Genomic DNA, 144,179 nt, shown 5'->3' with positions numbered 1-144,179 from the left:
GATCTACAAGATCCAGCTCACACTCTTACCTCCTCTTTCACCTTCCTCAGCAACCTGGGGATGACCTTCAAAATATTGAGCAACCAGTTGGGTAATCATAATGGACACCAGCTGTCAACTACCAGTCTCCCAGAGTGTCCAAGCTGAATTTCTGCCCTGAAATAGCCCTGGTCAGAGGTAGTTACCCTGCCCATGGGGGTCCTCAGCACCTGGACCACACAAATATTGAAGTACTCTTCTCTAGCTCTTCCTGCCTTATCCTCCACCCACCCTCCCCACTGCACTCACATCCACAAACACACACAAATGTGCTTGTGAGCTTCCCAAAGGCAGCAATCTTTTCTTTATTTATCTAGGAGACTAGCACAATCCAGGTACAACATAACAGGAGCTCAATACATCCATGTTGAATGAATGAGTTGGGGTAGGAAGTAATCTGGTCTTCATCCCAGAGAATTTCCTTAAATATCATCCCTGTTCAGATCAACAACATTTCCTACTTGAAGACTCAGAAAAATTTTAAATGTGCGTTAGGCCCATTTTCCTTTTTTAAAAAGTGTAACAGTCCTTATATAGTACCTTGGAACACATTCCTATGCTTCTTCTTATATTTCTACCTCTGGTTATCAAGTTATAACAAACAAGTACTGTTATGGGCTGAATGATGTCCCCTCCCAGATTCATGTGTTGAGGTCCTAAGCCCCAGCATGTCAGAATATGACTGTATTTGGAGATAAGGTCTTTAAAGCAGCGGTCCCCAACGTTTGTGACCTTTTTGGCACCAGGGACTGATTTCATGGAAGACAATTTTTCCACAGACTGGGGGTGGGGAGTGGGGTGGGGAATGGTTTCGAGGTGATTCAAGTGCATTACATTTATTGTGCACTTTATTTCTATTATTATTACATTGTGATATATAATAAAATAATTAGACAACTCACCATAATGTTGAGCAGAGGCTCAGGCGGTAATGCGAGGGATGGGGAGCGGCTGTAAATACAGATGAAGCTTTGCTCGCTCACCCACCGCTCACCTCCCACTGTGCGGCCCGGTTCCTAACAGGCCATGGACCAGTACTTGTCCGTGGCCTAGGGGTTGGGAACCCCTGCTTTAGAGAGGCCATTACATTAAAATGAGATCATTAGGTATACCCTAATCCAATAGGACTGGTGCCCTTAAAAGAAGAGGAGATTAGGACAGAAACAATTGCAGAGGGAAGACCATTTCAAGACACGGGGAGAAAACAGCCAACTCTAAGCCAAAGAGAGAGGCCTCAGAAGAAATCAACCCTGCTGACACTTTGATCTAGGACTTCTAGCCTCCAAAACTGTGAGAAAATAAATTTCTGTTGTTTAAGTCACCCAGACTGTGGTACTCTGTTATAGCAGCCCTAGCAAACTAATACAAATACCAATCTCCTTTGCAAATGAACTACTGCTATAGCAAATAACACAACTTTTCATTGCATACGTACTATTTCCAAGTAAATTAGAAACTTCTTGATGTTAGTGAATATGACTTTTATTTCTTAGACTCTCTCATAAAACATAGCACCATTTATGTACATAATAGATGCTCAGTAAAAATTTAGAACCCATTTCCTAAACTGCAGAATATATGAGGATATTTCTTTGTCTTCATTTATTCCAGGGCTTCTCGACCTCAGCGTTATTGACATTTGGGGACTGGATAATTCTTTGTTGTCTGGGCTGTCCTGCGCCTTGTAGATATTTAGCAGCATCCGTGGACTTGACCCGCTAGATGCCACTAGCACCAGCACCATACTCCCACCATGTTGTGACGACCAAAAATGTCTCCAGATATTGTCAAAAGACCCCTAGGATTCAAGACACTCCTGCCGGAGAACTGCTGATCTATTGTGATGCTATCCGTTTCTCCTCTTCCTAGGTATCTTGTTCGAGTCTATACACATCTGGGTATTTCTTAGAGACACGTGCTATGAATCCTGAGCATCAGAAGGGTAACAAGAAATGAGTCCAAGTTTATCGGCAGGAGGGCAGCTGGTGTACCTCAGAATATGATCTGGTAGACACGCTTTGTCAAATTTGGCCTGTAGGGAGAAGTGTGTCTACAGAGAAGAGGCTAAAAATGTCAGATGGTGGTTTCTGCTGAGTCAGAGGCCCAGGCTTCTCTTCCCAAGACTTTACCTCCTGGTCACTGGTCACTAGCTAGGATCAACACAGACAGGAGTTATTTCTATCTCCAGTAGGATTGACTATTTTAAATGAGTTTGCAGTTTTGGGCCATTTCTTAGTGGACAAATCCCCACATCACAAAAACCACCAGGGAAATTGCCACTAATTAGCATGCTCGTTAACGACCTTAGGAAGGAAGGCAGCAGCGGAAAGGGCCGGGGCCCCAGAATTGTGGTCCTTCCCTCCGAAGCTGGCCTGGCACACTGCGGCTGAGGCTGGGAATGAGCAGGCAGCGCGGCCTCTTACTTCCTAAACCACGTCCTTCTTGGAGAACCGTCCCAGGATCTTAGGGTTATCCTCCGGACCCCATCAACTAGACCCAAAGACTCTCATGGGCATAAAAATAAAATGATGGTGAGGAAGGTAATGGGGTTGGTCTTCTCTACTAAGAATCTCAAGGAATGATGGGTCATGCTTTGTGGCCCAAAACTGTGATTGAGGCTGATGGTTCCAATGCCTCTACCGTCTGAGATCATATCGCAAGGAGGCAGAAGGCAGACTATGGAGGGCTTTTCATACCAAAAACAAGGAATTTGGATTATTTCTGGACTCATCAAACTTCCTACGTTGAGAAGTCATTTTCTCTGATACTTCTGGGGGAACCATGGATGATATTTAAGATGCTGGTGACTTAGAGCACAGAAAATCCCTGTAATCCTTGTGCTACAAGAGTTCCCAGCTATACATACATTTAAATAACCAAAACAGAGACAATAAAAAGCTACCTGGGGAGGAGAAGGAAGCACAGTACTCTCCAGGTTCCTCTAGAAGAACTTTTTTGCTGCAAAGCCCAATAACAGACACATCAACCCTTTCCGTTTCCACTTTCTGAATGACTCACTGCGCTATTTACCACCCCAGATGTACCAAGAGTATCAGTGAGAAAAAAACGTACCCATACTTGGACTTAAAAGGAAGTCTGTGTGGTATTCTTACTGTGGCCTGTCATACCTGCTCCCTTTCTCTCAGCTCTACCCTGGGTGACAGATGCAAAACCATGTCCGATTTGACTACAGGGCACACACACATCTGGGGTTGGAGTGGATACTCACAGGCCACAGACTAAATATGTCAGGGGAGTTTCACAGGGGCCGCCACAGCTTCCCTATTTCCTTTCAGCGAAGCAGCGTGATGCCCAGGGTTCTGCCTGTAGGTTGCAACTTGGGGACTTGATAAATGCAAGGGGGTTATTTCATCTCTCTAGAGAAGGGTAAGGTTAGCTGCCATCAACCCTAATGCTCAACACAAACTACACCTTATTCACGTTATCACAGTTTCCTTTGTCCTCTGTACCAGCTTCCATGGCATGTTGAATTCCCCACTGTTATCCTACTTATCTAGAAAAAGACAATAATGGCCACTTTACTTAGAGCTTACTCTAACAAAGTTACCACTTTTGTACTAGGCTACCATAGCTGTAGCACAGTTGTTGTTCATTTCATTTAACAAACAAGAAAAAAATAAAAAGGAACCAAAACTGGTACAGATGCTGAGGACACACAATAAGCTAAAAGCGCCCATAATGTGACATCAGTTTTTGTCCACCATCTTGGAAAAAAGTGTTAGACAAGTCATTTTTCTTTTTCCTTTTAACGTGTACTGTGTCCCACGAGCCCTTCATCCAACGGGAAAATAGCAAGGGTGGAAAATTTAGAATACCTCTAGTAGTTAGGGCATAGCCCAAGCTGCTGTAGCACGACTACCCTAAAACACAGTGCCTCAAGCAGAATGGAAGCATATTTTCCTTTATCAGAGGAGTGTAGGGGTTTTGGGCAGGTCAGGACAGGAAACTGACTCTGCTCCGTGAGGTCCTCCAGGAACCCAGGCTCTTTTTCCACCCCCCCTATTTTTGTAAGTTAAGGTCCAATTTACACAGAGTTCAATTTACTCTTTAAGTGTACCCTTCTACCTTGTGGCTCAATGCGCTGATCTACAGCACCTTTTCTCCATTCCACCCCATAGGAAGGGTAAAAGACAACCAGCTTCTTTTTAAAGGGCAGCCCACAGCCCACTGACCAGAATGGAATCACATACCTAGCTTCAGGGGAGCCTAGGAAATGGGGTCTGTGTACCCAACTAGAACTTGGGAGATTCTATTACTAAAAGGATGAAATGAAAAATGAATACAATTAGGGGGTTATGCCACAGCATCAAAATCTTAACAAAACTTAAGAGCTGGGTTATTTTCCAGCATCTTTTAACAAAGGAGAATATAGTACTAGAACACAATTTGCAAATAATCAACAAAGCAAAGGTTTCGTGCAGCAATATCCTTCTCTGGCACCTTGTTTGTTATTAATCCTTACTTCCGTTTTTACAAAAATCTGAATCAAAAGTATGAAAATTTCTGTCAAACACAAGAGGCTGTTCCTACATAATGACTTTGTTATTTTCCTTTAGCTCAATCTGAAATTTACTTTCAATGACTCTAGCAATCATAAAAGGAAGAAATCTGTGGAGTAAGAACACTTTCAGCCCAAAGCGGTTCTGCAAAGCCTGCAGTTCAGAGTTATCTGGCAACAAGAAAATAATGCTGTGCTGTTTTCTGAATCATATATTTCCTATGCTATAGGCTGTGACTCTGATCAGATCTTAATTTCCCATGACAAGTATGAAAATGCAAGAAGGATGAAGTTCTGTAGAACATCAGTGTTCCTTTAGGTAGTCATTGCTTTGATGAAACATGACTAATCGTTGGCAGAGAAAACTTCTGATTGACTGAAGGAAAATAAAAGACGCTATCAGTGTGCTAATGAAGAGATTTTTATGGTGTGCCTGCAAAGCAAATATACGACAATGTTGATTCCAAATGATCAAAACAGCAGTGGACATGATGTTTTATCTTATTAGAAAATATCAGCACCTAAGAGCAACGTTGCTATAATCCATTGTTATGATGTATTGTACTGAGTAGATGGCTTAGCAGAAGTAGATGCACTTCCAGCCTCAATAGTAGGAATAACAGTAACAATAACAACATCAATAATAATAGCAGCTATAATTTCTTTGTTCTACTATTTATTGGCCACTATGCTAATGACTATTTATGTAATCTTTCCTATAATTTTCACAATGATATTGCAAGGTAAATATAATGGACATTATTCTCATTTTAGGCTCAGAGAATAATTGCCTAAGCTTATCCAGTGGTTGTGATGGAGATAATTACTAACATACACTGAGTGCTTTCCCCATGCCAGACCGTGTCCTACAAGCAGTGAAGCTGGATTCAAATCCATGGCATGCACCGTTGCATGGTGCCTGGCAAAATGAAACCTCTGTTAACAGAGACAGAAGCCAGATTTGTCACAAGCCACAGGATTCCTCCTGCTGTACGCAGCCACTCAAGTTGCTTCACATGGTGTAGGTTCTGAGCGTACTAACAAGTCTAGCAGTGGTGTGGGATCATGGAGCACCTACCTTCTCCTGTCACAGATTACACGTGGTTGCAGTGAGTGATGGCCAGGCTAGCTGCAGAAATGCTGGGATGAAATTGTGGCTATCAGCAGTTGTGCTTTCATTCAAATTCTGCAAATTTGTCTGAAGCAGATAAATACAACGTTGATCAGAATGACATACCCCACATCCTCAAATACTTGAAACTGAAACAACATTTAAAGGAAGCAGCTATGAGCCAAGGAGGAGAGATTCCATGCTGGTTTTTAATCCCTTCTAGTATTTAACAGAGTGCCTTTCCTGTTGCCTGTGCTCAGTAATGCTCAATAAAGCGCTGTGGTTGTCTTTTTTTTTTTTTTTTTTTTTTGCGGTACGCGGGCCTCTCACTGTTGTGGCCTCTCCCGTTGCGGAGCAACAGGCTCCAGACGCGCAAGCTCAGCGGCCATGGCTCACGGGCCCAGCCGCTCCGCGGCATGTGGGATTTTCCCGGACCGGGGCGCAAACCCGTGTCCCCTGCATCAGCAGGCGGACTCTCAACCACTGCGCCACCAGGGAAACCCTGTGATTGTCTTTTAAGGGGGAAAAGTGAATTGACTAAGCAGGGCGCTTGAGAGTCTTCCTGGATTTTAAATGATTGGATTTATGACTAGTAGATTTAACAAAGAGATTTGGTTGGCTGATTAAACAGATGATGGTACCTAGAAAGGTTAAATGGCAGATTTCTCTGTTGTGATTTTCTTCCATCATATAGATAGAAATAAGGACTCTCTTGCTGACACATTTTTTACTGCAACAGTCTTCATCCACTCATCTAAAATGTAAACTTCTGTCTGTAAACTATGTTTAATAGTTTTTAGAAAGTCATGACAGGGACTTCCCTGGTGGCGCTGTGGTTAAGAATCTGTCTGCCAATGCAGGGGACACAGGTTCAATATCTGGTCCGGGAAGATCCCACATGCCGCGGAGCAACTAAGCCCGTGTGCCACAACTAATGAGCCCGCGCACCGCAACTAGAGAAGCCCACGCGCCTAGAGCCCGTGCCCTGCAACGAGAAGACCGTGCACCGCAACGAAGAGTAGCCCCTGCTCGCTGCAACTAGAGAAAGCCCACACGCAGCAACAAAGACCCAACGCAGCCAAAAAAAAATTAAAAAAAAAAATAAGAAAGTCGTGATACATGGCTAGCAGAAGATATAAAGATATTCACAAATTATACCTATTACTTAATTACTCAGGCTATAACTAAATTTAAAATAAACTTGCCAAGTATTATTGCTGTCATTAGTAGTAATATTAATTGTATTTACTTGAATCCTACTACTCTATGTCTTTGTCCTAAAAAAAAAAAAAAAATTTTTTTTTTAACCCAGAGAAGTTTTCAGTTGTTGAGATGCCCGTTACAATATTGTCTCCCTTTTAAAGAAGCTCACGATTATAAGGGTTAATCAAATAATAGTGTTTCTGACAGTATATAACGCTAAACGTTTATGCTTCAACATGTTTTGTCATCATCCTGGTATCTCTCCACCCACACAAGGAGATTTTGGAGGGTAGGGGCTCCGTTTTATAATACGTTGTACTGAATCCACCCTATCACGGCCCCGGGAAATTCCCACAAATCTTTCTAAAAAGAATAATCACCTTAATTTGTAAATTCCTTGAAGGGAAAGATTTTACTTTTTTTTTTTCTTAGCAGTGACTACTAAGCTTCTTCACATGGAATGTTTGATCATTAACTTTGATAAAAAGAAGAGAAGCCAAAGTAAACACGTCAGTCATCATATCACTTGATAAGCAGACTAAAGATGATTTGAAGTGATAAATACTAAGAAGGCAGATAGATATTTGCCATTTTCAGTCACACAGAGTTTTTCAAGAACGCATCTACTCAAGTGTGAACTCTGCCTGTATATTCAAGGTCCATTGTTGCCTCAAAGACGGCAAGCACAGAAACACAGCTTATAAAGTTGATGACGAGGTTCACATTGATTCCGTTCATATTTATTAAGTAACTACTAAGCCCAGCACTATTTTCGGTCCTGTGAGAAATATACAAAAAAGCAATGAGATTCTACAAAGAAGAGGTTACTAACAATTCAAGATAATTAACCCCAAAGTTAATGGTGTATATGGCTTTGTTTCTTCTGGTTTTCTAATGTTTTGATCTCAGGACCCTTTTACACTCTTCAAAATTATTGATGACCCCAAAGAGCTTTATTTATATCTGTCAATAATTTACCATATTAAAATTAAAACTAAAAAATTCTTTAATATGTATTATGACCCCACTGCATATTAATATAAATAATACGTTCTTAGGAAAAAGAAATATTCTCCAAACAAAAAAAATCACTGAGAAAAGTATTGTTTCACAGTTTTGCATGTCTCCTTAATGTCTGAATTAACAGAGAAGAGTTGGATTTTCAAATCAATGTTTATTATAGCATTGCTTATTAGAGCCAACCAGAAGGAGACTCAGTCTCAAGTAAATTCCAGCATGATGAAATATCATGTAGCCATTAACAATGATGACAAGGACTTTTCCCCGATAGAAATCCATCTAAGATATATTGCTGAGTAAGAATGCAAACTGCATAATCCCATTTAGGTAAAGTTATATACATAGACTCAAATTCTATAAATCCATAGAAAAGTGTCTGGATAAATGTTTATCAATTTATTGAGCTGTTGTCTCCAAAGATTTGGAAATCCAGTTCTTTGCCCCTCTTTACTGAATTAATTAAAAATTTACATTAAGCATGTATAATCTAAAATAATTTGTTTAATTTAGGAGTTTTTCAAACAAGGCATTTCTTTAAGCTCCACAGTAATCCCTCTCCAGGGCTGCTTCCTTTTTAGTCACTTGGAGACATCTTTGGCCGTCATACTCAAACTCGTCCCCGCCTCAAGACACAGGATATCTTCCTCCAAACTTTGTCCTTGGATGAGCTTTCTTTAATTTTTTTAAATCACTTTTTAACATCTGATTATACTTGTAATAGATGTTGATGGGAGAACATTTTTCAATGCAGAAAATCACCAAAAATATTGATAAGAATCACCTCCATTCAGTGGCTCACTGCCTCATCGCAGTGTTTCCCCTTCCCTTTCCCCATGTTATATATTATGACATTTGAAAATGAATGCAGGAAATCCTATCAATCCGTTCGGCAGCCTCTTTCTAGAGGCGCTTGCTTTGGCGTATATGCAGCAGGGGCTTCTGGACATCTGCCTGCCAGACCCACCTCTGGGTGAAAATGCTACAGAAACAACTTTTCTGATATGTAACATAATTACCTCTTTTGGAGCTTCATCCAGGCTCTGGATCTCTTATGTATGAGGTGGTGCCTGTACTCAAAGTGCTTCAGTGACTGGGACACATTCCATGTGTACAGTAGTTATATTTCATTTGGAGGATGGAAGAACCAACCATGGAAAAGTTTCTTTCCATTTCTGTAAACATTTCAAAAAGATACATGCACCCCAATGTTCAGTGCAGCACTATTCACAATAGCCAAGACATGGAAGCAACCTAAACGTCCATCGACTGAGGAATGGATAAAGAAGATGTGGTATATATATATATATATATATATACACACACACACACACACTGGAATATTAGTCATAAAAAAGAATGAAATAATGCCATTTGCAGCAACATGGATGGATCTAGATGATCATATTAAGTGAAGTAAGACAGAGAAAGACAAATATCATAATGATATCCCTTATATGTGGAATCTAAATAAATGACACAAATGAACTTATATACAAAACAGAAAGAGACCGACAGACATAGAAAACAAACTTACAGTTACCAAAGAGGAAAGGAGGGAGGAGGAATAAATTAGGAGTTTGGGATTAACATATACACACTACTATATATAAAATAGATAAACAACAAGGACCTATTGTATAGCACGGGGAACTACACTCAATATATATTTTTTTTATTTCTCATCTTTTGTTTTTAACATCTTTATTGGAGTATGATTGCTTTACAGTGGTGTGTTAGTTTCTGCTCTATAACAAAGTGAATCAGCTATACGTATACATATATCCCCATATTTCCTCCCCCTTGTGTCTCCCTCCCACACTCCCTATTTTGTAATAACCTATAAGGGAAAATAATCTGAAAAAGAATAGATATATAGATATAGATATACTGAATCATTTTGCTGTACACCTGAAGCTAACGCAACATTGTAAATCAATTGTATTTCAATAAAAAGGCAAAGAAATAAAATTGACCAAAAGAAAGGTATATGAGATCAGACAAAGGGAGAAATATTAACCAGTGCTAGCTACTTCCCTGGATATTAGAATAGAAATCTTTAAACAATCTAAATGTCTAAGGCAAGGATAATTTGCTACCCTTGAAGAGATGGAAGAAAAGGAGTAGAAAAGGTGCAATGGCAGTAGGAAACAAAATATTTGGAGTGTTTACTGTGTATGAGATGTTTTACTGGTGTTTTCAGACACTGAGATATACATACAACACTCTGGTGAGACTGATTTTTCTTTCTTTTTTTTTTTTTTTTTTGCGGTACGCGGGCCTCTCACTGTTGTGGCCTCTCCCGTTGCGGAGCACAGGCTCTGGACACACAGGCTCAGCGGCCATGGCTCACGGGCCCAGCCGCTCCACGGCATGTGGGATCTTCCCGGACCAGGGCACGAACCTGTGTCCCCTGCATCAGCAGGTGGACTCCCAACCACTGCACCATCAGGGAAGCCCGAGACTGATATTTTTATCCTTGTTTTACAGAAGAGAAATATGAGGCTCAGAGAAGTAGAAAAATACATCCTGAGGTCACACAGCTGGGATGCCCTAGAACTTTCCAAAGACTGGGACAAATCAAAATGTGCACCTCACCCCAGTCTAATTATTGAATTTCATTTGTACGAATCACCTGATTTGTACAAATGAATTTGGGTGAAAGGACATTGACAGAAACTAATTCTTTGATTTTTGATAAGGCTGGACTATAAAACTGCAATGCAGTTTAATTCAGTTTTACATACTACTAATTGTTCGCCTCTATGTACAGGACAATGTGCTTTATACTCTTGGAAGGAATAAAACTGAATACAATTAATTAAAATACACATCAGAATATTATAGTGAACTAAATTACCATAATTGAAGTCACCTGGAAATAGCATTCTTGAAGTCCAGTTTTTATCAAGACTTTTAGCCTACTTATCAGGCTTAAAAAAAAAGGTTTTCTTGGGACTTCCCTGGTGGTCCAGTGATTAAGACTCTGTGCTCCCGATGAAGGGGGCTGGGTTCGATCCCTGGTCAGGGAACTAGATCCGGCATGCATGCCACAACTAAAGATCCCGCGTGCCGCAACTGAGACCCACAGCAGCCAAATAAACAAATAAATAAATATTAAAAAAAAAAGTTTTCTTGGCTTACCTCACTCTTAGGACTAAAGAATGTCAATTTTCTATGGTCTTGTATTTGCTATCTCATCTGCTTTTCTATACTCATTTGCTAATCTATGCATGTTTTCCTGACTCATGGACTTAACACATTCTAACATGTCCTCCTACAATCTGATAGGTTTCCATTCTGACCAGAACTAACCAACTGAAGGCAGCTGGGGGGAGGGTGGTGCCATCATTATAACAGAAGGAGGAGCAGGCTTGACAGGAATCAGAATGCAACGTGTTTGGTTTGATAATTATCACAATTAATTACTGTGACAGCAGCAGACCGTGATGGACCCAGCACTGACATGGGATCTAATTTTGGCACTAATGGTCATATGACTGTAGAGAAGCTACATCAGTGGTCCCTCTATTATAGATAAGGAAACAGAGATCTGAAGAGTTAAGATGTCCAAGAAGACCCCTTCCAGCTCTAAGGTGCCAAGGTAGTAAATTCATGTAATTTTTCAAAGCCACTACTCAACGTGGGTATGCATTATATTAATTCAGTGTTTGATTTACTGACCAAAGTACTTTTACAAAAGAAAGATTTTTTTCAACAAATCTTTTAGAGGATGCCCCAATTTTCCTCCATGTTTCTGCATTTTCTATGGCCTGAGCTATTTTCACTCCATGTCCATCTACTGGTTCTCATTTTTGGACAATAATTGGGTGGGCTACTGACGCTTATGACACGAAATCTTTCTGATAAGGCAGGAAATTATAGGCCTAAAATTACTTCCAACCTGTCTTCTAGTTTTATTCCCACGTAGATTATAATTTTCAATTCAACTCCTCAAACATTTACTAAATGCCAACACATAAGGCAGGTGAGGCACTAGCCCTTGGAATTCAAAGAATAAACAACCCAGTCCTTGCTCTGGACACTTTTACTAACAACAAATAGTAGCTGACACACATCAAGTACTTACCAGGCGTTGTTCTAAGGACTTTATATTTAATACTCATTTAATTATCACAACTTGTAAGGTAAGTGCTATTATCACCCCCGTTATACATATGAGGTGAAGAAAATTACCTACGGTGATTCAGCAACCAGGTGACAGAGCCAGGATTCAAACCCAGGCAATCCTCCTCCTGAATCCTTGCTCCTCACTATTATGGAGAGAAACCAACACGAAAGCTAATAAATTCCATCTGAGAGGGCTTTTCCACTCCCGTGGGGTTAGTAAAAACAGAAGCCAAGGCCCCACCCCAAACCCCCGAGTTGAAATCTCTAGCAAGAGCGTCCAGGTAGCATTCTATGTAAAAAGCTCCACGGATGATTTTGGTCCAGTTGGAAAACAGCATCATACAGACGCTAACAGACTAATAGTGGAATTGGAAGCATGGTGGGGACACCAGAGTGGTTCAGTTAGGGGAGTTCCCGAAAGACTAGCCAGAGGAATGACACATGAGCAGACTCATAAAGAGTGAATAGGAGTCTGCCAGGAGGACAAGGAGAGGAAGACGAAGGAGGTCATGCGTAGACAGGCGCAGAGGTGTCCAGTATCGGGAGACTTTAGTGTGGCTGAGCGTGACACATGGGGGTGAGCAGAGAGGTAAGTTGGAGGCTGGCCAGGCTTGGAGAGCTGTCTCAAGAGGTTTGACTTTTTCCTATGGGCAAAGAGGGTTTTTAGCAAGATCAGATTAGGATCCGATCTGCGTTTTTGAGAAATGCCTTTGACCGCTGCATGGAAGGATTAGAGGGAAGGGAGATTGTAGATGGGGCAATCAGTCTATCAGAAGCCCAGGTGAGGAACTAACCTGGGCAGTCATTGCAAGCATGGGGAGGAAGGACTGTTCGAGCGAAGAGTCAGAATCAACACAACTTAGTGATGGGTTGGAGGTGAGAGGGAACGGACCAGTCTAAAAGGATTCTACATCTTCTGGCTTCGCTAAGTTGATGGTTGGTGGTGCTATGAACCAGAATAAAGGAGAAGAGATACATTCTGGGGCTTCTGGAGAGCTTCTAGAGAGCTCAGTTTTGTATTTGAGTTTCCACACCTATGCACGGTCTAGGCATCAGGCAGCCAGATGTGTAAGTCTAACACACAGGAAAATAAAGGATAATAAGTTTTCAGGGCACATTGTCTGATGTGATGGTAAGTGGATGGTTCAGTAGACCCAGAGATATCTGAGGAATATGGGGTCTCCTTCAAGCTCAACAAATCTCCCTATCCACCCACCTGTTAGAGAGGTTCTTGATACGTCCCCTCTACATATCAAAGACTTCACTTCTTAATAAGAAGAGTTGCAAAAGACTGTGGCCATTTTGGAAACTGACCTTAGAAGGAGATGGAAGGAATAACTGAGTTTTACCACGCTGCACTCAGATTGTCCTTTTAACTTTTCACTTATCTTTTTTTTTTAATTTATTTTATTTATGGCTGTGTTGGGTCTTTGTTGCTACACACTGGCTTTTCTCTGGCTGTGGCGAGTGGGGACTACTCTTCGTTGAGGTGCACAGGCTTCTCTTGTTGTGGAGCATGGGCTCTTGGCGTGTGGGCTTCAGTAGTTGTGGCACACGGGCTCAGTAGTTGTCCCCAGACCCCACTCTTGTTTCTCTCCCTCTGCCAATTGGCAACCATTCTGATTTCTTCCTGTGCATCTTTTGTTTGTATACATTCCTGCGAATAGTGTATTTGTGTTTTGTGTGCACGTGCTTTTACTTTATGTTAAAGGTATTTCGTGTGTATCTCACTCCGTTTCTTACTTTACTCAGTTCTGTGCCTTTAAGATCTATCTATGATGCTCCATCTAAGGTCACTCTCGTGTTTATGGATCTACCCCACTTGATCATGATGTATTTATAAAACCATTATTGGATTCAGTTAATGAACGTTTTATTTTAAGAATTATGCATCTACATTCAACAGTGAAATGGACGCATATTGTTTTATAGTTTTAGAACATAGTCTATATGATACTAATCCTTTGGTACTTATGGTAACTCCTTTTGTGGGTTAATAAATGTTCTATTTCTTTGCCAGTCTCTTCCTGTGTCCCTCTTATAATATGTCTATGTGTGGGGTTCTCCTTATCTTGATAATGGGTCTTTTAGTCTGTTCTTTCATCTGTAATTCTAGGAAGTTAGTCTCCAGGATTTCTCCGTACATTTCTCTTTCTGCTTTTTTTATATTTTTCTCTTTCTGGGACTCCTTATCAGATGCATAATGGCATTTCTACTTCTGTCTTCTGTGCCCTTGGATTTTCTTTTAAATTTCCTATTTCTTGACCCTCTCTAGTTTCCTCCTAGGAGAGTCCCTCAATCTGATATCTGAACTCACAAGCTCAGTCTCAGCTGTACTCTTCCAAGTATTTAACCCTTCTCTGTGTTACTGATTTCAACTATTAAATTTTTCATACCTGCTTCCAATTTTCGTGTTCGTTTGCTTGGTTTCTTTACTTCTCAGTCAGTCTTATTTTGTAGTACTAATACTGTCCCTTATCTCCAGGTATATTCAATCATGTGTTATGTGTCAGGGACAGTTGGGTCTCTGTCATTATATGGTTAATGCCATCTGACTTGTCTTTTAGGCAGTAACTTGGGGGCTCATTTCCCCTGGGGCCATTAGGTCCTTTTTCTGGGAATGTGTTTTTGGGAAGAACCAAAAGCCCTAGTTTGTGTCACTGTGGGGATTTTAAGGGGGTGAGGGTGAGCCCCAAGTGGGGAGCCTCAGGCACCATAGAAGCATTGTTGTTTGCTCCCTCACCAAGCAACTACTCCAGCCAGAATTTTACATTTAAATCCTTAGGACGGACACAGCTGGAAAGACATCATCTCCTCAGCCCAGGCCCTGGAAGGTGAGGGCTAGACGTCAGCAGGTCAGTCTGCACCTGTTCCTTGCTTCTTCCATCCACCGGGGCTCTCGCGCTGCCCTGCAGTCACCCAGACCCCTGGTACAGCTCTACCACTGCAGAGTTCCCTATTGCTGCTGTAACAAACTACCACAAACTTTGAGGTATGAGACAACAGGAAATGCATCGTCATATATCTGGGGGTCAGAAATCCAAAATGACTTTCACAAGGCTAAGGTCAAGGTGTTGGCAGGGCTGGCTGCTTCTGGAGGTTCCAGGGGAGAATCCATTTCCTTGCCTGTTCCAGGCTTTTGTGGCTGCCTGTACTCCTTGACGTGTGACCCCTTTCTCTATCTTCAAAGTACATCACTCTGACCTCTGCTTCCATAGGCAGCCCTCTCCTCTGACTCCTCCTGTGTCCCTCCTATATATCAGGTGCCCAGGTAACCCAGGATAAGCCCCGCAACTCCAGACCCTTAGCTCAATCACATCCACAAAGTCCCTTTGCCATAATAAAGGTAACATAGATCCCAGGGGTTAGGACGGGGCTTAGGGGCCATCATTCTGCTTTCCACAGCTATCTCATAGGAGTAGGCTAAGGAGACTAAGAAGACGCTGACATCTGCTCTGTGTACAGAGCATTGTGCTAGGAGGGGTGTTGGGAAGCACAGAGTTTATAAACAAAAGTGAGATGGTATCCCTCCCTATAAAGAAATGTATAAAACGGAGGACATCTAGAAGACAGACATGGAGGTTAACAGGATGTGGGCTGTATGTGAAATTAACCAGCTCCAAAGTTCAAAATTGTCATAGTTCAACTCTGTCCTGGTGGCATGGCTGTGCCAGAAGGACCCTCAGATTCTGCGGTATCACTGCCCCCTCCTGGACTTGACCAGGGCGGGGAATGCTCTTCTTGCACTATCTGTCTTTTTTTGTTGTTGTTGGAGGATAGGTGATTTACAATATTGTGTTAGTTTCAGGTGTACAGCAAAGTGAGTTGGTTATACGTATATGTATGTATGTATATATATATATATATATATACATATATATATATATATATATCTATATATATGTTCTTTTTTTTCAGTTCTTGTTATTGGGCAGACTCTGTGCTAGGGACTTGGGATTCAGAATCAGAGAAGTGAGGTAAACATGGATGAAGCCCACCTCCTATAGTTAAAAGGATCTCCATCTATTAGGAGAGACACACACGCAATGAATAGTGGAGAATAATGCCACGTGCTGGAGCAAGGCCCTCACCAAGGACCAGGGAGGTCTGGCTCACCACCCGACCCCAATAACAGTGGAAGCCTCACCGGTTTCCCAGCTGAGGAGGAGATAAGGGCAGCCCAGGACGAGAGAACCACAGCTACAGAGGCGCCTGAGGCATCCTGGAAACAGTGAGCAGCGAGGCACATGGGGCCATTTCAGTGCCTCTCCCCTCCTCCTGGGCTTGCTTTTCAGAGGAGATCAGCATCAAAGCCCTCCCCTCCCCTCCCCCTCCAACCTCCCTCCTTTCTTCTCTCCCATTTCCCTAGTGGGGGAATGAGGGAGGAAGCGTTACAGGCCATCACAGTACCTTTTCCCCCCCTCAGGTCCTTACATTACAACCAACTGAATGTCAAGGGCCTGGCAAGAGAGAGAAGGGGGGAAATCAGTTGCGCCAGCATTATCAGCCCTCAAAGGGTCTCCTGACCAGCGTTTCATCTCTGGAAACTTTTATCTCACATTCTTATAGCACTTGCATTCAAAGGCCCAAGAGCCGCCCAGACACTATCCCACCCCTTGAACGCCGGCAGGGGCTCAGCCCTCAGATCTTCGCTTCGAAGATGAGAAAGGAACCACGGGGATCTCAGATCTCCTGTGCTGGTCGTTCAGGGAGCTGCAGAGTGTTCAGACCCAGAAACACCCCCGACTCTGGGCACCGGGCCCTAATGGATGGCAGAGGACTCTTAAACTACAACGTTGTTATTATAAGACAGAATCTGAAAAATAATCAGGATTCTCCAAACTGACTTCTGCCTTTGTTCTTGCTCCTCTACCCTGTTGCTAGAAGGGAAGAAAGAGTGAAAAACACCACCATCTTCCATCTCCTCCACAATACTTATTTCCACGATGTCAGAGAGATTACATTAAATTTCTCAGAGAGTGGAAAATGAAATATGACTATTGTATGATACAAATTGAACCATATACCTCACCAGATATCTTAGACCATTAAGAGTACGTCTCCTTCATAAACAATGACTCAGGAGATCCACAAAGACCAAACTCACGTCATCGTTCCTTTCTGGCTAATAATGACTCCTTAACCAAACTGAAGTATACGGCACCCAGCTCCTGGTGCTAAGCCCTGTGTGCACACTCTCTTGCTGGGAGGACACTGGGAGACTGACTGTGTGGGCTGGTTTATAGATTGCTTCCTTTGGGCACCGCAGCAAGGGTGAAGCAAGCATCTGCTGTGGCCCCTGCCCTGACCTTATGGGTAGTATTCACTGCAGGGGACATGCCAATGCTGAGAAAGCTGCTTCTGCTCTGTGCACACACAAGGCACCAGCAGACCAGCATCCAGGGTCCACGTGGATTACCATAAACCGTGCATTCGGGTCAGGGAGTGACAGCACGTTGGCCGTGATTCAAGACCAGTTCAGAAGCAGAGGGGACTCTGGCAGATCTCCCATTGTGGACTGACTGGTGGCATTCAGAAAACCACCATCACGAAGTCATTATGGTGATTTTATTCACAATTTCCGTGGCTTACTTGAATGGGCTATGTTTGCTCCATGAGTAATAGAGAATGCACTGCCATGTTTTCACCCCAGATGTGGAATTAAATCATCCTACTCTTTCAAGTATCTATCTCCTACGCTTAAAAACAGAAGGTTGTTTGTATCTCATAGGATAAACCTGGGGTTTCCAAAGAGTCTGTAATTCCTAAGCATTTGATACATATGCATTTGTTGCATCCAAGGAAATATCCGAGCCAGATAATGTGAGAATTTCTAAGAATATTGATGCTCTTTGGAAGCACATTTTGCAAATTATAAGAGAACAAGTTCAATGATTTTTCAGGCTATGGCTTACAATAAATTAAGAAAGAAAGAATTAGGGGGCACAGGGCGGGGTGGGGCAGAGCAATAAGAAAAGAATAATAATGAAAAAAGAAAGAATTAGAATAAAAGCTAATCTGTAACCTCTGTGAGAGCAGAGAACCATTCCTAACGTCTTCAATTCCCTTGCATCGCTTAATGTACTGAACACAATGGGTGCAAAGTAAATGTTGCTGACATTCATTCATTCAAAAATATTTTTTGAGCACTTATCGTCAGTCAGGCACTGTTCTAGGTACTGCAGATACAACAGGGTACGAAACAGACCAAAACCCTTTGCCTTGTAGATCTTATATTTTAATACTTTGCAAACCATCACCCAAAGGACAGAAATAAAGGATAATAAAAGCATTAAGGTCACAGAACGTGTGTTTCCTTTGACATCACCACTCTCCCTAGGACTGGCGAGGTGGAGGAGGGTGTGTGGAATGGAACTTAGCAGGGAGGCAATTGATTTACTGGGGCCTGAAATTTATTGCCCCCACTTACAAGGTTGTTGTAAAATAAGTTACTGCTTCTATCTTCTTTTGAGAATCTCTAAATAATTTCTTTTTCTCTGCACAGTGCAAATGTAAATTTTTTTAAATCTTATTTCAGATAATGCACAGTAGCTTGGCTAGCTGTATGAATAAAACTGGATTGGTCAGGCGAAAGAACCCTAACTCAAAATATTTAGGAAAAAAAGGGGAACTTATTTGCTCACGTGATGGGGACGGTTAAGAGGTCATGCTAAGGTCAGACTATTGGATCCCAGAAGTTCACAAGCTTATCTTCAGGATGCCTGCATTTTTCCACAATCTCTCATCTCTGCGTCCTTCCCTCTTGGCTTCATTTTTGGCAAGCTCCCACCACACGGTGGCAGAGGCGGCCTCCTATGACCCCAGCTTCTTGTGATCCTTTTCCCGTGTCATCTCAGGGACCAAAGTGGCCTTAAAGACACCAAGGAGTCCAGAAGCGTAATCAGATCATTCACTCTCTGTACCCACCCCCACCAACCTGAGCTCTGCTTCTCTCTGTATAACAACCTTATTATCCCTGCTATCAAGGCACTTCCCCAGGCAGAGAGAGAAAGGGAGCACGGGATCATAGATAGTTCCAGTTTTACATAACCCCAGCTCAGCAACTCCGAGGGAAAGAGACAGCTTGCCGTCTCTGCGTTCATATAAAATCCCTGGAGGAGCTTCTGATTGCTCTGGCTCGGGTACTAGACCATCAGGCCAATTACCATGGCCTTGGGGACAGTCTACCATGATTGGCCAGGCCTGAGTCATGTGCCCATTACTGTAGCCAGGGCAAGGGAGAGTTAAGCTCAGTTGGTAGCCACATCAAATCAGATGCATTCCTCTCCCCTACCCCCATTGGATTTGCATTGCTTTTAGGAAGATGACCCAAGTCTCTCCTAGCCCCACCTCAGTTACATTAGCCCAAGTGTAACTTTCAATTGCTCAGTAGCCACCTGGAGCTCTGGCTACCATATTGCACAGTGTAGCTCTAGACCCCTGGCCTGGCCTCTCTTCTTTTCCTCTAGGGATCTCAAAGCATTTGCTTTAACAGGAAGGTATTGTACTAGCTTACTATTGCTGCTGTACAAATTACCCTAAACTTAGTGCCTTCTTCTAAGCTTCTTATATTACAGTTCTGGAGGCCAAAGTCCCACATGGGTTCCACTGAGCAGAAACCAAGGTGCAAGAGGGCCATGCTCCCTCAGGATGCTCTAGAGGAGAATGTGTTGCTTTGCCTTTTCCAGCTTCTAATGTTGTATTCCTTGGCCAGGACATCTTCCTCCACTTCAAAGCCAGATCATAGCATCTTCAAATCCCTTTCTGCTTCCATCATCACATTGCCATCTGCCTTCTGTGTCAAATCTCCCCCTGCCTCCTTCTAGTGATTTCACGTAGGGCTCATCTGGGATAATCTCCACATTTCAGACTCCTTAACCACATCTGCAAGCTCCCTGATACCATATAAGGTAACAGTCATAGGTTGCAGAGATTTGGACCTGAATATCTCCGGGGCCATTATTCAGCCTACCACTGGGGAAGAGGAGGTAGAATGAGCATTCTAAACAGAAGGAACAGCCTATATTAGAACCCAGTTGTGGAATGGAGAAGGTAAGCCAGTGAGACTGAAGTGTAGAGAGAAGGGAAGGGTGGATGAGATGAGGCCAGAAGAGTGGGCAAGAACCAGACCATTGAGAGTCTGTGCCTTGAGAAAGATATGGATTTTTCCCTAAGATCAGTGTAAACCCATTAGGGGGAAGGAAGAGGAATGCATTTGCATTTTTAAAAGCATCACTCTGTCTGTGTGTGGAAAAGGGACTAGAGGAGAAAGGCCGAAGAGGATGGAGGAAGACCAAGTTAGGATGCTAACGCAGCAGCCTTGGCGAGAGGTGGGCGTGGCTTGCACTGCAGTGGGGCAGTGGAAATGGAGAGAATGAGACAGAGGTGAGAACTAATTAATGCAAACACTGATAGGAATTACTAATGAACTGCAGCCAGAGAAAGAGTGAAGGAGAGAGCCGTCCAAAGGATGGATCCTGGAGTTTTGGCTTTCATCAGTGACATTATTCAGAAAAACTGGGAGAAAACCAGGAGGGGAGCATTGGGAGAAGGGTAGACAGTACGAATCTAGTTTTGGACCTGTATTTGTGGTGTTCTGGAAATGTCTAGTAGGCATACTGGCCCGGAGCTCAGAGATGTGAATTTAGAACTCATCAGTATAGAAGTAGCCCCAGAAGCCCTTGTTTTAGATGGTCATGCATTTGAGGAGAGAAGGGATGAAAAGAGGTGAGGGTCTAGGACCACACCTTAAGAAATACCAACACCTGATGGCTGAGTAGAAAGGGAAAAGTCTTTTTTAAAAAACTGAAAAGAATAGTCACACAGAGGGGGCTGTGTTACAAAAGTCAAGGGAAGAGTATATTTCAAGGAGAAAGTGGTCAACAGGGTTAAATGGTGGTGAGAGGTTAAATAGGAAGAGGACTAAAAACTATCCATTAGATGTGAATGCAGCATCTAAGTACCGTATTTCTACAACCTCTCCTCGCCATGGATAACATACACACATACAGCACCTTGCACATAGTATGTATTCACTAAATATTGATGTATCACTTTAACAATATGTACCTCAAAGTGGGAGGCAATGTGGTATAATGGAAAGAGCATGGGCTTTGAATCCCAACCCATCCACTTTCTAACTGCAATGTTTCAAGCCAATCACTTCTGTGTCTTGATTTCCTCACTGGTAAAATGGGGATGGTAGTGATGAGTTGAGAACTAGCTCTTTATTCCTCAGGGTATTTTCTTGTGCATCACATTATTTGATCCTTAGTGCAACCCAATGATTTTGGCAAACTACAGATTAAGCGAGGTGTCCAGAGGCTGAGAGCTGGTCAGTTTCTGAACCAGGGTCTCTTGACTGCCAATCTGGTGCTCTGATAAGGAAAAAGACTCTCAGGTTCTCAGAGTTGCTGTTTTTTCCTCCTGCAGATGGATGGCTGTTCAGCAGTCATTCCGAGGACCTGACATGATGGATTCCAAGTATGAGGCTGGAGATATAAAGATGAGAGATATAAAGATGAGAGAGATACAGTTCCTACCCTCTAGGGAGTCATGGTCCCATAGAGGAGACAGATACTATAAATTGATAATTTTAAAAACATATGATAAGCTCTCCAGTGTGGAGCCTTTATGGACAAAGGACTGTGGGGACACAGTGGAAGGAATGGTAAGCTCTGGAATGTGTGGGAGGAAAAAAGATCTGGAAAGACTTGGCAAGTGAGTATAAGGCTTAAAAATACATCCCAACTTAAACTATGGCTTTCTTTCTCTTTCATTAGAATCATAGGACTTCAGAGTCAGAGAAGACCTTTTAAAATGATCACTCTTATACCAGAGATGGTGGAATTGAAGAAAGGTAACATGCCAAGGTCAAGAGGTGGAAAAAAAATCCAGGAGTCCCATGTCCGGTGCAAAGTTGTTTATGTCAGGAATGTGGTCATCTAACACAGAAGGCTCTGCTAGGTGCTCAGATGGGCTGGCCTGTCAGTTGAGGCAAGAATGGACTGCCCTCATCTGAAAGGGGCCACTTGAATCAGCAGGGCCAGAACCTGGAGGCATTGTTGAGGATTCACTGGACAGTTGTAAGAAATACATCATCGTATGTCTATGAGAATCCAACAGTGGTTTCTTCTCTTGAATAACTATGTATCCTGTATTAGAAAAATGGAAGGATGGGGAGACCTACCAGAATTCTCATTAACACAGGGGATGAGGACAGATTATGAGTAAGGAGAAAATGGCTACTCACTCTGTATAGATCAAAGTAGGAACCATTGCAACCAAATATCCACATTAAAAAAAAATGGAAATTGAAGCTCCATAATTTCAAGACTCTTCAATACAGTAATTCACAAAATGGTATAAGCTATTAGCTAAATGAAACAAAATATTAACCTCAATAAGCCAGACCCATTTAAAGAATGACAGAGAGTTAGGAAGAAAAGCTGACTCTTCGAAAACACAATAAAATCTATCATTTCAAGCAGACTAACAGACTGTTGTCAAGTAAAGCCCTCGGAAGTTGAACAAGAAGATTAGGTAAATCAGTAATATCAGACCACATACCATTTGTTTGTGAACAAATACCTGTAGCAAAACTTGATGATCCTTAAGAAGTTAGTTTCCTGAAAGTTAAACCTAAGTCATATGTTTTGTAAATGCTGTCTTTATAGACGGTAAAAACATAAGCTTCTATCAACCACTTTTTGAACCGCAAAGTCCAAATGGAATTCAAATAAATTAATTTGGAAAGTCCCTTGAATTCTTTGGAAAGGAATTAGACCTGTGGGTCATTTTTCTGAGTCTTGTCATGGCCACTACTAATATTTTATAGTGATGCTTTCTTAGACAACTTGAACAAGGAGGGAAAGTATAAGAAAAGACAGTTAACCAAGTAAGAAGCAAACAGATTTGTCTGAAGATAGCATTTTAAAAAGCATACTTTTAAGAAGACTAGATACATTAAGACCTCGTTTATCCAGCACTGTTAAACAAGGAGGTTGTCTATACACGTGCATTTTCCAGATAGCAGCTGGTTTCTCCTTTAAGTGACACTTCAAAAATAATCATAATGAAGATTATTTTAACACATAGTACACATTTCCTCACTAGCTTACTTGAGCCAATTGATTATGTCTTTCCTAAGCCCTTTTTTCCAATGACTCAAGATTCCCAAATATTAATATTTACTGTGATAGCAGTGGTACGATTTGTCCACAAGGTCGACTGGAGTTCCTAGGGTTTTAGCTGTAGACCCAACTGCTATGCTTTCTTCATTCTTATGTGGCCCTTTCCACGGTTTGTCCCTTTCTCATGAAATTGTCTGTATGCCTTTCTCTAGCACTGTTTTTCCCCTACTAATCTGATATTAAAAAATGCCTTGAGAGACCTTCAAGATGGTGGAGGAGTAAGGCATGGAGATCACCTTCCTCCCCACAAATACATCAGAAATACATGTGGAACTCCTACAGAACACCTACTGAACACTGGCACAAGACCTCAGACTTCCCAAAAGGCAAGAAACTCCCCATGTACCTGGGTAGGGCAAAAGAAAAAAGGAAAAACAGAGACAAAAGAATAGGGATGAACCCTGCCCCTCGGGAAGGAGCTGTGAAGGAGGAAAAGTTTCCACACACTAGGAAGCCCCTTCACTGGCAGAGACGAGGGGTGGCGGGGGAAGCTTCGGAGCCACGGAGGAGAGCGCAGCAACAGGGGTGCGGAGGACAAAGCGGAGAGATTCCCACACAGAGGATCGGTGCTGACCGGCACTCACCAGCCCGAGAGGCTTGTCTGCTTACCCGCCGGGGCGGGTGGGGCTGGGAGCTGAGGTTCGGGCTTCGGTCGGAGCGCCGGGAGAGGACTGGGGTTCGCTGCGTGAACAGAGCCTGAAGGGGGCTAGTGCACCACAGCTAGCCGGGAGGGAGTCCAGGAAAAAGTCTGGACCTGCCGAAGAGGCAAGAGACCATTGTTTCAGGGTGTGCGAGGAGAGGGGATCCAGAGCACCGCCTAAACAAGCTCCAGAGGCAGGCGCGAGCCGCGGCTATGAGCACGGACCCCAGAGACGGGAATATGATGCTAAGGCTGCTGCTGCAGCCACCAAGAAGCCTGTGCGCAAGCACAAGTCACTGTCCACACCTCCCCTCCTGGGAGCCTGTGCAGCCCACCACTGCCAGGGTCCCGTGATCCAGGGACAACTTCCCCGGGAGAACACAAGGCACGTCTCAGGCTGGTGCAACGTCACGCTGGCCTCTGACGCCGCAGGCCCGCCACGCAGTCCGTGCCCTCCCTCCCCCCCGCCTGAGCGAGCCAGAGCCCCCAAATCAGCTGCTCTTTTAACCCCATCCTGTCTGAGCAGGGAACAGATGCCCTCAGGCGACCTACAGGCAGAGGCGGGATCAAATCCAAAGCTGAACCCCAGGAGCTGTGCAAACAAAGAAAAGAAAGGGAAATCTCTCCCAGCAGCCTCAGGAGCAGAGGATTAAATCTCCACAATCAACCTGATGTACCCTGCATCTGTGGAATACCTGAAAAGAAAACGAATCATCCCAAAATTGAAGCAGTAGACTTTGGGAGCAACTGTAGACTTGGGTTTTGCTTTCTGCATCTAATTTGTTTCTGGTTTTATGTTTATCTTAGTTTAGTATTTAGAATTTATTACCATTGGTAGATTTGTTTATTAATTTGGTTGCTCTCTCCTTTTTATATATATATATATATTTCCTTTTTCTCTGTTTGTGAGTGTGTATGTGTATGATTCTTTGTGTGATTTTGATTGTATAGCTTTGCTTTTACCATTTGTCCTAGGGTTCTGTCTGTCTTTATTTGTTGTTGCTGTTGTTTTGGTTTTTTAGTATAGTTTTTAGCGCTTGTTATCATTGTTGGATTTGTTTTTTGGTTTGGTTGTTCTCTTCTTTCATTCTTTCATTTTTCTTTTTTTAAATTATTTTTAATGTTTTTCTTTTTAACAATTTTTTAATTTAATAACTTTTCTTTTCTTTTCTTTCTTTCTTTCTTTCTCCCTTTTCTTCTGAGCTGTGTGGCTGAAAGGGTCTTCGTGCTCCAGCCGGGTGTCAGGCCTGTGCCTCTAAGGTGGGAGAGCCGAGTTCAGGACACTGGTCCACCAGAGACCTGCCGGCTATCAAACAGCGAAGGCTCTCCTGGAGATCTCCACCTCAACAATAAGACCCAGCTCCACTAAACAACCAGCAGGCTACAGTCTTGGACACCCTATGCCAAACAACTAGCAAGACAGGAACACAGCCCCACCCATTAGCAGAGAGGCTGCATAAAATCATAAAAAGGTCACAGACACCCCAAAACACACGACCAGATGCAGTCCCGCCCACCAGGAAAACAAGATCCAGCCTCATCTACCAGAAAACCGGCACCAGTTCGCTCCACCAGGAAGCCTACACAACCCACTGAACAAACCTCACCCACTGGAGCAGACACCAAAAACAACAGGAACTACGAACCTGCAGGCTGCAAAAAGGAGACACCAAACACAGTACGTTAAGCAAAATGAGAAGACAGAGAAACACACGGCACATGAAGGAGCAAGGTAAAAACCCACCAGAACAAACAAATGAGGAGAAAATAGGCAGTCTATCTGAAAACGAATTCAGAATAATGACAGTACAGATGATCCAAAATCTTAGAAACAGAATGGAGAAAATACAAGAAACATTTAACAAGGACCTAGAAGAAGTAAAGAGCAAACAAACAGTGATGAACAACACAATAAATGAAATTTAAAATTCACTAGAAGGAATCAACAGCAGAATAACTGAGGCAGAAGAATGCATAAGTGACCTGGAAGATAAAATAGAGAAAATAGCTACTGCAGAGCAGAATAAAGAAAAAAGAACGAAAAGAATTGAGCACGGTCTCAGAGACCTCTGGGACAACATTAAACACACCAACATTCAAATTATAGGGGTCCCAGAAGAAGAAGAGAAAAAGAAAGGGACTGAGAAACTATTTGCAGAGATTATAGTTGAAAACTTCCCTAATATGGGAAAGGAAATAGCCAATCAAGTCCAGGAAGTGCAGAGAATCCCAGGATAAATCTAAGGAGAAACACGCCAAGACACATATTAATCAAACTATCAAAAATTAAATAAAAAGAAAAAATATTAAAAGCAGCAAGGAAAAAACAACAACATACAGGGGAATCCCCATAAGGTTAACAGCTGATCTTTCAGCAGAAACTCTGCAAGCCAAAAGGGACAGGCAGGACATATTTTAAGTGATGAAATGGAAAAACTTACAACAAATATTGCTCTACCCAGCAAGGATCTCATTCAGATTTGATGGAGAAATTAAAATATTTACAGAGAAGCAAAAGTTAAGAGAATTCAGTACCGCCAAACCAGCTTTACAAGAAAGGCTAAGGAACTTCTCTAGGCAGGAAACACAAGAGAAGGAAAAGACCTACGATAACAAACCCAAAACAATGAAGAAAATGGTAATAGGGACACACATATTGATAATTACCTTAAATGTACACGGATTAAATGTTCCCACCAAAGACAGACTGGCTGAATGGCTACAAAAACAAGACCCGTATATATGCTGTCTATAAGAGACCCACTTCATATCTAGGGGCACATACAGACTGAAAGTGAGGGGATGGAAAAAGATATTCCACGCAAATGGAAATCAAAAGAAAGCTGGAGTAGCAATTCTCATATCAGACAAAACAGACTTTAAAATAAAGACTATTACAAGAGACAAAGAAGGACACTACATAATGATCAATGAATCAATCCAAGAAGGAGATAAAACAACTGTAAATATTTATGCACCCAACATAGGAGGACCTCAGTACATAAGGCAAATGCTAGCAGCCATAAAGGGGGAAATCGACAATAACATAAACATAGTAGGAGAATTTAACACCACACTTTCACCAATGGACAGATCATCCAAAAAGAAAATAAATACGGAAACACAAGCTTTAAATGATACATTAAACAAGATGGACTTAATTGATATTTATAGGGCATTCCATCCAAAAACAACAGAATACACTTCCTTCTCAAGTGCTCATGGAACATTCTCCAGGATAGATCGTATCTTGGGTCACAAATCAAGCCTTGGAAAATTTAAGAAAATTGACATCATATCAAGTATCTTTTCCAACCACAATGCTATGAGACTAGATATCAATTACAGGAGAAAATCTGTAAAAAATACAAACACATGGAGCCTAAACAATACATTACTAAATAACCAAGAGATCACTGAAAAAATCAAAGAGAAAATAAAAAAATACCTAGAAACAAATGACAATGAAAACACGATGACCCAAAACCTATGGGATGCAGCAAAAGCAGTTCTAAGAGGGAAGTTTATAGCAATACAGTCCTACCTCAAGAAAAATGAAGCATCTCAAATAAACAACCTAACCTTACACCTAAAGCAATTAGAGAAAGATGAACAAAAAAACTGCAAAGTTAGCAGAAGGAAAGAAATCATAAATATCAGAGCAGAAATAAATGAAAAAGAAATGAAGGATACAATAGCAAAGATCAATAAAACTAAAAGGTGGTTCTTTGAGAAGATAAACAAAATTGATAAACCATTAGCCAGACTCATAAAGTAAAAAAATGGAGAAGACTCAAATCAATAGAATTAGAAATGAAAAGGAGAAGTAACAACTGACACTGCAGAAATACAAAGGACCATGAGAGATTACCACAAACAACCCTATGCCAATAAAATGGACAACATGGAAGAAATGGACAAATTCTTAGAACAGCACAACCTTCTGAGACTGAACCAGGAAGAATTAGAAAATATAAACAGACCAATCACAAGCACTGAAATTGAGACTGAGATTAAAAATCTTCCAACAAACAAAAGTGCAGGCCAGATGGCTTCACAGGTGAATTCTATCAAAGATTTAGAGAAGAGCTAACACCTATCCTTCTCAAACTCTTCCAAAATATAGCAGAGGGAGGAACACTCCCAAACTCATTCTACAAGGCCACCATCACCCCGATACCAAAACTAGACAAAGATGTCACAAAGAAAGAAACCTACAGGCCAATATCACTGATGAACATAGACTCAAAAATCCTCAACAAAATACTAGCAAACAGAATCCAACAGCACATTAAAAGGATCATACACCATGATCAAGTGGGCTTTATCCCAGGAATGCAAGGATTCCTCAGTGTACGCAAATCAATCCATGTGATACACCATATTAACAAATTGAGGGAGAAAAACCATGGTCATCTCAATAAGTGTAGAAAAAGCTTTTGGCAAAATTCAACACCGATTTATGATAAAAACCCTCCATAAAGTAGGCATAGAGGGAACTTACCTCAACATAATGAAGGCCATATACGACAAACCCACAGCCAATATTGTTCTCAATGGTGAAAAACTGAAACCATTTCCACTAAAATCAGGAAAAAGACAAGGATGTCCACTCTTACCACTATTATTCAGCATAGTTTTGGAAGTTTTAGCCACAGCAGTCAGAGAAGAAAAAGAAACAAAAGGAATCCAAACCCGAAAAGAGGAAGTAAAGCTGTCAGTGTTTGCAGATGACATGATACTATACATAGAGAATCCTAAAGATGCTACCAGAAAACTACTAGAGCTAATCAATGAATTTGGTAGAGTATCAGGATACAAAATTAATGCACAGAAATCTCTTGCATTCCTATACACTAATGATAAAAAATCTGAAAGTGATATTAAGAAAACACTCCCATTTACCATTGCAACAAAAAGAATAAAATATCTAGGAATAAACCTATCTAAGGAGACAAAAGACCTTTATGCAGAAAAGTATAAGTCACTGATGAAAGAAATTAAAGATGATACCAACAGATGGAGAAAGCTACCATGTTCTTGGATTGGAAGAATCAACATTGTGAAAATGACTATACTACCAAAAGCAATCTACAGATTCAATGCAATCCCTATCAAACTACCAATTTTTCACAGAACTAGAACAAAAAAATTTCACAATTTGTATGGAAACACAAAAGACCCCAAATAGCCAAAGCAATCTTGAGAAAGAAAAACGGAACTGGAGGAATCAGGGTCCTGGACTTCAGACTATACTACAAAGCTACAGTAATCAAGACAGTATGGTACTGGTACAAAAACAGAAATATATATCAATGGAACAGGATAGAAAGCCCAGAGATAAACCCACGCACATATGGTTACCTTATTTTTGATCAAGGAGGCAGAATATACAATGGAGAAAAGACAGCCTCTTCAATAAGTGGTGCTGGGAAAACTGGACAGCTACATGTAAAGGAATGAAATTAGAACACTCCCTAACATCATAAACAAAAGTAAACTCAAAGTGGATTAAAGACCTAAAAGTAAGGCCAGATACTATAAAACTCTTAGAGGTAAACATAGGCAGAACACTCTATAACGTAAATCACAGCAAGATTCTTTTCGACCCACCTTCTAGAAAAATGGAAATAAAAACAAAAGTAAACAAATGGGACCTAATGAAACTTAAAAGCTTTTGCACAGCAAAGGAAACCATTAACAAGACAAAAAGAGAACCCTCACAATGGGAGAAAATATTTGCCAATGAAACAACTGACAAAGGATTAATCTCCAAAATTTAAAAGCAGCTCAATATCAAAAAAACAAAGAACCCAATCCAAAACTGGGCAGAAGACCTAAATAGACATTTCTCCAAAGACGATATACAGATTGCCAACCAACACTTGAACAGATGTTCAACATCACTAATTATTAGAGAAATGAAAATCAAAACTACTATGAGGTGTCACCTCACACCAGTCAGAATGGCCATCATCAAAAAATCTACAAACAATAAATGCTGGAGAGGGTGTGGAGAAAAGGGAACCCTCTTGCACTGTTGGCAGGAATGTAAATTGATACAGCCACTATGGAGAACAGTATGGAGGTTCCTTGAAAAACTAAAAATAGAACTACCATACGGCCCAGCAATCCCACTACTGGGCATACACACTGAGAAAACCATAATTCAACAAGAGACATGTACCACAATGTTCATTGCAGCTCTATTTACAATATACAGGACATGGAATTAACCTAAGTGTCCGTCGACAGATGAATGGATAAAGAAGATGTGGCACATATATACAATGGAATATTACTCAGCCATAAAAAGAAATGAAATTGAGTTATTTGTAGTGATGTGGATGGACCTAGAGTCTGTCATACAGAGTGAAGTAAGTCAGAAAGAGAAAAACAAATACCATATGCTAACACATATATATGGAATCTAAAAAATAATAATAATAATAATAATAATGGTTTAGAACAGCATACGGGCAGGACAGGAATAAAGACACAGATGTAGAGAATGGACTTGAGGACACGGGGAGGGGCACGGGTAAGCTGGGACGAAGTGAGAGAGTGGCAAGAACATATATACACTACCAAATATAAAACAGATAGCTAGTGGGAAGCAGCCGCGTAGCACAGGGAGATCAGCTCGGTGCTTTGTGACCACCTAGAGGGGTGGGACAAGGAGGGCGGGAGGGAGATGCAAGAGGGAGGAGATATGGGGATATATGTATATGTATAGCTGATTCACTTTGTTATAAAACAGAAACTAACACACCATTGTAAAGCAATTATAAATTTAAAAAATTATAAATTAAAAAATGCCTTATTATTCCCTTTTTTCATGATGAAATAACATATGTTCACTCCATAAAACTTGAAAGATTATGGAAGTTTTTTGATTAATGGAAAATTTTGAAATATTTACCTATTCATACACAGATGTTTCTTCCTTGTCTTTTTTTTTACCTCATGGATTCGTTTTAAAGTATCTTAAGAAAGCAACACGTTCAGTAATAACCAATAAAAATGTGTATTTTGCTTTTTGTGCTTAATATAACAAATTGTTTTCAAAAAAAACATTTTAAGGGTAATAATATTCCATTGGAGAGATTTTTTTCACTCAAAAACTTTTTCTAGTACCTTCCATGTGGTAACTTCTGCTTTTCCATATACTAGCTGGAAGCTGAACACAACGCTTCACATCACATCATATCCCCCAAAGTAAATCCAACTCACCAAGCAGGAGTGAAAAATGTAGAGTTTATGGGAAAACAGGGAAGAATTTGCTTCCTAATTTACAACTTGATAACATCCATCAGAATGAAGATGCATTAAAATGATCATTGGAACGTTGCTTGTAATACAAAGACTGGAAGTAATCTTAATATTACATTTATAAGGGACTGAATTTATGTATATATGAAAGGACAGCTACAAACCAGGAAAAAATTTTGCAAATTTCATGTCCAACAAAGACTTGTATCCAGAATATGTAAAGAATTCTCAAATTTCAGCATAAGAAAAATAATGGCCCGATAAAATTTGAGGAAATATTTGAATTGACTCTTCACCAAAGAAGATATATTGATGGTAAGTTAGCATATGGAAAGATTTTCAACAACAAATTAAAGTGCAAATTTAAACATTAAGATACCCCTACACAACAGAATGGCTAAATGAGAAAACAAACACACAAACAATACCAATTGCTACCGCAGATGTGAAACAACTCAAATTCTTAGCCACTCCGGAAAACAGTTTGGAAATTTCTTATAAAGTTAAACATATACTTACTCTATGGCCAGTGTACAATATTTACCCCGAACAAAAGGAAACATGTTTATCTAAAAACCTGCATACAAGTACTTATAGCAGCTTTATTCCTAATTCCCCCAACCCTGGAAAGATTCCATATGTTCCTTTTTCCCTCAGCTTGACTGAGATATAATTGACATATATATATATATGAAATACTATGTTGTCCTTTAAAAGAATTATATAGGTCCATATTGCAGATAGAGAATGGTCGCTAAGATATGCAATAGTCTGAAACTATAAGGTGCAAAACAATACATATATGTATGTGTGTGTATGTACACACACACATACACACATTTATTTTAGATTCAGAGAGAGGGAGGCATGTACATATACATGTTCTAGAAACTCAGACTGATTCTGGAAGGATACCCGAGAAACGTAACAGACACTGTCTCAGGCTGGGGAGGCATTTGGGAGCTGGGGGTGGGAGTTTCATTGACTCTTCACCCTCTGGTACTAGCAAAGGGTGCTAGTACCCTTCTTACTGTGGTTGTTGCTTCACCATGCATATGCATTACTCTTTCAGTTCTTTTAAGACCAATATGAATAATTCATTTCGTTTTCAAAATCATAATAACGATAGTGGAAACTTATTGTTTACACTGTGCCAGGCAGTAAGAGTTTTACATGTATAATTTCATCTAATCCTCACAATAACCCTGAAAGGTACATACTATTATAATCTCCATTTTACAGATAAAGAAAGTAAGAAACAGGGGAGTTAAGTAACTGCCCATCATCACACCTCTGGGATGCAACAGAGCTGAGATTTAAACCCCGGAAGATTGGCCCCCAAGCCTGCATTCTTAAGCCCAAAACATACAGGCTACAAGCACAGAACAAAAATAAAAGGCATAAAGCCATTTATAAAGTCAAAACAGACTTAAATAAAATAAATTATTTTCAGGGGAAAAAAAATTCCACACAGGCTCAAGGGTACTTGCATATTTTTTTCCATATCCTCTAAAAAGTTCAAAACTGGAAGTGACAGTATAGTGGTGAATGATAACTGTCTTCCCCATGAAAAGATGTAGACTATTTCTAATGTATATATAAAGTACTTTCTCTATTGTTATCACTGGGATAACTGGGAAAACTCTCCTCCACCGTGGAAGGCCTTACCGTGTCACTCCTATATCCCTTCCCAGGCCTTTTCCCATGTCTCTCCACAAGCGCCACACAGAAGTAATCATGTGGATCTTCTCAGGATCCCTGAGGACAAGCCATATATGGCCCACTCCTGTGCTCTGCTGTGCCCAAACCACTCTTTCAACCGTATTCCTGCCAGCCACAGTCCTAGACATCCTTCAAGGTCATGAACACATCCCACCTCCCACAAGAAAACTCTCCTGATCGTTTACATCAAAGCTCCCCTTTCCCTCCTCTGGAGCTTTCTTAACACTTTGTTTACTAGAAGTGCAAACACTAATCAATAATGCGAAGGAGATGTAGATTATGAAAATGCCTATCCACCAGCTCCCTCCCCTTTGCAATGTGGGTCTCAGAAGAGCAAGAACAAAACATTTCCATTATTGGCACTACCATCCTCACACTGTCTGGCACAATATTTGAATAACGATTCAATGAAGGTTCCCAAGGAATGGCATACAGGGAATGGCATGAGTCATTAAGAAAACCTGGGGCAGGTGGAAAGGCGGGAAGTATGAGCAGTCAGCCCTGGGCTCTGGGATGTTAAGTCATCTTTGCTCTGCTCCAAGGAGATGGAGGGGCCCTTCGTGTGAGAAGCAGGGACTTGCTGCCAAAGGAAACACGTGCTTTGAAAGAAACAGAGGTGATGGGCACATGTGTCCTGCTTTAGGGGGACGTATATAATGCTGGCTCCAAAACTAGATAGACCTGGGAATCCTCCAGGCTACTGGGGAATTGCTAATGGCATAAGTGACCTTCTGCTCACCCCCACCCTCTCAACCTCACCCCAGATTTTGCATTGTGTGTGTTCTGGGTGGGAAGGTCTTGGCATAATACATATCAACTTGATATTAGCAAGAGGAGTTTTGGTGGTTGCTGTTGTTTTATCTTATGGGTACTTGGCTCTGAAGTATGTTAAGGATCCAGAGTTAACAGAGCTCATCCACATCTAAACAAGAAGAGAAGCCACCCTCACTACAGGGTGAAGCAGAACCCTGAAGGAGAGAGGTAGAAAGGGCAAGTGGGCAAAAGGTCAAGAGGGAAGGGGGCTCCTGGAAGCCTGTGCAAGGTCAGCTTCCTTCGTTCAAAGAAACCTCGAGAGGACCGCCCCTTAAAGAAACGCCTGCACCACGCTCTGCCTCTGGGTGTGCTCCTAATTGCCCATGAGGAAGAAAAGACGCTTTGATGATGGACCAAGCCAGCCCACGAGCCTTGGCAACCACTGCAGGCTAAGACCCGAGAGTCAGGTCTCAGCGTTTAATGCTTAGCAGTTGAGTAGCACTCTAGATGCTCTCTGACAGTTTGGGAAGAAGAAATGGGTGAGGGGTTAGTGCAGAACCCCACTGAGACCTCCCAGAGGAAGAGAATGAAGGAGGTGACTGCAAGGTCAGTGCTGGGTGGCTGGAAGCCCAGAGGAGCTTCCTTGGGGAGCAGACAGGAAAGTACCTCCTCTGTGGGGGGTAGATCTGGAGAGGAACTGGCAGGCAGTACAGAGCAGCCTGAGGCCAGGAGGGAGGGAGGGCCCAGGAGAAACAGGCAAAGAGGCAGATCCTGTGCAGGAACCCTGGGTCGCCATCCTAGAGGTAAGACCCCAGCTCTGCCAAATGCTTTGTTCAATCCAGAAAGATACTTGAGGCTCTTTCTTCCTTATTTGTGTCTCCATCCATTTGACACCAGCCCTCTTGTAAGTCGGTTGCTTGGTTTATTTACGTAGATTCTCCAGCCAAATTATCCTTATACACTTTTAGGAGCTGTATGAGATTAAAGGAGAAAAAAAAAACACTCTTCAACATCAGTTTCCTCAGGCATAAAATGGGGTGGTATATCTACCTCATAAAGCTATTATTGTGAAAGCTGAACTAGGTGAAAGGGTTTTTATCAAACTAGACAGCATTCAATGAACATTTTTATTGCTGCTGTTAACATTACTTTTATTGTCTTTATTACAGACCTTGAGTGGAAACTCGAAGGAAGTCTTCCCACTGATGGATCTTTCTAGACATAGATAATCACACAAGTTGTTAGAACTGCTGTACTGGAGTTGTTGAAGTTGGTTGGCACACACTGGCATCAGATTATTTCAGATGTGTTTGTTTTTTCTTCTTTACTTTAGGAATGAAATGACAAATTCCTCCCAGGTGGCAGCAAGGGAACTAAAAGCACAGCCCATCTGCACTCATGCCTCAAATGAAAAAAAAAAAAAGAGAGAGAGAGAAAGCCCATTTCAAATGAATCTTTGCCATAAACTCAAGCCCAGCAACAGATGGAAAAAAGCCCTGTGAGACAAAACACACCACCCGCAATCCCCAATAAAAATAATGAACAGAGGCTAAAGAGCTAAAAAAAAAAAAAAAAAAAGACACCACAAGTGCTTCCAGAATGCTACAGAGTGTGCCAAGAATCGTACCTGGAAGATAGTTGCTGCAGACAAGGTACCCCGCCAGGGGAAGATTACCTGGAGAGAGTCCTTACACGCCTTCCGCAGAATCGAGAGAGGATATATGTGTTGGAAGGAGGACAATGGGGGCAGGAAGAGTGACACGGGGTAGAGAGGAGAAGAATCATCAAAATGGATAATGTGGGGCTACACATAATAATAACTAGTGATTCCTGGCCGGGAGACCAGACATTCAGCAGCTTAAAAATGCTGTGATGATTGGGGCTTCCCTGGTGGCGCAGTGGTTGAGAGACCGCCTGCCGATGCAGGGGACACGGGTTCGTGCCCCGGTCCGGGAAGATCCCACATGCCGCGGAGCGGCTGGGCCCGTGAGCCATGGCCGCTGAGCCTGCGCGTCCGGAGCCTGTGCTCCGCAACGGGACAGGCCACAGCGGTGAGAGGCCCGCGTACCGCAAAAAAAAAAAAAAAAAAATGCCGTGATGTCTAGGAGTATATGTAATTTGTTGTTATCACTAATTAGAAACACTGCCAGAGGCATTCTGAAAAGGTAAACAGGTGTTCGGCAATGGCAGAGGAACCAAGGCAACTATGGAAACCAAGGAAGAGCCAGGAAAAGCGGGAGCCAGTTGCCTCCATGCCGGAGTGGTTCTGGGTACTGTGGCTGCGTTTTCATCATCACTGTTCAACAAGATCCGGAAATGGGCACTAGATGTGCCCCCATGGACTCAGTGCGTTGACACAGCATGCACGTGCTTCAGTAACAAGCTCTTGGTCTAATCCAGTTATAAAGGGTAGATGGCTGTGATCAAGGAAGACAGAAGAAGTGTTTACCCTCTGCAAGTCTGCGCGGACACACACACACAGACACACCCTCAGTATCCTGTGCAAACACGAGCCACTTTCTTCCCGTTCCTACAATCCAGGCCTTCCCTGTACAACCCTTCTCTGAAGGACACCCAGCCCAACCCCACAGCCAACCCTCAGCTTTGCTGTCCATGGGTCTTCTCTGACCCTCGCTCAGGGAAGTCACCAGCAAGTCCCAAGGAAGCAGCTGAGATGGCTCCAGATCCTCTTTGCTAGGGACTTAGATAGCTCAGATGTGCCCGTTGCCCAGAAGCCCTGCGACTCCCAGGAAAACACTTCACTGATGATGTCTCAGGTGTTTCCTAGTCTCTTGATTGGATTTGAATATGTGCCTCTCTCTACATACCCTGGCTTTGTATGTTACAGAATAAACTTAGAGAGATTTTGAAGACACAAATTATTCTGTAACTTTTTTTTTTAACTGCCTGGTCCCACATTCATCAATAAGCAGGCCATTTGGAAATTTCTGGTTTCCATGGCTGGAAATGATAAATGTTGAATTTTAGAGTGTGTTGGTGCCTATTAAAAATGTGGATATATTGAGGACACGGGGAGGGGGAAGGGTAAGCTGGGACAAAGTGAGAGAGTGGCATAGACATATTTACACTACCAAATGTAAAATAGATAGCTAGTGGGAAGCAGCCACATAGCACAGGGAGATCAGCTCGGTGCTCTGTGACCACCTAGAGGGGTGGGATAGGGAGGGTGGGAGGGAGGGAAACGCAAGAGGGAGGAGATATTGGAACATATGTATATGTATAACTGATTCACTTTGTTATAAAGCAGAAACTAACACACCATTGTAAAGCAATTATACTCAAAGATGTTAAAAAGATGTTAAATGTGGATATATATATATACACACACACATACTTATATACATACATATAACTGAGTCGCTGTGCTGTACACCTGAAACTAACACAACACTGTAAATTAACTATACTTCAGTAAAAATAAAATAAAATAAATTTTAAATGTGGATTCTTGGAACATCCTTTAGTGGCAGAAAGTCCCAGAAGTGCATCCACAAAACCACAACAATGGGGATACATCAAAGTGATACAGGAGTCAACTTAAAGAGTTCCCAATGGACAAAGCTGGAGTAATTTGATTAACAAACTGGTATTGGATTATATCCCAACATCCATGAGTCCATACTGATATAAATAAGTGATTGAATAGATAAAGGAGGGAGAACAGACAAACTTACCATGCAGGAGAATCTCCAATGCTACTCCCCCACCAAGGAGGTAGACTATATATAACTCCCCACTCCTTAAGTGTGGGTTACCCACAATGACTACCTTGCAAAAAATACAGTATGAAAAGGTAGGAAAAAAGAATAACTTTACAGTGGAGAAAACTGTCAAAAGCATCTCAGCCAGATGATCAAGGTAAACATCAAGAGTGAGTCATGTTGATAGTAGGAACCCCTGATGGGATGTGATGGGAAGAGCAGTTTACCTCTGTGGTCTTCCTTCCCCAAACCCATAGCGTCAGTCAAGCCATGAGCAAAGCATCAAACAGATCCCAACTGAGAGACGGTCTGTGAAATACTCTCCAGGACTCCTCAAAACTCTGAAAGGTTATCAGAAACAAGGAAAGTCTGAGAAACTGTCACAGCCAAGAGAAGCCTAAGGAGACATTTACCTGACAGTCAAATGTAATGGGGTATCCTGTTATGGAAAAAGGGCACAATGTGAACAAAATGTGGACTTTAGTTAATAATCACGTATCAATATTGGTTCATTCACTGTAGCACGTGTACCACATTAGTGTAAGATATTAATAAAGAAAACTGGGTGTGGTGTAAATGGGAACTCTCTGTGCTATCTTTGCAACTTCTCTGTAAATCTAAAACTATTCGAAAATTAAAAGTTTATTTCGAGAAATTAGGAATCCTAGGCACCCCATCCCGAGGGGCTATGATTCAGTAGGTCTGGTGCAAGACTCACCTCTACCTGGGGCAGGTGATGCCACGGCAGATGCCTGTGTTGCCTTTTATTTATTTATGAAATAAATGGAAAATTGTATTTAAGCCAAATTTGAGGATTAGAACCCAGAAAGAGGATCTCAGAAAGCTCTGAGAACTGCTCCACCCATTAGAAGTCCAGGCACAGTTATATAAGTTTTTGGTGCTGTCTTTTAGAAGGCTACCTTCCAGATATATTTGAGCAGAGAAACAAATGGCCAACAAAATGTCTACTTCCCTCCACACTTGAGTGCCAGAGGCTCCAAGGTTGAACATGACCAGCTCATGCCTGTCTGGCCCTTGAGTGGTGTTCCCAGTGCCCGGCCACCCTGAAAACATTGTCCTATTATCCCATGGCCATTCACCAGAGGCCACGTTTCCTCAGGTTTTGACAACCCCCAAGTACGATCACATTCACAAAGATAAGCTTTAAACTCTGATGGTGATAACACACTGTCCTGTGTCCTCCAGCTCTGAGAGCTAGGAAAATGAAGAAAATAAAAGGAAAAATAAAAGACATCGCTTCCAGCAGCGCTCAAACTGAACATAACATTACGTGGACAAAAGCTATTGGTTCACCAGGGAGGGACCAGGAGAGAGGGTATTCTGTGCACATCTTCAAGGCTTGACCAACTGGTGCTTAGTTGTACGTGGTCTAATGGTATTCTCCAAAGCCCTAGGATATTTACTCTATATTTGGTCAATTAAAAGAAATATAATTTTAACTAATGAATGGTCTTCAACTTTAAATAGAAGCCTTGGGACTATTAAAATTGTTTAGTTGAAGAGGATAAACATATATGGCTATTAGAAATCTTACCTGTAACATTGGAATAGGTTGCTAGGGTCTACTATGGATCCGTTGGATTGTGTCTCTGTTATTTTCTCTGTGGATAGTTAATGCCTTGATCTCTTCATTTATATAGGCTGGTTTGTTTTGCTGGGCATGTTATTCATTTCCTGTGAATATGACATTTTCATATTGACAGATGGTCAGTTACTCCCAGCCCATCTCATTTGTCTTAACTTACAGACTTTCTTGAAGCATCAGGAAAAACATAACTCGTGTGTGTGTGTGTGTGTGTGTGTGTGTGGTGTGTGTATTTAACCAGACCAGCCATACTCTTTGCTGAAGACAGCCCTGTGAGCAGGGGCAATGAATATGAACACACACCTTCTTCAATTACCTGGCCATCAGCACTTTATCACTGGTCACCCATCCCATGCCCCAGCATGGGGATCAGACTAATGGGCTTGTCCTGTGTACCAGCAACAGTCTCCCCCGACAACGTTTTCATGACTGACTTGCTTTCTCACTCCTGGGAATAAGTTGTAACACTCTCTGTTCTGACTAAAAGGCAAAGAATTCCGAGCCTAACCAACCTCAGAGGAGAGCTAACTGGAATATCTGACAGGCCAGCGGTCTTTCAGAGGGCTTGTGAGTGCGTTTGCTTTTGGAAAACAGCCTAGAGTTGGAGAGTTGGGGTCTGAAATAGAGAACCATGGAAAAAAATTCATTGAAGAAGTTTAGTCCAAATCCACGTTGCCAGCCTCAAATGATGAGTTTCCATATAGAAAACAAAAATAAAGACAAGGACAAGATAAAGTTTATTCCCCAGACTGCTCTACTACATGAATCATCTGAACCAAGTAACCAGGATATTTCCGTCCACAAGACCACAAAACAGACTCAAATGGCATTAAAATCAATTGTATTTCCCCATTTCTAATGGCACAAAGTTCATCTGAGTTAAGCAAATGACATTGTACAGGGAAAAAAAAAAACCCAGCGACATTTAGCTTCAATTTACCATGGTGGATGCTTTCAAATATGGCATTTTGGACCTCTAACAGCTTCAGAACCCCAAAAGATTCTGCAAATGCCAAAGTTAGGGTTGCAGCAAAGCAACCGATCAGAATCCCCCATCCTGTTCCCAGATAATTTGTTTCTGACACCAGTTATTCCTGAGATTTAAGGAATGCTTCTAATCAGAGTCACTAATTAATTCTCACAGCACTCGGTACTGATCAATGTACACATTTGTCTCTTTAGGCAAGCACGATGAAGGGAACTACAGGGAACTAGATTGATCATGGGGCACATCAGGGGAGAACCAAAATTTCAAATGAAGCGTTTGTCTCCCGAGTCAAAGTGGCTCAAGCCACTTGTCTCTGCATTACTGAGGAGTTGCCACAGAGATAAGAAATAGGCTGAGCAGAAATCACTATATGGAATGCTTCTTGGTATTTGGGCTCAGACAACTGAGGCTGCCTTTTGGTTTCTCTTTTTGACATCTTTCTTTCCTGGAAATGCTAACAGACCCCATCCAGGATGGGTAAGGTAGGGCAACAAATACTGGCCAAAAGGGAAAAGACCTGTTTGTTGCATCTTGTTTTCTGTTAGACCACAGTGTCTAGTTCCTTCAGGACAATTGTTCAAGGCAAATATACCGTCCTGTTGTGCCTGGTCAAAGCACCTTCTAGGGTCAGCAGCATCTGTGCATGCTCTGCAAACAGTCTCAGCGTGTGCCAGCCGCCCTGCTAGGTGCTCAGGGTGTAAAGACCCACACGGCACCTTCTCTTACAGGAAGTCCAGTACAGGAAGTTGCAAGGAAGCCTGACCTGTCCTCTTGGAAACCTATACCTGAATGTCACAGTTCACCACTTAGTTGGAGAACTGTCCGCCATGGAAATGACCATCTCTTATCCTTCGGTGATACTCTATAGCAGAGCTGATCAGTAGAAGTACAGTGTGAGTCACAAATGCAAGCCATGCATGTAGCTTAAATTTTCTAATAGTCACATTTTTTTAAGTTAAAAAAAAACAGGTGAAATACTTTTGAATAATTTTAAAATTTAAATCAGTATATCCAAAATAGTATCAACACCTAATCAATAAGAATAAATGATTATTAAGATTTTTTTTCCATACTGAATCTTTGAAATCTATGTATATTCTCCACTTAGTGCACAGCTGAATTTGGAGCAGCCCCCTTTTAAGTGGCTAGTGGCTACTGTATTGTAGAGCACAGCTCTAGATCCCTGGCCTGGCCTCTCTTTTTTTACTCTGGGGAGCTCGAAGCATTTGTTCAAACCAGAAGGTAATGTATTATTCTCCTATTGCTGCTGTAACAAATTACTACAAATTTAGTGGCTTCACACAACCCAAATTTCGCTGTCTCACGGTTCTGCAGATCAGAAGTTGACTTGGGTCTCACTAGGCTAAAATCAAAGTGTCATCAGGGCTGCATTTCTTTTGGAGACTCTAAGGGAGAAGCCATTTCCTTGCCTTTTCCAGCTTCTAGAAGCTTCCTGCACTCACTGGCTCTCGGCCCCTTCCTCCATCTTCAAAGCCAACAATGTCATATGTCTCCAACTCTCTCTCTCTAATCACATCCTCCCCTGACTACTGCTGGGAAAGACTCTCCCAATTTAAGAAGATTAAATTGGCCCACCTGGATAATCCAAGATAATGTCCCTCTATCAACTTTATCACATCTTCCAACTCCCTTTTGCCACGTGAGGTAACATAGTCACAGTTTCTGGGGATAAGGACATGGGCTTGAGGGGTCACTATTCTACTTACCACAGGTATCAAGTTTTGTTCTTGTTTTTCTTTCCTTATTCTAGAGAAGAGTAAACTTTTAAAACTGAGGACTTAGGAAAATCTTTCCTTTTGCCCCCAAGCTCATTTAGATTTCCACCCTCAGAAAAGAAAGAGAGAACTACCTTCACGAAGTTCTACCTATATCTCAGGATGAGTTTTTTCTCTCACATGCCACTGACCATTCACTCAAAAAAATACTTGAAGGTTTTCTAGATACCAGACACCTGCCAATCCTACAAAACAATCACAACCAAATAGCAAGAGGAAAATCATGGTATATGGTGATCATTCTTTTTCGAAGGTAACAGTTTTTTAATTATTATTATTTTATTTCAAAACCTACTTACCTTGTTGGAAGTACACTAGAAGCATGATATCTTTTTGAAAATAATGTTACTAATTTTCTAAAGTGAGGAACCTGTAGGTGTGTCTGCTATAGAATATTCTCAACCCTTTAAATAATCATAAATTACTAATTAAAAGAAATAACCCAGGGCTTCCCTGGTGGCGCAGTGGTTGGGAGTCTGCTCGCCAATGCAGGGGACACGGGTTCGAGCCCTGGTCCAGGAGGAGCCCACATGCCACGGAGCGACTAAGCCCGTGCGCCACAACTACTGAGCCTGCGCTCTGGAGCCCGCGAGCCACAACTATTGAGCCTGCGTGCCAGAACTACTGAAGCCTGCGTGCCTAGAGCCCGGTCTCTGCAACAAGAGAAGCCACTGCAATGAGAAGCCCACGCACCACAACGAAGAGTAGCCCCCACTCGTCGCAACTACAGAAAGCCCACGTGCAGCAACGAAGACCCAACAACGAAGACCCAATGCAGCCATAAATAAATAAACTTATAAAAAAGAAAGAAAGAAAGAAAGAAATAACCCAGGAAGATCCCCAATGAAGAACAATAACTATTTTTAAAAATCCCTTTATTTGTCAGAATAATCAGAATCATTAATACATGGAGCCAGAGGTCAAAATGGAAATATAAGCAAAGACCAATACAAGAGTTTCTTAAGAAAATGGTTTTTTAAAGGCTTAAGTATTATGGAGCAATTATGTGTTTATCTATGTAAATAAATGCATCTTTTGATGCCAAGTTATTAATTGCAACAGCTTCTTGCCAAGAACGCATGTTGTCTGTCACCTGGCTTATAGTCTCGGCACCTTTGGGAAGCGTAATCATAAAACCAAAAACTGCCAGGGCAGGATGCAGATCGTGAAGTCCAACCCACTCGTGTTACAGATTAGGGAACAGGCCACCCTGGGAGATGCAGTGACTTGTTCAAAGTCCACCAGTGGTTCAGCTGGAGCCAGAACCCTAGGCTCCAAACCCCCAGAACACTGCTTTTCCTACTGGTCTGTTAGGGAAAGGCAGAACTCTCTATCCATTCATCCAACCATCTGTCTTATCCATCCATCCACCCACCCATCCACCCATTCATTCAAAAAACATTTGCCAAGTGCCCACCACATGCCAGACACTGTTCTAGGGCTGAGGCCACAACAGAGAACAAAGCCAGCCAAGTCCCAGTTCTCAGGGAGCTTCCTCTCTAGGGAATGAAAAGATAACAAATATATACTTATCTCAGGTGGAAAAGGGGCTAAGAAGGAAAATAAAGCAACGTAAGGGGATAAAGAGTGCTGGGAGGTAGTTGCTGTTTCCCACACGAGGTCAGGGACAACCATATTGATAAGGTGAAACTGAGCAGAGACTGAATTTGGAGTAAAATTTAGAGTACACTTAGGATAAAAGCTAATTATAAATGGCAGGGACATGGTGAAATACTAACAGAAAATTCCAGAAAAGCTCCTGAGGTGTGACCGAGGATGTATTGGAGGGGAGGCAGGTGGGAACAGGTAAAATAAGAAGGAAGAAGGTGGCTTGAACACCCGAGGAATGCTGGTGGTGACAGTCTGCAGGCTGCTCACCCGAGCAGGATGTGACTGCATGAGGAACCCCTTGCACTTATCTCTCCCGTGTGCCTGGTACTTCCAGGGGGTGCCCTTGATGACAGGTCCCTGAAACTGAGGGGTGAACCTGAGCAGAAGTGACCAAAGAATTGAGGAAATGATCCAGATTCTGAGCGGGGATGGAAGTGGAGAGACCAGCAAGACCCTAAAAACCAGCTTGTTTGAAACAAGGAATGCCCGCAAGAGACTAAGATATGGTTCAAGCAGTCAGGCTAACTGTGTCGCAGGAAGCATTTTGCAAAGTTCTCTTTAGCCTTTTTTGTAAGCGGTAGACTGTGCTGCTGCACCACCTAGAGGCTCAAAGTAAGATTGCAGCTTTGGGAGAGCAGAGTGGATCATCCATGTTTCTGGACCGGTAGTTTGGGCTTCTCTGGTCCCTTCCCAAAGACTACCTCTTGTTGTAATAAAACGCTATATGCTCCAGGGTTGGTTACCTGTGAACCCCGTGGGAGAGGCTGCAGGATATCTGCCGAAGGACTGTGCCTCCAGCCCTGCAGCTCTATGACCAGTCCAGCCTGGCTGGGGCGTTCATGGGTACCACTGTTGAGAGAAAGCTGCCAACATGACCGCCTTAATCCAGAGCTCAAGCATCTCAGTTCCTGTTTCTTCACACTGAATCACAAGGCAGCTTCTCAGGAGATCAGCATTTCCCCACTCCCGGCTGAGGACCACACTGGCCATGCTACAGCTGTGCCCTTCTTCAGCATTCCCTGGCTAAATGGTGTCCTTTCATCTCCTGGCATTTACTCCTGCTAATGGCTCTGGCTCTGGCTTAAAGCCTCCTCTCCCCCCATCTCCTTCCCTCCCCTGCCCCCCCTCCCTCCATCCTCTCCCTCAGATCCAGTCGCTTTGCTGGGCAACAGGCACTTCTGGTTAAAACACCAGGGTAGGAGGGGATAACCTAGCTGTGTCAGGAGGTGGGGTGGGAGTCCAGATGTAGGAATACAGACCAGGAGATTCAACACAGACATAAAGATAAGACAGGCCGTGGCAATAACTTCTCTTTGACTCTCCGTGGATAGCAGTCTCCTCTCTCACCCTCACCCACCCCAACTCTAAAAGGCTGACGAGCAGAAAACCTAGGTAATGTGTATGTTTTCCAGGGGACAATTCAGGATACACAGAAGAGTTTTCTGACTGGTTTTTCCCCTTAATCTTCAGTTGTGCTTAAACATCATTTTTCTTCAAAGTTGTTTTTGGAAACATTTCAGAAAACACCTAATTAATACACCCCACAGCCCCTTTGAACAAATTCTGTTGAGTAATCTGATTTGAATGAAGTTTTTTCAGTGTGAAATTTTAGAGTGTCATATAAAGAATGTGTATAATTTGCGGCAAAACAATAAATTGAACATCCAGGGACCTACCCCTCATAAACAGAACATTACTGGTACCTTAGAAGGCTCTATTGCATCCTCTCCCTGGCCTCCATCTCCACAGGTAATTCACTATCTGGAATTTTGTATTAATTATTCCCTTACATTTTTATACACATATTTGACTATAAATGGATGTATGTTTTTATACATATGTGCATGTATGTATATATAACAATATAACACAGTCATCACGGGGGATTGATTCCAGAACCCCTGTGGATCTACAATATCTACAGATGCTCAAGTCCCTTATATAAAATAACATAGCATAGTATTTGCATTTAACCTATGCTCATCCTCCTGTATACTTTAAATCATCTCTACATCACTTACAATACCTAATACAATGTAAATTCTATGTAAATTATTGTAAACACAATGCAAATGTTATATAAATAGTTGTGAACACGTGACAAGTTCAAGATTGCTTTTTGGAACTTCTTGGATTTTTTAAAAAATATTTTCAATCTACAGTTGGTTGAATCCGGGGACACAGAACCCACAAATATGGAGGGTCAACTATACAGTTTTGCCTGTTTTTGAACTTTCTGTAGATGGACTCACTCTTTTATTTTTCTGTCTTGCTTCTTTTGCTATGTTTTTGCAGTGCATCTGTGTTGAAGCATGTGGCTATCATTCTTCTTCACCATTGTATAAAATTCCACTGAATGAACATATCACAGTTTATACTGTTGATAAATACTGTACATGCCCCCTGGTCCTCATAAGCAAGATTCTCTCTAGAGTTTATATCTAACATTGCTGTGTCATAGGGCACACACAAGTCCAACTTAACTAGGTAATAATCATTTTCTAAAGCGGTTGTACTAATTTCACAGATCAGGTTGCCCTGGAAACAAACTAGGGTGCTCCTGTGAAGGAAGTTTATTGGGGAATTTTTTTTCCTTTGTTCCTTTGTACAAAACTACGAAGGATGGAGAAAAAAATGCAACCACAACTCCCAAGGAGTAGCCTTCCTGCACTCTTTATTGTTCCTGCTGTAAACGATGCTGCAAAAGGCTCACAGCTTTTTACTTCTTGCATAGTATCACCAAGAGTGACTTCTTCCATCTTTCATACTTTAAAAAATGTGAGGTAATTCTTCAAGCCCTGTCCCTCACCCCCCTCTCTATCCCAGCTAAAACACAGATCACAAATCATCCCAATTTGCAATGTGCAAAATTGTTTAAATGCCATTTGTCACAACTTCCCACTCCTTTTGAAATCTTTTTCCTTTTTAGAATTACAGTCTAAGGAATCTTGCTTACTGTTGCAAAGCATTTTTTTAATTGTTTTCTTGGTGACTGGGAGGCACTCGTACCCAAGCCATTATATGCTATCATTATTTCCTAGCATTCTGAAACATTCATGAAAAGCTAGAAAATCATTCTCTAATTCCTAGGCTTAAAATACTTACAATGGAGTCAAATTCCATTAGTAATAAACAACCGGCACCTAACTTTCAAGTGCCTGATGCTACATAGCATGACAAAGGTCTAATCTCTATATCCTACGGAAGAAGCTCTCAATCCAGGCCAGAGAGTTTCCTAACATGCTCACATTCAAGGCAATCACAATATTCCATTGATACTTTGCACTAAAATCCACAACAAATTGGGCAAATAGCCTTCCAAGTCATTCTGTCAGCATTCAGAGGCAACTGAATAAGAACTCAGGATTCACTGTCCTATTAAAAATATTCCTAGCTTCCGTTCTTCTTGAAAACCATGTTAGAAGCACTGAGGTTGTTCAATGTGCCTTCTATCACAGCAATTCCACTTCGATACCTTTGTTTTTTAGTTCAATACTGAGTATGTTAACAAGATACTACAGATTGATAACCAAGGCCAGGCATTTCTTAAGTTTATTGGGGAATTCTTAGTTGGGAGAGAAAGATCACAGACTTAAACAACTGGAAAAAGATAAAAGAACAATTAATTGCACATTATTACAAAAGTAATTTCTGAAATGTTTATTCTGAGCCACTGCTAAAACAAAATTTTAGTTCGTATTTTGGTAAATGAACATATTAAATTACTGAAAAGCAAGAAAACAAAAAGTTACTGTTATGCAAGATCTTAATGTAGTAATTCAACACAAACAGCTACAATTACTCAAAGCTGCTTTTGCTCTATATCTGGTATATTAAACAAAAATGTGAATTACTTTTAACACTGCACAAGTAACCAAAGGTAGTAAATCCAGAAATATTAAAACCTGATATTAAATAGTATTCAAACATTTCAACAAAAACAAAACAAGGGACTTCCAGAACTATAATTCTACCCATGTGAAAGGAATGTACATGGATGGTTTAAAAAAATAAATAAATAAATAAAGTGACAAGAGTGACCAACACTGTGTCTGCATCTCCAGAACAGGAATACAGTGAGTGAGTGAGTGTGTGCAGGGTCTTCCAATGAAAATGAGGAAAAATGCATTTCGTTTTAGTACAATTTCATAATTCCCACGGAAGCTCTAACTTGCATGTGCTGGTGACAGGTGGACAGGGTTTTAAGTGGAAAGTATTTTCCCTACACCCTGAAGATGGATGCATTACTTTTTTAAAATTCTGTGGAAAGTTTCCCTTGAAAAAACAAAATTTAAAGCAATAGATTGATGGGAAATTGATCACTTTAATTGTGGAAGAATAATATTTGCTAAATAATTAACTAAGAAGACATCTGCATCTAGACTCTGACGATGAGTCAAGGTTAAACTTTGCACTTGGGGAACGTGCATGATATCAAAGTCACGTGGGTAAACTAGCTTCCACTTTATACCTGGTGCATTTAATTAAGTAATTAACTTCTCCTACCAGTAAAATAAAACCTTTATTTAAGCAAAATGAAAGTATTATGAATTGAATTAATTCACATCAAATATCTGAAAGGGTAAGTGGAACAGTTTTCAAAATATGAAGATGTTATCACATATATTCACTGAGTGAATATTCTTAAAGATTTTATTACTCCATTAAATTGTGTCACACCATCCAATAGATACTGTAATTTTCTTCCGTGTCATTCCTTTCGTATAAATCAGGAAATATTTTCAAAATCAAAATAATACCCAAAATATAAATGTAATTTAATCTTGGCTTGGGAAAAGAAGAATATGAAAGAAGTGCCCCATTTCAGTCTGAAACAATGTTCTAAAAACCCCGTCAGAGGCCTCCTTCACTTTCTTTCCACAGATCCTTCGATGGTTCTGAAACTGATAATTCAGAGAATTCAACCCAAAGCACAACACAACTTTAACAGTTCTGAATATCATATTTCATAAGGGCCAAAGTGTGCAGAATGGCAGTATTACACTGTCATAACAAATCTACTTATGCCAAGTATATTTTTAACAAAATAAGACAGAGTCGTCCTCAACACACAGACCTGTTCTGAAGGCTGAGCAACCAAATAGATCTACAACGTCTTTGGAAAAATCACAAAGTGCCTTTAAACAAAGTAAGTTTAGACTGTTCTTGATTAAAAGATACTGTTATAAACTCCAATGTTTTCTCTCTATATACGGAAGCTTAACTCCCGTTTCTTTTCACATCTGCCAACACTTAATATTTTTCTCTACACCCCTGCACTGAACTGACAGAAGTGTGGAGTTCCACTGTGATTAGTACTATGCATGCTAGTGTCTAAGGACTGGTCTGTCAGTCCGCAGTGGCTGAATAAGGGAATTCTGAATCCATCACAGCTCCAGATAATGCAAAGAAAACAAAGATAGGAGGAAAATCTTACCATAAGAGAAATAAACAAACATTTTCAAGTACAGAAAGTTTTACAGAACTAATACATTGTCACTTTAGCTTAAAAGAAATTCAGAACTCAGTTTTGCTGTTAATAAAACCCGTACATACATCGAAGTCAACAAACACAACTTGATAGTTATACACTTGTAAAAATTCAATCTAAGCTTAATAACCAATCAATCTATGTCATAACAACCTGGTTCCTAACTTTAAAAAACCCAGTCCAGTGCTGCTGCATATCAAGTTCTGAGAAGCTAAAGACAGAATCAATTCTGGTTATATGCATTTCCTGCATTTCTCCACCTTAAAAAAATACCTGAAGAAACTTCAGGAAAATTTATTTTTAAGGCCTGCTCTATTTCTTTATCTTAAATTGAGAAAAAAACAAAGCTTACACAGTGTAACCTTGAAATATTTAAATAGAGTTTGGTATTTTTCTTAAAAAGCAATAAAATAATTTCTCTACTGTAATTATAATTCAAATTAATGTAAGTGCCCTTATTCCTTGTCCCCTGGTGGGTGCTATGTCTTCTATACTTTGTGCAGCTTCCAGAACAGTCAGTGTTCAAGAAAAAAGAAAATGTAACAGAGCAAAACCAAAGCTTCCCACAAAAAATGATTTACTCTAGGGTTACAAAATCTGCTAATGGAAGAACCAAAAATTCACACACACATACCCTCACATACAAAACACAATCCCGGTCCTCTATGCAGGTCAACTCGCAGTTACTAAAGACAAGTAGTAGAAAATGCAGAGCCCAGAAAGACTGCATCAGAGGACTTTACAAAACAGTGCAGATACACTTTACTGGGGAAGGGATTCAGGGGAGGGTCCCATTTTTTTCTAGAAAAAGCTTATCTTTGCTAAAGTGGGTTGTTTTTTTTTTTCCAAAATCCCAACAGTGGAAATAATTATTGGGCTTCTAAATGCATTTCCAAATTAACATTAAGTTTTAAAATGTCAACATGTTTTGCACCTTTATTTTCATTTATAGGATAAGTTGGGGACCCAAAAGAGTGAATAAGAAATAAAAATTCTTACTGCACAATCTTTATAGACATTTTATTTTAAAGCACCTTTTTAATGTTAACAGTGGGTTTCTAACAAGAGAAGAGTAAAATAAAAGAGGGCACCAACCACTAGCAAGGTAAAGTTCTCCTTTACGCACACGTGCGCGCGCGCGCACACACACACACACACACACACACACACACACACACACTTGCTTTCATGCCAGAACAATTGGTAACATTAGCAAATAATGTCATTTGATGAAAGGCTGGGGAAACTACCACTTATGATTTATAGAAACCTAAACTACTCATGTTTCTAAGAAATTAAATAACTTGGGGGATTCAAAAAGCTACAAATAGGCGAACTATGAAAATAAAATTGACCCTTAAAAATAGGACAAAAGGTGTCAGAAAAAAAATTAGCCTCGATGCTATTTTTTGACGTGAGATTTGTTATTAACAGGATACCATTTGCTTGCAAAGGAGCAAAATATAACTCCCTATCCCTGTCACCCACCCTCAGCCACCTCAGTGCAAATTCTAGCAGCACTATTTGGATGCAAAAAGAATGCTGTCAGTGAATGTCCCTGAAAGCCTTCAAATACATGTTCTTAGGGTCTTAACACACTACACATGTGTATAGAAGAATAAACGAAGATAATATTTGAGAGATTACAAAAGTTTGAACTATATATACCATGTGATGACACAACGCACTTAAAAAGCTATATTTACCTTCCTCCCAATTCACTTTAAATGTTAATATTCACTATTCAAATTTTACCCTATGCATCTTTATCTGTTCCTTCCTCTCTCAAAAGAAATAATAAAATATACTGGTCTGGAGTTTGTTCTATGCATTTTCCAAGAGCCAATCAAACAGGGACTCAGATCTCTCGTCGTTGGACGTCTTCTCCATCGCCTCATAGTATTTAAGCACAGCCTGCAGGAGGTCTCCCACTTTCCAGCCTTTTTCTTGTAATCGTCTTGAAAGCTAGTAAGAAAGAAAGGTTAAGTCAAACATCAGATAAAACTAAGAATCCTGGTGTTCGCAGTAAAATACTGTTTCCCAGTTGGAACAAGGTCTTTTCCCCTAAACCACCACTCTTTACACAAATTAAACAGTTTTCCTTCCTGGCTTTTATAAGTACTCTCCTCCACAGAATGACACTTTGGGATTGCTGGAGCTAGAATCCCACAAACCTCACCCAGCAGATATACGCCCTCTGTGTGGGCGTACAGAGGCTACATTTCTACAGGAAATTCTTAACCTAACTAAATACATCTGCCATACCCTCAATTAGGAACATAAAATAATAAAGACAATGTCAAGTTTAATAAAAGGATGTGGATTTTCCTTCCACAACACATAGTGTGTTTTTTTCCCTGGAATACGCGCTCTAGCCTCAACGGAAACATGGCTTTCTAAGTTAAGAAATGTTAATGTTTCAAAAAAAAAAAAAAAAACCCAAAAAAGTAAATAACTATTAAATACTGTGGTGATCATTTTGCAATATATACCAATATCGAATCATGTTGTACACCTGAAACTAATATGATGTTATATATCAATTATAGCCCAATTTTTTTTAAAGTAAATAAATGCACGTTTAAATAAACTATCACCACCAATCAGAACATGTCTTCATTCATTTTTTTTCTACTTAGTTCTGTAAAAACTAATTTTTTGTAATATAAATATGCTTAACCTTGTTAAAAATAGCTTTACTGCAATATAATTCACATACCATACAATCACTCATTTAAAATATACCAGTCAATGGTTTTCATTATATTCACAGAGTTGAATGCAACATCATCACAATCAATATTAGGACACTTTTATCACACCAAAAAGAAAGCCCTACCTGTTAATCATCGCTCCCCACTCCTCCGAACCCCCTCAACTCTAGACAATCACTAATCTACTTTCAGTCGATAGACTTGCGTATTTTGGCCATTTCATTTTAATGGAATCATAAAACATATGGTCTTCTGTGACCTGGCTTCTTTCATTTAGCATAATGATTTCAAGTTTCCTCCATGGTACAGCATGTCTCTACTTCATTCCTTTTTACTGACAGATAACATTCCACTGCATGGATATTCCACATTTTAGTCATCCATTCATCAGTTAATGGACATTTAGGATATTTCCACTTTTGGCCGATTATAACATTGCCATGGACATATGTTTTCATTCCTCTTGGGTATATACCTGGGAGTAGAATTGCTGGGTCATATGATAACGCTGTGTTTAACTTTTCGAGGAACTGCAAGAATGTTTTCTTAGGTTACGTGGGGATGAGGTTCCCTTACCCCAGCACCATTACACTCAGCTCTGCCTAAGGACTTCCTTAGCCCTCAGTTTATCCAAGACTAAATAACTTGAAAATGTTTGCCTCCCTAAGGTCAGTTCTAATACTTTCCCTACCCATTCTCTCTCCTTGACAATTCACGTCCTGAGCATCCCTTTCTGTCTTATTTTCTCCTTCTGCCTCAAAACAGAAATCTATACTGGAAAAATCCAAGAAGTATAAATAAAGACAACAAAAAAAAGATTTTACATAATATCTTTTTCACATACTTCTTTCAACAGTATCTTTGTAAATTCTGAACCAGGAATCAGGAGTAACTTGATTCTTCCTTTTTTGTTGTTATTGATCATCTTACATTGGTTATTCTTTGGACTACTCTATATTACATAGTAAGATTAAACCAAAGTTCTGATAAGGAAAATTCTTGGACAAAAACCTTAAGATTGTAAACTAAAAATCTTGACTGATAAGGTAGTTGGGGACTTCCCTGGTGGCACACCGATTAAGAATCTACCTGCCAATGCAGGGGACATGGGTTCGATCCCTGGTCTGGGAAGGTCCCACATGCCGCGGAACAACTAAGCCCATACGCCTCAACTACTGAGCCTGTGCTCTAGAGCCCGTGAGCCACAACTACTGAGCCCACGTGCCTAGAGTCCATGCTCCGCAACAAGAAGCCTGCACACCGCAACGAAGAGTAGCCCCCGCTCGCTGCAACTAGAGAAAGCCCGTGCGCAGCAACAAAGACCCAACACAGCCAAAAATAAATAAGTATATAAATAAATAAATTTATATAAAAAAAGTAAGGTACTTGGCACACAGTAAGTTATCAACAAAAATATCCTATTAGTGCAACTAACCTGAATGTTCCATTATCAGAACCCTATTAAATGCTCAAAGTGAACTACTGTCCCTTATTAAATGTTTAAACGTTTATTGGCTTTTGCTTATGCCAGCTTCTCACACTAATGAAACTGGATTAACAGAAGAGACACACTAATTACTAGGCACAATTATGAAACAATTAAATATACAGAATAACTCTATCTTTTCATATGAATACATGAAATGCTTATTTTTTAAAAAATTAATTTTCTCATTAGCCATCAATTTTATACACATCAGTGTATACATATCAATCCCAATCTCCCAATTCATACCAACACCACCCCCCCCCCCCCACCGCTTTCCCTGCTTGGTGTCCACACATTTGTTCTCTACATCTGTGTCTCAATTTCTGCTCTGTAAACCGGTTCATCTGTACCATTTTCTAAGTTTCGCATATATGCGTTAATATACGATATTTGTTTTTCTCTTTCTGACTGACTTCACTCTGTAGGACAGTCTCTAGATCCATCCACGTCACTACAAATGACCCGATTTCGTTCCTTTTCATGGCTGAGTAATATTCCATCCTATACATGTACCACATCTTCTTTATCCATTCGTCTGTCGATGGGCATTTAGGTTGCTTCCATGACCTGGCTATTGTAAATAGTGCTGCAATGAACAATGGGGTGCATGTGTCTTTCTGAATTATGGTTTTCTCTGGGTATGTGCCCAGTAGTGGGATTGCTGGGTCATACGGTAATACTATTTTTAGTTCTTTAAGGAACCTCCATACTGTTCGCCATAGTGGCTGTATCAATTTACATTCCCACCAACAGTGCAAGAGAGTTCCCCTTTCTCCAGACCCTCTCCAGCATTTGTTGTTTGTAGATTTTCTGAGGCTGCCTATTCTAACTGGTGTGAGGTGATACCTCATTGTAGTTTTGATTTGCATTTCTCTAATAATTAGTGATGCTGAGCAGCTTTTCATGTGCTTCTTGGCCATCTGTATGTCTGCTTTGGAGAAATGTCTATTTAGGTCTTCTGCCCATTTTTGGATTCGGTTGTTTGTTTTTTTAATATTGAGCTGAATGAGCTGTTTATATATTTCGGAGATTAATCCTTTGTCCGTTGATTCGTTTGCAAATATTTTCTCCCATGCTGAGGGTTGTCTTTTGGTCTTGTTTATGGTTTCCTTTGCTGTGCAAAACCTTTTAAGTTTCATTAGGTCCCATTTGTTTATTTTTATTTCCATTACTCTAGGAGGTGGAACAGAAAAGATCTTGCTGTGATTTATGTCAAAGAGGGTTCTTCCTATGTTTTCCTCTAAGAGTTTTAGAGTGCCCAGTCTCACATTTAGGTCTCTAATCCATTTTGAGTTTATTTTTGTGTATGGTGTTAGGGATTGTTCTAATTTCATTCTTTTACATGGAGCTGTCCAGTTTTCCCAGCATCACTTACTGAAGAGACTGTCTTTTCTCCATTGTATATCTTTGCCTCCTTTGTCATAAGATTAGTTGACCATAGGTGCGTGGGTTTATCTCTGGGCTTTCTATCCTGTTCCATTGATCTACATTTCTGTTTTGGGGCCAGTACCATATTGTCTTGATTACTGTAGCTTTGTAGTATAGTCTGAAGTCAGGGAGTCTGATTCCTCCAGCTCCATTTTTTTCCCTCAAGACTGCTTTGGCTATTCAGGGTCTTTTGTGTCTCCATACAAACTTTAAGATTTGTTGTTCTAGTTCTGTAAAAAAACACCATTGGTAATTTGATAGGGATTGCATTGAATCTGTAGATTGCTTTGGTTAGTACAGTCATTTTCAAAATATTGATTCTTCCAATCCAAGAACATGGTATATCTCTCCGTCTGTTGGTATCATCTTTCTTTCATCAGTGTCTTATAGTTTTCTGCATACAGGTCTTTTGTATCCCTCGGTAGGTTTATTCCTAGGTATTTTATTGTCTTGCAATGGTAAATGAAAATGTTTCCTTAATTTCTCTTTCAGATTTTTCATCAATAGTGTATACGAATGCAAGAGATTTCTGTCCATTAATTTTGTATCTTGCAACTCTACCAAATTCATTGATTAGCTCTAGTAGTTTTCTGGTGGTACGTTTAGGATTCTCTATGTATAGTGTCATATCATCTGCAAACAGTGACAGTTTTACTTCTTCTTTTCCAATTTGTATTCCTTTTTTCTTCCCTGATTGCCGTGTATAGGACTCCCAAAACTATGTTGAATAAGAGTGGTGAGAGTGGACATCCTTGTCTTGTTCCTGATCTTAAGAGGAAATGCTTTCAGTTTTTCACCACTGAGAACGATGTTTGCTGTGGGTTTGTCGTATATGGCCTTTATTATGTTGAAGTAGGTTCCCTCTATGCCCACTTTCTGGAGAGTTTTTATCATAAATGGGTGTTGAATTTTGTCAAAAACTTTTTCTGCATCTGCATTGAGATGATCATATGGTTTTTATTCTTCAATTTGTTAATATGGTGTATCCCATTGATTGATTTGCATATGTTGAAGAATCCTTGCATCCCTGGGATAAATCCCACTTGATCATGGTGTATGATCCTTTTAATGTATTGTTGGATTCTGTTTGCTAGTTACTTTGTTGAGGATTTTTGCATCTATATTCATCAATGATGTTGGTCTGCAATTTTCTTTTTTTGTAGTATCTGTGTCTGGTTTTGGTATCAGGGTGATGGTGGCCTCATAGAATGAGTTTGGGAGTGTTCATCCCTCTGCTGTATTTTGGACGAGTTTGAGAAGGATCGGTATTAGCTCTTCTCTAAATGTTTGATAGAATTCACCTGTGAAGCCTTCAGGTCCTGCACTTTTGTTTGTTGGAAGATTTTGAATCACAGTTTCAATTTCATTACTTGTGATTGGCTTATTCATATTTTCTAGTTCTTCCTGGTTCAGTCTTAGAAGGTTATACCTTTCTAAGAATTTGTCCATTTCTTCATGGTTGTCCATGTTATTGGCATAGAGTTGCTTGTAGCGGTCTCCTAGGATGCTTTGTATTTCTGCGGTGTCTGTTGTAACTTCTCCTTTTTCGTTTCTAATTTTATTGAGTTCTCTCCCTGTTTTTCTTGATGAGTCTGGCTAATGGCGTATCAATTTTGTCTATCTTCTCAAAGAACCAGCTTTTAGTTTTACTGATCTTTGCTATTATTTTCTTTGTTTCTATTTCATTTATTTCTGCTCTGATCTTTATGAGTTCTTTCCTTCTGCTAACTTTGGGTTTTGTTTGTTCTTCTTTCTCTAGTTCCTTTGGGTGAAACGTTAGATTGTTTATTTGAGATTTTTCTTGTTTTGTGAAGTAGGTTTGTATAGCTATAAACTTCCCTCTTAGAACTGCTTTTGCTGCATCCCATAGGTTTTGGATCATCATGTTTTCATTGTCATTTGTCTCCAGGTATTTTTTGATTTCCTCTTTGATTTCTTCAGTGATTTCTTGGTTATTTAGTAACATACTGTTTAGCCTCCATGTGTTTGTGTTTTTTACGTTTTTTTTTCCCTGTAATTGATTTCTAATCTCATAGCATTGTGGTCAGAAAAGATGCTTGATACTTGATATGCTTTCAATTTTCTTAAATTTACTGAGGCTTGATTTGTGACCCAAGATGTGATCTATCCTGGAGAATGTTCCGTGCGCACTTGAGAAAAAAGTGTAATCTGCTGTTTTTGGATGGAATGTCCTATAAATATCAATTAAATCTGGTCTATTGTGTCATTTAAAGCTTGTGTTTCCTTATTAATTTTCTGTTTGGATGATCTGTCCATTGGTGTAAGTGAGGTGTTAAAGTCCCCTGCTATTATTGTGTTACTGTCGATTTCCTCTTTTATAGCTGTTAGCAGTTGCCTTATGTATTGAGGTGCCCCTATGTTGGGTGCATATATATTTATAAGTGTTATATCTTCTTCTTGGATTGATCCCTTGATCATTACGTAGTGTCCTGTCCTTCCTTGTCTCTTGTAACATTCTTTATTTTAAAGTCTATTTTATCTGATATGAGTACTGCTACTCCAGCTTTCTTTTGATTTCCATCTGCATGGAATATCTTTTTCCATCCCCGCACTTTCAGTCTGTATGTGTCCCTAGGTCTGAAGTGGGTCTCTTGTAGACAGCACATATATGGGTCTTGTTTTTGTATCCATTCAGGGAGCCTGTGTGTTTTGGGTGGAGCATTTAATCCATTCAGGTTTAAGGTAATTATCGATATGTATGTTCCTATTACCATTTTCTTAATTGTTTTGGGTTTGTTTTTGTAGGTCCTTTTCTTCTCTTGTGTTTCCCACTTACAGAAGTTCCTTTAGCATTTGTTGTAGAGCTGGTTTCGTGGTGCTGAATTCTCTTAGCTTTTGCTTGTCTGTAAAGCTTTTAATTTCTCCTTCGAATCTGAATGAGATCCTTGCTGGGTAGAGTAATCTTGGTTGTAGGTTCTTCCCTTTCATCACTTTTAAGTATATCATGCCACTCCCTTCTGGCTTGTAGAGTTTCTGCTGAGGAATCAGCTGTTAAGCTTATGGGAGTTCCCTTGTATGTTATTTGTCGTTTTTCCCTTGCTGCGTTCAGTAATTTTTCTTTGTCTTTAATTTTTGCCAATTTGATGACTATGTGTCTTGGTGTGTTTCTCCTTGGGTTTATCCTGTATGGGATTCTCTGCATTTCCTGGGCTTGGGTGGCTATTTCCTTTCCCATCTTAAGGAAGTTTTCGACTATAATCTCTTCAAATATTTTCTCGGGTCCTTTCTCTCTCTCTTCTCCTTCTGGGACCCCTATAATGTGAATCTTGTTGCATTTAATGTTGTCCCAGAGGTCTCTTAGGCTGTCTTCATTTCTTTTCATTCTTTTTTCTTTATTCTGTTCCGCAGCAGTGAATTCCACCATTCTGTCTTCCAGGTCACTTACCTGTTCTTCTGCCTCAGTTATTCTGCTATTGATTCCTTCTAGTGTTAGTTTTCATTTCAGTTACTGTATTGTTCATCTCTGTTTGTTTGTTCTTTAATTCTTCTAGGTCTTTGTTAAACATTTCTTGCATCTCCTCGATCTTTGCCTCCATTCTTTTTCTGAGGTCCTGGATCATCTTCACTATCATTATTCTGAATTCTTTTTCTGGAAGGTTGCCTATCTCCACTTCATTTAGTTGTTTTTCTGGGGTTTTATCTTGTTCCTTCATCTGGTACATAGCCCTCTGCCTTTTCATCTTGTCTATCTTTCTGTGAATGTGGTTTTTGTTCCACAGGCCGCAGGACTGTAGTTCTTCTGCTGTCTGCGCTCTGGTGGATGAGGCTATCTAAGAGGCTTGTGCAAGTTTCCTGATGGGAGGGACTGGTGGTGGGTAGAGCTGGCTGTTGCTCTGGTGGGCAGAGCTCAGTAAAACTTTACTCTTCTTGTCTGCTGATGGGTGGGGCTGGGTTCCCTCCCTGTTGGTTGTTTGGCCTGAGTCGACCCAACACTGGAGCTTACTCCGGCTCTTTGGTGGGGCTAATGGTGGTCTCTGGGAGGGCTCACACCAAGGAGTACTTCCCAGAACTTCTGCTGCCAGTAAGACCCTATTTCTAATATGGATTGATTCATTCAGTTCTACATCAGTGACCCAAGCATTACAGAGTGTAAAGACCATAAGTCATATGACTCATCCTTTCCATGGTTTATTTCCACAAACACTATCACTTGCCCAGAAATAACTATAATTTTGTAAATCTCTTATTTCCCCCAAGTTCTTTATGATTGATTTCCTTATTTCCAGTGCATTTGACCTGAAGTCATAGGTCCATACAATTGATAAGACAGGAAACTCATGAAATGCTTATTAAAGGCACCTAACTGAAAATTTTGGATGTGCCAGGCAGTAGATTAAGCATTTTTTTTTTACAGTATTATACTTAATCCTCACAAACCTCTGCAAGGTAAATTCTATACTCACTTCCACGGTACAGATAAAGAAACTGAGACTGGTGAACTTACCCAAGGTTACACTGCTAGAGTGTGGCGGAGCTGATACCTGAGCCCAACCACTGGACTCTATTACCTGAGCATTTACCCACTTTCTATCAACCATGTGACACAGAACATCATATACCGTGTCCTCACAACCACCCTATAATGTAGGTACTTACTTGTATAAACTCCTTCTTTGCAGAGTCATGAAAATAAAGTTCTGCAACTTCGGCCTCAGAGGCAACGAGCCACTGAAGAATAATCCTTAGCTGGGGGTCTACTGTGCATGGCTCCGTGTCAACATTCGTAATTAGCAGAGTATTTCCATCTTGCTCTGAACCTAATATTTAAATTGAAACGATATGAAGTGAAACTCATCAATTCAACTCTCAGTGCTCTGCTTTCCAAGGACATATAAGCATTTTCCATTTGTTAAGATTCCAAGGAATTCTGGAAAAAAAATTCATCTTTTCTTAATTGTACCATAACATCGACTAAAGCATTACTTTGAAAATGCAAAATAATGCTAAAACAAAGGAACAGCTTTGATCATTTGTGACAGCACAAATGCAAAACTCTATTCTGAGGTATTGAATTCAAGAGCCAATTCACAAATACCATAATTTGTGTCAAAATATAATCTATAGGTAAAGCCAAAAAAAAAAAAAAAAACGAAAATGCTACAATGACAATCAAAATATAAATAAAACACAAATAAAAACCTCAAATAAATATATTAAACGGACTTTAAGAAAGCTTTCTGAACTAAGAGAAAGAGCAGCAGCAGTGAACACCTGTATTGCACATATTACACCCTAAGTATTGTTTTAATCTCTTTACATATACAAACTCCTTTAATCCTCACAAGCACCCTGTGAGGAGGGAACTGCTATCATCTCATTTTACAGGTGAGGAATCTGAGGCAGAGAGAGATCCAGAGTCTCACAGCCAGAAATGGCTGAGCCAGGAAATAAACACAGAAGGTCTGGCTCCACGCTCTTAATCACTTCACTCTTTAGGCAAAATACGAAGAAAAAAAAAAAAAAGTCATATGCAACCACTTACCTCCCAAAAGCTAAACCAGGGAATTTTCTGATACACCCCTATTATAAGTAAGACACTGTTCTCAAGTTTATTTTTTAATGAAAATTATGATTTCAACATAAAGAAGATGAATCCCTGTTGAATATAAAACTAATGCCCGTGGACCAGTATCGTGTGTTTAACACTGCTGCTTAGTGGTGGGCCTCCCACACAAGAGGCCAGCAGTGGGGCATGCTGGCAGACATGGCACCAGTTTGCAACAGTAATGGACATTTGTTGGTGAATGTCCCTGATTCTTCTTTTACAGTTTGCGGGGCATTCTAGACCACTACCAATCATTTTTAGGATTCGTATTGACCCCTAAAACTTTTCATTTAAAAAAATTGGTCCACGCTATTCTCTTAGCATAAATGTATTATCATTTCCCTCCTCTCTCCCCTCTGACTTTCAGTCAAAAATGGGTCTGGTAGACGACGGTACCAGACACAGTCTTTGGGCCATTCTGTAAATTCTGCAGAGGTCATGGGGTTGAAGTGTTTTCTGTACCACTGGACTTCTCAGTTCAGGGTTCCTGGCTGCCTGGCCTAAGAGTGACTTGTCTTTGGAGAGGTTACTCAACCCTAGCGAAAAGAGAAAGAACTGACATCCTGCAATTACAAACAATAACAAAAAAAATGAAGTTTGTTGCCTTAGGATTTCCATAATTTTGAATCATTTATAAATATACATCAATCCATCTAATTTACCAATTTCTAACTTAACAAATTTGAAAGTTAGCTACAATTTTCTATATAATGAGAGATGACTATAATCTCTAAAGCTGAGTAATGACATATCTACATATAATTAACCTCCCAGTTTATTCCTAGTTACAAAAAAAATACTGAACAGCCTGTGACCAATGGTATCTAGTATTTATATCTTTGGAACCATGTTCATCAAAGGAAGAAACGAATATTTTCTTCAAATATATGTGTGAGTGTAAGACTGGAATTGAGGGAAGGAAGAATCGATTTTAAAATATCTCTTTTATTTTTACTTCTTGATTTATGTAAGGTTGACAGCAAAACAAACTGACATGTGATATAATAAATTATATCTCATAATGTAAGAATTTTATATTTTGAAAAAGATAATTATATGAAGAGATTATCATGAATTTCTCTCTCAAATAATTGAATAATTCTTTTAAAGTAGTTCGGTCTTTACACTGATGAGTACTTCCTTAGTTTAGCAATCAAATAACACAAACTGCTCAGCAAAGGATCTGACACTGGTTAGATTAGTCAAGAATACCTTGATGTGGAATATTTCTTCATCTTTCAATTCCTTTATTTTATTATCTGTACAATAAGAAATTTGGACAAGAACTTCTCTTGGGTCTACTCTAGTTACAAATTTTTGTAATTTTAATGGAAAACAATTTAAAAATAAATCAAAGTTTGTTCCAACAAATATTATTTCAAGTTACATTGAATAGTTTAAATGAATAATATTGTATTGAAGGGATCCCAAAAGACATTAATAACCAAAAGGGAAGGGAAAAAATACCATTGTGAAATGTAAAATGATTTTTTTCTCAGTTATTATTAGAAGTCTTCAGTTAGTATTTCCCATTTAATCTGACTTCATATAGGTTATTATAAATGTCTTTTATTTTTGTATGTCTGTATTGCTTAATATTCCAAGTCTAGTAAAATCTTATAGCAAATAAATCAATGAATTTAAACAAAACAAAACAAAAAAGAATACCCGGGTTTATAATGTAAAAACCCTGATTTGTAACAACCCAGCGCCTCTCTGATGAAAATGTACAAACACAAACATTAAAGACTTTTCTAAAGAACCTTATAAAAAAACATGCAAAAAATTTGAAAAAAAAAATTGTCAGTTAGTTACCTTCTACATCATCCTCATGCTCTTCATCTTTATCATCCGGCCCATCACTTATCGAATGAAGTAGCAGAAGCAGTTAAAAAAAAAAAAAAAAAAAGCTTTAATTAATAATGGTACTAAAGCCAATTCTTAAAACGTGGTAAAAAATGAATGATACAATATGACATATGATATTTAAAAAGGGGAGAAATGACGATAAAAAGGAAGCTTTGCTTCTCACACCATTTCATGTTAAAATCTCAATTGCAAATGATGCCTAAAGGTAAGTTATCAATAACTGAGAAGTTCTACCTGACCATGATATCTATACAGCGTCAAGTAATTACATAATAAAATTTAATTTAAAATAATTTAGAGCCAAATATTCTAATTTGGTTTTAGATAACACAGCATCCGAATATTGCAGAATGCCATGAATAATTACTTATTAATGCTTCTGCTGATGCCATTTGTATATTTTTTTAACATAGTAAAAAATCATTTTTTTCTATACCTCTCTTATAAATAAAACTGCAAACAAAAACAAAAAACCAAAACAAAACAACAGAAATCCTGTAGGAAGCAAGCTCTTTTTAATGAAACAGTAATTGGTAGAATGAAAAATAGCAAGCAGTGCAACACATGCATAGAATTAACACATTTTGCAATTAGATGTCAGTCACATCTTAGCATAGTTGAATTTTTTCATTAGATGTAAATTTATCAAGCAGAATCATGTCAAAATATAGGAGAAAAGCAGGTGGATACACAGTGGCACTGTAACCCACATTTTTTAAAGAATATGACTTCATGCATTAGTGGTGAAAGACTCATCAGTGTTTAGGTTTCTGGACTGGACCAACCTGTCTGATGTTGGAAAGGATAAATTGTCCTCATACAAATCTCCTTCTAAAGCAAGACTGCTCCAGCTACTGCTGTTACCATTACTGCCAGAGGAAGAAAAGAACACAGCTGAACTAGCAAATGAATGGGAAAGACGACCCTGGTTTTCCTTGGAACAGCATGCGTCAGTGGTAACAGCGGATGTTCTGAAGCTGCCACAGTGGGTGCAGCATCTGTGCAGTTACGTAAAGACCATCGCTGCTGCTGTACAAGGTATTTGACAGCTTCAGACATTCGGGAGTTTTCTTACTTGTCCTCAAAAGTTCACGAAAATTATTCTAAATGTGTATTTATTTTACAGATTAAGACAATGACTTTTAGGACAGTAAATGAATGCATGAACTAAGAAGCTTCACAATGAAATTACTGTCTATGGCAAAGCTTAGGATATAATTTGTAGAAAGCCAATCCTCTTCAGTTTGGATAAAGTTTAAAAACAAAAAAACCACAGGTTAACATTCTCTCAAGTCTTTAGACAGTGCAAACAGTGATGGGCCAGGGTGGTGGTGGAGGATGGGGAAAGGGATGGGATGGCAGACACCAAAACACAGTCCCAAATAGACCTTTTCTAACTACTGGGAGAAAAGCTGTCTTCTGATTTTAAAATACTCTTATTATGTCAATCACCCTCATTTCATTAATTATGTATAATTCAGTAGGTGGCAAATAATACACATTTTCTTCAGAATATTGAATAACCAAGGTCTAATCAAGCATTACACTTGTCTGATCAGCCAGTCACTGACGCCACACAGATACCTTCTCACGCTGCCTAATCAAAAGAAGAAAGCAACTACATTCTACAAGTGCGGCAAAGCGATACAACACAAAAAGCAACTGCGTTCAGAAACAAAACTAAAATCAGTTTTTCAGATTAAAATCTAAACATGCAATTTAAAAAAATTCTAATCATTAAAATAATTAGTAAGCACACATTAGTTTGCAGTGATACGCAGCTATATTTTCCCATATTAGGCTAGACAATTATAAAAATTAATAGTCACACAAACCAAAATTTTGGTTCTAAAAAATGAATTAACATAAAATCATCTTTCATGCATCAGTAAATGTTGACAAGGTTACCAAAAAAGGGAATGACTATTTAAAAGTTCTAAATACTTTCCAGGCCATCTCAATAATTAACATATCCATATTAACTCTAGCACTATCAAACTGTCACAAACCATAATGCATTACAGAATAAAAGTTAAAACGGATCAGTGTCTTTTCGACATTATGTTCCAACAAATATAGATCTATTATAAAACCATTAAACCAACCAGAGTTTTTGCCCATGTAGTCTGTTCCCAGACAAACCAAAAATGAGAAAATATGGAAATACAGAATGGATAGACAGCTGTGAGCCGAAGAGAAAGAGAAAATGAATGACCTCAAACACCATATTTACTTCTATCAATAGAATGATTATCTAAGCACAGGAAAAAAATTACAAAATTAAAATTCTTACCCATTTCCACACTAAAGCCATGTATCTTAAGTGTGATCTCTGAATCTTAAGTGTGGTCTCTAAATCACTTGCTTTAAAATACTCTGAGGGATTTATCAAGCCTACAGAATCTTGGGACCCTCCAATGACCCAGGGAATCTTAATCTCTGGGAGGCAAGCACACCACCAACCCTGGACGAGCCCCACTAAGTTTTTCTTTGTGCCCGAACCTTAAGGCCACACAGCATCATTAGTTCTTATTAACTCTATAGTCAATTAAAACCACAGGTGTTTTTCTGACAAAAGGCTATCAAGTCAGGTTTTCCCCATCCTGAATTCAAATACTTAATTTTCTGAACCTAAATGCATTTACCTAGGTTAAACATTATTAGTTTAGCCTCAGCCTGATTTGGTCTTTTTGAACCTTGGTTCTGTTAATGGGATTACCTTTTCATCTTTGTTTTGAGTCACTCACAAATACTAAGTGTTCTACACCACTAATAAAATAATGCTGAAGGGGAAGAACCAAGGACAGACCTTGGTAGGTGCCTCCCTCTTTTCATCAAATTAGATAACATTCCATATCAAGTCATTCAACCAGCTACAGTCCTCTTAATGCCACTAGCCTCTAACCCTTGTTCTCCCACTTTAACACCAGGATTCTGTAAGCAACAATGTTAACCCCCAACTGAAATTCTAGAAGCCTGCTTCTCAAAGATGAGAGAAGAATTTAAGTGTTTAATATTCTACTCTAAAGTTATGGGAAGGGCCGAATGATGATCTGTGATATTACCCCCACTTCCTGCTACCAGTTTTAAAGACTGCCTTTTTGGATTTAGATCTTGTAAAATACTGGTGGTTTACGTCACATTTTAAGAAATTATGACAAAATAGATACTTTGTAAAAATATTAATACTTACTGGTTAATCCAAGCATCAGACAAAATACTCTGAGATGATGTGTTCTAACAGGTGAAAAGCCGTTTAGGCCTTAACAGAGTTAAGCAGCTTCTCTGCTGTTCTAACAGGTGAAAAGCCATTTAGGCCTTTACAGAGTTAAGAATATAAGAAACAACTGTTATAATTAATAAAATATTCCAAAACTATTTTAATGAACAAAGTTAACTGAGAAAATGACATATGAAGTGACTTTTACTGTACAAAACCATGTTTTTATAATGAGTTTATGTATTTTCAGTCATTCAAGTATAAATTGCTCAAGTTACAGTGTTCCTGAAAGGACAAGTAAGGAATCCTTCCCCCCAAAAGATACTACTTTCATGTCAAGAAAATTACAGGGCCATTTCGATGCCTTTTACAGATAACTGTTCTTTTTCCTATCCTTTAGAGAAAAAAAAAAAAAAGTACCCTCTTTAAAGTGAGAAAGAAAATTTTTTCCTCAAAAATTCATGAGAAGTCCAAGTAAAGCTTAAAGGGTACAGAATCAGATGTATGAAGTATTTTTCAAATCAACTATTGGCACATTCAAAGAAAATTAGCTCAGCTAGTTATTGTATTTAATAAACGTCAAAGCCATTAGAAACATATTGTTAGCAATAAAATACACTTTGAAAATAACAGATTTTCAAATTCAGAATTTTAAAATCAAACTCAATGTAAATTTATAGCTTACTTCTGAGGTCTGAGTACCTGAACTATGCAATTACATGCAAAATCACAGTCACCTTTCACTTAGATGATGAAAACTACTGCTTTCATCCTGGTGTTCATCTTCAAAACTTAAATTGGACCAGCTACCAGTGCTGTCATCACCAATACTGAGATTCATCTGCTGGCTACCAAAAGACTCAGTTGACTGAAAGTCTTCTATTTCTTTTGGACTGGAAAAAAAAAGTAAGGAAGAAAGAAAGAAAAGTCCAAAAGCATCAGATTCTGAATTATAGGACTATCCATTTGATGATAAAGATGACAAAAACAAGAAGCGATATTCAGGAGCTAGACCAGTGGTCCATCTAACCCTTGGTTTGTGTCTGCTAATAAAGACACTTGGCAGGAGAGCATACTAACTTCAAAGTTAGCTGAGGCACCTACACATCCTAACTCATCTTGTTCATCTATTATGGATCCATCCCAAGCGTACCATTTATTTAAATTCTCTTTAAAGCAGTTCATATTTTCAACTGGGACCTCTATGAAGGAGCACAAGTTCCTAAGTTTTTGTAAGACAGTATTTTATTTGTACCAAAGATTACCCCCTTTCTGGCTTAAGAACAAAAAAAAAGTAGTTCAAGGAATTCTAGTACTGTCAAGCCTATAATCAAACTAGCCAAATCTCTTCAAGATTTTGAGCTTGGATCATAACCTCTCTCATTTTTTCTCAATGAAAAGACATTTATATTTTTAGTCCATCTTCACAAGGAATGTCATTCACTCTTCAATTACTGTATTTGTCCCTTCTGCATTTTATTCTGGAGTAACAGTTTAAAGTGATATTTTAATTTTTTATTGAAGTACAGTTGATTTACAATATTAAATTAGTTTCAGGTGTACAACACAGTGATTCAATATTTTTATAGATTACACTCCACTGAAAGCTTTTACAAAATAATGGCTATATTTGTTTCCCTGTGCTGTACAATTTATCCCTGTTGCTCATTTTACACATAGTAGTTGGTATCTCTTAACCCCATACCCCTATCTTGCCCCACATTTTTAAACATGAAGAGGGAAAATGCTGGTCTTCTGGTCAAAATCTTCTAGTGGCTTCTCGTCAATCAAAATAAGGGTCCAAATCCTTATAACATACATCAGGTGTGACAACCTCTCATAACCTCCACTGGTCTCCTACTCTCCCTGGCTCCCTTGCTTTAGCCACACAAGCTTCTCTGCTGCTTCCCCAACATGCACAGTCCCACTCCTTTGCCTGGAACCCTGTTCCGCCTGATTCCCACTTACCTTATTCTCTCCCCACCTTTGGCTCTTTGCTCAAATGTTACTATGTCAGAGCAGCTTCCCTGCTACCCACTGAAAACTGCACCGCACCCCACCGGCTGCTGCCCACTGCCACCCCCAGCACTAACTCCCTGCATCTCCCTATTCTAAGATGACCAAGAAAAGAGGCAGTGCTTGTCAAGGCTTTGACAAAAGCTACTAAAATATCCAGCACTATCGTGTGGCTTAATTAAATTCCTCCTCAACTCAAGAAATGTTCTCTTTCTGTGAGACTAACAAAAATAACCCTACAAACTAATAACACAAGATGGTCCTGATGTTTTCCCGGGGAGAAAGAAGGTTAAAAGTGAATATTTTAACTAAGGCGTTAGTATCGCTGAGCACAAGACACGGTTACTGAAATGCAGAACACTGCAGGACCATCAGAAAGAACTGTCCCCTTAGATGGTGGCCTATCAAGAGGAGTGATGGCAGGGGTGGAAGTATTTGGAGAATTTTTGCTTTCTTCAGAGCACTCTTTTTAAGAAAACTTACCTTTGTGAACAGAAATAAAAATTTAATCTCACAGTAGTACATTAACATGGTGATGCTCAATATTTGCTGTACAAAATTCTCCAGCTGATTCTTTGATTCAGCTTTACCTACTTCACAGCTTTGTAAACTTGGGCAAAAGGTGATTATCCACGTTAAGCCACACCTTCCAGCTCAGTGAACGGGTTCATACCTTCCTTCCCTCAAAGGGCTGTTGTGGGATAATGAGACAGTGTCTATGAAAGTAACAGGCAGGCTATAAAACAATACACTAATGTAATAGGGAATATTTTTTGTTAATTTAGGATTCAAAATAATATCTTGCTGAACAGGACCTAAGACACAAATGATCAAGTTAACTTTTCCCTTCAGCTTAAGACCCGAAAGAAATCGGAAACTTACCTGCTAACGGCCTGACCAACATTCCTCATCGCCGACGTCATTATCTCAGCAGTGAGGCTTTCAGCAAAGATGACACCGTCCTGTCCGATCCCACCATCAGCTGCCAAACTGGTACTGCTCAGCTCTCTCTCTGCCTTTGCAATCGCTTCCGCAACTACCTTCTCAGCAAGCACTGTCTTCTTATCAAGATCAGTGTGAATTTGAGGGACATCGAGAGGAAAAATCCTAGATTTCTGGTAGACGTTGCTAAATTTTGAATTAGAAACTGGCTTACTACCAGCAAGTGAATCTGGTCTGGGAAAGTGTGGACATGAATTTCCAGTGCAGTCATGGAGCTCTTTCCCGTCACAATACCTGCAAGTCTGACTTACCAGAGGTGACAACTTTTCTGCATAAGTGACCCTATCGGCCGCTTTTGTGGTCTCAGACACGTGGAAGACTGCAGATCCTGAACTCAGCTCTAAAGCGTCATCCACTACTTTGTTAGCGTACTGTTCTATAGCTTGAACAACAGTCTCTCCATAACCACACCCACTCAAGCTGCTGGTACTGTGGGAAAATCTGTGATTTTGTGAGGAAGGCTGAAGAGACGCGGGAAATTCTGGCTCGAAGTGAGACTCGGCATCTTCGTCGCATCCATTTTTTTCATAAAGGCAAGAATCTGTTAAGGATTTTGGCAAGCCAACTGTAGATGCCGTCAGCTCTTTTTTAATACCTCTTGTAACGTTGTGAGCGAGAGAGGTTGAAAAACTATACAGTTCCAAGCACTCATTTCTGCATGTATCCCGTGTCCATTCACAAGTTGGGTTTTTATGAAGGTAACCTCCACTTATTTTACTTTGTCTTTTTTTATCTACTCCTTGCTGGTGTTCTTTACTTAAGAATAGTAACAGTTCATCATTGGTTTTCACCTGTGAGCTCTGCACAGGGAACATTTTTGAGTTGCACTTCGTTTTGGCTGTCTTAGATGCTTCTTGTAATCCTGACTTAACAGACCGATAAGCAAGTCTATTGGCATACTGGTCCATTATTAACTCACTATCACCACCTTCCTGTTTTAGTATTTGGATAACGTGACCTGCATACTCATCTGTCACACTTTCGCAGCTGGGATACTTGTATGTCAGACCTGACAGACAAGAACTTGGTGGTAATGAAAGAATAAACGAATCTACTTCTCCTGGGTGTGCTACAGCCTCTATATCCGTCTTCTCTTCTGATCTATAATCTTGGTCACTATCAACATAACTATTCCTCTTCTGCCTGAAAAGCATACAACTTCTAACTTTTGCTATTTTTTCAGCTTCTGTAATGACTTCCGCTGCCATATCACCTGCAAAATTGCATAATGTTTGTAAGTTTTCATCTAAGCAATTTAAAAAAGTAGGTGATACGCTTCTTTGACTTTGCACATTTAAGCAAGGGCTTTTAACCTTGGGTTCTTGAATTATTTTGTCATCCAAATGGGAAGCTGCCATCTCGGTTGCAAGAGAAATGATGTGTATTGCTAACGCATCTGCAAACTGCACTTTCTTCCCTGAGGGCTCTGACTTCAGGTCCACTTCTGGCTGCTCTTCATCTTCACTACTTTCAACTTCTTCTGAGAGAGATCGCATGAGTTTCAACATGAACTCTTCTTTTTCTATAGTATTTTGTTCATTTTCAGACAAACTGCCAACAGACGAGTTGTGAGGTGTAGAAGGTGGTGTGGCAGGTGCAAATTCTTTTGCTAATTCCCCCTTGAGCTTTTTGGTTAACTTCTTGATATCCCATTCAGAAGCAGCCTGGGATGGGACTAGAGGAGTTGATGGAGGAGTATCAGGTATCACATCCCTGTCTCTGATTTTCTGTTTATCTTCCACGTGCAAGCCATCTGCACATGTGAGCACTGGGGATGAGAAACTATGTGAATGGGCAAAAGGGTTCTCCTGCCCCAAAGGCAAGGGCTCAAGTGCTGTATCATTCAAACTATGCTTTTTCACGGATTTGTCCTTAGCAATCTCCTTCAAATCAGGTTTCTGACCTGCTGCAGTTGGACAAGGTGGTAGTGTCTCTAAAGAAAATCCATGAGCCATATAACCTTTACATTCCAGAACACAATCCTTTCTTTCTGAAAGTGAACAGTGAGTTAAATGATCTTGAGCTTCAAGAAACTTGGGGAACTTTTCCGAGGTCAACCATGACTCATCTCCAGGAACAGGCAAGGCTTCCTTGTGGAGTACATTTTTATCTGCATTTGGGATCACTGATTTGCTTTTGTCTATGGAATGTTTAACAACAGATTTAGATAATCGGTCAGCAAACATGTCCTTCTTGCTAGCCTCACTCTGTTGCAGTGTTGCTTGATCACAGTGAAAAGGAGGGGTTTTTCCCTTTACTGTTTTAGTTAAACAATCTTTGTGTTTATCCATTGTTTTTGTAACTTTGAATGACGCCACTGAATCTAAAGTTTCATTTACTATTGCATGCACCACTGCCACAGAAAAATTGCTAATAATCACAGGATCACTTGTTACTTTTGAAGAGCTTTCCATTTCAATATCATCATTAGTTGGTTTAACATCATTCTGGTTACCCGGATGGTGTTCTGAAGGTAAACAAATATTCCTGAGACAAGCTACCTCCTCTTCTTTGTTTTTTGTGCCAACCCCTGCTTGGTTAGAACCACCATTCAAACTACTATCATTAGATGATGGATGAGACTTTGCCTGATACATAGTAGATGAAATATGATATGGGAGAAGGGCACTTCCTGCCAAGGGCACTGGTATGGAAGTAACAACTCCAGAAGTACAAAACAAGGCCTGTTGTACTGTGTATTCCTTTTTATATTCCTGGATTGGTTTTGTCACCATAACTGTTTGACCATTAAAAGTAGGGGAAAATGCAGAAGTCTGTGTCGGTGGCACTACATTTTCTGCACTCACATACTTAATGTTATCTGTGGAAACACTGACTGCTGCCTTTGTTGTGAAGGTCACGTCAACCTGAGACAGCTCAATGAACGCTTCCTGTATTACAGATTCAGACAAGTCTTTTGCATAGGACTTCACTACTTTGTCTTCATAGTCAAACGACCGACACTGTGGAGATGCAGGTGTTGGAGGATACGAAAACTGACACACTTCCATGATGCCTTCAAAAACAAGTTCTTCAGCAAGATCTGCAGCAAACCTAGCAACAGTGTTTGTGAAGATCTGCTTCTTTACATACTGTAAATCTTTTAGAGCATTTGCAAAAGCTTCACTCACCAGAAAGTTAGCCAGACCACTAATGGCACGTTCTTTCAACGAAAACGCACGCTGCCTTCTCAGTTCATTAAATGCCATCTGAAAAACGGATGATGTCAATTTGATGGCTAATTGGCACAAAGCATTGGTACATGAAAAGACTCCTTTCTGTAAGTCTTTAAATGCACTGCCAAAACTTTTCTCCACAAGATCTGCTGCAAACTTCTGAATGCTATCCTTAATCACTGAGGATTTATTTTTAGATTTACTTTTTTGATCAAGGCTTCCACACTTAAGAGCTACCATTTTATTTTCTCCCTTTTTAATACTATTAATGTTGGATGTTGCATTTGTATGTTGGGTATAAAGAACCGAGCCCAGTACGTCACATGAAAGGCTATCTGCATAATCTTCATAGGTATAATAGACAGAATCATGATTTTCATGAATCCTATCTTCACCAACACCTGTTTGGCAAAAACATTCAGCAGGGGTACAGCCTCCAAGAGGACTGAAAGCAGAGGATCGAATAGGGCTAAACAAACCACTGTCTTCCCCTGATGCCTTCACTGGGCGGGGAGAATCTGGAGCATCACACAGGTGACTGTAAGGGGATTCTGGCTTACGAGGAGTTGGCTTCTTAACATTAGCTGGGAGAGCTGGACGATCAAACTTGAATTTCTGAGGATTCATAGTAGTGGTTACAGAACACAGTTTTTCATGTTTGTGCCCTTTTTTGTGTGACAGCTTCCTTATGGCAGGATCTTTTAGAAATGGACAAGCAGACTCCAAATTTTGTTCTAGTTCATCAAACTGATCAAAACTGTCGAAAAACTCACTTACTTCTGAGTCTGAATCCTCAATATCATCCTTCATCACAGGAATTTTAGGTAACTCAAGTTTTGCTCTTAAACTTTTTTGATATCCCTCTTCATCCAAGAAAATAACAGGACTTGGACTGGAGCACTCAGATTCAGACGAGTACGCAGGAGAAGAAGAGAACAACTGTTTCTGCACATCGGCATCACTATCTTTATCGGGAGCTGCAGAGGACCTATAGAAACTCCTCTGGACCCAAGGCTCAGAAATTGATGTCGTGACTGAAGCTTTCACAGAAGGCAGTTCTTTATGTCCCAGAATACTTATTAAAGAAGTAGAAGGTTTAGCCGATGACTTCTGCCACCCAGAGCCAACCAGAACCCTGAAATCATGGGTTTCTAAACGGTGACCAGAAATGGTCTGTGAAGCAGCATCACACTGGCTCCTTAGTGCAGAAATGTTTATTCCTACAGGAAAAGAATAAAATGATTACTCTTGAACAGAATTTTTTAATTAATTTAAATCAATGGGAATAAGTAGACTTGAAGCATGAGATATTTGTTTGTACTGTGTCTTCTACACTATGTTGTTTAACAGATTCATCCCAAATCATACTTAAAAGCAAGTACATGCTTTATTTTACCCCACATCTGGGAATACCTGGTCTACAGAATGCCTAGCACACTGTCGCATGTTAGAAACACTAATATTTAGGTGACTCTGCCAGCTAAGTCTACTCAAATTTGAACTTAGGCATGTTCCAAACGCTTAATGTAATAAGGGAAACAGTACTTGAACAGTACTACCTAAATAAGAAGAGAAAGAACAACACTAAAAACCAGGTAACAACGAACTTAAAATCACAAGGAAATTAATTCCTCAATCAGAAAAAAAGATTTAGATGCTTAAACTTGATCAAATTTCAAAATAAATTTCAACTGAACAAGTCTGCCTTAAAACTTTTAAACCTGAACTTTACACCTTAATTCTCTATTTCAAGAAATAAATCTACTAAACAACAAACCATCGTTATATGGCTTTGAAGCCTCTTCATCCTCTAAGTGCTCAAAGGCAGTGACAAAGTCATCTTCGATGGAAGATACTGACTGGTTAGTATCGTCATCATCTTCATTAGTGGCCTCAAGCTGGCACTTCTGATGCAAACATGTGTCCAGGGTGTACCTTATACCCATAGCATATTTACTTAGGAGACTAAAGAGAAAATCAATTCTGAGTCTTGGTAATGTAGATGACACTCTCATGACACAAAGCATTCCAGGATGATGACTCTTGGGAAAGATAAAAGATGATAAGAATAATTTTAATTTCAAAATATATTATACTTATAAGACATATTACCTGGAAATGAAGCCTAGAAATAACATGATTCCATTTAAAGAAAAGAAAAGAAGAAGAAAAGAAACACATGCATCCTGAAAGGCTCCCCAGTTTTGTAATGTTTAATTCTTTTCCTCATTCTTTCTCTACAATACTTCTCACTTCTCAATCTCTTTTTCTCCCATCTTTCTCTTATCCAGGTATTCAAATTCTACCTATTCTATCTCCTTAAATGTTAGAGAACTTGCTATCCATTCCTTTGACAATTATGTTTTCCTGTATTATTGTACAGTCCTGTGATTTTTATTTAATCATTCACCTAGTTCACCAACTACACTGTAAACTGCTTGAGGACAGGAACCAGGTCTTAGTCTTTCTGTATCCCATTTTCCTGTAGCTTTTAGCACGATACCACATTCTCTCCTATCATAAAAGAATCGTCCCCTCCTTTTACCTAAATTCCCCTAGTATTTCAATTTACAATCATGTTTATAGCTTTGATTAAAAATAAAAGTCGCCAGATTTTTCCACACATATTATTTTTAAAAATGTAAATATTGACAAATGACTTACTCAAAAAACTAGAAATTAGATAAAATAGCTAATCACCTCTTGTATCCTAGCAAATAAAACAAAGTAAATATAAATGAAAAATATAATTAAGGAAATGAGGAGAGCAGTTCTACTTTTACCTGTAAATCTCATAATGAACACAGTGGTATTTTATACTTCAAGGAATAAGTAATTCAAATTTTAAATATACTAATAATTCAATTTTCAGGAGGGAAAACATGCACTTCATTTTTCTTTGAGGTATTAACAACAAAGCTAACACTTAATAAAGAACTAAAAGCTCAATGTCACAAAACTAAGGACCTCTCGGAAATGATGACATTTTTGTTTATAAACAAAGAACATATCTTCAGATATCCATTTTACATGGAATTTTCTAAACAAGAAAATGAGTTAAAGTATGTTCTCTAAAACATACAGCACAATATTTACAAATTTGAAACTGGAAATAAGAGGGAAAAATTCCTATGACTTATACACAGGTAGCAGTTCAAGAAATCCAGAAATAATCAAATTTTAGAAAAAAAATTAATATGTACTTGCATACCACTTATAGAGCTTCACACATGGAAAATCTAATTTAAAGCTATGACCAAAATTATTTTACCCTTCAGTGATTTCAAAGCTTCTTGAGTTAGATTTCTTATGAATCATATTTCCTTGAGATGGCATTAAACAAAAAGAAACTTCACCCAAGCATTTAAAAGTTTAATACACTAAATCAAATGTCACTGTAAAATTTGCCAACAAAAACTCATTAGAAATAATATATAAAAGTTACCTGGTTTAGAGGACCAGTGTTTATATCTGATGATTTATTTATATCCTTCATACAAATAATTTCATTTTCATTTAGACTGCAGAAGTGCAGTGAATTCAGAAGATCTGGGAGTTCCAAAGAAACTGCAGCCAAATCCTAATTTAAAGCAATAACACAATAAATAACACTGCAGCATAACACTTTTGTTAAAGTCCCTATAATGTGGCCTTATAAAAAAATCATAAGGTCTACTGGTTAATAAATTTTCCACTTCATAATAGTTAACATACGCAGTTTACTGGCCACAATTTTTTAAAAACTCAAAAATAAAATGTACTAAAATATTTTTAAATGACTATTTCTGTAGCCTTTTAAACATAATGATACCAAGCTATAACAAAATTTTACATGGTTATCTCACACATCCACGACAATTTAGGCATTTAATAGTTTTTAGCTGCAAATGTCAACCTGAAGTCCTAAAGTTTAACCATGGAATTTTTCAAATGGGATTCTTGCCTATAGAATATACTTCTTTGGAGCTTAAGTTACATATTTATAAAATCCAAGTCTATTTTTCTGCCTTTCCTCTCTAAGGTATTATATCAGACTTTACTGAAAATGTTATGAAGATGTAAAGGAAAAGAAACTGCCTTTGCTTTTCTTCTCATTTGCCCTTCTTATGTAACTGTTTTGCCCAGTGAAAAGAATTATTAACATCTTTGACCCTTCACAGAGTATTTTCCTGGTTTTATCAGTAATTCTTAAAGAGGAAGTAGAGTATGAAAGAAATATTTTAGATACTTCTTTCAGCCTTACGTTCTCGGGACTGTATCTTCTCTTGTGCCTTCTGTCTAAACTATTTCTTTCAAGGCAAGAGCACAATCAAGACACACAGCAGAGTTTTCATTCGTCATCACCTGATATGCGTTATCTTTATAAATAATGCAGTGTTGCTTCTTCTACTAGGAGATGCTTTACTGCCACAAAAGGGAGCACGGCAATCACAAATTTTAAGAAGCGGTACGAGGTGAAAAAAAGTACGCCTACCACATCTACACGAGCTTCAACTCCTCTTCACGTAACTGTGAAGCTTTCCTTTGCTGATCCTAATCTCAACTGTCAGTCCCTTTATAAATACCTGCCTAAATCAAACAGGCTAAAATTTTTACACTGGTTCATCACAACTTTTTACAAATTTTATCTTTTAAATTTAACTCTATCTCAATTAAAAACATAAGAATATGACTGTTGGAGTTAGATTATAAAAACATCAAAATAAAAAAATAAATCTTTCATTCTACATTATGACAATGGAGAAAACGTCAGCCTGTGGTTTGCAACCTTCTCAGATAAGTGACTTTTGTGGTCTCTTAACCTAAAACTGCTTTCTGTCATAACAAGAACGCTCGGTGAAAACACTGAAAGTGAAAATGTCCAAGGCACACTCAAAAATTGATCTCAAAATGTCATCTTTTAACTTTAAATAGGAATAACAGAAGAGTTTAATGTAAATTTGGGGCTAATACGGCAAATTTTCCATGCTCTTAAAATTTGTTCCACATAATCTCTCAGGGCCCTTTCCAGTTCAATAAATCGACCATACCTGTATATGAGCAGCATCTGTTTCTTCATTAAAACCTAGAAATGTGACCTGAATAAAAAAGGAATAAAGATCCATTAAAATTTTAAAGTCTTATCTCAATTAGACGGTTGACAGAGCTGAGAAACAGAAAAAAAAAGCACACAAAGCATTAAAATGCTGCTGTTGTGAACAGCATGATTAATTTTTTCAAAGATGATCACAAAGTGTTTTCACCAAAGATTTGGCTCCAGAATTGAGGCTCCTAAACCTCCCCCACAGCCACTTCATTAGCCAGTTCAACCAATTCTAGTCCCCAAACGTCTCTCACATGTGCCCACTTCTCTCCGTAGCCCCTGATGCCACTTCTCACCTGTGCACCTCCAATCCTCTCCCACCTGCCCCAGGAATTATCCTGTCATTTCCCTGTCGAAACCTTTCCAGGCTTCTCAGTGCAAAGTCCTAACACAGGGCCCAAGGCTCTGGCTTAGCTGGTGCCTTCAACTTTCCCTCACTTTCATTCATACACATGGGCCCCTTTCTGGGTCCAGAACACGCCAGAACATTCTTGCCTAGGGGCTTCAGAGTGGTGCCCTTTCAACCCGGATCTCTATTCCTTGGATGTTTACATGCCTAGCTCCTCCTCATTCTTTAAGTTCCAACCTGAATGTCGCCTCCTCAGAGACGCCTTCCCTGGGCAACCCCAAGGCTACCTCCTGATTGACTCTTTGGGATATCATCACTTTTTTCCTTCAATGCCTTTACACAGAGATTTCTCTGCAAAATTTTATGTAAATTAAATTACTGAAGAAAATCTAATGGCCTGAGGAAATGTCACATTATTAAGTAAAAAGGACAAGTTACAGAAATATGATACAGACTATGCACACAATTTCAACCTTATTTTTAAAAACATACGCATGGAAAATAATACTGGACGATAATATACCAAATTATAAGCAGTGATTAACTCTCAATGATGGAATTATAAGTGATCTTATTTTTCTCTACTCTTTTCTCCCATGGCTTTTTCTTTCTTAATTCACAGGATTAATGACAGTCATTTTCTTTCTTATGCTTTCAGTATTTCTTATTTTTCTTTATGGATGATGTACACTTTTATAACCTGAAAAAGTATTATTTTAAAAATTTATATTCCCTTTATGTCTTTGACATCATAAGGAGAAATTCTGGTCACTTGAAGATAGACTAGTGAACTGTCTACTAAGCAAGTACTGTGACTAAAAATATGAAGCATTTAAATGGCAGCAATATGGATAATCAATTCTCAAGAATTACTGGAAAACAGCATAGTTGAAATACAAAGCAACACTCAATATACTTTTGATCTCTTTCTGATAATTAAAAAGCAAGTCAGAATCTTAGATTATTCCAGAATCTTTATTCTCATTAATTCTGGGTACTACTTCACAGAAACGTTACAGTTAATTTCCAGGTGCCTAGGTAAGTTATTAACCTGCAGGAGCTGTCTCCTCACCTATAAAACTTAAGGTAACACACCTCCTCTCCCACAGTTGTGAGGATTAATTAGATAATGTGAAGGCAAGTGCCTAGCAGCACATCATAGGCACTCGATAACAAAGGGACACTCAAATAACAAGTTTCCTTCCTTTCTTCAAAAAGATACTTGGAGATATCTATAGCCTAAAATGAGAAATTCCTTCTGTTCTTTCAAGTTTCCTTTTACTGAATACAAAAGAGAAAATAAGCTGGCATAGGGTTTTGAAGGTGCCAGTAGAAGTTTGAATTTCCCATTGATTAAGGAATGTGGGCTCAGAGGGGCACTGTGTAAGCAACTAGAGAGAGACGGCTGGAAAACTGTTTGAGGGCAGAGGACACAGAAGACTTGTCACGCTTGGCAACAGTTGAGGATATTAGGAGTGGCTTGGCTTTACTAAAATAAAGTAAAAAAGGATAAAAAAGAGGATAACAGCCAAGTGCCACAGCACTGAGCTGATACAAAAAGAAGAGGCACAGGTCAGAGACCATTACAGGGTCTGAAAGGTGTGCTCACCATCCTATAGAACTACTTCAAATACAGTTTCTCAAGGAATATGAAAGAAAATCATTCCCAAAAATAATAATCAAGATTTTTTATTAGAACCCTGATTTCAAAAGAATTTTTTAATTCACATATTTATTGGTTTTGAGCTTCAATGGCCCAATACCCTATCTCTCTTCTTTGGTAACATAAATGTATTAATGGACTATGGCAATATTGTTGAAAAAATTTTACTCCTTTTTATAGTAATAAATTCAAACAAAGGCTGGAAACGCTGATGCAACAGAGAAATAGATGAGCAAGTAGTCTATCGCATCCTTAAGTGGTAAATATCTTAATTTCAAAATAAACGTACCACTACTTTTTCATTTTGAACCAAGGCACTGAATTTAAACAAGCAAGAAAACAATAACCCAAAAAATGAATATAAGAAATAAGTATACATTTTGTTTCAGAGTAGAAAATTTTAGTATGAAAGTCCCAATTACTGAACATAGCAGAAATCATCTAATATAGTGCTGTGTGTCTGATGAGTGGTCGGTAATGCCTGTGCACTGAATTAAATGTGCTCATTATAATACACTAATGTTAACAGGTATTTAATATTCAGAACAGGTACTTCTCACACATGTATTAATGTGCAGAGATTTTAGGCATTCTAAAAATAGACCATGCAGTTCTACAAAGGTACATGAAAATACATTGTGCTGTATTAGGAAAGGGTTAGTGTAATCTGTCAAACCTCAGTCAAACTGGCATGTTCAGCCTGCTTTAAACAGTCCTCTGCTGATACACTGCATAGCTCCTTCTCACTCTGCAATAAAGACTTTACGGACTGGAACACATCTTCACTGAAGCTCTGAAAATAAAAGATATTCTTAATTGACTTAATTCTAAGACAAGGTAAATAATCCTGGTGATGGATTAAATGAAGAGTCACTAACTTTCCAATGGATATTCACTGGAAACCTTTTGATGTAACAGAACTCAACTCAGCTGAGAGAAGAAAGAACAAAAGGCTAAAGTAGAGCTCCACATGTTCAACACACACATACCACAGCCCAGTCACTCAACCTATTGGAGACCACGAGGTCCTCAGCCAGGTTCTCTCACACTCACCCTGCACTAAAACCTAACAGATCACATAACTGATTTCCAGGTCATTGGCAGAACAGGAGCAACAATTTATATAAGGAGATGACGTGGAAGCTAACAGTAAGGTATGCTAACAACGTGATGACTCTCATAACAAAGTTGGAGATGGAAAAAAAGAAAGATATAATAACTCAAAACACAGCTTTTCAGGGGTCTTAAAGCAGCTGTATGATGAAAATGAAGGAAGGCATTCCAGATTGGAAAGAGAAAGATGTCACAAGTGCAAAGAAACAGAGGGAGGAAAAAGTTACATTAAAAAATGGGTATTAAATTTGGACATAAACAGAACATTAATTTCTCTCTACCTTCTGATTTGTTGATCTGCTCTTCTATCAGAAATGGCCTTACTCCCCAATGTTCCCCTGTAGAAATCCTACCCATCCCAAGACCTGTAAGACTTTCCCATCCCTTAGTCGTAATAAATCTCTAAGTTCCTACTGTATTGTTTGCACATTAAGATCATTTAACCTATATCACAACATATTATAATAACTGCTTTCATATATTTGTCTTTCTTACCCATTAAACCAAATTACTGAGGTCAGAGATTGTCTTTTACTCTATTTACTTCCCCAGATTTCAGTACCTCACATACAAGATGAACTCAATAAATGTTCGCTAATTTTAATAAATTAAAAATTAGTGGAAATCTTATCCAAGAGAAGGGATACAAATATGAACTCAAAGAACTAAGAAAAAATGCAATGTTAAATTTGAACTTTCAATATGAACTCAAGATTCTTTAGATATATGTACTACATTTTCCCACTGATCCATCATAGAAGCAATGACCCTCAGCAGCAATGAGCATACCCAGCACACAGATTTTGATTTCTAAATACCATTCACCAATTAAAAGAACTAGATCCCCCTTGACAGAATGGCTGGTTCCAGGTCTGAGGCAGAAATGTATGAAGTGTGGCTGGGACATCTTATTGTGAAAGAATGCAAGGACATGCAGATTAACTGGGTTATTTCAAAAGAACACAGAAGCCAACTTGAAGGAATTCCCATTGGCCAAATTTGGGATAATCTGAGCATCAAAAAATAAAAATGATAATGGAGTGTAACAACTGAATTAAAAAAAAAAAACTACAAGTCCATTAAAAGAGACAGATAAAAAGGGTGGGGATTGGGGGAGTGCGCTACTTTACATTAGAATGCTGGCTAACAGATATGAACAGAATGACAAAATTTAAAAATTCCGTTTGTAACTCCCTCCAATGTAATTACTGACTTAGGAAAGGATCACCCATTACCCTAATCCACTGGGTTAAAAGCTATTGGGGAACAAGATACGCTGTTTTGCAACATCACCTTACAGATTATTTATTAATAGTGTTAATTACAAAGGGATTATGTGTCTTTAGATTGGAGATATCTGGTGGTTACAACTTACCTACCTGGTCAAGCCTGGCACTAACAATATGCACCGCCTAATCTGACAGAGTGGAATGACCATGACATCATCTTTGAGGTGTTCCTGCTGAACCGAACCACAGGGAAAAACAAATGAACTCAGAATATGGGAATGTTCTACAAGATAACTGGTACAGACTCTTCCAAAGATTTGCCATCATGAGAAAAGAATCTAGACCATTGAACTGGAGCAGACTGGGGGAGACCAAAGAAACACAATACCCAAACACAGAGTGTCAACCTCGCTTAGATCTTAGATGAGAGACAAGGAAAAAGTAACAAGGATATTTGAGACAACTGGGGAAATCTGTGCATGGATTGCATGTTAGACAGTGTTACTGAATTAACGATTTCCTGAGGGGTGGTAATAATGATGTTCTTAAGAGACACATGCTGATATATTAAGAAGAGAAGTAAAATAATGTCTGTAGCCTACTCTCATTTGGTTTCAAAAGGGAAGTGTGTATATATGTACACACACAGAACGGGTGTGGCAAAATGTTAACAGAGAGTGAATCTAAGTGAAGAGTATATGTGGTGTTTATTGCACTGTTTATTCCCCCAATATCTGAATATTCAAAAGTTTAAGTGATTCTGTTTTCATTAATGAGTGGAAGTTTTCAGGCTAAGATATGAACATGAACTGAAAAAAGGAAAAAATATGAAATGTGAAATCTGAACATGAGCAATCATTATAAACTCATGACAGTGAAGGAACAAAGGGCAGATCTTGATTTCTAAATACTATTCAGGGGTTCTTTGGAGAAATAGCCCGTTCTAGGTCCGAGGAAGGTAAAGTAGAAAGTGAAACTGGGTCAATTTTGTCCTAGAAAGCAAGGAAGCCATCAAAGAATTATGAGGCTGTGCATAACACACATACACATCAACAGTATATAATATAATATTTACATTCATGTATTTTTATCTAAAAGGGTTTCCAAGTATTCAAGTGAATTCAAACCAAATCTTTATCATGGGCCTAATATAAATAATGGTCTGAATAAAAAAGACATGAAATTAATAGCATAAAGTTTCAGCTGCAGCCTAATTCCTTATCTCAGGAATATATTGGTAAATTCAAGTCAAATAGGTAGGTAGGTAGTATAATGTCTGAAGAACAAGATCACTAGCTCACTACTATATTTTGTATATATATATTTCTTAGTTCTAATTATTAATTTAAAGCAATCAGTACAATTTAAATATTAATTTAAAGCTACGGGTCCAATTGCTAATCTGAAAAAAAAGTCACAATATACTCTAGCTTACAGAAAGAAGAAATAGAGAAAATAGTTTTTATTGTACTTTTTTCAAATTAAAAAGGGGACCTACTAAGTTTAAAGGTACCTGGAAAACACATGGGGCATATTACTTAAAAGTGTAATTACTACACTGTTCCAAAATAAGTTTACTTTCTGTTTTCCAACTCCGCCGGCACCTTTCGATTTGACAACCACTCTCTTCCAGTTAGCAGTCAAATCCAAACATTTCTCAGATCTCTGAAGAAATGAGGAAATAAAGGAAAAGGCAGGCCTAGCAGCTTACAAGGACACTAACAATTAGAAGCTGGAAAGAAGATGTGCAAAGGAGACAAGTGTTATCGTAAGAGAGAAGAGAAGAAAGAAGCTGTAACGAAAGAAGTCTAAGGCCGTCTTAACATGTAAGGACTGGTCAAGAGTGTCATATAATGGAGAAGATGAAGCTAAAAAAAGGGTTCACCAAGACTGCTGACGATCCCCCAGTATTCATCCTTCCTTTCTGCCTTTAAGTAACACCCCCACACACACAGTTTTAGCAAAGACAAAAATGTCAAGAAATGAAAGGGTAACCAAATCGTCTCAAGGGAGGAAAAGAGAGAGGGCTCTTCCTCAGACTAGAAAGCAGAGACGATCAGGAATCACATTCAATTTGCTCACTACTGATTATCCAGCCAATACCTAACATGGGGCATGGCACATAAGCAGCAGTCAAATTTATATTATATTTGCTGAGTGAATGAATGGATGGTAATATTTTGGGGTAAAGCTAAAGATGTATAAGAAAAGTCACACCTGATGCTTATATTGCTAAAAAGAAGAGAGGAAACTATCGGCCGAGAAGAAATAGGGAGATGTGATCTTTGGGAAATAAAGTTCATTGCCTTCATGATTTCATATCACTATTTTCATATATGCCAATCTTTGCGGTATTTTATCATTATTCATTTCAATAATAAGATTCATTTTAAAAACAAGAATACCATAGCATAGCTGCTTAACAAGACTTCGACTTCAAAAAAACTGATCAACATTTTAATTAAAACTATCACTAAAAGGAATCCAATACAGTGAACTTACTTTTCTGACAGATGCTCTAGTTTTCATGTGACTGTTTCTGAAAGTCTGGAAGGTCGCCATAACTATATTGCTGTTGTAGGTAATCAGTGAAGAGTTAGTCCACAAAAGACCTAAAGAAAAAATATTAAAAGAAAATAACTATTTTATTGATCTTAGTGATTCAAGCAAGCATTTTGTGCTAAGATAACTTCTTTAAATTCAGTCATTTACAAAAAAAAAAAACGTAAGAATTCTGAGACGTAAAAATTTATTAAGCAATCCAACATGAATATTTGAAAAATATGAATATTGGCACCTTAACGAGATACCAAATTATTACAAAAATCTTTTTAGGTTCAAAATGATTATAAACTAGTTTATCCTTATCTAGTCAATCTCACTGCCCTTTTTTATTACAAATAAGAAAATATTTGAAAGCCTCAATAAGAAATATTTCAAAAGCCTTTTAAAAGCAGAGAACGTCACAAAAAGAATCTCAGCCTTCTTGCCTCCTAAAAGTCACCCTATCCCTACAGCAACTGTGAATGCTCTAAACATTCTTATTTCTTGGGCAGAAAGGTTTAATAATAAACAAATGAGAATACGAAATCTGTACATATCAAATAAAATCAGATAAAAACAAAGCCCTCATATAGGAATCTCAACAGCATACCAATGACGAGAGTTCAAAAACATCCAAGTTAAATGATTAATACCGTAGTATTTAAAACACATGCACAGACATGTGTTTATACACACACACATACACATCCTCCTTGGGAGAAACTCTGAAACTAAGTCTCAGCTTTTTATCAATGCTTTAATGAAATATCTTTTAGAGCTTAAATCAACCTGGGCATTAACCACTCAATATCCACATTTGACCACAGTAACTTGTCCCTTCATTCAAAATCTACTTGCACTACATGCTATAGATACGGAGGAGAACAAGGCAAATATAGCCCATTTGGATCAGAGTCTTACAAGGAAAATGTTTTATTACAGTAAAGGGCAGGAGTGAGAACTGAATACTAAATCACTAAACACTAAAAAAATTGAATCAATAAAGATTTGAGAAATGGCTAATTAGTTTCAATCAAACTGGTCTTCTCAAGAATTACCTAGTTGAGGTTTTCAAGACATTTACTTAATATCAATTTATACTATGAAGACATTTATAGGCAAAACCACAACCCAGTCCCCTGCAGACCTGAAAAAAAAAAACAACTAAATTTTAGTGGAGTTCTAATTTTATATTCTTCCACAACAGAGATAAAACTAAGCGTGTGTGCAGGCAGGCACACACATGCACCTCCCTTTAGAGATTTCTATATTCTGATTTTTCACAAAGAATTCTATTTTTTAGACAAAAAATTCCTATTCTATTCTGAACTAAGAAAAATCCTAGTGGTCTCTTTAACAATAAAATTTGATTAATGACTGGAATTGCAGCAAAATTGTCAGAAAGGCAAGGGAGGTCCCAATAGCACAAGATAAAGAACCATACACCAGGATGCAGAAAAGTCGCATTTGTGTCCCTGTTGTACCTCTCATTAGCTTTGTTTCCTCTAGGTAAATTGCAATATCTCTGCATCTGTTTCCTCCATGTATATTACATAGGTGTGTATGATGTATATTACCTCGATGTATATTACCCTACTTACTGGACAAGTTTATTGTAAGAATCAAATGGAAAATTTAGGGGAGGCACTTGGGAAACCATAAAACATAGGTAAGAGAAAAATTAAATATTTACTTACGGACCAAAATGATCAAAAGGACCAAAATTCTCAAAACAAGGTGTAAATACACAGGTTTATGTAACCAAGGCAAGAAAGTAATTCTTTTCTTTGTCCCAGGCCAAGTCGCTCTCCTTTTTTTTTCAGCTGCCAAAAACCCTCAGGGGCAAGTGGACTTGCCTCAAACTTCACATAAAACATATAAAATATAGAGGCCAACACAAGGGTGCCAGGAAATTGAAACACTCAAATTCATCTCCTGAGTAAACCGGCACCACCTTTCTGGAGGGCAATCTTGTAATGCATGTCAAAACCCTGAAAATATTCCTATCCTATGACACAACCGTTCTATTTCCGGGAATTCATCAAAGGAACTGATGCTCCTGGAGCAGCGAGGGTTCTAAGGAGAGTTTACAATGCACCAATTGCAAGAGATTTCCTTGCACATCTCATTTAATCCTTAGGACTGGCAGAGCAGTACTCCAGTTCTACCATGAGAAAAACAGAGGCAAGAGGAAGGGGTTAACAATTCACCAGGCCCACACAGTGAGCAGTAGAGGGCTGAGATGCAAATCCACATCTTCAAATGCTAGCACCCAGGCTCTTACCCTCTTCTCTATAGTGTATATAGGCTTGAAAAGCTGTTCATCACACTTCGTAATAGAGGGAAATAAGAAGCACTCTAGATGCCAGCAACAGGAGAGAGACTGAATTACCTAGAGTGCATTCCCACAATGACAGGAGGGCAGCCATTACACACAACTTGGAAGGACAGAGGACCAGCACACAGAGCATCTTTGCTTTCTCAGACCCCTAACCTTGCAGAGAGGGCGGTGTTGGGAAAAGAGATGAGAGACAGCAATGACCTTTGCAGCTGCTGACTGAAGTCAACAAGAGCAAAGATTAAACTCGAACTCACTGGAGGCTTCACCAGTCAAGAAACTACTGACCCATTACCTCACCTGAACGTGTAGGTGCAACAGGCCAAGCCCCTGAGGGAAGAAACAGTCACACGGAAGTAGGGGAAGATCAGGGGGCTCTGATACAACATCCCGGATCTGACACCTCAAGCTACCCCAGTTCATTACCTGCAATATTCCTGAACAGCCGACCTAAATAGAACACCCTTTTCAAAGCTGAGTACTAAAGAATCCAGTATGGACCTATGAAGAATCATTTAAAAACAAAACAAAAAACCACATAAGAGATATACTGAAGAAAGAAAAACACTCCAGACAAATATACTCATGCCACCCGAAACTCACATTATCTGTTTTTAGAATAGTACCTCAGAATTTATATTAATAAAAAAGAAACTAAATTTAATTCCATGTTTACACTCGCTTCACTCATTGAAGAAAAATACACTTACTGAATCCTACTCCATAGCTTTGTGTTCAACTTAAAACATAAGTAAAATATTAACCTCACAAAGAAAAAAAACCTATGAGAGAATATCTACGCAACAGTCCATAAAAGTGAATCCAGCATGAGATGACATGACTCATACTTCTGATAAAGCAAAGAAACAAAAATCATCTTTGAAAAGATACAAAGGCAGATGGGGGGAGAAAGTAACACAGTAGGGTTCCCTCACCATCTTTTATAATTGGAGAGAATGTAGTTTTAGACAGATTTCACAAATGGAGCAAAAATACAGTATTTTCCCTTGGAACACCTTTATGTTACAATAATAAACTTTTCACTTAATGCTTTTTTGTTTTGTGTCCCATTCTTGGTGAGTAAACAAGAGTCCTAAATAGGGAATAACTAAGGGTGTTTCCCTAGAGTCAAATAAATTAAAGTGAACCTGGATAATTTTTTAAAAAGCAGATCAGAGGCAAAGTACAGATGGGCAACGCAGACAACTGAAAAGTAAGCTGCTGGAGCTCAGGAAAGCCACAGGATATAAAAACAACACCATAAAATAAATGAAATGCCCTGAGAAGCAGCAAAAAAGCAGAATAGATATTACAACCAAGAAAGTTTTAAGAAATATCACAGAACGTAAAAGAAAACAAATGAAAGATAGAGAGACAATTATAAACAGTAAATAGGTATTGGACACTTTGAATATATTACACCTAGCCCTTTGATCCTGCGATTTCACTTCTGAAAATTTATCCTACATGTGTACTTGCACAAAATTCACAAAGATATATGTGAAAGAATATTCACAAAAACAAAAAAGGATGAAAAGCTAAAGATAACCTAGAAGCCCATCAATTCAAATAAATTATAATACTTTCATATGACTATTACCCAGCTGTTGGAAAGAGAGCAACACATACTGATGTGACAGCATGTCCACAATATATTAAGGGAAAAAGCAAGTTACAGAACAATGTAAATAGCGTGCTCTCTACTTGAGATTTTTTATTTTTTAAATTATATACACACACAACTGACACTCATGTGTGTGTTTGTACAGGCCCAGGAAATACTATGACAGATACAGACTAAACGCATGATAGTGCCCACTTGTGACAACCAGGATTTTTTTTAATGTCATAAAATATCAAATACCTATAATATGGAAAGATGATAGATTATTAAATAAAATAAGGCAGGTTCCAGCATGTTCACATTATCCCATTTTGTGTAAAACCTCTATGACTACATGTGTGCATTTATATAATACATGCAATATAAAAGAGAACATACGCTAGATGGGTATAAACGTTGGCTTTATCTGGGTAGATGCAATTATGTGTTTCTAGATGTGCATAAATTCTTTTATAATAAGAAAAATATTTCCAAAGTCTTTCCTCTCCTCTCCTCTGGCCTAAGTATTCAGGTCAGCATCATATATTTCTTGATCTTTTTTTTTACCATGAGCTAACGGAGCCAAGGACTCTCTGAAATTCCTTCCTAGTCCTCTATCGACAATACTGTCCTATTTTGACCCTCCTCCTCCTGCACTAGTTCTCTGACTTCAGTACCTGTATGGATCAGCTTAAATCTATTACCTCCCTCCAACAAGATCTGAATTCAGGAAGTCTACATGGAACCCAGAAATCTGTATCTTTTACAAGTACCCTATGTGGTTTCTGACTGAGAAACAGCTGTCTATCTATCTCTTTAGCCATTACATTAGTCTCCTTCCAAAATTATTTCATAACTCGTTACTCAATGACTAATAATTCTAACCTCCTCTTTGGTACTCATTTTATTTAGTCTTCCAAGGATATTTTATTTCTACCTCTGGTTTAACTATGCAAATAACTCCCCAACATATATCTCCAGTTCAGTTCTTGCACCTGAGTTTCAGTTCCTTATACCCAATTTTCATTAGATACTTCCAAGTAAATATCCCAGTTACTCCAAAATTAGCATGTTCAAAAACTGAATAAAACTTTCCTCTCTAAACAATCTCCTCCTGTTTTCTCTGTATCAGTAACACCCAGCAAACCAGTCAAGCCAGCAGGTCTTTCCCTCAGTCACTACTGACTATCACATCTAGTCAATAACCAAACCCTAACCCATCATCCTCCTAAACTTCCCTCAGACGTACCCTCCCCTCCATCAGCTGAACTGCTACTTACTCTTCACACATCAGTCCAAGGACCTCCCTTCGTGAGAACGTTTGGCTCATCTCCTGTATCCCTCCTTGCCGGAACAAGTAGCCACCTCCTTTATGTCCCCACGGTGGTTTGTCCTTTATTCCTTTGATGCCATTGTTTGCATGCTTCCCTCCTTTTGTGAGTTTTGAAGACAAGTGTTTTTTTATTGTATTTGTATTCTAGCACAGTAAGCATTCAAACGTCCGCTGAATAAATAAAAAGCAATTATTTTTAAAGAGCAAAGCTGACCTTTAAATGTTGGAATGGACACTTCTACATTTAATGAATTATTTGTGAAAATAGAATCAAAAGTTTCCAATAATTTCTACTTTTATAATATTTATAATAAATGCCCCAAGTACATATTTTGGCCAAATCCCAAATGTCCAAGTGTTAAAAATATTCTGTTGAATATAACTAAACAGGGCAAAATATATGAAACACTGCTTTTCAAACATCAGACGAGAGACAACGCAAGACTATGATCCCTGAGAGAAGAGAAACACTTCCAGGTCACAACACAAGGAGAGGAAAGCTAAGCAGTCTGCAGTCTCACCGAGCTGCAGAAACAGAGGTCATAGTTTGGGAAGGCCAAGGTGGTTAGAACTTGCAGGGCAGATATACTGGAGGGAGAGCTCAGAAAGAGTGAGAGCTTTAGAGATCTGCAGGTGGGCTTCCCTAGGGTCCCTGACCGAATGCTGATCTGTGCCGAGTAGCTGAGGTTGGGGAAATAACTACTAGAGAGCAGTAGGCCAAAAAATACCTGGAGCCAGACAGGGCTTGGGAACAGTCCGCATTCCCACCAACCAGAGTGGGAAAACTTTGTAATGTATCCGGTAATGGATGGACTCCTCAGAAGGGAATTGCTTTAGTTGAGGAACTAAGTCAGCACTACGCGGAAGGCTGTTCTGGACTCATCCTAACAAAGCTTAAAGGCGAGCCTCAAAGCAACCCAACAGATTCCAAACAACCGACCGATTAACCCCAACTAAATCCAACACTCCTAAGGATTACAACAAACCTGAGCGAGCTATAGCATAAAATTCAATGACTGGCACACAGTCAAAAATTATCAGGTATACAACAGGGGAGAAAAATATGACCCATAAGCAGGAGGAAATAAGTCACTAAGTGCAGATCCAGAAACGACAGAGATGATGGAATGAACAGAAAAGATGTTAAAACTATATTATTGGAACAAGTGTGTTCCATACATTTAAGAAGGGAGAGGAAAACATGATCATGATAAGGAAAGAAACAGAAGAAGGAAGACACTCAAATTGAACTTCTAGAGATGAAAATAAAATACATACCAGATGCAATTAATAACAGATTAGATACTGCAAGAGAAAAGTTCAGTGAATTTAAAGATATAGCAATAGAAACTATCCAAAATGCTGCACAGAGAAACTTAAAAACAAGCAAAGCAGCATCGATGACCCACTGTAAAAGGTGAATAACTGGAATCCTAAAAAGTGTCGGGGTGGGGGGCAAGGGGTCAATATATGAAGACAAAATGGCTCAGAATTTCCCAAAGTTGATGAAAACCAAAAACTGATAGATGCAAGGAAGATTAACAAACCCTAAGAAAAATAAACACGAGGAAGACCACACCAATACACATCATAACCAAATTTCTGAAAACCAGTGATAAAGAGAAAAATCTTAAAAGCAACCAGACAGAAAAGTACACATTACATACAGAAGAACAAAGACAGACAACAAATTTCTTATCAGAAACTATGCCAAACCATAAAATAAGACAATGGAGCAACATCTAAAAAGAGTGTCAACCCAGATATCCATACCCAAATATCTTTCAAAAATTAAGGCAAAATAATTTGAACTAAAAGAAGCTGTGAGAATTCATCACCAGCCAACCATCACTAGAATCACTGTTTAAAACAAAAAAGAAAAAATTCCACAGGGAAAAGAAAAACAATACCTGATGGAAATTTGGGTCTAAACTAAGGGTAATACCTCAAAGGGTCTATATGAGGGTAATACAAAAAAATATTTTCTCCTTTTTTAATTCCTTAAAGAATAACTTTAAACTGAAAATAACAATGTAATATGGGGGTTAGAAGTAAAGTGTATGATAAAATAACACACAGCATGTGGTGTGCTGGAATTGAAAAAACACTGTCCCTACACAAGAAGTGATATTGCTAAGTTACCTTGTAAACCCCAGAGCAACCATCACAAACCAGAATAATACCTAATAAGCAAACAGTGGTGTAAAGGGGATGCTATCCCTTTTTTGCAGATAAGGAAGCTGAGGCTCATCTTCATAGGATGGCTATGAGAATGCAATTAAATAATACATTTAAAAACAGTACCTCATATAGGAGGAACTGAAATGTTAGCTTCTTCCTTGGGTACAGACCTGCTGTTTAACTTATAAAATCTAAAAATACCACAGCTATCAGTTACTACTTTGTCTTTCAAAACAATAGTCAATCATGTAAAAAAGATGTGACTGTAACCTAATTGATTATCTATTAAGATATTTGCTTCTCTATAGTTTCCTGTATACCAACAATAAACACAACTTTAAAAAAAAAAAACCCTAAAATATTGAGGCTGTGCTTTCAATGTGAATATGCTTCCTAGAAGGTAGAGTAATAATATTCTTAACCTTATGCATAACTCCCACCTACAAGATTATTTTTAACAAAAAATATGTTCAGAATTTTAACTCAGGAACACAGTTTTCCTTATCAGTAATATCTGTGATGCACGACTCTAAGAGTATATTGCTGAAAAAGCATTTAAGCAGCTCTTGCAAATAGTAATAAGGCTCTATCCTAAGCTGCCAGCAGCAGGAATGAGTGAACGGATCTGCTTTGTAGATGGTCCAGTGCTCGGCACAGAGGAGACATTCTAAAAGCCTGTGCAGAACTTACTAACCGACAGAATACACGAGGCATAAAAACAGGAAGAGTGTGGAAGATAATTTCTAGGTTTCACGCTTGGGGAGCTAGAAGAAATAACTGGCAGACAGCATTATTTTATGTCAAGGTACTATCCAAAGGGCACCTAAAAAATACATTCAGTTGGTGCGGTGAGAGCTAGAGATTTTACTCTAGGAATCATCCGCATATCCAGAGCTTGAAAGCTGATCCTAGAGACACAGGGAAAAAACAGAGTATCAAGAGAGAATCTGAGAGGACAACCATGATAAAGGGTTCCCGGCAGGTAAACAAAGAACCACAAATAAGTGGCAGTCAAAGCAGGTGAGGTAGAGATTCAGAATTTAGGTGTCACTGAAGTCAAGAAACGGTTTTAAGTATGGAGTGGTCAGCAGTAGACTTGTAAACTCCTGAGGGCAGGAATGATATCCTTCCTTCTCCAAACGCTGCAGGAGTCCACGCCCTAGTGCCCGCCACACAGCTTGCCCTCAGTCACAGTCACGCCATGTTTTTCACAACAGAAGGTGCTGTTATTGCACCCATTTTACACGTAAGAAAACGGAGGCACAAAACATTTACATAATTTGCCCTCACACACCTAGGAGAATCTGTCCTGAAGGAGATCATTGCTGAGAGCAAATTTAGCGCAGTACTAGGGAAAAACTCAAAACTGCAGGATGTTAGAAGTACACCAGAAGTACCCACCTTTTCTCCCCTTGTTCACACCCCCTGCACTAGAGAACTTGCAGTACCCAGTCTGAAAAAGTACAAACTGTGAGACACACCTACATCTCCTCCCCCACCCGTTTTCCCATTTCCATCTTCCCCCACCCTCAGCCAACTGGACTACAAGTAGGTACCTGACCAACTGAAGTATCTCTCCAGAAATTTCAGAATTAAGATATGGAGATATTTGTTGAGAACCATGCTACAAAATCAAAATATCTTGTGTTGTCACCACAGCAAACCAAAGTTTCATGCAAACCAAAGGTATGGAGAAGCAGAAACCAAGAGCTTTAAAGAGAGTCAATCTGAAAGAAACTGTAACAGACATTACAGAGTCATAGGGACACAAGACTACGTCATGTGTTTCCAGAGAAAAACTGGCAGAGTAACTGCCTCAAGATGTTCTGGTTTCCAGGACGCTGAGCTGGGCTTCAGAGGCAGTCCTGCAACTGTAGGACAAACGCCCTTTTTAAGTAAGTTAATTCAAATGGTTTCTGTTCCTTGCAGCCAAATAATCTCAAGACAACAGAAGAGGTCAAAGAAAAAACACTGGGTAAGCAGTCACTATGTGCTTCACAGTAACTTTGAGGTTTTTAGCTCTCCTACCAGGGATGAAGAAAAAGAGCTCCACTAACATCAATGAACAGATCTGCTGGACTCCCAAACACAAACTCTTTTACACGGTACCTCATTTTCATTCACATAACATCCAATCCATTCCAAGCCTCTATGCCATTTATCTTATTTTTTTCCCCATGAAACATTCTCAGATTAATCCAAAAATGTTAACTTCTCTTCTGTCTAGTCTCTAACCTATACATTTCAAATGCCTTTATGCTAGTATTTTATAATAAAATAAACTTGTATATATAAAGATGAGTGGCAGATCTGTTTGGTTTGTTCTTAAATTGATAAAGTGTTTTTGCTTCCTTGCTTTACCAGTTTATACACCCTTAACTCAAGCCCAGGCCAGCTTAGATCTGTTCCTGACTTGTCCCACCCCTCATTTCCTCCGAATGGCTGATTTTACTACTAAAATTCAAGCCACTTAACAGAAAAAGGATAATTCAGCTTACCTAAATATTTATCCTTCCCAAAGTGACTTCAATTACTTTTCAAAGGCACTATGAAACACGTATCTACATCCTAAGCTTGAACCCCTTGCCAAACGGTGATAAAGACCAGCAAAAAATTCCGGTTTTCTGTCCCTGAGAATCAGTTTGCCAAGATGAAATGGCAGAGAACTTCTTAACTCTATAACAGGTCTCTTTCGCCCATTCTCAAAAAGACACTGCTGAGGCTTTTCACATTTTCTCCAAGTATAGACAGCTCCACTGCCTATTTATAACTAGAAATTTCCCTAAGAATCACCTAAAATGTATCATCTGATTTGGTTTGATTTACTTTCCCAGACATTAAGTTCCTGGAATTTTTTTTAATTAAAAAAAGAAAGACAACTTAAGCGTACTATCCTTTTACCAGCCTCAAAAGGCAAAGGAAGACTTCTTCAGCTTCTAGACTTATCCCAGGAGTTCAGAAGCCAGAGAATTTCTCACTGTGGTTCAGGGACTTCGGCAAGTCCCATATCCTCAACAGCTGGGAAATATCATTAGCCTGGAGGTAAACCACTAGGCCCTTATTAGTAGTGCAGCTATGTGGGTGCAGACACTCATCACTACCAGTTCAGCCTGGGAATCCATTTGTTCTGACTGCCTTACATTCTCTGATCACTTATAAACTGTTAGTCACAGCTATACAACTAACAGTGAAATTCACTGTCAACCTTTGGGTCAGTTCTGCCAGAAGGACCATAAAAAAGTATGCATAACCAGCGTACTAACTGAAAAACGTGACTGTGTATATAAAATGATTCATTAAATGGCACTATTTTAACTAACACTGATTGTGCTAGGAACTGTGCTGCCATTTATCCTAAAACCATAAATAATAATAACACATTAAAATCTTCTTCGCATTGCTGAGTACCCTAAATTTTCTGAGTACTCTATATTTTCTATTTCCAGACATATCAAAATCAGTATCAATCAATATAACATCCTTAACGAGGTGGAAATAAGGTAGGGAAAGCTTATGAGTTTTGCAAGGGGCTGAATAATTACGAAGCTGAAAAGAGAACCAGAATTTTTAACTACAATCTGCACTAAAGCCATTAGGTATGTACCTCAGCAGTATTTCTCACCCTGAAATTTCCTTAGCATCTTAAGCTAAACCACCTCCAGTTTAATGAGGTCTCCGAGGAGGGAAAGCAGAACTGTTACCACGTCATACCACTGTGGTTTAGGTTCTACTGCCATTGTCATTTTACCACGTTTTTAATACTTTGGTCACATACACTTTTTTTAATAAAGCAGTTTAAGTGCCTGGAATAAAAAAGTACACCCAATCCATTCGGAACATTGATGGCCAGCATTTGAGCCATGTAACAGCGTTGAAGAAAATCTGACAGCAAATCCAAATCAAAACACTCCGAGGAGCTGCTGGACGCTTTCCGTTTCTGTCACAAGATTTGGTTTGTGCCTGGTTCCAGGGCTCAAGGGTTCTGACAGTGAAGGATGCTGTTCGAGGACAAAGTGCAACGTCCTCCTCCTCCATATGCTCCCGTGCGCGCACCACGAACACAAACTAAGCATACGCAGCAGCACGCACGGAGCGGACCCGGCTCTGAAGACCACCCTGGGGATGGAAACTAAGCTTGTCATCCAAGGGGGATGCTGCTCCGCCGCCACACTCGGATCCCTGGAAGACCCATCTCCAGCCCGAGGACACCCCTCCCCCACGGCCCGGTGCCTCGAGCTTCCTACCTCCGCCCCGCTCCTCCCGCCCTCCTCCCACCGCCGTACGAAGGCGCAGCTCGGGGCAGCTCCGAAGTCGGGCAGGGACGGCGGGTAGACGGAGGGGCTGCGGCGCCCGAGCCAGGCCGCTATATCCACCGCGGCCCTACACCCCGCCTCCACCCCAGCCAACGGCGCTGCTCACGCCGCGGGCGGATCCGCGCCCGGCTCACCTGGGGGCCGCAGCCTCCGCAGCTCACAGGCATGTCACCGGCCCGCAACGACCAGCCGCAAGAGCTGCAGAGCAGGCGGGCGCCCCCTCCCGCAGCGGCCCCCCAGCCCTCCCCCCCTCCCCGCCCCGCGGCCCGCCCCCGGCCTGCCCACCCCCGGCTTCCGCCGCAGCAACTCCAGCCCGCAACACCTCCTAGTCCTCACGCCTCCCACTCACTCACGCGAGAGGGTGGCACGCCTCTCGCGAGAAGAACCCCGCGCCAAAGCCCGCGCAAAAGTGGGTGGGCTTTTTTAAAAAGGAAAAAAGGAACAGGAAAAACCTTCCCACGTGCTCCAGGGCAGCTAGCAGGACCGCCCCGCGCATCATGTGACCACGCCCAGCCGCCCCTCATTGGCCAGAATCCGCTGGGCCAGGGGAGCTTTAAACTCGAGGCTGACCTTCGAACCTGCTGCAGACGTCTTGCGCGCTTCCTGGTCCGTTACCTTGGAAACTGTTTAACCCTTTCCTCTGGCAAAATATACAAGTCTTGGCTTTCTTTCTGCAGTTTTGGTTTAAGGGCCTGCCACCTTTCCTTCGTCCCCTTGGTTTTACCGCCTGGGGTCAGCTGGGCTCCCTCTTCGCCCCAGGCTAGCTTTGTTTTCTTCTGATTCCCGGGGCCCTTCTCATAGCGGCAGCCCCACCAGATCGGACGGCCCAAGAAAGGCTCATCCTTTGGGATAGCTCCGCCCCTTCTCCCCAGCATCTCTAGGGAGGATCACTCACAGCGCACCAGGCCAACTGCCCTATCCTAACCTCAACAATTAGCATCAAGGGATCTCCGGGCCCTAGTGCTCACCCTTCCGTCGTTACGCGATATCGGAATCGGGAAATAAAAGCATTGGTCACGGAGAAACCAAGCTCTAGATGAAAAGCTAATACGTAGAAACAAGGTAGCATCAGAAGGGCGAATCCAGTGATGTTGCAGTCTCCTCGAAGACATCTATCCCTCAAGGGTGGAAATACCTGATAGATGAGAAAGACGTTTTTAAGTGTATCCTCATGATGAGTTTTGCCCTGGTTGGGAGAAAGGGGCAGGGAAGAAAGGGTATATTCGTATGTTCATTTCTTCATTTAACAAATCTTTGTTGAGCTCCTACATATGTTAGGCACTCCTCCAGGCTCTTGACTGAGCTGCCTCGAAGCTCGAAGACAGATAAATCTAGGTTCTAGGGAGCTTATGGGGGGGAGGGGAGGAAAATGTCTGTTAGTGTTAAGCTCTGTGCAGAGGAAATACAGTGAATGATGTGATGGTGACTGTGATGGGGTGACCCTTTTGAGGAGGAGACATTTAAGAAGTGGTTGGCTTAACAGGCGTGCAAATATCAGAGGGAAGAGCATTCCAGGCAAAGGATACAGCTAATTCAAAGGCCCTAAATAGGGTTTGAGGGGGAAGGTATGAGAAAGTAAGAGGAAATAAGCTTGGAAATGCGCTTGGAGAAGTAAACAAGCATTGGTTACATCCTGTAGGGCTTTGTAAGCCAATAAAGGAATTAGGGAGTTTATTCTGAGTGCAGTGGAAAGCACTGGAGAGTTTTAAATAGGGGAGAGACACCTATGGTTTAATTTTTTTTAAGCTCTTCGCTGCGGAGAATGGATCTTAAGGAGACCACAGAGGAAGCAGGGAGATTAGGAGATTTGTAATCTATGTAAGAGAGACTCCTGAAAATTTTTAATTTCCAATGACCTTGACATTCCTATTCTAAAATCCATTAGGTCAGAGTCCTGGTTCTGTTTGCCACCTTTTGTTAAGAACATCTAGATATCCTTCAGTTACTGCTGTTTAATTACAGTTGGAGAAATAAATGGGAAATTTTGTTACTTGGGAAAATGAATGGCCCAAAAGGAAAGTCACCTTTGATTTGTTTTCCTCCATTTACAACACACAGATAGCCACCTCTTCTGTCCAAACGTCAGTTCTAAGAAAAACCAACATAAAATGATGTTCAATGCAGATCTTTATTCCTAAGTATAAGATTTGAAAAGATAGAGGTTGAGGGCTAGAAAATGAAGATGTTTCACTAACAGAAACAGAAATCAGGAGACCTGAGTTCCAACTGGAAGAGCTCATTAACGGGTGACTCAACCAAATCAAAGTACCTTATCATCCTTGAATCTCAGCTTCCTCATACATAAAACAAGGCAATGAACTAACCTACACGCAAAGTGGTTAAGCCTGAATTACACTTTGGCATGCACACACCAGCAAGATGGAAGCTGAAAAGGGAAATGAAATGAATTTTTAAAAAAACCTAACAGAGTCGTCAGCACATGCCAAATGAAATTGGAAGTGCTCGTGCGTGCGTGCACACGCGCGCGCGCGCGCACACACACACACACACACACACACACACACACACCAGCTGAGGAACCATGAAACTGATTAATACAGATACCAGGAATGTTTCCCTAAGAAACCCTGGCCTTCTCAGAGTGTGAAAACGGAAGCATTGCCACCTGCTCAACCTCATACTCCCTTTCTCTGTAGCTATTTTGAACCTATGTAGTATTTAGTAAATAATGATGCACATTTTCCTAATCAAGATTTAAGAACTAGAAAAGAAATGTTTAAAAGATCTGGAGCAATATTTTAAACTTAACACCTTGGTTTTAATGAAAATAAGATTTCAAGAAACATTGCAGCGTTTTTTTGAAAGGAAAAGTGCTGAATGAGGAAAGGTATTATTTTAACACATTAAGATCATTCTTTTAAACTGCTGAAGGAACTGAGTACTCCTTTGAGTGCTGTTTGCAGTCCTTATAATGATTAACTGAAACAGCTGCTTGTTACTGCTAATTTAGACGAACAACGGGCTCAACTCTACCATTCTAACCTAAATTAATACAGCCATAAATCCTCCCAAGTCACACTAGCAAGACAGTCACTGTGGTGTCTCTTGCCAGCTACCATTATTTTGAATCCAACGAATATAAAGTGAGAAGAAATTAGGGTTGAAATCCATTTCTACAGGTGTCCCTAGTTCCTGGATTGTTTTTATTTTCTTTTTTAACAGCTTTATTGAGCTATAATCCACATACAATACAATTCACCCAGTTAAAATGTACAGTTCAGTGGTTTTGGTATAGTCCCAGAGTTGTATAATCATCACCAAAATCTTATTTTAGAACAGTTTTTCCCCCACAAAAGAAACCCCATACCCATTAGCGACGTCAGTCCTCCACCTTGTCCCCAGGCCTAAGCAATGACTAATCTATTTATGCGTTTATACATTTGCCTATTCTGGAAATTTCATATTAACAAAATTATCCAATATGTGGTCTTTTGTGTCTCACTTCATTCACATAATGTTTTTAAAGGTCAACCCTGTTGTAGCATTTATCAGTACTTCATTTCTTTTTATTGCCCAATCGTGATTCCATTGTATAGATATAGCACATTTTATGTATCAACTTATCAGTTAATAGGCATTGGATTGTTTCCACTTTTTGCCTATCTGAATAATGCTGCTTTGAATATTTGTGTACAAGTTTTGTGTGGATGTTGCTTATTCTTTTTTAATACTTTAAAAAATAAAACATATCCAGTTTACAAAGTCCATATTTTTTTTTTCCTAGCACAGCTACTTCTCTCCTAGCTTTGTCTTTTTTGCCTGCTGTTTGAAATATGTGCACTCTATCCCCAGAGGGTTGGCATTTCTACTTGGGTAATTCACATCTGACCACGTCACTCCCCTGTTTAAAACCATTCAGTGGCTTATTATGGTTCGGCCCATGATCTTCCTAACTTTCTCCTCTGCTCTGATATCATTCTCCTTCTTGGACAAGTCTTCCTTTCGGTTGCTTGAAATAGGGCCAGACCCTCCCTGCTTCAGGGCCTTCCCACAGGCTGTTCCTTCAGTAGTAATGTGCTTTCTCTCTCCATCCCCCTTAGCCTCTGAATGCCCATGAATCCTTCAGCATCCTGCTCTACTCTCATTTCCTCAAGAACTCTTGTCCTAACTCCCCAGACTAAGGACTCTCTACTTTTTCTTCAAAGCATTCATCAACTTACAATGATTTCTATTGGAGTCATTATTTGGTTAATGTCTGTCTCTATCCTCTGCTAGATAGTAGGATCCCTGAGCAAGAACCACATCTGTTTTTAGTTATACATGCCTGGTACATAGCGGGTGTTGGTAGTTATTCAATAGCCATTCAAAGGAAGGAAGGAAGGAAGGGAGGGAGAGAGGGAGGAAGAAAGAGAAAGAGAGAGAGAAAAGGAGGAGGAGGGGGAGGGGGGGAGGAGGGAGGGGAGAAGTAGGAGGAGAGAAGGAAGGAACAGGGAGGAGGAAGAAGAAAGGGAGAAAGGAAGGAAGGAAGAAAGGAAGGAAAGGAGTTCTAGTTTACCTGTTTTACTAGAATTGAACTAAATTTTAGGCTCACGATGGAGGCTCTTGGGCCCACGGTGCCACCTCAGCAAACCAAACCTTAGAGAACTTTCATGTCCCTGTACACTGTCCACTAGACCAGAAACAGTATATCCAGTCAGCCAATCCCCAAATGCCAAGCCAACTCTGGACTTATTTCCTTGTTCCTTCTCTCCCCAAGCAAGATCAACTCTGTGGCCCCCCAATCAGATATTTTCTATTTTTCTTTTCCGTGTTCTTTATTCGTTATTCTATAAAAAGCTTCCTGGCTTCCACTCCATTTGGCAGTTCTCCAAATGGAGACCGTCTGCTTCATGAAGAGGTAGTTTATTTGTATCACCTAAATTGTTTTCTTTAATCTTTTTTTTTAACACCGGGAATCTTCAGTAAAGTCTTGATAAATGTTGTAAGCCCAATCTGTGCTGTGGCAAAGGGAATTAGTAGAAAGCCTGTCCCATGCTTGAGGTGGTGTAGCAGGGGACACACATGTCCCCTGCCCGCGCTCCCTGCAGAAGGGGGCGTAGAGAGGGGAAGGCCAGCGGTGTACAGTGAAGCTGAGGCAGCAGGGTGACAAGTCAGAGAACCCAGGCTGTGTCTAAGTGCACCTGACATTATGCCTGGGAAAGCCTCACATGTCCCCAGGACACATTCTAGTGGGCTCATTTCTAGCAATCAAGCTAGTAGCTAGTGGGGTCTCCTCCAAAGTAATTTTGCTATTTAATGGAAATGTTACTTTCATTTGTTTACATAGCCTGACGGAGCCAAGACGTTTGGTTTATCAGCGCATGAAAGAATTATGGCCCAGCACGGATGAATGATTTGTTCTTGATCACTGGGGGCACTAAATGTCATAGTTCTGACTAAAATTAGCTGGTTCAATCTGGTTCTACCTTTCCACAGACCTAGGCGTGCTGCACAAAGCTAGCTACTCATTGTAATCCTCCTAATGACCTTTTGACTACAAAGGATACAGGAAAAGATAATAGAGCAGACTACATTTTCTGGTGGTTGCTTTACAAGCATTATTTAGTAATAATAAACCAACGTAAAACATTTGGAAAGTGGGAAAATATGAAAATTATAATTTCATCATCCATTTAAAAACAAAAATGCTTTTTAAATTTAAAAGGTGAAGTTTCTCATTCATGACTGTTTTACTAGCATGTATATTACACCACAGTCTGTTGTATCGTTTATAACTTATGCTTACTTTACTCTTTTGTAGTGAGTCTCTTGAAGGATAAAACTCATCTTAACCATTCTTATAACATGATACCTAGTAATTTTTTTTACTGGAGTTGATTTACAATGCTGTGCCAATCTCTGCTGTACAGCAAAGTGACTCAGTTATACACATACAGACATTCTTTTTTTTTTTTTTTGCGGTACGCAGGCCTCTCACCGTTGTGGCCTCTCCCGTTGCGGAGCACAGGCTCCGGACGCGCAGGCTCAGCAGCCATGGCTCACGGGCCCAGCCGCTCCGCAGCATGTGGGATCTTCCCGGACCAGGGCACGAACCCGTGTCCCCTGCATCGGCAGGCGGACTCTCAACCACTGCGCCACCAGGGAAGCCCCAGACATTCTTTTTTAAACATTCTTTTCAATTATGGTTTATCCCAGTAATGTTTATATATATACATATATATATGTATATATATATATAAGTGAATAATACAGGTGATAATTCAGAAGTGCCACTCCAAATTAGACATCTTGAATTAGCAAAATAAATTTGAGTACTATTATATATCCTACTCATATATAATAATTCTTCTGATTTAAAACATCATAGGCATAGCTAAATTACTAACTTATCTTCCAATATGTAAAATACAGATATACCATCTTTTAAGAAAACATAATGTGTAACTGTTTGAAATTCAAAAGCAAATAATCATGTCTAAATGTAATTACTTCATAAGACAGTTTTTAAAATATCAGTGCCCTGCTGATTTTAAATAGTTGGCATAGAGTTAATTATAAAATAGAAGAGCAAAGGTTCATAAAACACTTATGTTACAGACCTTTCTAATTCAGGGAAGCACAAATGTAATCAAGAATTTTTAAAGCATTTAGTATAATTAAATGGAAAAATAACTTACAAAAACATTTATGTACAACTTTTCAAAAATGTCGTTTGCAAAAGGTGAAATAGACTTCCTCTTCATATGAGCCAACAGCATATATGTTTACTACATAAAAAAAGATATTAGATGACTTACCCTGGATTAGGTATCTAAAGGGCAAGGGAAGTCCTTTGAATATTGTCATAACCTTATGACAAGAGAAAACAGATCCTAGAACAAGTTGTTCCTGGGACTATCAATCCTTGTTGCTTGGCTGCTTTGCTTTTCAAATGAAACATTAACTTAACATGAGATAAGAGCATCCGTATTCATTAGTTAACTCACATGAAATTCAACAGAAATATCCTTATGTGATTAAATCTTTAAAAGTAGGTAATACTCATACATGCGAAATATGAATACTGCATGCCTACTTCTGGCCCCAGAAGCACTAAACACTGTAGTAAAAATCTAGGCTGAAAAATCACAGAACTTTTAAGATACCCTGAATGCTTCCTAGGCTTTAAGAAATCTCTGTTCTTTGTGGGATTTTAAGCCATTAAATTGTGCTAGAGATGTCTAGTCTAGCCCCATACTAGTTTTTTGTTTGTTTGTTTGCGGTACGCGGGCCTCTCACTGTTGTGGCCTCTCCCGTTGCGGAGCACAGGCTCCGGACGCGCAGGCTCAGCGGCCATGGCTCACAGGACCAGCCGCTCCGCGACACGTGGGATCCTCCCGGACCGGGGCACGAACCCGCGCCCCCTGCATCGGCAGGTGGACCCTCAAGCCACCAGGGAAGCCCCCCCATACCAGTTTTGATCCCTATTTGCTTTGGATCCCCTGGGGTTGTCCTAGAACGGATTTGCTCCTCTTCCCCGCAATGAAACCTGTGAAATCAGCCACCCTTCCAGAGGATAACTAGGAGCCCTCATAGTCAGTTCTCATGAACTTCAAGGCAACCCACCATCTCTGCTTTACTGGCCTACATCACTTCATGGTTAGCACTATCCTCTTCCTCTGAAGGATGTGGCTACCGAAATATAAAAATGCAACCTTAGGCTACATGAATGCTAGTATGATGCTCAGAACAAAAGAGGTGGTGGCCCTACTCTACTCTAAGTTAGTCAGTCCACACCTGCATTAACCAGTGAGATATGACCAGAGGTGAGGGGGTAAGAAAATATGTCATAGGTAAAATTTCACCTGTGTATTTCACTTGGAGAAGGGAAGATTCACAGGGATATAATAAACTGAAGTCGAAATACTGTCATACAAGTAATGTCTTAGACTTCTGTTCTTCCAGAGGGAAGGGAGTAGATCTGAGTTCAAATATAAAGCGGAAAATAATTAGCAGTGTCTTAGAATGCAATGGGTTATCTTTATAAATAGCGGATGTCAAATTTCTTGAGCTCTGTGCAATTTTTCATTTTTATATCTTGTTTTTTTGTATTCTTTTTTTTCTTTTTTGGACTAAGTACTCACATTGAGCTTCACTTCCTCATGCTCATGCAATTTATTTTTAAGATACGCTTTTTAGAGCCCAAATTGGTAAGGGCCTAATCTCTGACTTTGTCATATTTTGCTCTTATTTCTAAATTGATTTAAAAGGTCTTCCTTTTTAAAGCCTGTCCTTATCTCACATTTGATTGTGCAGGTTGCTATCCTTATCAGTTGCTGTAATAAGATTCTTACAAAGATCTTGTCATCTCGAAACATCATGCCTAAAGGCAGGGCATAATGGGTGTAACAAGATTCCTACAGAGGTCCTGTTTTACACTCTAACCACCTGTAATTCTTGCTCTCTTTTTCAGATGGTCAGTAGCTATTCTGAAACTCCTGTATAAACTCTTGATGAAAATAAGATGTTCAATAAATAAAATATGATAGAATACCACACCACCTTTTGTGTATGGCTTGAGGAAATGTCATTCTTTTATGGGAAAGAGAAGTCAGCATTTTACAAGGTACTACTTGGGCTTTAGTTTCAAACCCTGTGCCCTGCCAACTTCAATATTAGTCTGAATTTTTTATAACTGTTCTTAATTATCATGAACATTTCTTGCTCACTTTACGTGATTCTAAGAATTCAGCTAAGTTCCAAGAGGAACAAATGTCCTCAGCTGATGTCTGCCGAAATGTACATTATCCTATTCGATTCTGGATCATTAATACCTCTCCACACCAGCATCCTCTGAAGTGCTTGCATTTCTACCTGGTCTCTACCGAAAAAGTCAATGCAGCTTTCTGCTACAGCATCCCTTCATTAAAACACGACCGGACAATGCCATTTTGCAAACAGAGAGCTCTTTCTGCAGAAATAATTGATTCTCAGATACCATTCGGAACCTGTACACCAGTCCCTTCTGCCAGGACGCGGCAAATGCTTCCTCTCCTTGTTTTTAACAATCTGATTCACCACCTCCCCTGGGGACAGGGTTTTGTGACACCACAATGTTCCGTCCTCTGATCCAGCCTGTATTCCACCTCCTGTCCCTCCTCCTGAAATGGCAATAACATATGAAGAGACCAAGCAAATCCTCCACCTGCCCTCAGGGAGAAGTCTCTCAAATTACCTGCAAGCCATAGAAGATTGTCATGAATCCTGCCCTCTCTTCATTTGTTCACCTTGGCCAACTTGGGTTCTACTTTCCCTGACTCACGATTTCTGATACCTGCAGGTCAAAGGTAAAAGTTACAGGATGTAATGATGTACAAGATATACGTAAGAACAAACACCTGCTGGGAGAAGCCAAAGGCTTTCTGTGCCCCCTGCCAAGCATTCAGTTTCCCTAGGCCACCTTCATGACGGATTTCCTCATTAAACACCCTGCCTCTCAGGGATATAACACCAACTTCATGGCTGTTCCAATAACAAGTGGCTCACTTCCACCTATGCCAGGAGCCACTGGGATACTCATATTGGTCATGTTTTACCTCTATAAAGGCATCAACAAAATTGCTCCAGTCTGAGGACCACTCCCTCCCCCCCCAGGCCCCAGTATTTATATTCAGGGTCACTTTACATCCTGTTTTTGCCTGGTACAATCATACACAATCCTGGTATAATCATACACAATCCTGGTATAATCATAGTTTTTGCTGTTATTAATGCCTCTTTTCTTTCTCAAAAAAATCTGTTCGTAAACTAAATTATAATGACATCCTATTTATATCCTGCCTTAGACGGACCCTTTTTTACCTGCCAGGTCAAAAAGGACCTGTCTCGGATACCACCCCAGACTGCTAGCCAGACAGAAATAACCACCCAGACCCTAAAGCTATATCTTCAGCCTCACTCTTCCCACTACCAAGGTAACTAATTGGTCATTTCTCCTTCCCACCATCTAAATTGTTTATTTAAATGTCATCCACCCTTACCTCAGAATATCAAATATACATGAACTACATTTTCTAACCAAGGTGCTTCTTGGATTTATTCCTCTTTGTCAGTGTCTGTAGCTATAGAATATGTTGAGGAATTCTAAGCCACAAAGGGTAACTGACAAGCTTTCTCAGGGAAGCCAAAGTGACCTTCAAATGTTATGTCAGCAGTGGTACCCAGGGGCAACCCTACTGGCATGTTACTAATCTCAATAACATCCTGGTAATTTCACTCCTTACAACCTTTCACAAAGCTACATGGCACCCTTCTCATCTTCTCAGCATTAAGCCTATCATATTGGTGACCTACAACTACAGCTCCTAAATGCTCTCAAATTCTACAATTCTCAAATCTAACAGCCTCTCCTTTATCCTGCCAAATTCAAGTCCCACCCTTCACACTAATAAAAGATATTTAGGAATACATAGTTCATGTCATACAAGATTCTTGGATGCACTGGAAAAAACTCCAGTATTTCAATAAATGGTATACAAGCAGAAGACCAGAGCTGAGAGCCTACCATCTCATCTCCGCTTGTCATTTGGAGTCTTTGGCCACTGCCCTACACAGAAGATGCAGAATCCCATAATGCTGAGATGTCTACTGCCATCTGGTGTCTAGAAAACTAATTCGTCCACTTGGAGGAAGTGGCATCACCTCCTATCCCCAAGGGTCTGACTCCCCCTGAGAACTCCTGAAAAGGCATTTGGCAGGAAGCCTCCATAGGATAAATTTTTCTCCACACTGACTCTGCCTAGCTCCTGCTTCACCCATTATCTTTGCCTCTATGCAACCTACTTGACAGCTGTGCTACTTGAAGGCAGGCAGGGACTGTGTGTTGTTTATAATTGATGTTTCCTCTGTCACAGAATTAGGCAATAGGCATCGTTTGGGCAGCAGACTCATCTCTGCTGCTCCACTATATCTTTTAGCCCTCTCTTTTCATATGCTGGTCTGGAGGCTTGGTGTGAGGAATGGCAACAAAAAGTGGAGCTCTGGGATCAGAGTTAGTAGCCTTGAGGATAGTGGAGCTGCAGGGTGCGGGTGATCCAGTTGCTAATGAGTCTAAATCAGGCATGAGCTGTAGTAGTCTCTAAAAGTGCGATAAACAGAGAGGTCTTAGAAGAAGACACCTAGGTAGAGCCAAAGAGGAATCTTCAGAGAGCAGAAAGACCACACTGTTCAAATGCAGGGCTATTCAGGAGATCTAAGGCAAAGGGTTGCTGACATGTTGTATTTCACAAGGCAAGTAGCTTGGAAGCATGCCATCCTGGGTGTACGCTTAAAGGACTCACGATGCCCCAGTCATCTCTAAGACAGCATTATATTTCCAAGAAATATAGACATATTATAGACCTTTAGGTCTAAGGAGTGAGGGAAGGTTAAGAGAGACAGCTGTGTCCTAATAAGTGATTTTTATTTTGAAGGCCTGGATCTCAAGAGCATTTAATTTGATCAGTCTGACACAGGTTAGGAAGGAAGTCTGAAAGCTTAGCAAGTACTGAGAGCTGTGAATTTTCATCACTCTTAGCTGGGCTATCTATTACACTCATCCACTAGATTGGGACAGGTTTTAGACAACAGAGCTGGGTGGAAATCCAATCTGGAGCTCAGAGTTCCATATCCCCAAAATAGTTCATGAATGCAGCAGGTGTCAAAGGATCTAACAACGAGTATAAGAGGTTATCCAAAAAGCGGACAAATCCAAGCTCAGGGAACCTAGGCTCCGGAGACACTCAGAAATCCAGGCTGACAGCTGGCAGGAACTAAGAATGTGTATCAACAAATAAAATAATCTCTATCCATATGGGTGCAGAAGTAGGACATCAGTTGAGGAAGAGAAATGGCCCAAACAAGGGAAGCTTACATTCCTGGATCAACTCCTTAGTTACCAAGGGCCTCAGGTTCAATGAAAAGAGAGGAATCAATCGTATGAATCAGCAACCAAGTTATTAAATGGAGACATAAGATCAGAGTGAACTTCTAACTTTTGAAGTTAGGATAAATCCTAGAACCTGGCTCAGGTTGTTTTGCCAGGAGAATATGGAGGTAGATGATGGGAACTATAGTTTTAAATTATGAAACATTTAAAATAATAAAATAAACTAAAGGTAATATAACAGATTTTTTTTAAAGTAAAATGTTCCAGGTACAGTTAAAACTTTATTCTCACTGTGCTTTCTCCTTCCCTTCCATAGGAAACCACCATCCTGAAATTGATGCATATCATTACCACAAATGTTTTTATACTTTTACTATATGAATTCATAAACAATATATGCTATTTGAGTGTTTAAATTTTTACATAAACGGTATCACGTGGTGTGTACATATTTGGCAATCTGCTTATTCTTTCACTCAACACTAAAAAATCCAACATACTGATTGATGCATGTTTATAGGATTCATTGATTTGTATTAATAGACACGTTTATTTATGCACTCTCCTTTTATTAAATGTCTCTATTTTTCATTAATACAATCTTGCAATACACATTCTCGTACATATCTTTGTGCCCATATGTACATACCTAGGAGTGGAATCGTTTGGTCATAGACCAGAGGTATCTTCAACTAATAAGGTACTACCAAATAGGTCTCCAAGTGGTTGTACTGATTTACATTTCCATTTGCAGGGTGTACGAATTCCCATTTTCTTTTATCCTTGCCAAAACCTGTGTTATCACACAGTTTTACCAACCTGAGGGGTCTAAAATGATATCTCATTTTCCTGCATTTTTCTGACTACAGTATTATTGAGCATATTTTTAGATGTTTGTTGATATTTTGCTTATTCTGAATTCCTTTGATGGAAGTTGCCTGTTCGTACGATTTGCCCATTTTTCTAATGGACTGTTTGCTTTCTGAAAATCATTTTATGTGAATTTTTACAGAAGTCAAAGCATCATATGAAAAGATCATTAGTCAGTAAATAAATGCAGAGTAAAGTCACAATGAGATAACCTCACCTACTAGAACTTACCTATTAGAACCGCCTTAAAAACTGACAATACCAAGTATGATAAGGACAGGAGCAACAGGTACAAATACTCATTCATCAATGGTGGTATTGAAAATGGCACAGCAATTTGGAAAACCGTTTGGTAGTTTATTATAAAGTAGATATAGAGGCATATATCTACCATATGACCCAGCAATCCTATGGCGTTTACCTGAAGGAAAGGAAGATACATGTTCATATAAAACCTGTACACCATTTTTTATGGTGGTTGTATTCATAATCACCCCAACCTGGCAACATCCCAATTTCCTTCAACAGGTGAATGGATAAACAAACTGGTAAACCCATATAGTGGAATCCTACTCAACAATAAAAAGGAAAAACTACTGATATAAGCAATGAGATGGATGATCTCAAAATACTTTTTATGCTAAATGAAGGAAGCCAGACTCTAAAAGCTATATACGTATGATTCCATTTAAATGACATTTTGGAAAAGGCAAAAATATACAGAGAAATATAGATCAATGATTGCCACAAGCTGTGGGAGGGGGGATGGGTTGACTGGAAACAGGCCTTACAGAACTCTTTTGCAGATGAAATAAATATTCTCTACTTTAATAATAGAGCTGATTGTACAACTCTATGCATTTGTCAAGATTCATAGGACTGTACAGAAGAGGATGCGTTTTCCTGTTTGAAAATTATATCTCAATAAACCTGACTGCTTGACATATATACACTAATATGTTTAAAATGGATAACTAATAAGAACGCACTGTATAAAAAAATAAATAAGATTCAAAACCTCAATAAACCTGACTTAAAAATAAAATAAGTGATTTATAGGATATATGTATATATATTATATATACATGTATGATATGTGCTTATATATCATATATACATATGTGTATATATATAATAGATACTAACCCATGGTAGTTTTTATGTTGGAAAGTATTTTTTCCAGTCTGTGGTCTTTTAACTTTTGTATGTTGTTTACTATTGAACAGAAACTTAACATTTTTATTCAGTGAGATTTTGAATCCTTTTTAAAAAATGGGCTACGCTTTTTATGCCTTACTTAAAATAATCCTTCCATAGCCCAACAACACAAAATATTCTCTTATAATTTCCATTTTTTTGGTAACATCTTTATTGGAGTATAATCACTTTATAATGTTGTGTTAGTTTCTGCTGTGTAACAAAGTGAATCAGCTATACATATACATATGTTCCCATATCTCCTCCCTCTTGCTTCTCCCTCCCACCCTCCCTATCCCACCCCTCTAGGTGGTCGCAAAGCACGGAGCTGATCTCCCTGTGCTATGCAGCTGCTTCCCACTAGCTATCTCTTTTACATTTGGTAGTGTATATATGTCAGTGCCACTCTCTCACTTCATCCCAGCTTACCCTACCCCCTCCCCGTGTCCTCAAGTCCATTCTCTAGTCTACAGTATTAGTATTACAATTTTTTATAGTAGTCTTGAGATGTCTAGTATTCTTATTGTCAGCTTAATGGGCATTGGCTTCTGTCCTTTAATTGGTTGTCACTTTTGCTGAATTTCTGCAGGGATATGTATTGAACAAATTATAAGAGGTAAGTTTTATGCTCTGTTGCATATTTCTTGTTATTAATTTCCAACTTAACTGCACTGTTGTTGAGTCCCTAGTTTGTATGACCTGGGTTCTTTAAATTTGTTGATAATTGCTTGAAGCCCAGAAATCAGCCTTTCAAGCTCTAGTTTATTTTCTGTAAACTAGGGGCTGAGTGGAGCGGTTAGATCAGATCAGTGATTCCTAACCTTGGTCAAAGGTAAGAGTCATCCAGGGAGGGTGATCAAAATGGCGCCCTGACCCCTTCCCCAGAGATTCTACTTCCACAGGTCCTGGACACTTTTTAACATGCTTTTCAGATGATTCTTGGGAAGTCAGCTGAGCGTTGGAAACTGTTGAACCAAGGTTGCATTTTTAAAACTGTAGAACTATGGGCTGTGACCTGTTAGTGCAGTGGTTGGGCTGCCGTCTGTTTTTGTAAATAACATTCTTTTAGAACACAGTCGTGCCCGTTATTTACATGTTGTCTGTGGCTGTTTTCCTGCTGCAGTGGCAGAATTGAGTAGAACTGGAAAAGCCCCACATGGCCCACAAAGCCCCAAATATTTACTACCTGGCTTTTTACAGAAAAAGTTTGCTGGTTATAAAATCATTTTAATAGGTTGCAATCGGTATTTAAAAAAACAAAATAGAAAAGAAAATATTAAAGCACATTGCATGTGCATAAGTGCTGCTTTGTTAAACTTGTTAATGTGTAAACGTATATGTTTATACATATATATGCACACACACATATGTATACATTTGTATATACTGGGAAAAAAACGTATCTCTCACTGTGAGTAGCAGTTAAAAAAGCTAAAAAAAACCCTAAACGGTAAGATCTTTGGTCCCTTCCCTTTGCGGACCTTCTCTCAGTTGCTAGGGTGCTATGGCAGCGTGGACTGGGGTGGGAGGGAGGTCTAGGTGGGAGAGGAGACATGCAGAGAACGCGCTTTACTGACACCATGCTTCTAGGGGCTGCTTCCTACTTAGTAAGTCAGTGTCTCTCCTTTAAGGAAAGGTAGTGCTCAATGCCCATATTTATCCATAATGTCATTGCCAGAAGTAGGACCAATCTGAGTCGTGTGAGGGTGTGAGGACATTTCAGATGGGACTAATACTAAACTTACAGGGTTGTGATGAGGATCAAATGTACATATAGTGCCTCAAACTAAGAAGTGCTACACAATGCCAGGACGCTACAATTTTTCATCTGTAGCCTCTCATTCTTGTGGTTGGAATCCAAACCCCAGCCATAGACAAGTTCCAGGATGTTACCAACCATAGCGCTGATTGTCACATTTTGTGAATGTACCAGCGGTGGCACAAGGACTGAGGGAGACAAATATCAAAGCTAGAGCTAGGGAAGGAAAGACAGAGTCAGATTCTTGGACTACTGTGACAATTCTTATTTCTAAAATAATAATAATAATGCAGAGAAATCTACTGTATTTAGATTTCCCAGTGAAAATTTAATTTCCTAGCACTATTCCATGGTCTGAATGTTTGTTGAAATCCTAACCCCCCAAGGTGATGATATTAGGCGGTGGGGCCTTTTGGAGGTGACTAGGTCATGAGGGCTATGCTCTCATCAGTGGGAGTAGTGCCTCCCTCGTATAAAAGAGACTCCAGAGAGCTTCCTGGCCTCTTCCAACATACGAGGACAGAGGGAGAAGATGGTCCTCTGTGAACCAGAAAACGGGCTCTCACCAGACACAGAATTTCCCAGTACCTTGATCTTGGACGTCTCAACATCCAGAACTGTAAGAAATAAATTTCTGTTGTTTAAAATCCTCCCAGTCTATGGTATTCTGTTACAGCAGCCCGAATGGACAAAGACAGACGATAAACTGTTAGCTGCCAAGATTAGGGAATTGACCTTCTGATTAATCAAGAATTATGGCTATATAAACAAATGAGTAAAGAATTATTACAGAATAACATATAATTTGCCTTTTAAAGTATAAGTAATTTAATACGGTGACTCAGAAAGTCCTTCAGAATCAGGCAGTGTCTCAGGGTCACCATGGAGATGCATAAAAGTTTTGGTTACTAGTGATTTGTTTTTAAAAGGAAGCTGTATAACAAGCTTTCTTTGGAGATCAAACTCTGATTCATTTGTTTCCTAATTTGGTTAGGATTCTGCATAGTTTTCCTTTATATATAGTCAACTGCAGAATTGAAGGGGACCCCAAGATGTTCTGGTCCTATGGTGAAAAAATTTTCTTCCCTACACAGAGTTCACATTCTCTCAGCCTCTGTTTGAACCCTTCTCTCAAAGGGGAACTCATTCAATGAGACAGTCCAGGGCATCTTTGGATATCATAGTTTTTCCTGTCAATTTCACTTGCTTGTCTCATTTAAAAGTATCCATCAATAGATGAATGGATAATAGTATGTGTGTGTGTACACACACACACACACAATGGAATACTACTCAGCCATAAGGGAGAATGAAATTTTGCCATTTGCAGAAACATGGATGGGGCTTGGAGGTCATTATGCTAAGTGAAATAAGCCAGACAGAGAAAGACAAATACTCTTTGATATCACTTATATGTGAAATCTAAAAAATACAACAAACTAGTGAATATAACAAAAAAGAAGCAGACTCAACCTAGTGGTTACCAGTGGGGAGAAGGAAGGTGCAATACAGGGGTGGGGGGAGTGGGAGGTACAAACTACAAGGATGTATTGTAATAGGCTACAAGGATGTACTGTAAAACATGGGGATATAGCCAATATTTTGCAATAACTGTAAATGGAGCGGAACCTTTAAACGTTGTATAAAACTTGAAAAAAATTCTTTTTTAATCTCAAAAATAAGGATGAGCAACCAACATACCTACATCTTACAGAACACACTAACAACCAATATTTTGTAATAGCTGTAAATGGGGCATAACCTTTTAAAATTGTATAAAAATATAAAAAATTTAGAAAGAACTTATGCAAGTCCAACTCCCCGCAACGGTCCCTCAAATACTTAAATCAATTCTACGTACAACCTCATCTCCTCCCACCTCTACCCCCTTTCCCCAACCCTAAAGTTTCTCTTTTTCAAGCTAAGAATCCTCCAGTCCCTCAACTAATCCTCCTGGGGCAGCGTCTTGCCCCACTTTCCACTGAATGTAATAAAGATTGCTGTTCTTAAAGAAGAGTGCCTTATTAGACTAAGTGGCCACTTAAGGAACTGTTACCTCTCAGCTCCCAGTACACACTTTGATCGTCTGCTCTGCGATGCTGGGGTTAAGGCTCTTGCAATACAAATGGCATTGCTCCCTGCCAGCTGGTTTTCTACCCGCTCTGCCAATGGGCTACACAAGAGGGAAATTGGAAAGTGGGAGGGGAAAAAGCTTACTCTTCCTGTTTTGTTCACTGTTGCTGCCGACGTCGCCTGGGCGCCAGTTCTCACCCTGGAAGGGCAGTGGGTCCCATTCTCCAGTCTAGAACCAGCTTCATCACACCCATCTCCCAGAAGCACCATCTGGAAAGCAACCCCTCCTCCAAGGTATGAGTCCTAGATCTGTGGAGCCCCTTTTCTGAGTCCCTGGGGGTCTTTCAGGACAACTTCATCTTTTTTTTTTTTTTTCTTGTGGCCTCTGCGCAGCTTGCAGGATCTTGGCAGTTCCCCGATCAGGGATCGAACCTCTGTTCCCTGAAGTGGAAGCACCGAGTCCTAACCACTGTACCGCCAGGGAATTCCCATAACTTCATCTTCTCTAATGGCTTCAAGCCACCAGATGAGGCTCCCAGATCTGTATTTCTTTCCCATGCCTCTCTCCAACATTGTCATGTATCTTATGGACATCCTACAGTCGTCTTAAACCCATGATGCCCGAATATGAATTTGACCAAGGTACTTTCCTTTTCAGTTGGTAGAAACCTGGAATTCTTCTTTCCTTTTTGTTCATCCACCGCCAGTCTCCAAGCGCAGGCCATTTTCATCTCAGTATTTCTCAGATCTGTTCCCTCCTTTCCAGTTCCACTAAAACTGCCCTAAAGAAGTCCCTCAGGGCTTCCCTGGTGGCGCAGTGGTTGAGAGTTCGCCTGCCGATGCAGGGGACACGGGTTCGTGCCCCGGTCCGGGAAATCCCGCAAGTCGCGGAGCGGCTGGGCCCGTGAGCCATGGCCGCTGAGCCTGCGCGTCCGGAGCCTGTTGCTCCGCAACGGGAGAGGCCACAGCGGTGAGAGGCCCGCGTACCGCAAAAAAAAAAAAAAAAAAAAAAAAAAAGTCCCTCATTATCTGTTTCTTAGACCTCCAGCTGATCTTCCTGTCCTTAGTCCTCTGCAGGTCAATTCCACCCACGGAGGTCAAATCTGATTGCACTGTTCTGCCCTCACCTACGCAAGTTCCATCTCCGGTCTCTTGCTGTACTCCTTTCATGCTCCAGCAACACCGAGCTGTACCCACCATGATGCTTCGCTGTCTTCTGCTGCACTGTCACCCCTGCATCACACACACTCACTTTGCCTCGCTAACTGCTTGAAGACTCAACTCAAGGTCACGTATCCAGGAAGGTGCCCCTAAACCTCCTCTAAATCCTCCCTTCCTCTGTGCTCCCCACATACTTGGCTGCAGATTTTCATCACTGCACATAACACTCTGTGTTACAATAAGCTTTCTTTCTCACTAGACAGGGCTATTCATAGATCACTTCCACTGGAAACACCTGTCACATATTTGGTTCTTAACAAGTGTTTATTGGTGAACTTCAAGAACTCATTAAGGATAAATTGAATTATGTTTTTACCATGAATTCCCCCACCGGGTGGGATATTACTCAGCAATAAAAAGAAACAAACTATTGATACATGCAACAACCGGATGAATCTCAGGAAATTAGACTGAGTGAAATAAAGAAGTCACACCCTGTATGATTCCATTAATATAACATTCTTGAAATGACAAGATTATAAAAGTGGAGATAGATTAATGGTTTCCCAGGGTTAAGGGTGGGAAGTGGAGGTGGGAGGGAAGTAGGTGTGGTCATAAAAGGGCAACACGAGGTATCTTTGTTATGGGTCCATGTGATGAGAAAATGTTTCAGCATCTTGACTGTGTCAGTGTCAATATCCTGGTTGCAATATTGTACCATATATAGGCTTGCAAGATGTCATCACCAGGGAGAAATGGGTAAAGGGTACACAGGATCTCTCTCTCTCTCTCTCCGTTATTTTTTTACAACTATATGTGAATCTACAATTATCTCAAAATAAAAGGTTTAATTTTAAAAAAAAGAGGGATTCCAACCAAAAAGAATGGAGACTTCACACATTGTCCAAATGCATTCTTTTTATTTGAGAAGGACGATCTCAAGGCAGTGCCCTTTGGAAAAGGCATCTCTCATCATCATGTACATCGAGATCAACCATTACTCTCGGCAAAGTACAAAAATACACGCATCAGTGACTTTCATACAATAAATACATAATCATGCATCCCACAATAAAAGGCACAGAAACCTGGTCACTTAGTAGTCATAAAAATTACTAGCTACATTAACAAAGCCACCCAAATTATCAGTATAAGGAACTGTAACAATATATTCCAAAGGTGAAAACACATAAAACATCTTTAAAATAGTATGCAATAAATATCTCAATTGTATATATTTTAAAAATTATGCCATTGTAAACAGCATGTAAACAAACAAAACTCACGTTTTCTTACCATTATTAAAAGTCATTAGAGCTAAAGTTCTAACCTCTGCTCTGTCAGGTATATTTCACTGGCAAGTCTACTAAAGAGTTTAAAGTTTCACTCTTTTCTGCAGCAAACAGAGCCCACTGTGTAATAGATAGATAGGATCTCCATCTTTCAGATACAAGTTTCAAAACAGACTACCAAAATGTAGTAAATTCTTATCTATAAATAATACGGCAAAGGCTAGATCCCAACTGTCTTCTGCAATGCAAGGGACAAAAGGAACAATATTGTTAGGTTTTCAACATGATGATAAAGAGGAGGTAAATCACGACTGATTATCTTTTTAAAAAATATTTATGTGGTTGCGACGGGTGTTAGTTGCAGCACGTGGGCTCCTTAGTTGTGGCATGTGAACTCTTAGTTGCAGCATGCGTGTGGGATCTAGTTCTCTGACCAGGGATGGAACCTGGGCCCCCTGCATTGGGAGCTCAGAGTCTTAACCACTGCGCCACCAGGGAAGTCCCATGACTGATTATCTTTATTGAAAGGTAGAATGAATGTGCTGAATATGACGGTCAAGTGTCCAGCCTTCTGAGCCTCTTTCTTTTGTGGTCCTTTTACAACATCGAACGAAGAGTAAAGCTCTATCAAACTAAGAATTTCCTTTTGCTAGAGAACATAGAAATGGTTGATACTTTATACTGATGGAAAACGGTGACTTCCAAATATGCCTATCAAAATGTAAATGTACATACAAGTAAGGTTTTTTCCATACTTATCGACAATAGTTTTTTCCTTCTCATAAAGGAACCCAATTGCCTAACCATCAATAAATATTCAGAGAAGTTAATTTTTTATAACTCACATATTTTTGTTTTGTTTCATCTATATATCAGTGCATTGTGGCACAAAAATACCAGTAGTAGATTTACTATATGCTTAGATAAGTATGCTACCTGTTAAGTAGTATTACTCCCTACTCCCCATTAAAAATAACTGAGGTGGAAACATCAACCCATAACTTCAAGTGAAGCCTTTGAAATATACCAGAAAGCACTATTTACTTTCTCCCTCTACTGTGGGTTCCCAATGTATACTTCATATATTTTGGTGTGTGTGTCATTAATGAGGATATATGCCTTCCTAAAATGGACTTAAAATTGAACTTGTGTCCTACAAACTCATTAGTCACTTGGATCACACATAGCACCTATGGTTGTGGAAATGGGGTTCTACAGGATTGATGAAAGATGTACTTGACAAGTGATGGTCAAAAATTATTTGTGGTTGACCTGAAAATACAAAAACTGTGGACAGAAGAATGGGATAATCATGAAAACGAACTTGAACTCTTTCAGACAAGAGCTATGTCTTATTTTCTTTGTATCCCCAGCATTAATCAAATGTCAAGTGTAGAGCAGGTAGAAAAATATCTATTAAGTGAGTGAAATAAGAGGCCATTTAATTACATGCAAATTTTGGATTTATTTAATTTTTAAAATTATTGACTTTAAAGGGCTGTTTGTTTTTTAGGGCGGGGCCATGCCAGGTGGCATGCAGGATCTTAGTTCCCTGACCAGGGATCGAACCCATGCCCCCTGCAGTGGAAGCACAGAGTCCTAACCACTAGACTGCCAGGGAATTCCGATAAAGGGCTTTTTATGTTAACCTTTATCATAATTTGGAGACACGGAAGAACGCCTTTATAGAATCACAAAAGAGAAAACAAACCCTTAGGTAATAGTTTTTAGTCTTTATGTTCTATATGGGGTGATAGCAGTGGCAAACAAGCCTTCTTATATTTGCATAATAAAAAATGAAATAATCATTAACTATAGATGACCTGATATTGCACAAATTCAGTCTCTATCTCTGGTTGAAAACTATTTTTCAGAAAATTACACTTTCATTACCTTTTTAAAAATTCTTTCTCAAGTCTCATTATTTTGTGTAGGTAATTAGTGTATGTATTTATGTAGATTGTATACACTGAATACCTGCCAAAGAGAGAGATCATCTTTAGGGCATATTTATGGATTATGAATAAGAAGTCGGCAGTTATGTGAAAATTTACTAAGCTTCAATTTTAGAAACAAGAATTCAGATTTGGTAAATATTTCTCATGAATAGCTAACAAATGATTATCCTTCACAAAGCAACTGCTCTTCCCTGCTGTTTCTCTTCTGTTGCTTCTCCCAGAGTCCATGCGGGCTTCTGAATGCACATCCCCCTCATGTGGACTCTCAGGGAAGTCTAAGCGTTCATTTGTGAAAGTATAAAAACACAAAGAAGTTTGGGCGCTATATTACTTTCATTCACTCAACATTTATTAAAGTCCTATTACGTGCTAGCTAGACACTGAGACTACAAAGAGAAATCCAGTTGTGGGCAAGCAGATATATATATATTGAATTACTGAAATGTGATATATATATATTGAATTATTGAAATGCGATGTTATTTTAATAGAAGAAGTTTCAAGAGACTATGGAGCATGGATGAAATACTTAACCTGCCTGGGAAGTCAGGTAGAGTGTCATAGAAGGTAAAATTTGAACTGAGTCTTGAATGAATTGATCTACAGCATGTGATTATGCCAAAGCACTGAACTGTGAGAAGTTCCAAACTCCTGGGTTACAAAAGGTCTCTAGAGGAAATGGTGGGTGACAATGCTAAAAATGGTGGGAAGAGGCAAGGTCATGGAGACCCTTATCCATCACGCTAAGGAGTTAGGTTGCCATGCTGTAAAGGAGGGAGAGTCTAGTTAAGAATTTTTAGCAGAGGCATGACAAAACAAATCTGGGTTTTAAAAAGACCAATCTGTCAACCATGTGGAAGATGGACTAGAGGCAGGGGAGAATGAAGGTAAGAAAACTGGTCGCTGAAAAACTTTGGCAAAAGCATAGGAGAGGGGCTTCCCTGGTGGTGCAATGGTTAAGAATCCGCCTGCCAATGCAGGGGACATGGGTTCGAGCGCTGGTCCCGAAAGATCCCACATGCGGTGGAGCAACTAAGCCCGTGCGCCACAACTACTGAGCCTGTGCTCTAGGGCCCGTGTGCCGCAACTACTGAGCCTGCATGCTGCAACTACTGAAGCCCGCACGCCTAGAGTCCATGCCCCACAACAAGAGAAGCCACCGCAATGAGAGGCCCGTGCACTGCAACGAAGAGTAGCCCCCGCTCGCCACAACTAGAGAAAACCCGCGCACAGCAAAGAAGACTTAATGCAGCCAAAAATAAATAAAGTAAATAAATTAAAAAAAAATTTAAAGCATAGGAGAGAAAAATGGTAAAGGTTTGTACTGATAAAAGTCTGAACCAAGGCATTAGTGCTTTGCTTTACTGCAACTAATTAGAAATACAACATAAAATGTCAATTCAATTTTTGAGATGGACAAAAAATAAAATATGCAACTGTATAAATACTAAAAAAACACTTTGATATAGAAAAGGCTTTGGCTTATACAATTCCAAAGCAAGATTAAGTTAAGCCTGTGTTTTGTTCCGTATTTTAGCTTATGAGTGTCTTGGCAGAAAAACATAATCACATAATGTTGCTATGAGAACTGTGTCATCTCTCAAAAGCTTTCTGAAAGCTTTTCAAGTAAAAGGAGGCAAGGAAACAAAAGAACTGCTCAAGTTTGCAATTCTTTCATGCTCATCATTATGTATATTTAAAAATTGCTGCAAAATGGAAATCTGTAAACAGGGTAGGGTCTAATTAAAATGATAATTAATTTTAATTATACTAAGGTCAACTGTATATCAGGTCATTGCAGGAAGCAAATTTCCAGAAAAATAATTTTTTCCCATCACTGTACCAAATCATTCTGGAATCATCATTTAGAGATCTGTTATTATGAAAACTAAGTTGTGCCATTAAGACAGATCAAAATATATGCAAATGAGCTCTGATTCAGTCTCTTCCCTTATGTCGTGCAGCTTACACTCTCTTAAAATTCCAGCATTTTTAGGGGAGGGGGATGTAGCAGGAGCTCCAATGTCGTAAATAAATACCAGATTTAGCAAGGAAATCTTTAAGTCAAGGATCAGACAGTGACTGAATTCAAATGTCAGGGGAAAATAAAGTCAATATTCATTTACCCTTATCTATATTTAATAATTTTAACTAGGTTGTTCGAATTTTTTCCCCTTAATTTTACTTAGATTTCCATTATGGTAATAATTAAGACAATCTCTAGCTTAGTTTCTTTACAGGAAGTTTTGAAGGTACTTTGCATGAGAGAGTACCATTCCATGGCCAAAGAAGGTACATAGTGATGCATGCTTCAGATCAAACAGCAAGGAAACCGTTTAGAATTCACGTAGTACAGAAAGTAAGTGACGTCACAGAGTAAAACAAGGTAAGGGAGTCCGGGTATTCCTTTTTTAAAAACGCTGATTTAAAGAGACATTTTCCTCTTTGGGGAGTTAATCTAAGAAAAGATGTGAAAGTGTTAGCTAAAATATATATATATATATATATATATATATATATGTATATATATTTATTTATAAAATTGTTGTCTGGGGTGAGTGTAAAAAAATTAAGTTACTCTAAATTTCTGAAGATTTTAGAAGTGAGTTTTTAGCCTATACTAAAATGAATAATATGAACCTGTAGTACACAGATGAACATACCCATAATCTTCTCTGGTGCTGATAGTACTAATGTAACTTCACTCATTTTAAAAATGAACAGGAAGGGATATTAATTTGGGCTTTTAATTTTCATGTGATGGGATAAAGTCTGGGAAGCTTTTCTACACATCTAAAATGACAGTGGGAAAGAAGTAGTAACTTTAAGTATGATTCACACTTACCTAGTTCCTTTTGTAAAAGAAAAATTAACAAGTACTTATAATTGATAATATTGTGTGCCATTTCTAATCAGGGAAACCAAGGCGCCAAAACATCTAGCTCGTAGTAAGGACACACTGAGCCAGCGCCAAAGTCAGTTGAGGAACCCAATAAACCTAAACCATATTCCTATCTCCAGAATCACAGAATTTAGCTATTTATAATATTATAAATTTGAATACTTTTTTATTGTTTCAAATGAAAGGAAAATCCATCCTTGCTAACAAATTTCAAGGCTCTAAGCCTTGAAAGGTTCATGAAAATCAATCTCTTTACTCTGTATGGTCTGGTCTGACCTACATTTACCAGAGTTCTTCTTTGGGAAGTTGCTAAGCCCTTCTGACTAGTTCTCCCTACATCACTTACTAAGTTGAGAAAATACAGACATTTGCCTCATGTAATAAACACAAATGATCAGGTTATCCAAACTACCTGCTTAATTGACTTCCAAATTTCAACAGTAGAACGGGCTCCCTAAACTCACTGGTTATTTTGAAAAGATACAGATACAATCCCAGACTTCACCAGTGTGACATTTTTTTTGTTTTTTGTGGTTTTGTGCTCACCATACATCTCACACGCTTTGCATTTTTATAATATAAACTGAAAGATACCTATGTTCAAACTCTCGATTTCCAAAACTTTCACAAATTACCAAGCTCCTTTTCCCTTTAATTTCCATATAATGTTTCTCATATATTTTCTTTTTTCCTGCCTGCAATAATTGCTTGTGCAACAATAAAATTAATATAAAACTATGTCTTTTAAATTCTAGTAAATTAACTCTTAATCTTCTACTACAGTCCTTAAATAGCTTACATTTCATCTACTGCTTACATTGTAAACCAATAAAACCGTTGAATTTAGGGCTTATTAACGTGATTTCTTTGGTATATGACACAGCCTCATGGTAAATCAGAACAGTTAATTTTCTTCCTTGAAAACGTGATTTTATTCTGTGTGGCATGTTGTGCTATTATGTTTAACATTTTTAGTTTTTTAGAAGTTGAACAGACAATATTTTCAAACAGAAAGAATTCAAAACTCAATTAAAATCTCACTGACTTAATTGACAGAAACAGACAAACCATTGTTCCTCACAGGTACTCTGACTAAAGCAGCCCAGAGTCAAATGCAAACCTGTTAAAAATATACACCCTGAAACCTAGAGCTGGAGGTATGTGAAATTTGGAGGGTTCCAGATTTTTAATGTTCATTCAAATGTCATATTGGCAGTATAATCAACTGAGATCTCTTTTACAACGAAAATTGAAAATTTACTACAGAAAAGCAGTCCTGACTTGAAGATAAAATATATATTGGCAAAATATAGCATGATGAATCCCTTGGTTACAGTAAATACTTAATATTGGTGATTTCATTTTTGGCTTTATGCCTTTTTCCATATTTATTTTAAACATGAATTTTTTTTTTAACAAACTCCCTATTACTTTTCAGTTATCTATGATGGTAAAGAATCAGATTTTTACACGGAAAAAAACTGGGCATCTGTTTGACAGAAATGAGTACTTCAAGTACGTAAGTAAATCATTAACAGAGCTGTTACACTCTAAGCAACAGCAATAACAAAGAGAAGATCTAGAATAAGCATTTTGTATAAAGATTACATTTCACGACATAATAAATAAATGCACTGATTTATACAACTTGTAAAAACCTTCTACTGATGATCATGAGTAATACTGTCTATTACTGACTTTGCTGATATCAGCACTGCCTCGCATAGAGTTTCAAAAGGTAAAATACTTGCCCCCAAAGCCACAAAATATACAAAGCTGGTTTGTTATTAAATACTTTGTCTGCCAGAAGTCCTACAAACTAAAATACATCTTGGCAGTTTGAATCACCAGCGTGACCGGTTTTTTGGTATAAAAAGATACGAAAAATTTTAATATGAAAATTAATAAAACCAGTAAAAGGAGAAACCTGTTGTATAAATAGACATTTTAATGTAAAACTGAGACTTTCATTTCACTTAAGAGGAAGAAAAAATTCGATACAACTTACTTGAAGATTTGAAAATAATTATATTTTCCCAGCTCTAGATAAATATATTACTCCAATTTATTAGTCATCTTCAATATACAATATATAACTCACAAAACTGGGAATGTTACAACGCCAAAACCTTTCACAGCACTAGTTACCAGTTACCAGAACTGTAAGAAATCTTTAGCTACATATCAGCTTAATACTTAGAATATAGAAACAGATATGGCTAAGCAGTGGCAAACAATAGTGCAAACAGTAAGGACAACAAAATATATTTGTTTTCCTTTTTAGCTTGAATATCTAACTGCATTATCCTACTTCAGTGGCATTATCAACTGAGTATGAAACTTACGTTAATCCATTGAGAAAGTAACCCTATGTTCCTTTAGGTTTGATTAACTTGCTCTTGAAATGCAGTTCTATGAAATATCCAGACTATTCATAAATTCCTATACAATGAATAACTTGTAGCTAAGATGAAATATTTTATGTGGAGTTTTTATAACGTTTAAGTAGTGGCTTGGTTTCTATTTTTCCAACTAAAACTTGGAAGTGCATACAAAATTAAGAGGGAGAGGATATAAATATATGTAAATAGAATCTTAATTACATAAAGGGAATTAACCTGTTCAGCTATATTAGTAATATGGGGTTTTTCTTAAACATCGTTACTGAGTTTAAGGCAGCCTCAGTTACTCTGTTAAACTTCTTTTCCTGAAAATAACAGAAAGAAGTATACAAATAGGTACAGTCCAGCTGTCTTTTTATGTCTCTGTTCTCTGTCACGATAAACCTTTACAGTTTTTTATTCTAAAGGAGATGTCTCTCAACAAAACTTGGAGGAAATAAAGAGGAAACAATAATAACAATAAAAATGAATGCTTTGTGTATTAGAAAAATCAATAATCATTGCCTCTTTAAAGTTTTGCTTGTTTCTTTAGAAGGCATCCTATTGCAAAGGCAACATATTACCCAAGTGACACAGAGATTGCTGTACAAGAGTCACTGGGGAGATGCCATAGCAGAGAGAAACAAGCCCCAGGCCCCATGGCACTTGGCGTGGGGCAGTGAGGGCAGAGGCATGGCAGCCAAGCTCTGGAAACCACTTGGGAAGCTATTCCATTGACCAATAATACTGAGGAATCTTCACTTCTTACTCTTTTCAGCTGATTTAAAGAACTGCCACTAATATCATCAATCTCTAAACCCATTGTTTCATCCAACCTGCATTTGAAAAATGCAGGATAAGTTCATTTTGGAAGGAGCGAGCAGGAGAGATCCTAGATGTCAAGGTTGAAAGATGTAATGTTTCTACAGCTTAATGAAAAGCGGTATCTTTAAAGAATTCACATCTATACAACAGAAAAGTCCACTATGTTGTCAACCCAGTGGGAGATAATAGGTAATTTACTTTAGAAATGATGTAGAGACGTTTCCACTCTAATTTTCTAAGTCATAGTTTTGCATGGGTATTTCCTTCCTCAATTCCTGTTACAAATAACTTCTATGGAGATTAAAGTAGTGGTCTCTTTATTCATTAAAATTAGCTAAAGAATCTCTAGGCAATAATGTTTTGGTCAATTATATAACTATGTAAAAATTAAGTAAAGGCTTACTGACCACGTGTCACACTCGGACAGATCTTATTATAGAATTAAATAATTTGTATTTTGAGGGTCAAGAATATATTATTTTTCAGGCACTATTTTAAGGAATTATTAACGATCTGAAAATCAGGATAAGTTAGCGTAATAAGAAAGCCAGACTTAGTCTAGCAAAACATGCCTTCTTTTAGGGTCTTAATGACACATTCACTTTACTTGTAATCATTTTGGGTCTCTCTCTTTTTTTTTTTTTTGTATGCCTAATGATTCATTTAATGTGTGCATGCTGCTATGTGTCCTCAAGCATGAACTATGTCAATAGGATAATCTACTGATAAACGAAAGTGAGAAGTACAAGTTGTTGGAGATCAACCCGGTCTTTACTTATCTCAGTACATATTCTTCTGAAATGTTCCCTGTGACTTAAGTTGTGAACAAATGAGAATGTCACATGAGCAAATTCAGATTGTTAGTGACTTAGACGTGGGGTGAGGGGCTGGAGAGAGGCCAGTTGTGTTGGCCAATCTCCTGTGTGCCACCTTATCTACCAAAATATAACCAAAATATATACTGGGTAGGTAGGGCTCATCTAGAACCTGGATTAGGAATAAGGATTGAAAAGAAAACTCAGCTGGGTGATGAATGAGTTTCAGCTCATTTCTGGGACTAGTTGGAGAAGGGATAGGAAACAGTGGGTTGGACAGCAAGCTATTCTGAGAAACTTCAAAGACCTCAGATCCCTCCTAGCTAGGAGGGAGAAAAATGCATCTAGGCCAGGGCTAATCACCCAACAAATCTTATTAAAAGGAAGATTTTGACTCAACAGGGCTGGAATGGACTGAGATTCTGCATTTCTATAAGCTCCCAGGTGATACGGATGCTGCTGGTGCATGGACCACATTTTGAGTAGCAATGACGCAGAGCAGTGCTATCCAGTAGAATTTTTGCAGTGATGGAACTATTCAACATCTCTATTGTCTACTATGGCTGTTGAGTGATTGAAATGTTGCTAGTGCAACTGAGAAACTAAATTTCTAATTAAATTAACTTTAAACAGCCACATGGAGCTAGTGGCTACAATGTAGGACAGCACAGATCTTAGACATTCAGGGATCACCTCTTCTCAGCCACAGCAATATACGTGATGGTCCTCAAATGATCTAATCCATCAATTCATTTAGATTAGTAACTTTCCTTTTATAAAATGCAAACTGTAAAATCAGTTTCTTTACATTGTTTTCTTCCTAACACTTGGCTAGATGACCCACAGTGGGTGCTAAGGTGGGGCAAGATAAAAGGAGTCCGTTTGTAGTGGGACAGTTGATGAGGAAAGGGTAGTACGTGGCAGTGAGAATTTGAGCAACCATCTCTATTGGGCACGGGGAAAAATGGGAAGCCAGGAAGTAAGCAAGAAACTCAGAAAGTGAGGTGGAGGGACAGATGGAAGAGAAAAATTGAGTACTCTGAAATTTTATTTTGGCCTGACCCTGTCCCTTTCTTGACAAGTAAGTTGTTCCTCAGGAAAACGAGCAGTGAAGGAAAATGAAAGGAAGTGGATGTGAGCTGTGATTCCCCTCCAGCCCTCCCAAATTATCTACATGCAGGAGAGTCTGGTGGGGAGGAAAGACGGCAATTACAGCTGGCAATCAGGCCCAGGCTTGAGCTTCTCACCTCAGCTTATGCATGGACCAAGGTGCAGAGGCCCCACCTGCACTCCCCAGAGCTGGGATCAGGCCACGTGGGGAAGCTCTTCCTCTCTTTGTTGTAACCCCATCTACCATGAGAAGCTGATTCCTCTGCGAGGCTGACAGTGGCCTCTGGAGGCTCTGAGGGCACCATCCTGGCAAACAGGCGTTGAGTGACGTCCTTTGGGTCCTACATAGCTATGCACAGACAATGCATACAGTGAAAAATGCTCTTATTCAAAACCCATTTGCTGGAAAATTCTAGCTAAGGATTCTGTTAACTGAGGTTCAACATATATAATGGATGTTACTCAAGAGTGAAAAAGCAACATCAAATACAAAATCTAATCATTTACATCTTACTCTTAAATTCTGAACATGTGATAACTAGATAATCTTTCCTATTGGCAAAGGAGAATTTGGGGAGAGTGAAAATCGGTAACGATTTTCGCATTAATTCATTCTTTTCTAGGATTTCTTGCCTCCTTGCCTCCACCTTTCCTTTTTTTTTTTTTCTTTTTGTGGACAGGGATCCGCAATCTCAGAGAGTTCTGACAACACAGGAAAGTGCTTGAAAGAGCAGGATACTTTGCAGGGTGAGGGACTCTAAAAGGGACTGGAAAGGAAGACCTTTGATTTCATAGGCGTGGATAACATTAAAATTAACTGAGTAGCTCTTTGCCCTTTTAAGCTACCTGATACAATTCGCTTTGGAAAATTTCCATTTATTCACAACTTAGGTAAAATATATAGTCAGACACACTTGGTCAGGAACCTATCAAGTTTCATTTATTTTTCAGATGCCCAAATTTTGTGATTTTTACTAGTAAATACTCAAGTTATAAATAAGGATAAGCATCAAATATTTAAACCCTTTTGATATAATTAAATTATATGTCAGACAATAGCTCATTTTAAATGTTTTCCCATCGATATCTCTCTTTAAGCATCTGGAAAATAAATGTCTAGAAAATATCAATGAGAGTATAGTTCAGATTACATGTACACAAGTGTGAATGTACATATAAATGTATATGCATATATATGTATATCTTTTGAGCACCTACCTAGAAGGCTACTTTATGAAAATTGTTAACCACTGGGTCAGTACCCTGTTTACTTCTCTTATATAGAAGATTTTTAAACATTAGAATTAATTTTTTGGTATATAATGTCTAAAGAAAATTTATTTAAGGACATTTTTGTGACTTTTTGATATGTATGCCTTTGGCTTTCAAAGATTTTGATCATTGTAATGTTGACTCCTCATGCGCTAGACTGTAGTGGTTTACAAAAAGGAAAATAATATCTACCTGATAGGATATAAGAATTAAGTGAGATAATAATAAATAATGGAAAGCCCTTAAGAAAAAATTTAAACCTCTTTTGTTGGGAAGTTTGTGTCAGGAGTCCCTTTAGCCAGTGGACGAGTCTGGGTGGCCAATCAGTATACCAATCCCAGTTGAGACGTTGGGGAAATTCCTGGATGTCAACAGTCTGCTATATTATAGATGCAAACAGAGTATTAAATAATTATTTAATTGAAATGAAAAATTTAAAACAGAATGTGGGAATTCTGGTACGGAGAGCTATAATAAGTTTTGTTAGGCAACAGAACATATAATTTTATGAAAATATCCAGAGAATTTTCTTAATGTGCACACCTACTGTTTATGATAGGTTGGTATAAAATTGGCTTGCATAAGATATATATCATTTGTTGATTAGGGCACAGACACATGTTCACAAATTCTTAGATATAGAATATTTATGCAAAATTCCACATCAAAGAACAGAAAAGTGCCTTTAGCCAACCAAAAGGTACTTAGGTAGTAATAAATTAAATTCCATTAAAACTGACATTAAAGCTAAGTGTTACATATTAAATGTGACATGCAAGAAACAGAAAGACAATTCAGGCAGGAACATCGTGCATTAAGATTTGCATTCATTCATAGTATTTGAGGGGTTTTAACCATATTCTTTGACCACTGAGAGCTAGGAATCTGAGGTGATACCAATTCAAAACACCACTTAATTTACATCTTAGTCTTCTAGCCAGTGATTTTAAGTAAGAAGCCAATGCCTCCAATAATGAAACCCAAGAAATTTCAGCTACATATTGTTATGTGTTTGCATGGTAAGAACATTCCATCTGACCAGGTTAAAGGAAAGTAAACATTGTGCAATTCCACCTTTTGGACAATGCAATTGTCTCAGATTCCTCCCACCTTTTTACTAATATGAGCATATTTGAATGTGTCAGGTTTGCACAATAAGAAAATGGCTTTGTGGAATGTATTTTTTTGGCACAAAATATTTTCTAATACCTCAAATCAAAATTTTCACCCATATCAAGCCGTAGAGGTGCCTCAGTGGTGCTTACTTATCTAGGCAGAAAACTACAAGAACAGCCAATGGCTCCCAAGGACTTTGTATTAAGTAGCAATTACTTTCCTTCCAAGGAACAGCACCAATATGATTACACCTCAGACTGGGGGTGTGCTCCTTCCAAGCTCTTTAATTCCCTGGAGAATTCGCTTCATATGACCCACTTTCGGTATCCCCAGGTCCTAAAAATAAAAAAAAAGGAAAAAAAGGTAGAAGGAAAGAAAAAAGAAAGAGGAAGAAGTTTACTGACAAGAGAAAAACTGAGGATTAAATATTTAACTAGCTAATAACACAGTTAGCATTCAGCTCATTCATTTTAGTTTACATTCAATGATTTAGGAAGTAAAAGTTAGAAAAGTAAGTTTATAAAACCAAAAAAGCCCTGACATTAAAAAATTGCCGACCAGTAAAAAAATCACATCTTACACAACTCTTAAATGTAACATTCTCATAAGTTATACACAAGGGCAATTCTTTAAGAGTCAAAATTACTTCCTCTTTTTTTTTCTTCTTTTTTTTTTGCTTTGAAAAACACAGGTCCGGGCTTCCCTGGTGGCGCAGTGGTTGAGAGTCCGCCTGCCGATGCAGGGGACGCGGGTTCGTGCCCCGGTCCGGGAGGATCCCACATGCCGCGGAGCGGCTGGGCCCGTGAGCCATGGCCGCTGAGCCTGCGCGTCCGGAGCCTGTGCTCCGCAACGGGAGAGGCCACAACAGTGAGAGGCCCGCGTATCGAAAAAAAAAAACAACAAAAAAACACAGGTCCTTTTGTGATCTCTGAAAGAAGCGACATGTGACACCAGGGTATCCACAATTAGTCTTAAAACAGCTATACATTTCCTTGCTAAAATATTAAACTTACAAGTGAGGCCTGGTCCTCAGGGAAGACTCCAGTGCCCATGACCTAAATGTGGAATCCAAATGCATTTGAACTTGCATTTAGAGCCTTTGATTTGAGTGAAATATTTAAATATTCCTTATACTTTGTAATGTATAAGTATAAACAATTACATAAACATTGGTATGTATCTGGGGGTTGATGCTTTTCCTCAAGACACTTTTGACTCCTTCCCCTCAGAATTCTTGTTTCTTAAAGGACTATCTTCCTAAAAAAGAACCAAGGAGCCAATATTTAGTTTTCAGAAATGAATGGTGATTGCAGAGTGCGCAGCACAGAGCAGGCGGCCGGCGAACAAATACTTGTTGCAGTGATAAATGAGACCCATCCAAGAGAGCCATAGTATTCGCTGTCTGAAAAACTAAAAGAGATGGTGAAGGCCTCCCTATAGCTTCTTTAAGCGCAATGGGCATAATCAATTTGTGTGAAGTCAGACAACTTCTTCACAAAACAAAGAGTGTGAAATATTTGAAAATTAGGAAAAAGATGACTTTCAAAGCAGCCTAGAAAATATAAGGTACCACAAGATTATTTGTCTGAGAAGATACACACACGCGCGCGCGCGCTCTCTCTCTCCCATATAGTTTATGATCTCCTTGAATTCTATAGCAGCAATGCTACTGATGATTCTGAATCCTTCTGGAAAATACTCCTTCCACAGCCAGTGCTCTTTCTGAGCTTGAGATAATGTCAGGGTAACATTTTTACAATATTTAACTGACCCTGAAAAATATTTGCTCATATGATACCAGGTCATCCGCAATTAGTCTTAAGGCAGCTATACATTTCCTGAGTGTGTGCTAAAACAGCAAACTTAAAAGCAAGGCCAAACCCTACAGGAAGATAGAAAGGCAGATGCATTTACAGAGGCATTTAGATTCTTTGATTTGAGTGGAATATTTTAATGTTCTTTATACTTTGTGATAACATAGTTATCTGATTAATATCTTGAATATTAAATATTTTATTTTAGGTCATGTGCACACTGTATTCTCAAGAATAAAAACTTCTTTGAGAGATGCAGACTCTACCCAGAATTATTATTTTGGTGTCTCGAGATGAATGTTTTCCCTAGAGTTACACTAACTTCTTAGCTATATTTTCTTTAGTTTGAGTTCAATACATTCACATCTTCTAGGAGTTAGGCTGTGATAAAGTTATGCCATGATGTTTGTTATGTATTTATTTTTATCATATTCTTTAGTGTTGACTTTTTCTTTCTTTGGATGAATAGCTTTAACTTTGCAGAGGCATGCTTTGTAGATACTGTTATCCTTCTATGCAAACATATACAACTTTCCAAATGGAGAAAACAAAAAACCAACCAAACAAAACCCCTGTGTCTTTACCATTTGCTTTGTTATCCCTCACTTTTTCCTACTGCCTTCTAGGAGGTAAAATAATGCAATCAGTTTATCTGTCTGTTAAAACACATTAGCGACAGTTCCCCTTTCCCACCTTTAGACTGTCACATTGCTACCTCTAGTTGTTTTGATGATAAGGAAGTAACACCTGAGCCAAGATCTGAGCAGAGTTAGCCAGGTGACGGGGAGGGGGGGGAAGCATACCATAGGAGGGTACACCCTTAAGGTGAGAGAGGTCAGTATTTTTAAACAAATGAAATAGGGCCAGGGTGGAAGGGTATATAGCCCAGCAAGGGCCAGTATTCCATAGCAGGTTGACTATATAGGCAGACCTTGTAGGCCTCCCATAGATGCGAGTCTTTTTTCTAACTGAAATGGGAAGCCACTAAAAGGTTTTAAGCAGAAAAGTGATACACCTGATGTTAAAATGTCACTGTGCAATGTGGATAATGGACGAGAGAGGGCACGAGTAGCAATGCGAGGGCCAGTTAGGAAGCTACTGACCTTACACAGGCAAGAGGAAGGACTGTGGAAAGGAGAAAGAGAAATGTATGGAGATTAAAGTCAAACTTTGTGATGGGTTTAACGAGTTAGGGGGGAAACGATAAGAAAAAGGAAGGTGCTAAATATGACCTTGGGTTTCTCTAGCTCACATCCCTGAGTTGCTAAGATGTAGAGCACTGGAGAAGGGGCAGAATGGGAGTAGGAAAGGAGAGTAGAAGTTTGGTGTGGACACGTTAAGATTGACATCCTGTGTGATGGCCAAGTAGCAAGTAGAGTTGGTGATATAATCCTAAAGTTTACAAATGAGGTCACAACCTTGTGAACCACTGATATATTCAGACAGTATTCGAAGCAATGGGAATGGACAAGATTACCTAGGGAGTAGGTAGCCCTTCACCAACATTAAGAGACTTTCCTCTCAAGGGTCTGCTCCCCCGTACAGCTATAACCACAGAGCACAAGGAGAGCTCGTTCTCTAGCTCGGTTTTGTGCCACTGAAGGCTCTTTCTGTAAAATTACTTTCCTTTCCCATTGCCCCACACCCTGTTTTAGAACCAAAAGAGTTAAAATGGACTATGTCAATAAAACTTCTAAAAGAAGTTTGAAAGGAAAGAATGTAATTTGCATAAAAAATAAAAACAACAAAAAAGTCTCATGAAAAACTAAACAGAAATTTTACTAACGTGATTCTTAATGAGCAGCTCCTTTGTACCCTTATTTTTTTTCCAGCCAGGTCCTATCAGTCTAACTTTGACTTTTCTGTGTGAGCTTTGTTTTTTCACTCTGCAAATAACTGCTTCACTCACTGTGTGTGTGTGTTTATATATGTTTGTATGTACATATATGCAACATATACATGTCTATTTATATACACACACAGCCTTTTCCTTGAACATATGATTATTCACGGCAAATGGAATGCAAGCTTCTAGAGGGCAGATGCCACCTAGAGAAGCTGGCATAATACATTAATCCGTAGCTAGTCAATAAATATTGCTGCCTGCCAAGGATACCAGAAGCTACACAAATATGTGCTATGGAATGATCCTCTACGTTTATTTTTTGGTGTATTCAAGTGTTGAAGTCAATTTTTACTTTATGAACTGTAACCCTATATATTTTGCTATGTTCCAGATTTGGGACTCTCAACTAAGATAATCAGTTAATCTATTATTCTATTATTCTTCTGGCTAAAAATGTTTAGGTATAAGTGGTGTCTACTTTTGATGTGCTAAAACTTTATGACTCTGCTTTATAAAAATCTATACTTTAGGTTACCCATCATGGGGTCAAAGATCTCTGCTAACGTATTTGTAGATAAAGGCACAACCGTTCATGAATTTATTAGGAATTTACTGTCTCATAATTCTACGCATTTTAGAACCTGGTCTACAGGAAAGGAATCAATCCAACAAATGTTGAAGGCTTTGTCACTTGCTTATGAATCAGTCTTGGAATTTTTAAATGGCAGCGTGGGGTAAGAAAATGTAACATTACAAAATCCTACTTCTAACCCTGGGCCAGAATATGCTTCTTTGGCCATTTCTACGGTCGAGTCTCCACCCAAAGGATAAAAGGGAATTTGCTGCAGACCATGAATTAATACTTTTCATTCCCTGTCATAAAAGACAAATAGGCTTTGGGCTGCCTTCTAGCAAAAACAAGGCATAATTTTTACTTCATTTACTAAAGAAAATAATAAATTTATTTTTGAGAAGAATACAATTTTAATAATAAGTCGTGGAAAGGAGATTTGAATTTACTTGTCTAGTTGTTCACGTGACCTCTGAAAGCTCAATTTTGAAACACAACCAAATCATAGGATTCCAAGTAGCCACTGCTGTAAGTCTCTCATCTAGTTCCATATATTAGAAAGGCTTTGTTATCAGTATTTTGAATTAATTTTTAGTTGTTAACCTTTATTAGATATTTTCAGCAACAAATATCACCTTTCACGTTGATCCAAAAAAATGAGCTGATGGAAATATGATCCATTTGGAAATATTAGCACAGGAACAGCCATACCAATGGATGCAGAGAAAACTTACTAAGTTCATGCTAAGCTTTAGCTATAACAGTCAATGATTTTGACAGAAAAATATTGCTGACATTCTTGTTTCAAAATGCATACCAGGAACTCAGACCACAGGACAATGCATATTAGATTACTGCACGTTTGCATAACATAAGCCAAGCTATAAGCACAGAACAGAACAGCACAGGAGAAAGGAGTCTGTTTTGCAAGAAAACATTTTAAGAGCAGAAGTAGCACAAAGGAAATACCTTAAGATCTCGCCTTTCCAGATGCAAGAGTTCAGCCCCTCTGATGTCATGACGGATGAAGATTTCTTTGTACTCTCCCAAATTGAGCAGATCCAGCCAAGCAGCAACTTCCTCTGTGCCCCATTTCTGAACTACCAAAGTTAAGAGCAAAACCCCCTTAATTTCTACATGCTCAATGCACCACAAAGCACAGGTTGGCCAAAGAAGATGCGAAACAGAGTACAGCGGCAGTGCTGGCAAAGGGAAAGGTTCAAGGTATTGTCTCAACAAAACTGCAATTCCACTTTTTCCCATGCAAGTTTCAGACTATCAGTCAACACAAGGACCTGACTCTACAAGGACATTCACTGCTGCGCACCTGTGCCTTTCTCTTTAGCTCAATTTCCTCCTTAAAGCCATGCAAACTGCACAGTATGTATAAAAAATGTATCTCTCATGATTAGGATCAGCAGTACAAGGTCTAAATAAGCTCTGATGATTTCCTTAAGGACCATATATGAAACTTATTATAGTTTAATTAGCTACAAATGCTAATTAAAATTTAAAATATGACACAGGGTACAATTTTACACAGATTTCTGCTTCAGGTCTCGCTGACTTCAAGGACTGCCTTTATTGGTTTTGATGATTACCATTACTGATAATTATAGCAATAAATGTATTGTTAAATCAATTTAATGTCATCTAAAAACCGTCAACACCGCTTTCTAAGATTAGTTGGGTTGTTATTTTACAGTATGTACAATCACTCTTTTATACATTTTACCCAACATTGATTAGCTTAATAAAAGTCTCCTTGTTTGCCACATTTGGTTTTAAAATGCCCTTCAATAGTTGCTTTACGATGGTCAAAAATAAGGTCATGTATCACTTTTCAAAATGAGATGGCTAGCTCAGAAGAGTTACAAAATGATTTGATTATGAAAGGCACCTACCATCGTATACACAGAACTTGAAGGTCTTTAGCAGTAGTACAGCATTAAATTTAATCTCTAAGGAAAGGTGGAAAGGGAACTTGAAAGAATACCCAAGAGAGAGTTTAATCTTTGCTTGAGAATACAAGTGTCACAGTGGACTGTCATTACTGAGGGGCTGAAATGGCATCGTAAGTCCTTAAAAGAGAAGGAAGAGAATATATAACTTGAGGTGGAAAATATATCTAGCAAGTTAAAGGAGTAAACGAAAGTTTCTACGTTCCATTTATCAAAATGATATAGATTTTGCACATTGAAGAAGGAAAACGAGTTACAAGCCTTGAATTATTGTTAGCAAGACGAAGACCCATCTAACAGACATGCTGACATTCACTCAGCAAAGTAGAAGCAAATCGGCAACCACCTTGTTAACTGCATGACTACAGACTCCTACTTTGGATTTATTTTAGGTGTGATATGACTTTTTTCTTATGGTAAAGTGAACATAAAATGAAATTCACCATTTTAACCATTTTATAGTGTACAGTTCAGTGGTATTTAGTACATTCATAACATGGTGCAATAATCACCACTCTCTAGTCTCAGATCACTTTCATCCCCTCGGTGATATCACCTCAATACGTTATTTTTTCATAATGTTATCCTTTCCCTTCCCGTGTGGATCACCTACCAGCCTGTGAACTTGTCTTCTGCTTCTGAACCTTTTCCTTTTTGAATTTGGGCACAATACGAAATACTGTGCTTCTGCTGTTTCTCTTGGTGCAATCCATGGGGGGCTCCTGTTCGAGTCGAGCAAGAAGAGAATTTTCTCAGGATATTAAGAGAAGAAAAACCCACTCTGATAGCACAGATAACATAGATGTAAGTTATCCACACAAAATATTGTTGAAATGATAACTTCTTCCCCAAAAGTTCATGATGTTACGTACTCCTGAAAAGGTACTGATTCCCATAAGATGCCTTTGTTCACATAAAAGCTTTTTCTCGTTGGTTCAAGAAAAGTGCATCTGAAAGTAGTCTCCCCTGACCTGTGGTTTCCCTTTCCGCGGTTTCTGTTGCCTGCGGTCAACCACGGTCTGAAAATACTACATGGAAAATTCCAGAAATAAACAATTCATAAATTTTAAGTTGTGCACCGTTCTGAGTAGTATGATGAAATCGTGAGCCATCCTGATCTATCCCGTGTGGGATGTGAATTATCCCTTTGTCCAGCGTATCCCATCTGTTGGTCACTTAGTAGCCATCTGAGTTATCAGATCAACTGTTGTGGTAGCACAGTGCTTGTGTTCCAGTCACACTTATTTTACTTAATAAGGGCCCAGAGGCACAAGAGTAGTGAAGCTGGCAATTCAGATACGCCAAAAAGGAGCTGTAAAATTGCTTCCTTTAATGAAAAGCTGAAAGTTCTCAACTTAATAAGGAAAGAGAAAAATCGTATGCTGAGCTTGCTAAGACCTACAGTAAGAACGAATCTTCTGTCTGTGAAATTGTGAAGAAGGAAAAAGAAATTCATGCTAGTTTTGCTGTTGCATCTCAAACTGCAAAGGTTATAGCCACAGTGCATGAGAAGTGCTTAGCTGATATGGAAAAGGCATTACATTTGTACAATAAGATATTTTGAGAGAGAGAGATACCACATTCACATAACTTTTATTACAGTATATTGTTATAATTGTTCTATTTTATTATTCGTTATTGTTGTTCATCTCTTACTGTACCTAATTTATAAATTAAACTTTATCTTAGATACATATGTATAGGGAAAAACATAGTATATATGGGGTTCAGTACTCCTCTGAGGTGCACTGAGGGTCTTGGAACGTACTTCCTGCAGATAAGGGAGGACGACTATATTCAAAATGTATTTTCCCCTGAACAACTCTTTTTCAAAGGATGCATTCAAATTCTATTGTCACAAAGCGTACACATTTATAAAGAAACAGGACAAATTTTACATACCTCATCCTCATTTGGGTGTAAGATATAATAAAGCCAAGGGATCTCTGTTAATTTCTGTAGCTCCACCTCCACGGAATGCAAGGCATTGGATACCCGCTCTTCATGTGGAGATTCCAACTGCTATTTGACCAGCAGATTAAAAACAAAATAAAACAAGCCTCAGTGACCAACCTCATATAGAATAAATTATTTTACTGACACTGAACATCCTCATCTCTTATCAGACAAGGCTAGACCGTTGTTGGTTTTAATAAAAAAGAATATGGAAAAAAGAACAAATTATTTTATACTGAGTTCATTTAAGCAAATCTGAATAGATTTATTCCTTACTTCCCAAAGATGATATAAGTAGCTAGTGTGACTTTAATAATTTCACAGAGAAAAGTATTACTTATGGTGATGCTTTTTCTATGTAAATCCAACCCTCCTCCCTTCCCATCCATGCATCCATCCGCCCATTCTGCCGGCTTGCACTAGGGAGTAATCCCATTATTCTACTTCTTTGTGGCAAAAATCATTCTGATTTACATAGGTCGCTGTGTGAACAAAAAATAATATTTTAAATTGGTCAAAAATACGTCATATAATAAGAACTGCCTGGCACAAAAATCCTCTGGATAATTAAAATAACAGGTTAAAAAAAGACCCATGGATCTCAGAAAAATTTGTGACAAAAAGTTGTTGTACAAATCAGGGCAAAGCAAAAAGCTAAATGGCTTGTAACCTGGAAGAGGGCTAGCAAACTTTAAAGAGAATTTAACTGGTCACCTACTATCCACCCATTTGAAGCAGTTATTAAAAGTTACTTACAAATTCAGTAAATGAATAAAGGTGAAACAAACACTGTTAGGTGCAGAATTGAAAGGGAGGTGACTGAATTCTAGTCCTGGCCTTTTTACTAACTATGCAACCAAGGGAAGATGAACTGATTTCAGGGGTCTTAAGTTTCCTTCTCAATAAATAGTAGAAAGCGACTACACACTTTCTAAGATCTCTTCCAGCTAATCAATACTTTTATAAACTACTTTAAAATTGTAGAGTACCTACATATAGGTTCATAGAATTTTAAGCTGAAAGTTCAGAGAGAATATTACTGTTATTTATTAGGGACATTATTTTTCCCCCTCTGTTATTCAAGGGATCTAGCATTTCTAGAAGTTAATAAAATTATGGAGATTTTCCACCAGGTCAAATAAAATTTACCACTTTCCTTTAAGTCTAAGAATATATGTCTTACAAAATTGATAAAATGGTTATTGCATATTCATTCTACAAGCAAAATGAAGAATATAACTTAGTTGCTCTCAAACACGACTATTTTGATATCAATATTGCCAAATATTAAAAAAAAATTCACTGGTATATATTTCAAACCAAACATCCATATTTGACAATGACAAAAGAATTAAAAGTGGAGGGGAATCCTTATATATTAACATAATTGATTAATATTAACCAAGTAACATTTAATGGGTACTTTCAGTGTAGAGAGCTAAAATACAGAGTAAGTTATGCTTTTAGTTCTCGTCAATCAGAAATTATCTTAAATGTATTTCAAATAACATGAAAAAAATACATGTCCTTCATCCAATAATTGGGACCAAGGTCGCAGCTCACTGGCTTTCCTATAGGACTAATTTTAGAAGAGCAGCAAGAATTCAGGTTAATAATAGAAGTGCCAAGAATAGTCAAGAAGATTTTCCCATTGGTTTTATCAGAAGAGATATTCAATGTTCCTTCCTAAAAATTTCTCTTCACGACCATAGCAGAGGCAGCCACCTCTGGCCCCAAGGAAGTTATACTTGAGTTTCCCTCGGAGGTGGGTAAAACCAATGGACTTCATGCAGCCTTTAAGCTTCTCTTCTAAGAGCAAAGGATGCTCCAAGGGTGATACATTTTACTCTGGACTCCAGTCAAGCAGATATTCCAACCAATCACTTACAGTTGGCTAGGCTATGGAACACACCTCTTGTTCTTCCACTGTGCCAGATACTATGACTTTTATTCTCACTTTTATTTAGATGTATAAAATTTCCCAAGAAACAGATAAAATTACAGTAAAGGGAAATTTTTAAGATCATCACCTATCAATTAATCAAAATTGTTACAAGGAAGAAAACAATAGCTAATGTATCAGGCCTTCTACAGTGACAACAGCATGTGTGAATAACCTACAATGGAACACTAGGTGGCGAAAAGACCCAACGTGCTAGAACATTTCAAGGGTGAGGGAAGAAAGGCCGATTAGTAAAGGACTGTGGGCAAACCAGACAGAAAATCTATGGATTCCTAGCACTTAGGCCTGAGGTCCATGAACTTGTGGTCTGATTCAGACTTGGCTGCAACTTGATTTCCAACACCAATCTTGGGTTAACCTACGAAGAGGTCTAGTTCTTGAAATTTAGTTCTTGAAACACGGAATCTAGAAAGCATCATCTAAGCAAATCTAGAAAATAACAATCATATTTCAAATGTTAATTCCGGGAACACAACTCATGACTTCCTCTACTTTTCTGCATTCATGGGTTAATGAGTCCCTAGGGAATGTCTACCACTCTCTGTAAAGTTCAAGATTCTCAAAGCTGACTGGGGGGAACCTATGTATGCATATGGCTGATTCACTTCGTTGTACAACAGAAACTAACACAGTATTGTGAAGCAATTATACTCCAATAAGGATCTATTAAAAAAAAAAAAAAAAAAAACAAACCACGATGAGGGGAAATCTCTACTCCTGTTAGCCTAAAGTGTAACTCCCAGGTGTAGCCATAAATTTTCTTGAAGGCAAAAGCTAGGTAAAAAGGAAGCTCTAGGGATGGAGGCCGGAGCCTGCTTGTGCATTAGAATCTGATGAATGCATGCTCCCTAATGAACACAAGAACCATACATTTATCATCATTCTGATGTTATCCACCATTTCTTTTCCTTACCAAAGGAACCCTGCCAACTAGTAAAGACTCTGTTTCATTATACAGGGCCTTCACATTGATGGCTATTTCAGTGGCAGTGTCTCTCGTAAGACTCTAGGAAAAAAAAAAACAAAACACAACATCAAAGACAAGTAGTTCTGTATTAAATTGGGATCCAATCACCAGCGAGTACTTTACACTTTACTCTTCCGATTTAAATTTACATTGCAAATACTTTAAAAAGTCTACCAAAATTCTATGGTAATTGCAAAATTTCACACTCACATTCCTTAGCATGATTACCTCTTCTAGTTCTGTGAGCACAGAGCCAGAAGAATGCACTGACTATAGTGAATACACCCAGGACCACATCTCCTACACACGAACGTGTATATGCTGGCGACAGCAGACACATATTCCCACAAGAATTAAGTCAAAGAAAATTATGTCTTAAAAGGGACATTATCTGATCATAATTAATTCTATCCATTGAGTATCACTCTCCATAGTTCCAACCGGATTGATTTTTAGATTTTAATAATCTTGAGGACTCACACTTATTTGTATAATAACTTAGGTAAATCAACTGAATAACTGAAAGGGTAAAAATAATGTTACCAGTTTTCTCTATGCCATACATCACATTTCATCACATTTATATTCTATCCACTCTATTATTAACTTCTACATTAGAAAATTAACTAAATTTACTGATTTAGTAAAACAAAATGGAGAATAATTTCAGTGGACAACCTCAAAAATGCATGAACAGCTCTAGTTAAATGCATGATATCTAGGCTTGCCCTATATGAAGGTGCAGGGGAGAAGGTAAAAAAGAGGAATGGTAGTACTTAAAAAGAGAAGGAGCACAAGGAAGATGGGAAGGTGACAAGTGATGGAAAGTGAAATAGAAAAAAAGGAAGCAAATTAAAGAGCAGGAATGGAAACACAGCAGAAAAGGAAAATAAAGAAAAACCTGGCCACAAGTGAATGATAAGCTTCTGGCTGCGATGCGTATAGACTAGTATTATGTTCTTTCAAAGGATGTGGCACATTTTGTATCAAGCTATATGTGGAACACCAAAAAATCTGCGGAATGGGCATTTACCATTGGCTCCTCACCTCTGGGAAGCGTGGGTTGGCTTTGTTCAGTGCGTGGGAGCATGCATTCACTGCGTGCGCCAGCTCTTGCTCCAAAAGACAGTGGATGGTGGCTGCATCACAAATCCTGAAAGCAAAAACGCGGCAAATGGGCTTCGCTGGTGGCGCAGTGGTTGAGAGTCCGCCTGCCGATGCAGGGGACGCGGGTTCGTGCCCCGGTCCGGGAAGATCCCACATGCCACTGAGCGGCTGGGCCCGTGAGCCATGGCCGCTGAGCCTGCGCGTCCGGAGCCTGTGCTCCGCAACGGGAGAGGCCACAACAGTGAGAGGCCCGCGTACCGCAAAAAAAAATAAAATAAAAAAAAGGTCATGAAAGGAAATTTATTTAATAACTGCTCGATTATGAATGGCATGGGGTAGATTTACAAAATTCAAACCCTATTGCAACAAAAAATACTAACCCCAAATCTTTTATATAAAAAAAGTTAGACCTAGAATCAGAGATAAGCATATTGAGGTGTTATTTGGAAGAAGAGGGCATAGTAACATTTCATTTTGCTGTATCACTGGAAAGTTGACAGGGGTCCCAAATGTAGAGTGTAGACACATCTTTTATTCACTGAAACTTCAACCAGGCACAAATACAACAGATTAGGGGAAAAACATTGCCACATATATCTTCTATATGCTAAGTGCTTTATATTCATTATCTAATTTAATATTCACAACCTAAAAGGTAGCTGTGGTTACCTTTCTCCACTTTATAGATGAAGACATTGAGGCTCAGAAAGATTTAGTATGTGATACTAAATCACATACTAAATCACATACAGTGATAGAGCCAGGATTTGAATCTACGTCTATCTAACGCCAAAGCCTGTAGTGCCACTGTCCTTTGGAATATAAACCTTCAAGAACAGTCCTAGAATGACACGATTCTGGAGGCAATGAGGCCAAGAAGAAAAAGGGGGAGAGAGACTTCCAGGTGGTCCAATGGTAAAGAATTCGCCTCCCAATGCAGGGGACACGGGTTCGATCCCTGGTTGGGGAACTAAGATCCCACATGCCACGGGGCAACTAAGCCTGCGTGCCACAACTACTGAGCTCGGGAGCCTCAATGAGAGAGCCCATGTGCTGCAAACTACAGAGCCCATGAGCCACAACTAGAGAGAGAAAAAAAAATCCCGCATGCCACAACTAGAGAGAAGCCTAAGCGCCACAATGAAGAGCCCGTGCGCTGCAACTAAGACCTGACACAGCCAAAAAAATAAAAAGGAGGAGAAGTTCTACTGATTGCTAGAAAATGATGTAAGCTTTACAGGTGACAAGAAGGTAAGACTATCCTAATCCTTTTGCTTCTAACATCTTCAAGGAAAATGATCTTCAATCTGGAAAGGGAAGAACAAAAGAAGAGACAGAAGCCCCACATGGCTGAATCAAGAGTTTAATTCTTAAGGATCATACGTTGATATCCAAGGCACAAAGGAACTTGCAAATGTCACCTAAGCATCCTTACCAATAACGTTGAGAAATCATGAAGAAGAGGTTATTAATAAGAAGAACAGAGATAGATAAATGTTATTCTAATTTTCAAAGAAAAAGAAAGTTGTAAATCAACTTCAGATTAACATTTTCAACTGCTAACTGAATCTCCTCCTAGGTATTTCTAATGTAACTGAAATCTGTAAGTCCAATATGGAACCCATCATTTCCCCTCTCAAAATCTGTTCCTCTTCCTGAATACTATGGCTTCATCAAAGGCAACTTAGTCTAACCAGCCATTCACTAGAAACCTTAGGATCATCCTGAACATGCCTGTGTACCAACTTTAGACCCTAACCTATCTTAAATCCTTCTTCTCCTTCCCATCTCTACTGCCTCAGTCCATTGTTTCCTAACAGGACCATTCTGACAGTGTTCACCCTTGCCCCAGTTTTGCTGTTCTGTGAACAGTGCTTCACATTGCTTCCAGAAACATCCTGATAAAGATCTGCGCCCCCTCCCCCACTGCTGCTCAACTCTCTGTCCACATTTTCCACACTCTCAAATATACCACGTTAATGTTTCAGTCACTCCAAACACCCTGAGATTTCCTAAAAGTACCATGCACTCACACTCCTCTGGGTTTTATTACCCAGGCTGGCTCCCATTCTTAGATTACTCCTCTTATTCTTCTTTCAAGACTAGGCTGAGAAGTCACTTCCTCCAGGCAGGCCTCCCTCACTGCCTCTGGCCTCCTCTGGGCATCCACAGTGCCCACTGTGTGACCTGTGACAGATCTTTGCCCACACGTCTCCCTCCTACTACTCTGCCAGCAAATTATGAAGAGGGACTGCAGTCATCGTGGCATCCCAGTGCCTAATATGATGGTTGGCACACAGAAGAGGCTCAAAATTATCTGTTGAATATTGAATGAATATATTGTGAAAATTAATGAGTGATCCTGATTTTCATCATTTGCAAAATTTATAAAGAGATATGGGGAATCAAACTAGGTAGACCAAAAGCAAATCTGGTCAACCTTCACTTTTTTTTCTTTCTTAAATTTATTTATTTATTTTTGGCTGCATTGGGTCTTCATTGCTGTGTGTGGACTTTCTCTAGTTGTGGCGAGCAGAGGCTACTCTTCATTGCAGCGCGTGGGCTTCTCATTGTGGTGGCTTCTCTTGTTGCAGAGCATGGGCTCTAGGCGTGACGGCTTCAGTAGGTGTGGCACGTGGGCTCAGTAGTTGTGGCATGCGGGCTCAGTAGTTGTGGCTCATGGACTTAGTTGCTCCGTGGCATCTTCCTGGACCAGAGCTCGAGCCTGCATCCCCTGCATCGGCAGGCGGGTTCTTAACCACTGCACCACCAGGGAAGCCCCTTTCCTTCTTTTCTATTTCAACATTTTGATCAGTGACCAGGTGAAGGTGTGGGAAAAATATGAGAGTGACCATGCTCAGAACACTGAATACAGCAGACATGCTGACATAATAAGCACTTCACATGGTGGGTCTCACTTAACCTTCAGAGCGACCTGGTCAGGCAGCTTGTATCCCCATTTGGCGGATAAGATTTAGGTGAGGAGGAGATAAGAAACTTGCCCACCGTCCCTCCTCCCCCCTGAAGCCTGCCCCTGGTCATAGTGATTTTTAGCCGTTTTGCATTCACAGAACTTATTATTTTTATCTTCTCTTTCTGTCTCCTAAAATTAATTTCTGTGGTCTCACAAACTCTGTGATACATCTGCCAGAAACTGATTCTTGGACTCTTCCCACGTTCACCCCCTGACTTTTTTTGGGTTTTTTTGCATGGTTAATGTTTGCATTTCCTTCTACCTCCCATAAACACTTAATAATTATGAGGCACCATATAAGTGAGTAGTATAGTGTAAAGATTATGTGTAAACTGGGGAAATAATAATGGAAGGGTTATATATAATATATATAAATTATATATATATATATATATATAAAACACGACAGGGTTCATTAGGCGAGTTCTCCATCGTGTTTCAGGAAGTCAGAGATCTGGCCTGTGGAGAACACAGGTCTGTGCACATGTGTGTTGGAGGGGAGCTGATGAAAAAATACTGAATACTAAGGCATAAATGAGGCAGCAAATGAAGAAGGAGGGTAAAGGCATCCCTTCTAGATACCCCAAACAACTTCAGTGATGTATTAAAACTACAAAAACCAGGCTTTCCTGGTGGTGCAGTGGTTAAGAATCCACCTGCCAATGCGGGGGACACGGGTTTAAGCCCTGGTCCGGGAAGATCCCACATGCTGCAGAGCAACTAAGCCCGTGTGCCACAACTACTGAAGCCCGTGCACCTAGAGCCCGTGCTCTGCAATAAGAGAAGCCACCACAATGAGAAGCCTGCGCACCGCAACGAAGAGTAGCCCCCGCTCACCGCAACTAGAGAAAGCCCGTGCGTGGCAACGAAGACCCAACGCAGCCAAAAATAAATAAATTTTATTAAAAAAAAATACAAATATCAAAATTGGCCAAGACCAGCATTCTCACAGCTCCCAAGGTTCACAGGACTTCAGTACCTGGTGATGAGTTCCTCTGCGGCCTGTGAGCACAGCTGCATCTGAGACACCTCTTCTGTCGCCAGGTCAACTGCATGCTGGATGTACAAATGCGTTCGAAGAACTGGTTTACCAGAATCACACTTCTGCTTATCTTCCCAAGATTTCAGAGTGCTTTCAAAGGCCTATTTAAAATCAATATTGCAATGAATTGTTAGTTTAGAGCTCCGAGGCCCAAATAAATGTGCATTTAGATAGTACATGAATGACTTTGAAATTACTATCGTTTTCCCTAATCTAACACCTCATTAAATCTGTCGTAAGTACAAAAAAGATATTTTAAAGTTCTCTAGTGGATTGCAACTAATAAAAAGTAATGTAATTGATGACGATGATTATATGACTGAAAAGTTTTAAAAAAAG

General features: G+C 39.3%; 2 protein-coding genes across 9 annotated transcripts in view; both read right to left on the bottom strand.

The window, feature by feature from the left end:
• Positions 1–49,635: 49,635 nt before the first annotated feature.
• On the bottom strand, positions 49,636–95,447 carry AKAP11 (A-kinase anchoring protein 11). 7 transcript variants are annotated; one of them, XM_029210085.1, is made up of 13 exons: positions 95,177–95,247; positions 88,496–88,646; positions 83,233–83,342; positions 79,065–79,181; positions 76,324–76,371; positions 74,739–74,873; positions 73,071–73,335; positions 67,998–72,513; positions 65,837–65,992; positions 62,665–62,748; positions 61,826–61,872; positions 59,062–59,222; positions 49,636–50,778 (listed from the first exon to the last, which is right to left on the bottom strand). In XM_029210085.1, the coding sequence occupies exons 3-13, from the start codon at positions 83,290–83,292 to the stop codon at positions 50,638–50,640; spliced, it is 5,730 nt and encodes a 1,909-aa protein (XP_029065918.1). In that variant the 5' UTR covers positions 83,293–83,342; positions 88,496–88,646; positions 95,177–95,247; the 3' UTR covers positions 49,636–50,637. The 7 variants fall into 7 exon arrangements, with proteins under 7 accessions (XP_029065918.1, XP_029065917.1, XP_029065920.1 ...); XM_029210084.1 differs by having other exon boundaries at positions 88,496–88,719; positions 95,177–95,208; XM_029210087.1 differs by lacking the exons at positions 88,496–88,646; positions 95,177–95,247 and adding an exon at positions 95,396–95,447.
• A 31,078-nt stretch (positions 95,448–126,525) lies between these two features.
• Positions 126,526–144,179, bottom strand: part of DGKH (diacylglycerol kinase eta) — a 173,438-nt gene continuing 155,784 nt past the window's right edge. The window contains exons 25-31 of one of the 2 annotated variants that reach the window (XM_029210192.1): positions 143,778–143,941; positions 139,765–139,870; positions 138,664–138,756; positions 135,734–135,853; positions 134,445–134,553; positions 132,840–132,970; positions 127,892–127,975 (exon numbers count right to left, since the gene is read on the bottom strand). In XM_029210192.1, coding sequence (XP_029066025.1) covers positions 127,892–127,975; positions 132,840–132,970; positions 134,445–134,553; positions 135,734–135,853; positions 138,664–138,756; positions 139,765–139,870; positions 143,778–143,941 — 807 coding nt within the window. Of the gene's footprint in view, positions 127,976–132,839; positions 132,971–134,444; positions 134,554–135,733; positions 135,854–138,663; positions 138,757–139,764; positions 139,871–143,777; positions 143,942–144,179 lie in introns of both variants that reach the window. The other variant, XM_029210193.1, reaches the window with a different exon arrangement.

This window comes from Monodon monoceros, unplaced genomic scaffold, assembly GCF_005190385.1.
Source record: "Monodon monoceros isolate NGI ecotype Baffin Bay Population unplaced genomic scaffold, NGI_Narwhal_1 Super_Scaffold_8, whole genome shotgun sequence".
NCBI lineage: Eukaryota > Metazoa > Chordata > Mammalia > Artiodactyla > Monodontidae > Monodon > Monodon monoceros.
The sequence above is the reverse complement of the archived record's forward strand: the minus strand, read 5'-3'. Positions and strand labels throughout refer to the sequence as shown.

Coding starts and splice junctions, on each gene's coding strand:
- AKAP11 (XM_029210087.1), bottom strand. CDS start 83,292: ATGGCGACCTTCCAGACTTTCAGAAACAGTCACATGAAAACTAGAGCA. Junction 76,372..79,064: donor AACATGCCAGTTTGACTGAG/GTTTGACAGATT, acceptor TTTTTTATTCAG/GTCACATTTCTAGGTTTTAA. Junction 50,779..59,061: donor CAAAGAAGGAGTTTATACAA/GTAAGTACCTAC, acceptor CTTTCTTACTAG/CTTTCAAGACGATTACAAGA.